The sequence below is a fragment of the Bos taurus genome, chromosome 20 (genome assembly GCF_002263795.3).
Source record: "Bos taurus isolate L1 Dominette 01449 registration number 42190680 breed Hereford chromosome 20, ARS-UCD2.0, whole genome shotgun sequence".
NCBI lineage: Eukaryota > Metazoa > Chordata > Mammalia > Artiodactyla > Bovidae > Bos > Bos taurus.
The window spans coordinates 31,260,334-31,371,412 of NC_037347.1; the positions used below are offsets into that span (position 1 = coordinate 31,260,334).

Here is a 111,079-nt window from a genome sequence, read left to right on the forward strand (position 1 = left end):
CTGCCCTTAGAGTGGTATCAACTGCATATCTGAGGTTGTTGATATTTCTCCCGGCAATCTCAATTCCAGCTTGTGCTTCATCCAGCCTGGCATTAGCATGATGTACTTTGTATATAAGTTAAATAAGAAGGGTGACAGTATACAGCCTTGACGTACTCCTTTCCCAATTTGGAGCCAGTCTGTTGTTCCATGTCCGGTTCTAACTGTTACTTCTTGACCTGCATACAGATTTCTCAGGAGGCAGGTAAGGTAGCCTGTTATTTCCATCTCTTTAAGAATTTTCCAGTTTGTTGTGCTCCACACAGTCAAAGGTTTTAACGTAGTCAGTGAAGCAGACGTTTTTCTGGAATTCTCTTGCTTTTTCTATGATCTAGTGGATTTTGGCAATTTGATCTCTGATTCCTCTGCCTTTTCCAAATGCAGCTTATACGTCTGGAAGATCTTGGTTCACTTACTGTTGAAGCCTCACTTGGAGAATTTTGAGCATTACCTTGCTAGCGTGTGAGATGAGTGCAATTGTGCGATAGTTTGAACAATTTTTGGCACTACCCTCCTTTATTGGAATGAAAACTGATCCTTTCCAGTCCTGTAGCCATTGCTGAATTTTCCAAATTTCTGGCATATTTAGTGCAGCCTTTTAACAGCATCATCTTTTAGGATTTGAAATAGTTCAGCTGGAAGTCCATCACCTCCACTAGCTTTGTTCATAGTGATGCTTCCTCAGGCCCACTTGACTTCACACTCCAGGATGTCCAACTCTAGGTGAGTGACCACACCATCATGGTTATCTGGGTCATTAATATCTTTTTTGTACCGTTCTTCTGTGTTTTCTTGCCACCTCTTAATCTCTTTTGCTTCTATTAAGTCCTTGCTGTTTCTCTCCTTTAATGTGCCCACCTTTGCATGAAAAGTTCCCTAGGTATCTCCGGTTTTCTTGAAGAGATCTCTAGTCTTTCCCATTCTATTGTTTTCCTCTATTTCTTTGCACTATATACTTAAGAAGGCTTTCTTATCTCTCTTGGCTGTTCTTTGTAAATCTGCATTCAGATAGGCATATCTTTCCTTTTGTCTTTTGCCTTTTGCTTCTCTTCTTTTCTCAGCTATTTGTAAGGCCTCCTCAGACAACCAGTTTGCCTTCTTGCATTTCTTTTTCTTTGGGATGGTTTTGGTCACTGTCTCCTGTACAATGTTATGAACCTCCTTCCATAGTTCTTCAGGCACTCTATCAGATCTAATCCCTTGAATCTATTTGTTACTTCTACTATATAATAATAAGAGATTTGATAATATTGTCATTTCAAGGTTGTGATGTAAGAAATAGATGGCCTGCAGGTTAGACATTTACAACTGGCCTCCTGTTTTTATTTCATGGGTCATGAAGAAGTGGGCTTCAGGTTGGGTACTTAATAACTGTTAGCATTTCTTGAGACAAGAGACAGGTGACCTCCAGTGAAGGCATTTACAGTCACCCTCCCGTTTGCCCTCCAAAATGGAAGTAACAACAGAAAGAGGGTAAATAGTCAGTATTTGTCCTTATAAACACCTTAGGGTAATAGTCATGGCAATAGTCAAGGTAATAGTCATGGTAAGGACAAAGAGGGGCAAAACTCTTTCTGAGTAAAGGATTAAGGGATCTCAGCTCCCCCTTCTTTTGGGAAGAGGGAGATACTACACATGGGCAGAAAGTCTCCTTGTGGGTCAAAAGTCAAGGAATAATGCCAGGCCATAATAAGTCTTGCTCCTTCTAGAAGCCTTCATTTGAAGATCCACCTTGGCTGAGGGGTGCATGGGCACTCAGGTGCATGTCCTAGGATAGGTCAGCTATGAAAAAAGAGACCAGATAATTGGCCTGAAGCAAGACAAAGACCCAGAAGAATGCCCTATATAAGTGACTTAACTGTCTTCTTACTGTGCCCCACCTTACGAGGGGGGACACCCACAGCCATTCTCTCTGGGTGTGTATCTCTCCTTGCTCCTGTCTTAACTAAACAAACCATTTCTGTCTGTGTTCTCCCATTTGTTGCTGTGCTTTGTCTCTAATAATAAGCTTCGTACCTGCATTTACATTTTCTGCCTGCGTGATAAATGCATTTTTCACTGGGGCGCAAAGATCCCAGGAAAATTAGCTTCTAGCCTTTTAGCCCTTGCTGATCTGGTGGCTAGAATTCCTGGCTTTCACACAGGTTGCCCACGTTCAGCTCCTGGGCAGAGAATTAAGGTCTCATTTCTAGTCACCATTCACTGCCACCTCACTGAGAGAAGTTGTACAAATGGAATCATACAATAACCTTTTGAGATTACGTTCTTTTTTAAACTCAACATAATCCCTCAAGAGCCATCAAAGTTCTATTTATCAGGGGTTTTTCCTTTTTCTTGTTGAGTGGTATTTTATGGTATGAATACCACAGTTCAGCAATTCAATCCATTAAAGAATTTATATTGTTCCCAGTGTGGGACTATTATGAACTACTATAAAAGCTTGGGTACCAGTTTTTGTGTGGACATAAATTTTCATTTCTCTGGGTAAAGGCTTACTTTGGGCTGCTTTAACAAAATACCATAGACTGGGTAAAAACATCACTGAACTGGTTTCACAGGTTCACAGCTGGAGAGGATCTTTGCCACTTTGTAATACGGAATGCCTTTTTGCCATTGTCTGATGACATCTTTATTTCTCTCTGAGACATCATTGGAATCATCTTTAGTATCCATATTTCTACCAACACTCTGTATGTGATTATTTGTATTCGCTAAGAAGATGGAAGCTTTCTCTACAGCGCTCCTCTTTCCTTTCTGAGCTGTCACCAGAGAATTACCTTTAACAGTCCCTTCATGGCAATATCGACTTTTTCTAGCTTATATAAAATCACTACCAGGGACTTCCCTGGCAGTCCAGTGATTCAGACTCCATGCTACCACTGCAGGGAGCAAGTTCCTTGTCCTGGGAACTAAGATCCCACACATTTCACGCAGCAAAAAAAAGAAAAAGAATAAGAAATCACAAGCAGCCTCTACCCATTAACCAGTTCACAACCCACTACCACAATTTTTTGGTATTTGTTACAGCCGCACCCCACTTCTCAGCATCAATTTCTGTCTCAGGGCTTTTCAGAGAAATACAACTAACAGAAGATAGATATAGAGATGGCTACAATTTATAATGTGGAATTGGCTTATGTGATTATGGAGGCTGAGGAGTCTCATGATTTACTATCCGCAAGCTGGAAACCAAGGAAAGTTAGCAGTGTAATTCCAGCCCAAGTCTGAAGGACTAAGAATCAGAGCAACAGCTATGTAACAAATTCATTCATGTTTGTCCCCAGGTCCACTTTTCCTATACCATAAGAGTAAATAGGCAGAAGGCAAAGGACAACGCCAAAGCCTTTGACTGTGTGGATCACAACAAACTGTGGAAAATTCTTAAAGAGATGGGAATACCAGACCACCTGACCTGTCTCCTGAGAAATCTGTATGCAGGTCAAGAAGCAACAGTTAGAACTGGACATGGAACAACAGACTGGGTCCAAATAGGAAAAGGAGTACGTCAAGGCTGTATATTGTCACCCTACTTATTTAACTTATATGCACAGTCCATCATGCTCCATGTGCTCCAGGCTGGATGGAGCACAAGCTGGAATCAAGATTGCCTGGAAAAATATCAATAATCTCAGATATGCAGATAACACCACTCTTATGGCAGAGAGCAAGAAAGAACCAAAGAGCCTCTTGATGAAAGTGAAAGAGGAGAGTGAAAAAGTTGGGTTAAAACTCAGCATTCAGAAAATGAAGATCAAGACATCCAGTCCCATCACTTCATGGCAAATAGATGGGGAAACAATGGAAACAGTAACAGACTTTATTTTTTTAGACTCCAAAATCACTGCAGATGGTGACTGCAGCCAGGAAATTAAAAGACACTTGCTGCTTGGAAGAAGAGCTATGACACACCTAGACAGCATATTAAAAAGCAGAGACATTACTTTGCCAACAAAGGTCCGTCTAGCCAAAGCTATGGTTTTTCCAGTAGTCATGCATAGATGTGAGAGTTGGACTACAAAGAAAGCTGAGCACTGAAGAATTGATGCTTTTGAGCTGTGGTGTTGGAGAAGTTTCTTGAGAGTCCCCTGGACTGCAAGGAGATCAAACCAGTCAATCTTAAAAGAAATCAGTCCTGAATATTCATTGGAAGGACTCATCCTGAAGCTGAAACTCCAATACTTTGGCCACCTGATGCCAAGAAGAGACTCATTGGAAAAGACCCTGATGCTGGGAAAGATTGAAGGCAGGAGGAGAAGGGGACAACAGAGGACAAGATGGTTGGATGGCATCACCAACTCAAGGGACATGAGTCTGAGCAAGCTCCAGGAGTTGATGATGGACAGGGAGGCGTGGTGTGCTGCAGTCCATGGAGTCGCAGAGTTGGGAAGAGCAACATCTAAATTATCTAACTTATCTAACAAAAGGGGCTATAAAGATAACCTGATTTCACCATGGATGCAGAATAGCCTCATTCTCAGATAAGAAAGACTTAGATATGGAAAAGGAACTAGCCATCAAGTTCTAAGGGGAGAAAAGAGGGGTGAATGCAAACAAAAGTCTGGGACAGGATTGGATCAGCTACCTTGGTGGAACATAAAGGATAATTCTGTTGTTGAGCATACAGTTTGTGGGGCTTTCCTACACAATAGAAAAGTCCAGGCAAGAAGTGACGACCACCTAAAAGAATGAATTTTTATGTTATCGGCATTATCTCATCTAATTTTGAAGTTGTAATCTTGTCTTTGTGATATATACTTAGTGCTACAGGATACTTTTTATTTCATAGCTGAGGAAACTGAGGCTCAGAGAAGCTAAATCCTTTACTTACCCAAGACCACCCAGGCATTAAGGGTCTAAACCAGGATCCAAACCAAACTTCTGGCCTACTTTGAACCCTACATTCTTTCTCAGCACCGAGGAACCACACTTTTTGCTGGCTTCCATCCCTGACTTATTTTTGCCAACAATCAACAGTGTTAAACATTTATTCATGATTGCCTTCATTAGGGCTTTACAGGTGGCTCAATGATAAAGAATCTGCCTGCCAATGCAGGAGATGAAGAAGATGTGGGTTTCATCCCTGGGTTGGGAAAATCTCCTGGCAGAGGAAATGGCAACCCACTCCAACGTTCTCCCCTGAAGAATCCCATGGACAGAGGAGCCTGGCGGGCTATATAGTCCATGGGGTTGCACAGAGTGGACAGGACTGAGAATGCACGCCTTCATCAGAGCTATTTTCCTCCTTCATTTAGGTGAAGATGTCAGTGTTTTCTTTATTAGCAAGAAGAAATTGTTAACAGGTTTATTTTTTCCTAACAAATGATTCTCAAGATGACAAAATTGAAAAACATTAAGCCTTGCTTAAAATACAGGGCTACAATCAATTTGTGAAGATGTTTCAATTTCATACTGAAAAAATCATTTTTTTTTCCTTTTTATTACTTACATTTTCCTCTCATTTGGCTTTAGCACCATCAGAGCTGGTTTTTAAAAAACAATAATTTACACATAAATAATGGATAGAAATTTGTTGTGCAGTGCAGTAGCAACTAGCCTCAGAGGGCTACTGAGCACTTCAAATGGCTTCATCCTAAGTGAGATATGCCACAAGCCTAGAATACACATTGGATTTTGATTAGTATGAAAAAATTTTGTATCTTTATTAATTACATGTTGGAATGATACCATTTGGAATCTACTTAAGTAAATGATATTATGTAAATTAATTTCACCTGTTTCTTTTCACTCGCGTAAGGTGCATTCTAGAAAATTTATAATTATGTAAGTGGCTTGCATTTGTGGCTCTCATATTTTGATTAGACAGCACTGGCAGAAGATGAAAAAGAGAGGCGTTTCATTGAAAGGTAGTGTATTTTCTTAAAATTTCTGGAGGGTAAGAGAAAAGAGAAGAGAGTAAAGCTTGGTCATACTGTGACCTACTGTGATAAACACCTACAGTGAATTGAGAGGAGCGGGGGTGGGAGGCGTATTTCGATTCTGTTCCTCTTCCCTTCCCCCGCGACTAACGTAGCAGGTGGCAGACGAGCTTCCACTGCCCGGCTGCCTGCCAGTCCTCGGGTCTCGCCTGCGCCCGCACATTGAACACACCTGCGCGCCTCCGGAAGGTGAGCGTCCGCGAACCCTGGCGCCGGCTCCACGCCCCCTCCCCCCGTAATTTATTTATTTCCTGGCCTCAACCGTCAGTCTCGCACTTCTCTCCCGAGAACCATCGCGCAGGCCGGGCCTAGCAGGGGTAAGCGCCCCGTTCAGCCCCTCGCCCGGCCCCCGCGGCCTAGGCGCCGCTCGCCGGACCGCCTGCTGGGCCGCGGCTGCCCGCCCGCCCGCCGCGAACGGGAGGAGCCGAGGCCGGCGCGCCCTGGGCCTCCGGGCCGCGGGGGGCCGCTGTGACCCGCCTTCGCCCCCGCCGCGCCGGAGGCGGGGGAGCCAGATTTGTGGGGAGAATCGGAAAGCCGAGGCTAGCCTCGGGGGGCGGGCGCTCCGAAGCAGCGGGTTCGGCGGGTGCTTTAGCTGCCGTCCGCTCCGCCCGCCCGAAGCGCTGAGGAGCCTAGCGGGGACCCGCCGCCCTCCTCCTCCATGAGGCCTGAGTGAGCGCCGCGGCGAGAGCCGGCCCGCGGCGCCTCCCCTCGTGTCCTCTCCCGAGCGCAGCAGCAGCGGCCCCCGGAGGAGGAGGAGGAGCATGTCGGACGGTTTCGACCGGGCCCCAGGTGCTGGTCGGGGCCGGAGCCGGGGCCTGGGCCGCGGAGGGGGCGGGCCTGAGGGCGCTGGTTTCCCGAACGGAGCGGGGCCTGCTGAGCGGCCGCGGCACCAGCCGCCGCCGCCGCCGCCTCAACCCAAAGCTCCGGGCTTCCTGCAGCCGCCGCCGCTGCGCCAGCCCAGGACGGCCCCGCCGCCAGGGGCCCAGTGCGAGGTCCCCGCCGGCCCCCAGCGGCCTGCCCGGCCCGGGGCGCTCCCAGGTACGGAGCCGCTCTAGGGGACCCCGTCCTCCTGGGCCAACGCTTCCCCCACCACGGCCCTCCGCGCGCCCCCGAGGAGGGAGGCGCGCTGTCCCCTCTTTACACCCCAATTCCCCGAGAGCGTTCCCCGAAGGGCCCGGTTGTTTCGGGGTGGGGACGGGCCCAGAACCGGGTTTGGAAGGTGGCCGCCAGAATCCTTTGTGCTCCCCGGCGGGGGGAGGGGCCCGTGGCGCCCTCTGAGTTCTGCTGTCCCGGGAGGAAGTAAAATTCGCCTCCCCTCCCCAGCCCCCGAGGGGGAGGCCTGAGGCGGGCATCCACCTCTTTTTAACCGACTCTTTAAAAAAGAAAAAATGAAAAATAAGCCCTCACGTATTTATTTAGAAAGCAGTATGTACATAAAATGATTAAAGCAAGTCTATTGTTCCTTTTTGCAGGCTCTTTGCAGCTATCCTGGCGATAACCTTAAATTTCGTGGTGGTTCTTGTTTGACTTAGAAACCAGTCTTGCTCAGATGGCTTTTCCGTATATGTAAGTTATTATCCAAAGGAATGAAAGCATCTGACACCAATTTTTTTTCCCCCCTTTCCCAGAACAAACGAGGCCCCTGAGAGCTCCATCTAGTTCGCCGGATAACATCCCACAGCAGAATTCGGAGTCAGCAATGGCTAAACCCCAGGTGGTTGTAGCTCCTGTATTAATGTCTAAGCTGTCTGTAAACGCCCCTGAATTCTACCCATCAAGTTATTCTTCTAATTATACAGTAAGTACACCTTTTTACTACAACTCTAATTTAGTATTACTGGAAGAATGTGGTTATTACATCATTTATCAGTATGCTGGTGTGCTTTCTGTACCTCACATAAAAACATGAATGTATTGAAATCATGAGGAAACAAAAGTGATTCAGGAATGTATTTATTATATTCGAGGTAGTTATTACAGTCAAGGTATCAGAACATAAGCTTGAGAGTAGAGAGTCTTGTCTATTTTGTTCATTGCTGTATTTCCACCATCTATAGTTTAATAAATTTACAGTGGTCAAGGACATCTTCAGTCTATAAAACTGAAGTCTGTGTCCTGACTTTATGGACGACCTATAGAATAGTGGCCTGGAAAAGTTAATTTTTAATTTGACTTTAGCGGGACAGCTGGATATTCACTGGTAACTTTAGGGTAAATTAAACTGGTTTTGCTGCGGGCTAATTGTGGTAGGTGTTTGAATGTTAAGAAGTACACATCTGGGCTCTGTTATGTTAAAATAGAAGTGTTTCTGGTTCTAATTAACAGTTATATAGAAATGTAGGGAGTTTTGATAAAGTGTTTAGGTATAAAGAACTTCTTTCAGATTCATCTTTGTCAATAATATAAATGTTAGAAATTGGTGTCACCTAAATATCAAGAGAAAACAATCAAGCATGGTTGGGATACAAAGAAAAGAATTGTTGTGATAGTAAATGCATAGCAATTGATTGTAGATAAATAGGGCAGGGACCATTCTGGATTGAAGAAATAATACTTTAGCATAAGTCCTGTCTCTCCTGTTCTTCATTTTTTGACATGTAAGTATACGGAATAGTGTAACTCAGGTTTAGCTCAAAGTTTCACAATGTGAAAATACTTGGGCATCCAGATAATGAAAAGGAACGTTATCACCATCCCCACAGCCCACTCTGTCTCCTTCTAATCATTACTGTTCTCCAAAGTCAAAGTCGCTCAGTCCTGTCTTGCCTCTTTGTGACCCCATGGACTATACAATCCATGGAATTTTCCAGGCCAGAATACTGGAGTGGGTAGCCTTTCCCTTCTCCAGGGGATCTTCCCAACCCAGGGATCGAACCCAGGTCTCCCGCATTGCAGGCAGATTCTTGACCAGCTGAGCCATAAGGGAAGTCCACTGCTCTCCAAAGGTAACCACTATTTTGATCTAACAGTAATCTTGCTTCTGTTCAAAATTCATATAAATGGAGTCTCACAGAATATACTATTTTTCTCTTTTCATTCAACATCAGTATTAATCAGTATTGCAGCATGTTGCTGGAGGTGATTTATTCTCGTGGCAGTCCACTGTGTGAATATTTGTTGATGAACATTTGGTTGGCTTTCACAGTCGGGCTATTATGTTTGGGGCTGCTGTTCTTGTCCATGTCCTTGTTTGTGTTTGGTATATATCTAGGAGTGGAGTTGTTGGGACATACGGTAGCTAGGTTTAGTAAAGACTTCTGAATACTTTTCCAAAAAGACTGATTCCAGTGTATTCATTGAGTACCATATGGTTTCCAGGTAGTTTAATTCCTTATCAGCACTTGGTATTTGCTATTTTAAGTTTAGCTATTCCGGTGGGTGTGTGTCATCTTTTTTAATTTGAAAAGTCCCTGATCAACTAATGGTAGCACACCTTTTTTGTTGCTTTGGGGGAGAGAGTTAGAGGGACTTTACTTCCATATTTGATAGAAGGTATAGAACTTTTTATTCCATATTTTAGAAACTTCATGCATCTTAGACTGCATTAGGAAAGAGCTTTGGGGCTGGAGAGGGGAAAGTACAGGCATAGCAGGAAGAGCAGTTGACTTGGGGTGGAATGGGCCATCAATCATGTAAAGTAGAAATGAGAGCAGCTTGGATTCTTGCCACAAAACTGTTTTTGGCTTAGAGAAGAAAGGAACCATTTGAGAGCTTTGAGTAGCTGAGTAACTTAAGGATACTTACCTTAACAGCCACAAATGGTTTCTCATTTGTTTGCTTTCCCAGTGATTTGGGCTATTTCATGGTGAGAGGAATGTAGTTTTTTCATAATTCTCTACCAGCTAGTTTCTTAAATAGTTCACGTGACTCCCTGAGAGCAGTGTATTGAGCCATGTTAGTCGACTTCTTTGAGCCATTGCCATCTTTTTGGCACTTCTTAATCTCTTGTATATCAGCTCCAGCTTGGCTCTGTTTGCCAGAGCAAACTGCAGACTGGAAGCCCTGTCTGCATGGCTCACATGTTGCCTGCAGGTGTCTTCTTTGGCCCTGAGTATTTTTTAAAGTGGGGCTTTATACTTTACCAGTACTTATATTAGATACTGCAAAGCTGATTTTTTTTTTTTTTTTTTTTTTTGAGGTTTCTTTGAAATCATAAGATCTGGCCATACTGGACTGCTATTTTGATAGAGCAAATGTTGGCTGGAGCTGAATAGAGGCAGCCCCTTTAGATGGTGTGTAAGCTCTAATTTGCTCACCGGCTTACTTCATTTGCCTGTAATCCACCTGGATTCTATAGGCATTCAAGCTTGCTGAGTGCGTGTGTGCTCAGTCATGTCTGACTCTTGGCGACCCCATGGACTGTAGCCAGCCAGGCTCCTCTGACTTTGGGATTTTCCAGGCAGGAATACTGGAGTGGGTTGCCATTTCCTTCTCCAGGGCTCAAACCAGGGTCTCTTGCATTGCAGGCAGATTCTTTACTGTCTGAGCCACCAGGGAAACCCCAAGAATGAGTCCGGCTCATATCAAAACTTTAAGGACTAGACACAGAACGGGGGACGTGCGCATCAGAGCACTCACAGGGCTACCCAGGAATCCAACCTGCGTCTTTTGCATCTTGTGCGTTGTCGGCGGATTCTTTACCATTTCGCCACCTGGGAAGCTTGCTACTCCTGCCCTGTTATGTCATTCTCTGGCCTTAGCCTTTTATCCTCTGTCAAAGCTAAGAGTTTTTCTCAGTCACAGAACAGCAATATCCTTGATTTTTTCCCTTGAGTCTTAGGATAAAGTCTGATTATGAGAGAAGCTTTTCCTGACAGTAACCATAATCCAGAGTTAGCTGTATTCATTCACTTGTTCAGAAAATAATTGAATACTTAACCATGAATCAAGGGCTGGGGATACAGCAGTGGATAAAAAGTTCTTATCTTTGTAGAGCCTGTATTCTAGTGGTCTCCTGGCTGGATTTCCAGAAATTTCTTGAATCTTCCTTTGTTATACACGTGAGAGGCTATTGCTTGATATCCTTGAGCAGGATCTGCTCTCAAGAATGCATGTGTTTTACATTTTTTACAATAGTCTTTTACTGTGCTTTCATAACCTTTCTAAAACTCTAGGTCCTTTTATCTTCAAACCTTCCTTTAATCTCACTGCTAGAATCTTCTTTATATGCCTTCTTACCAATGAGTTGCCGTGTCCATCTGTTCCTGGCCATTGCTTTTTCTCAGGTCAACTACTACCTCTTAAATATTTAATCATGGTTCACTTATGAGAACCAAAAATTCCACATAGGAGTTGATAAATTATTTACTAAGAGACAAAATCCCCCACCCTCCCCAACATGCACAAAAAATCCCAGCTTTTTCTGAGAACATCCTCCTTCAAGTTACTGCCCAGTTTTTCTTGCCTTTTAATTGTAACATTCTTCAAAGGAAAAATTGTTCACTGTTGTCACTACTTTACACCTCACTGACCATTGAAACCTCTGCAGACTGATCCTCTTAATTGTACTATTTTTGTGACAGCTGAGGTTTTTATTTTAAAATTGATTGTCGTCTTAACTCTCATCTAAATAGACTTCTTGAACACCGTGTGATCTGTAAGGTTGACCTCCTGGTGTAGGTCCTGAGCAAGGTGCCAAGGGCACATTTTAAGTCTTTCAAAATTTCCTCCTTTTTAAGAACTGAATATTTATGATACTAATCTTGTCTTAAATTTTTCTCTCTTCACATAGTTTTGATTACCAAGACTGCAACCATCATTTTTTCAGATTTGAACCAATGAAATTATTCTACAGCATTTGCTCCTATGAGCACCTCTCCTCATTTACTTTTCCTTTGGCTTCTGTGGCAGTTCTTCATCCTTCGAATTTTCAGACCATTCCTCCTCTACTCAGACTGCAGGCTCTGAGAATTGTCTTTTTTCTGTTTTATTACTTCCCTTGATGATACTACATATCTCCTAGAATCTGACCACCACATACCTGCTTGCTGATAACTCTGGAATCTAATTCTTCCTCTCAACTCCAGGCTTATGTTTCCATTTGTTTTGCCCTCTTCTGAGGATTGCACATTCAAACTCAAGAACAAAGAAAAATTCATGTTTTGCAAACCTTTGCTTACATTTTTATATTCTACCTAACTGCTCAGGCTAAAAGCTTGTATGGTGTATGACTCACTTTCCTCTTTCACAGTCTTGCCCGCTTTTGATCAAGTTAACTAAAATAGTCTTGACTGTTCACGTAAATGTCTGATCATTTTCTTTTGTTCCCACTGCTTTGGTTAGGGGCTTATCTCTTGACAGTGTATTCAAAGTACCTATGATGTTCCTACTAATCTCTTGTCACAGAATTCTAAGAAAAATAAAACTTAAATATTCCTCAACTTGGAAGCCATTTGACTTCACATTAAAGACTGAAGAAATTTATACTTTAAAAAAATCTGGTACTAGAGAACTAACATAGGCTTTGATTCCAACATTGGAGTGTTCATCTGTTCAGAATACTCTGTGCCTCCCTTTTCCCTTTGTGAAACAGCAGGCTTTGAATCCCCTGTTCAGCTCTATTCAGAACAGCTCTGTTTTCCTCTTTTACTTTCACATTTCAGATTCCCTTAAAAGAGTAATGCTTATTTGGGGGAAAAAAACAAAAACTGAAGTCAATGTTCTAACCTGCATTTTGCTTCAATGAATGACATTTGATCAGAACAGTTAGGAAATCAATACCATTTGCTGGGAGACTTCCTGCTTTTCATTGTCATTAATAGTAGGATACCACAAATGTGTAAATTTTAAATTGCATATCAAAATCTTAAAACTAGTTTTTAATTGTAAAACTCATATATGTTTGTAGTTAACATTAAGTAATTATTTAATATAATGCATTTGTAATGCTTAACCACTTTCACAATTTCATAATAAAGTCAGTGCCGTACCAGGTTGCTTCAGTCATGTCCAACTCTTTGCGACCTACAATCTTTATGGACTGTAGCCTGCCAGGCTTCTGTCCATCGGATTCTCCACAAGAATACTGGTGTGGGTTGCCATGCCCTCCTCCAGGGGATCTTCCCAACCCAGGGATCTAACCCACGTCTCCTGTGGCTCCTACATTATAGGCGGACCCTGAGCCACAAGGGAAGCCCTAAAGAGTGAGTATTTATAATTGTTTCCTCACTCCATAGATAACTTATCCTTTGTCTATCTTTACAGAAATTTTCATTGCCTATAACTAACAGTTAAATAGTATGAAAATATGGTTCTGTATTCTTTTAATTTGCTGTGTTGATAGTATTTCTGTATTGATACTTGTCTTTTCAGTGGCTATATGATGTTTTATCGTGTGGCTATAAGGTAACATACTTAACCAATTCTTTGAATTGTTAGATCAATTTTTGGCAACTTACATGTAATTAAAAACTTATTTTAAGTTTATAAATAACTAAACTTATGTATCAAAATTGGGTTATAGGCCTTTGAATTTTTTGGAGTATAGCACAGAAGTTAAAAGCATAGACTTTGTTCTGTGCTCAATTCTTAATAACTTATATGTCTGTAAGAGCTATATGAGCATGCGCAGATTACTTGAGTTGGTACAACATCCTTCCTTGCCTAAACCCACCCTAACCCCGACCCCTGCTTGGTTTTTTCACTGCCTCTTGAATTGGTCTTAGTGTGGTCCCCAAACCCTACAAGAACTCCCCATTTGCCTCATGGACCGCATTAGCAACTGCCTTATCCTCAGTTTGTGTATTCTGGCATCTCTTAAAGGTATTAGGCAAATGCATATCTCCTTAGGGCCTGTATACTTCTTGTCCTCCTTGCATAAAATCTTTCCTCAGATATTTGTGTTGCTGGTTTTAGGGTTGGTTGTTTTGCTTTTTCTTTCTCAGTTCGGATATTAACTGTTCGGAATTCTTCCCTGACAGTTTTTTCCACTATATCTCAATATCTGAAAAGCGTCTGCCATTATGAAATAATAAACCCAAGAGAGGAAGGAGGACTTTGTCTCCTTTATCCATGATGTGGCAGTATTCCCAGCACCTAGAGCAGTCAAGTAAGCAGTAACACTCAGATGGTTTTGAATGAACAACATGCTATATTTGCAACTGGTGGCTATTGGTTTATTGATAGAGGACCATCCTAGGTACCAACAAGTATAGTTGATCATTCTCCTTTCTGGATGCTTTTTACACTTTAGCTCCTTTAGGTGTGAGAACATGGCTGTTGTATTTGGAATGTGTTTCAGTATTTTCCTAGAAATTTAAAATTTGTTGAATACTTAGTGCCTTACTGTGTACTGGTCCAAGGGCTTTTACTGATTAACTCACTTAACTCATTAACTCATGTAATTCTGTCACACAGCTGTAATGTTTATGATTCATGAATTTGAATTTCATCAACACTGATGCTTACTTTATCTTACAGTACAGTTACTTAATTTGGATTCAAGTGTGTAATCAGACAGACATTTAAAGTATGCAAGTTTCCCTGCTCTTCTGCTCAGTGAACCCTGTATGAGCACTATAGGCACCATGCTCTGCTCTTCCTGCCTCTGCTCTTAATTCCTGAGTCCTCTTATAGTACCTGTAGTAGGTCATGTTAAATATCACTGTAGTGTCTAGAAGTATAAAAAAATTATGCAACATGGCCTCTAAATGGTAGTCAGCTTAAGAATAGTGGTCATTACTAGCAGTGTTAGTCTTCTCACTAAGATTATACATCCAGCTTCAACATGGGGCTTTCCTAGGGCAAATTCTGACTAGGTATGATTTTTTTTTTTTTTTTCCCCCTTCCTTACTTTACTCACTGACTTTGGAACTTAACTCCTTCATAAAATGCTTCCATACTGTAGTCATAATTGTTTCATGTGGTTTCTCATTTTGGCTTCTTTTGGAAAGGGGTAAATTTTATCAAGCATAATTATTGGATTTCCCTGGTGGCTCAGATGGTAAAGAATTTGCCTGCAGTGCAGGGGACCCACGGGTTCAATCCCTAGGTTGGGAAGATTTCCTGGAGAAGGTAATGGCTGTCCACTCCAGTGTTGTTGCCTGGAGAATCCCATGGACAGAGGAGCCTGGCAGGCTACAGTCCCTGGGATTAGAGTCAAGACATGACTGAGCGACTAACACTATCACTTTCATGGACTTAAAAGCAAAACAAAAACAAAACAGATGATGAAGCAGACGTCAGTCAACTTTTGGGCTTCCCTGGTGGCTCAGCTGGTAAAGAATCCACCTGCAATGCAGGAGACCTGGTTTTGATCCCTGGGTTGGGAAGATCCCCTAAAGAAGGAAATAACTCTCAAGTAAACTTCAGAATGCTTTAAGTGGTATTCCAGACATTGTGAACATAAGGATTGATACTCAGATCTGTTATCTTTTGCACCAGTCACCCTACTCAACATTCTGCCATTATTTAAAATGCTGGAAACTAATAAAGGTGATAGTGGTTTTAAAAAAAAAAAAAAAACTTTATTGGGAGTATAGTTGATTTACAGTGTTGTTAGTTTCAACAAAGTGGAACCTGTTGTACCTATATCTACTTTTTTAGATTGTTTTCTCATATAGCTCTTTACAGAGTGTTGAGTAGAGTTGCTTTTGCAATACAGGAGGTCCTTATTAATTATGTGTTTTGTATACAGTAGTATGTATATGTCAATCCCATTCTCCATAAGTTTTTTTTCTATGTCTGTGACTCCCATTTCTGTTTTGGAAATAAATTCGTGTCATTTTTTAAAGACTTGATTGTGCATATAAGCAATCATCATATGACCTTTGTCTTTCTCTGACTAATCTCTAGGTTCATCCATTATTTCATTTTTTACGGCTGTATATAAGTACCACATCTTTATCCATTTATCTCTCGATGGACATTTAGGTTGCTTCTCTGTCTTGGCTGTTGTAAATAGTGCTGCTGTGAACATTGAGATGATAGTGATATTAATTGGAAACTTGCTACTATCAAGATTGGCTGGACATAGCAGCCAGAAAGTCTCTTACCACTGTACACTATGTTTTGTAATCATTTAAACTATAAAGACATTTTCTGTCTTTGGAGATTGACAGATAACAAACTTTTTTTTCCAATATAGAAATTGTTGAATGTCTACAAGGAAAGAGAATGGTATATTGAATGCCCATGTCCTCAATAGTTAACTACATGTGGCCATTCTTGTTTCTATATATCTGGTCCCTCTCCCCCTTCCATTTTGAAACAAATCCTGAATCTTATTATTAACTCTAAATTTTGATATTGGGTCTTACAGTGAAATACTGGTTTAAACTTTACTTCTCAGTAATCTTGTAAATCTGCCAGAGGTGGGAAGACAGTTCTCTACCCAGCTAGATGGAGCCCTTCTGTTACCACATTTTGGCTGTTAGGCAAGGAAAAAGTGGACTGAACTTTTTGAAGAAAATAACATTTTATCAGGTTAAAGATTCTTAAAAATACCATTTGAGCTAGAGACATTCCAATTTAAAGCTGCCTCATGTTTATTTTAGCTAGTTGCATGGATTAATTTTTTCTCTTTTAACCTTTGACCTATAGGAATCCTATGAGGACGGCTGTGAGGATTATCCTACTTTATCAGAATATGTTCAGGATTTTTTGAATCATCTTACAGAACAGCCTGGCAGTTTTGAAACTGAAATTGGACAGTTTGCAGAGACCCTGAATGGCTGGGTTACAACAGATGATGCTTTGCAAGAACTTATGGAACTCATCTATCAACAGGTAGGTTGGCTGACTGCATGCGTGCTCATTGAACAGCTGCCCTGATGGTGGAAGATGGTGGCTGCTCCTTGAGGGGAGCCAGGTTCACGTTCACCAGCCTCGACATGCCTTGACTGTTTATGGTTCATGGGAGCTTTTAACAAAATTTCTGTAATTAGAGATCCAGGACTGTAGCCAAGGCTCTGTACAGGCATTTGGAAGGAGTTTTGGACACTTATGAAGACACTACATGAATATCTTGCTTTTTTCCAAACCCCTGTTTTACAAGAATCTGCCGTTATTGGAGTAGGGGAGAAAAAGTCATGGGAGAACTTTTTTGCCTCGTAAATGATTCTTTATTTAAAAAAAAAAAAAAAGACTATAAACACTGACTTGAATCTTAACGTTTCTGCTTGTCTTTAAAATTTTCAAGGATTTTTAATTCCTTAAAAAATCTAATGTCAGTCTAGGTTATTTACACAGAGTTTAGTTTTAATCTTAGCATATTGGTCATTGATACGTTAATGCTATTTTAAGGGGGAAAACATAGTACTCAATTTTGAAGATAAATCTAAGGTCAGTGAGTGAGACTGGCCAAAAACAATAGGAGATAAGTGCCGCCCAAGGTTATATTTCTCTTCAAGTCATTGCTGAAGGAGCAGCTCTAACTTGGATATATGAAAGGGTGACTTACGATAGCAGGTCAATTTTTTTTTTAACTGAGTGTTTCATTTGACTATTTTTCCAGTTTGTTCTCAATTGTTTCTAGACTCCTATATTACCTGGCCAGTTCTTAGATTTTTTTTTGAAAATGCCTGAGCTTTTAGGAAGATAGAACTGCTCTGTTTGTCCTGAATCCTACTTTTGACATGAAAACTGTTCATCTTCCTTGGTGTTAAACTAGTAAGAAATATGTAAACTCATATCATGGAGCATGGAGATACAAAGATTAAAACCTTTTTAGCAGAAAGAGTTAAAATTGGTTGTCAGTGGAAGTAAAGTTGAGGTATAGCAGGGATGCATGAAACTTTAATGACCAATTTTGTTGTCTTTAAATTTACTTTAAATTTTAAGAGCAAAGGCAGTGCCAATAATGAAAAAAGTATAAAATTTGAATTTTAAGTCTTTTGTGGTACCAGATACACCTATATGAACGTCAGTACAGTCAGTCAGTCTTCCTAGATGAGAAATGTACAGGGTCCTATGTGAGCAGGGAAGTAATTAGAAATAAAATGTTCTAATTATAAAGTACTTCATGCCTGGCATTGCTAAACACTTGACCTGTAGTTAACTCACTTAATCCTTGGTGGTTGTAACATACTACGTTTATCCCCATTTTATACATAGCTTAACAGAGGTTACGTGACTTGTCTTAAGGTCACACGTGCGTAAGTAGACCCAGCATAGGGTTGGAGCAGCATTCAGGCCGTTTGTTAGATCTAAGCCCTGGTTAACTACTGCCTTGTGAGAAGCCCCTTAATGTGTGTGCTCTGCTGTTCTTTAAAAACTGCAGTGAAAGTGAAGCTTCCTGAGTACTTCTTTGGCTATATCACCCAGTCTTTGATATTCAGTGTTTTTCCATTGTCTTATTAAAAATATTTTATTTCTTTTGATTTTCTCTTTACCTTGAGTGTTGGGAGTGTTGCTGAAATGTTAACCTTTTGCATCAGGGATCTTAATTACCTCTATAGGAATCAAAACTGAAGCTCAGGGAGGTTTAGTAATGTCCAGGGTCACAAATGTCCAGGCCTGTCTTGTTCTGGACAGCTAGATGCCAAAGTTGGTGCCATCCTATTCCTGAAAGATACTCTGATCAATAGTTCCACAAATACTCTTCATAATTGGCACTATGCAACTGGGTACCTGTACATATTTTATGCAGAAATGAACAAAGAGATTATCTGTTTGCTTTCTGCTAACCTCGGGTAAATGATGGGGAGAGCTTGCCTTAATGTTTTTCTTTGTATTTATTCTGGTTCTTGGTGTAAGTTTGGGAGAGAGAGTTAATTTCCTTATGCCTAACAATCATAAATGACTTGTAACTTTCTGTATAGTACTGAAGGTAGGAATGTTTTTTTCTCTTTAGAAAATTGTTGTGAAGTGTTTGCATTAATGACTTGATGTATCTGTGTCATACAAAACTTTTTTCTTTTTGAAAGGCCACATCTATCCCCAATTTCTCTTACATGGGAGCACGCCTCTGTAACTACCTGTCCCATCATCTGACAATTAGCCCACAGAGTGGCAACTTTCGCCAATTGCTACTTCAAAGGTCAGTGTGAATGTATGAGAGTGAAGGAGAACTCCTCCTAAACATGCTAGAATTTGACCATTCTTCTTGCTAAGATTGCACTTCACAGGAAGTTTCTGGGAAAAATAGGGCAGACCATTCTTATTTTTGAATATACTATTAAAAGTTTATACTCATATATAGCAGTCTTTTTTCGGTAATGGTCTCTGCCTTTGGTTTTGTGCCTGGAAGGGCCTTTTCTTTTTCCAAGATCTTAAAAATGGTCATTTTACATATTTCTTTGTACTTACTTTTGGCTTGAGTAAGGATCTAATTTCACTTACTGCCACACATTTAACCAGTTTTTCCCATACTACATTTTTGAATGATCCATTCCTTATTGACTAGAAGTGCTACCTTTATTGCACTACATCCTTACATTTGGGTTGATTCTGGACTTTAATTATATTCTATTCATTACTTTTTCTCTTCCTGATTTATTACCACGCTATTAAAAAGCTCTTAATTTCCTCACAACTAGTCTAGTTAGTTCCCCATTTTGTATGTGTGTGTGTGGTCTTCTTTGCTACTCTGCCATGTTTATTTTCTCCAGACTTTAGAATCAGCATGTGAAATTACAGACCTTGTTAGTATTTATTGATGTTTTGGCATGACATTGAATTTATGAGCTAATACAGGGAAATTTTCTTATAATTTGAGTTTTTTAATCAATAACATTGTTTTTGAGTTTATTATAATTTGTCTATTAGCTCTTTGAAAATACTTCTAATGGTTGCAAAGTATTCCATCATGTGGTTAAACTGCACTTTAACAGAATAGATTCCAAAAGTACACTCCAGAGACACTTAAAATTAAGTTTTTGGTGAAGGTGAAACTTCACATAGTTTAGTAGAAGACAAACTGTGCTGCTGACGTAACTGGCTAGTCATTTGGGGTGGGGGAAAACAAAGATGGATTCTTGTCTTACTCTCTACACCAAAATGTATTTCAAATATAAAAAACAGTAAATACTAAGGAAAAATTGACAAAAAAAAATTGGTTGGCAAAGCCCTTTAAAGTAAGACATAATACCCACAGGCCCTAAAAGAAGAGATTAAACTTAATATAGATTATAAAATTGGGGGGGTCATAATTTATATGAAGTAAATTAAAAATAGAGAAATTTGTAACACATGGCAATGAGCCCATTTATTTAATATGAAAAGAGGGGCCTCTTAGGAATGAGTAAGAAAAAGGCAAGTATTTTAGTAGAAATATTTGGAATGACTCCAGATAGGTGCAGTTTAGGAAAATGTAAATGACAAATTTATAAAAAGATAGCTAATCTACCTAATAATTAAAGAAAAGTACAAGTTAGAGCTTCTGGCAAGGTGTAAAAGTAGGCATTTGAAGAGGTAGAATGGCAGAAAGGCTTGCTTATCTTCCCTTGTGCTGCTCACCCTTGGAAATGGCCTGAGCCCCTTCTCTTGGGAATTCTGATACTAGACTGAAGTTGAGCCTGGGCATGGTTTATAAAGCTCTCCCAAGTGATTCTACTGTGTAGTCATGGCTGAGAACCAGTCTTCTGACTCTTCTGATTATATACCCACTGTGTATGCTTCTCTAGTATTGGCATATGGTCAAAGCTATTAACATGGAGAAATGCTACTCATGTAACAAGCAAAAAGGTAGTAATCTTATTAACTGAAAAATGTAGGCATACTTTGAAAAAAAACAGAAGTTACCTTTACAGCAGTCACCTCTAGGTTGTAATGTCTTTTGTTCTTTTTATTTCAAAAAGGTTAAAACTAAAATATAACCATGTGTTGCTTTTATAATTGAAAATCTTTAGCTTAAAGTTTTAGGGTCTTTCCTCTCACCAAGATAATCAGTCATGCACAAGGGTAGGGATTTACATTTGTACATAACTGACGTATATTAATGTATAATCTAGTAGCATTGATAGAACCAAAAGGTTACTTCATCAAAGCTCTTTCCTGAAAAGTCATGACAGGAAGGGCAGACAAAGGAAAGTAGCCAAGGTGCATGGTTAACTGAATTGGCATTAATTAACTGATCCTTTCCATTATTAACCAAAGTATTCTATTTATAGATATCCCAGCTTTTTTTCTGATGAATTAATTTAATATGTTTGAAAAGATAACCAACAGTGCTTTCTTAAAAAGCCTAGTGAGACAATAAAATGAGGTGGTGGGTTTTTGTTTTGTTCTTTTTTAGTGCCAATATACAACAAACCTCTTGAAACCTGTGCTGCTGTAACTTGTTACAGACTTGATCTAATAGGCTTATTTTCAACTATTGTTACCAATTTCTTAAAACTAGGAATCATTGTATGAAAGATAATACATATTCTGATCTCTGCAATAGACAGGAACACTTTTATTACAGAAAATCAAAATGTTGGTGCATTGTGCTCGCCTCTGTATTGCTTGTGAACAACCACACTGACAAATGGTTATCTTACTTGATTATTTTTTTTTAAAAAGCAATATGAGATTACAAAAGGTATGTCTTTATTAGATGTCGGACTGAATATGAAGTTAAAGATCAAGCTGCAAAAGGGGATGAAGTGACTCGAAAACGATTCCATGCATTTGTACTCTTTCTGGGAGAACTCTATCTTAACCTGGAGGTGAGTACTTTTCGGTAGTGACAAAGCCTAAGAATATAAATTGATCTCAAGGGATTTGTGTTTACCGTAGCCTTTTACAACATCAGGGATGAAATGGGAGAGGAAAAAAGTCTCAGTACCTACTCATGGTAGTTGTGGTGGTAGTTGTTGTTCAGTCGCTAAGTTGTGACTAACTCTTTTGTGACCCCATGGACTGTAGCCCACCAGGCTCCTCTGTCCATGAGATTTCCCAGCAAGAATACTGGAGTGGGTTGCCATTTCCTTCTTCGGGGATCTTCCTGACCCAGGGATCAAACCCACATCTCCTTCATTGGCAGGCAGATTACTTACCACTAAGCCACCAGGGTCTGTCCTCAAATGGAACACATACACCATTCTGTCTTCCTGTTCATGGGAAGGGTGTTGGGAGATGGTTACTAAGCACTTTAAAGTCATTATATACTTTTTGAAAGCCACGGTTTACATGTGATTTTAAGCTTTTGGAATACAGACAATCACACTTTTTTGAATCCTTGTTTCATAAATATTAGCACACTTAGTTTGTTGACTTTCAGATGGTGACTCAAAAGCAGCTTGTCCTACGGAGCACAAAGTTTTGAGTGAAGAGAGGAGAGATTAAAGTTTCTGAGGTTGTTTTTTTCACCTAACTCACCCTCTGTAGTTTTTTGGTCCTGTTGTATGTATTAGTTTTCCACATAAACTGTATTTGTATGAAGTCTGCTGCTAAATTGGTGGTATACTTGAGTAAGTATATGCTTGTTGGTAGGCAACAGAAGTGCTGAATTACTTTGTAATGGGTTTGCTTGTTTTTCTTTTGACTAGTTACTCCCAGGTATAGGTATAGGGTCTTAAAACCCTGATTTGGGGACTTAGTATTGTAAATGCCACTGAAAAGACACATGAATCTACCATCAAATGTACGTCTCAGTGCATCTAGATCTTTGTCCAGTCTTGTGCCTGATTTACCATCCATTTTTACCACAGATAGCCTTAATTTAAAAAAAAAACTCATGCCTTAATCTTAGTTTATTTGATATTAAGCCAAATAAGAGCACCAATATCAATTGTGCTTTAAATGAATTGTTACTTTAAGAATGCTGTTGAATTTCCTGTGTAGAAATAATAATATGGGTAGGGAGAATGATAAAGATAAGCCATGACTCCTGCGTCTATAGTTCAAGTCAGAGAGCCAAGATACATGTTCCATTCTGATATAAATTAAAGTGTTTTAAAATAGTATAAAAAGCCAAAAAAAAGCTCTGTGTTCCCCAAAAGATATTAACTTTATAGACTAGAAACTCCTTTATGAAGCGGTAAAATTAAGAGGCTTAAATTATCCTGACTGTGTGTTTGGTTTTAACCTAAAACACTTTATTTTTCCAACATTTTGTTAAACCATTTATATATGTGTATTTTGGCATGGTTGCTTTTTCTTTTCTTTTGCCCCAAAAGATTAAAGGGACAAATGGACAGGTTACAAGGGCAGACATTCTTCAGACCGGTCTTCGGGAGTTGCTGAATGCCCTCTTCTCTAATCCTATGGATGACAACTTAATCTGTGCAGTAAAATTACTGAAGGTGGGTTTTACTTACTTTTTTTCTTAAAATTTAAAATGTTTTATCCCTCTAGTGCATAACTTAGAGGAAGGGAAGTACAATACATATACAAATTCAAGATTAAGTTATTGAAGTTAAACACTTTTGTCTCTCGAATTTAAATATTGGAAGAGCAGTATATACTTACTGCTTAATATAAGCAGCAAAATTTAAAAGTAAAAAATGGAAGTTCTTCACCCTTTCTGTAAAGTCCCTTTTCTTCCTTTCCTCTGTATGTGTGCTCTCATCAGATCTTATTCTGTTGTGGTTTTTTTTTAATCACCAAATGAGAATCTTGGATTTTTGCATGGCTCTTTTTTCAGTAGCTTCCTAGTGTTGCATTGTATGCATGCGCATTGTTTATCCATTCCGTACTTGAACAGTTATTTTCAGTTTAGCCACTGCAGCACTGTCAGTAATCTTTAATTGTATCTTCATATATGCAGTTGTTTATGTAAGTTAAATTCCTACACATAGATTTGGTGGCTTAAGGAGCATGTATACCTCAATTTGATAGGTAATGCCAAATTTCCCTTCCAAATGCTTATTAACCAGAGTGTATTCCCAGCAACAGTGAACGAGCATACCTCTTTCCCCGTATCCTTAATCAGTGATGGGAGAATCAATCCTAGATTTTATTTTATCATTGTGATGAGTAAAAACCAAAACATTTTAATTTGCATTTCCTTGTGAATTTAAGCTTTTTTTGGTTTATAAGCAATTTTTTTTTCCCACAGTTTCTGTGAATTACCTGTTTCTATCCTTAACTTTTTCCTGATGAAGTTTGTGTTTTTTAAGTTCTGAGTTTCTATACATAATGGATGTTGTATATATTAAAAAGTGTTGGTTAAAATTGTATACCTATTTTAGTCATACAGCAAATCTGTATAGTCATTGGCATATAAAACCTGTGATTAAATTTCTGCTATAGTTCATTCCTTTTCCTTGTCAAGAAGAACAAAGTGTAGTGATTCTTGAATATTAGATGGTAGAAAATAATTGGGAATATTTAAGTTGCTAAATTCATCCTGTTTAAAGAATGCTTGAACTGCTAAGATCTTTTTAGAATTTCAGTACTTCATTGAATTCCTTTTTTTTTTTTTAACTGATATTTGCTTGTTTAGTTGACAGGGTCAGTTTTAGAAGATGCCTGGAAGGAAAAAGGAAAGACTGACATGGAAGAAATTATTCAGAGAATTGAAAATGTTGTCCTAGATGCAAATTGCAGCAGGTAGGAAAAGAACTAGTATAGACAGCCAGTAGATATTCCTTGCTTTTTCTTTGGGGTGTTTTTAATCTGTTGTACTTTATCGGAATAATCTTAATAGATCCACAGAAATTTCTTCCTTTATCTATGGATTCTGCTCACCTAGCCACTTCCTTCAATTATGCTTATAAATAGAAGTTAAGATATTCCTATGGGAGTGTGAGTCCATTAAAAAAAAAAGATTCATACTTTTAAATTCAATAAATACTTGGATAAAGTACAACTGTAAATCCAGTTGGAGGTATAAAAATGTTAGCAGGATCCCACTGCCTTTGAGAACCATATATAGTCACAGTTACCTAGAACAAGTATCAAGGCTGTTTATTCCCAAAAAAGACAGCAGGAGCTAGGCAATGGGGGTACAAGCACATAGCTTACACCTCAGTGCATGCGAGAGCAGTTTGTATCCTTTGGCCAGTGCTGGATGCTGCTGACCAAGTGTGGCTCTTAAAGGTGAGGACTGGCCCTTCAGTGGGCGGCACTGTGGGAGTCTGACCTCGATAAAGCGGAAATTGCTGCCACACACAGTGAGGCTCAGGTAAAGATCTAGAAGTGGTTCTTTGAAGTCCCTCTTCCTCCCGTGGCTTCAGGTCATCTTTTCCACAGCACCATCAGTGAGGGTCAAAGGCACACGGAGATCAGCTACCCTCCTGCGAGAGTCTGAAGGGTACTATTGCCATTGGAAGGAAGAAATTGTTCCCCAGGTCAAGGAGACGAAAGAAGTACTGACTGTAGCCCGTGGCACCAACCTTCTGGGGCCTTTTCAAGCATCTGGAAAGGGTCTCTGAAAAGGCTAACAGGGAGCTGAGCCTGCCAACTGGCATTCCCATTGTCTATGAATTGGACAGGAACATGAAGCCCAGCAAGCCTGTGCAGTTCCTAGGGCATAAGGAGACAGTGTGTAAAGCCATGGAAGCTGTGTGCCCAGGGCAAGGCCAAGAAGGAAAAGCAAGCAGCAGACTAGTCCCAAGGATACCCTCCCTGCCCCTCCCATTCCTCTGCACTTCCCCCTTGCACATGTCACAGCGACCGCATCTGTGTAAGTGGCAGCTCCGGATGGAGACTGGTGGCTCCCCATTTTGTATTAGCTATTTTGTCTATTGCACCCACTCCCTTCATACACTCTAGTTAGAACAGCACATCTGGGGCAGGGTCCTCAGTCTAAGCTGAGGGAAGCCTTGTTCAAGAAGGTCAACAGGTAGTAATTCAGGGGCATTTGTCAATGCTTTGTTTATTACAAGGCCTTGTTTGAATAATGGTAGGGTAGCCATGTTAAGGTGTGAGCAATGAGGGGAGGCAGGAGAGCCTATTTGTGTTTCCAAGGGCCAGTCCTGTACTATCCTGTAGTCAAGTGACTGCATGGCTCTAGTCATTACAGTGGGAAATGAATGTAACCTGTGATGATTCAAAGAAATATTTCTTCCCTGGCTCCAGGAGATTGGGATTGATCCTGAATGTTTCTGTGTTGTCTTTATTTTTACAAAAAGTTGTATAATTAAAAACATTCTGGAGTTTCTGGTGGCAGTTTCAATATTACCACATGTGGTCATCACAAAATAAGCCATTCCTTACACCACCATGGGATAAGCTCCTTAACTTCTAAAGTGTAAGGAGTTCATGTTTTGATGTAAGTTAGAATTCCTCCCCTCCTTATTTTATGGCAGTGAAATGCCTCTTGATCAAGTCCAAGTATGTCTTTCATTGTGCCCTGATTTCTGAATCTTGTTCCAGTTGCTTGGCCTGCCACTTGGACCCACAACTCATTTGAGCGTAACTGTACCAAATTTTTTTTCCAGATCAGTATAATAAAGGAGTGATATTCATTTTTTAAAGGAGATAAATTTGTTTCATTATAGGAAATGTCTAGTAAATCAATGCATGTTAAATTTTTTAAACAAAGTTTTAAGCATCTGGGATATATTAGAGAATGGTAACGCTTGCTCACCTTAACTCATTTTTAACTTTTGTCTGCAGAGATGTAAAACAGATGCTTTTGAAGCTTGTAGAACTCCGGTCAAGTAACTGGGGTAGAGTCCATGCAGCTTCAACATACAGGGAAGCAACACCTGAAAATGATCCTAATTATTTTATGGTATGCCAGTGGATGCATTTTAAGTTTGGTTATTGCTTGAATTCAGATTCTGGTAATTTGTAGATAAGTTACATAAAGCAGAATTTAATATAACAGTTCTTCACTGACTTAGGGTCACATGGCAGCCATGGAATCCTTAGTGAAAGGGTAGACTAGAGAAATAGCCATTTAAAGGCAAGGGAAATTGATAAGGCTTGGCTTGCACTTGGGTGAATGTAGGGATTCCTTGAAGCAGTTTTTCCAGAGAATTCATGATCAAAGGCCTGTATCTCAAACTTTTACTGGCATTTTGTAGTAAATTAAGAAAATGAAAATCGTTACCAGGCCAGTGATGCTCTGAAGCTCTCAATAAGATAGGCATAAAGAAACCTTGGAGGAATGCTTTTATTATAATCCAGTCTTGGAGATGGCTTTAAAGAAAAAATGGTGGTGGGAACCACAGCTAAAAATCAGTTGACTTTAAATCACAATGCACAACAGACCAAGTCACTTAGAGTGTGACGGGAAGTAGACAGGGTTAGACATAGGAGCTGGAGACAAGGAAACAGTCATCTAAAGACTGTAGACTTTTGCAGTGAAATGGAAATGGCTGCTAGGAAGTTTTTTGCTTGTTACTGCATCATCAGTTACAGTTGAGTGACCTCAGCCATGTTCTATTAATGTGCTTTTAAAAAATCAATTCTGGAATAACATATTTTAATCACTCTTGATTCCTCCTAGAATGAGCCAACATTTTATACATCTGATGGTGTTCCTTTCACTGCAGCTGATCCAGGTATGTCATCTCAGCCATTTTCTGCCCATTTATTGGTAAGATATTGAATTACAGAAACCATACCCTCACCGGCATGAAGTTGTAGCTTTTTGAAGAATTCACATCATTGTAAAATATAGGGTAAAGTTTTGTCTCACTAGAATATTCTCACAGTTACCGTTTGGAACCACTTCAGGTTGAACATCTGATTCAGTATATAGTACCTTGTCACCTTAACAGTGAAGGATTGGAAGAATCCCTCAATTAAATGCAACCATTTTTATCTTTTCTCTTAATACTTTATTTTTAATACTCTAAACTTTCAGGTAGTTAGAATGAAAGGGAAGGATGGTTCTAGTTCACTATGTAGTCTGCAGCTTTCATTGGTACAGGTTAATACTTGCAGATACTAAGAATTGTGGATTTTATTAATAGTTGGGTCAGTTAATTAAAATCTAAATCTGTGCACACTACTCCTTCCAGAAAAGGGCCATTTGTAAAATGATTGCTTTAATTGTGGTAAACAGAACTGAACTGTGAGCAACAGAAAATTTTCCCACTTAGTACAACCTTAACAGCCAGCTTATCAGAATTTTCTCATTTGTTTCCTCTGGATTGCAGACACTGACTGTCCTATGCCTCTAGCACAGAGGTCAAAAGAACTGCTTAACTTCTCAACTTTATGAATTACAGACATAAGTACAATTTAAAGTTGAAAAGTTAAGCAGTTCTTATGATCTCTTTGATGGTTTTTATATTGTTGAGTATTTCAAAACTGGCCACCAAAAACCTGGCCAGTTTGATTCACTGTCAAGATAATCCAATTTCACTATATCATTATATATCTTGGGTCTTTTCCAAGAAATAAAACTGTATAGATAATACTAAGCCATTTTCTGTTACTGTAATTGATCTTTCACCCTCAAGTCCAGTCCTTCCATAATGTCCCTCCTAGGATACTTACTATCCTGACGTTGGTGTCATTGTGTTGTCTTTTTACTTCATATTTCTGTAAGTTATAGGTATTAACCATACACAGTAGTATTAACCTAAAAGGTACCTTATTGTGCATGTCTTTCTGCAGCTTATTTTTTTACTCAGTATTTTTGGTTTTTGTTTGTGTTGAGACACATAAATGCCAAATGATAATCTACTGAGAGTAAACCATAATTTATAGATTCCATCCCCGTTGGGGGCCCCCCCCCCGGCCGTTATTTTTACAATGGGGGGGGGGTGGTTCGCACTTATTACTACCCATAATACCATGCAAACAAACCTTTAAGAATCTGTGCATATAGAGAAATTTCCTTAGGGTAAAGAAGTAGAATTGTTAGATTATAGGCAATATACATCTTCAGCTTCACTAGATGTTGCTAATCTGCTTTCCGTCATGATTATACAGCTTTATATTCCCACCAGCAGCATATGAAAGTTCCTGTTTCCCATTGTTGGTAACACTTACTATTACCAGACTTATTTTTCTTTCACCAGACCTCTTTTTCTGGTTTCTGTTTTGTTTTTATTAACCTTTTGATTTCTTTGAGAATCACCTGCTTGTGTCCTTTTCACATATCTCTATTGAATCATTTGTTTTTCTTACTGATTTGTAATTACTTACATGGTCTGGAAAGTGATCCTTAGTTTCTCCCAGTATGTGCTATCTTTGCATTTTTTTGTCTTATGTAGAAGCTTTGAGTGTTAGAGTCTTATGTGTGTCTATGACTTAGTTTCCTTACTACAGTCAAATTCTATTGTTTTCTAAACCCTGTTTGTTTAATCCATCTGGCTAACTCTTGTATGTGAGATATGGTAGGAATTAAATATTCTATAGTTTCTCATTTCAGCACAGATGATGCGTCCTCTCTTGGATAAAATATCCCTCTGTGTACCGTGTAACGCCTATAATTTTCTGTCTTATTCCTGTGTCTGTGGATCTTCGTTTGTCTTGACATCAATACTGCATTCTTTTAAAATTTTATTAATTTTCTGGCTCTGCTGGGTCTTTGTTGCTGCATAGGCTTTCTCTAGTTGTGGGGAATGGTGGCTTGTCTCTTGGCTCAGGGGTTCTAGAACACACACGTTTAGTTGCTCCGTAGCATGTGGGATCTTCCTGGACCAGGGAACAAACCTGTGTCTCCTACATTGGCAGGTGGATTCTTAACCACTGGACCACCAGGTAGTCCCAATACTGCATTCTTAGTTATTCTAACATACTGTAAATCTTGCTGTGTCTGGTAAGACAGATTTTCCTTCTTCCCCTTACTCTTTGAAGCTGCCTTGATTCATTTTGGTTCTTCGATCTTCCTTTTTGTCTAATCTGTCTTTCCTACTTATTTCTGGTGACTCTGGAAATTCATTTTAGTTTTCAAATAGTTTTGTTTCTGAATTTTGTTCAAAGTATCTTGATCTTAAAGTTTCAAGGCCTTTTTTCTCATTATTCTAAATATGCTTAGTTTTGCTTCATATTTTAATTCTAACCCTACTGTTTCTTCTGTCATATACAAAATTAATTCTTTATATTGTGATATTTTTTGCAATCTCATAATTTAGCTTTCTTAAACTTTTGAAATGTTTTCAAACTTACTTTAAAGCTACGAAAGTAAAAACAGTGGAAAGAACACCCATCTGCCTTTTACTCAGATGTATCTCTTTGGTTAACAGTGTTTTCTATTTATAATTTGTTCTTTCCACATTCACTTTTTCCTTAAATCATTTGAAGTTACATATATTATGGCCCTTTCATGACTGCTCTAGCATTCTAACTACTGCCTGTTTTTTATGAAAAAGCCTTGTGACTTGGATTATAGGAACATGTATCCAAAGGGGAGTTTGTATTTGCTGTGTCAGGAGCCGCAGGAGTAACACTGGCTTGGGAAATAAATAAATAAAATATTTTTATTTTCTTGTCATAGATATTCTTTATGTGGATAATAGTAATTTGAAATGCATACCCATTGTTAAAAATTCTCTGGGGAATTATCCTTCAATTAAAAATAATTTTAAAAAATTATCTAGGGAACCAGTTTCTTCACAGTTCTTCTGTCCTGATTCCAAACGCAGGCAAGGACAGTCAAGCTTCTTTTCCATCTCCCTTTACAACTGAGGTTTTTCATTTTTTTCTTGGTTCACCTTTTGCTTGAAATACCAGTTCTTTGTCCTGGGTTTGTGTAGGTGAGATGGACGTGGGGCATGAATTCCATCTCCCTGTTTCACGTGGACTCAAGACCTTGCCTTCTGACCGTCTGTGGGTTTTAAAATCCAGGCTCTTTGTTCCTAAGACCGCTTGGTCTACCAGCCTCCCAGCCGTAAGAGTTATGTCATCTGGTGACGTGAGCGGGTGTGTGTGTGAGTGAGTGAGTAAATGTGAACTCATTCATACATTTAAGAGAGTGTTTTATCTGTTGCTTTATTTATTGCAGGACCGTCTTATAGTTAAAATTATCTCAAATACCAAGATTGGATATCAAAAATATCACTAGCCCTTTGAACTGGAATTAGTTTTATAGAGACTGACAATCTTGGAAAAACATGGTCTCTGTCAAGTTTAATGTAATTATATCATCCTCTTGAAATTTGAGGTAGCTGTTCACAAGAAACTGACTGTAAGATAACTAGTTCTAATATACACTGACCCATTTTACTAATAAGGGGTAAGGGCTTTATACATACTTGTTCATCTTAAAAGATACTCAGTAACTCTGCCTAAGACATTGGCAGATAGAGAGCCATAATACCACCTTCTTACTGCCTTAGAAAGCCCAACCAACGGAAAGCTCCTGTTACTGCTAAGTCGCTTCAGTCGTGTCCGACTCTGTGCGACCCCACAGATGGCAGCCCACTAGGCTCCTCTGTCCCTGGGATTCTCCAGGCAAGAGTACTGGAGTGGGTTGCCATTTCCTTCTCCAATGCATGAAAGTGAAAAGTGAAAGTGAAGTCACTCAGTCCTGCCCGCCTCACAGCGACCCCATGGACTGTAGCCCATCAGGCTCCTCCGCCCATGGGATTTTCCAGGCAAGAGTACTGGAGTGGGGTGCCATTGCCTTCTCCGAGGGGAAAGTTGGTATAGCTGAAACACTTACCAGGTATCCACCTTCCATCTATCTCTAAGAGAGAGGGAAGAAAAGAAAATCTCCTCTACTCAGAACATTTGCTAGGTTAGCCTCCTCTGAGAAACTTTGAGCAATGATGGCTCTTACCTGCTAGCCAGATAGCTGAGGAATAATGGAGCCAGAAGCTAGGAGGATCAATTGAAATCCCTCCTTGTGGAAGGACAAACAGCAGTATGGAAGAAACAAGTTAGGACAATATCTTTTCTGATGGAAAGAAACAGAGAATGTAAACAGCACACACATGGTTGTGAAGTGTACTCTGATATGTTCATAGTGGCTTTGAGTCCCATCATATATTTAGAGGAATATTATACTGTTCACCTCTGAACTGCACAGGTCTGTGTCTATGTGATTTTTTTCACTAAATGTGTACTACAGTACTTATGTAGGGTTAGCTAAATCAACAAATACAAAGGAACCATGTATAAGGAGGGCCAACTAAGTTACATACGGATTTTTGAGAATGTGGAAGGTCAGTGACCAATAAGGGTCAATTGTATAATTTATGAGCACATGGTGTACAGGGGAGAGAGAAAGCAAACCAGTTAGAATGTAAGTTGTGTAAAAGATATTCTTAAATATGTAAATAGAACCTTAACTGCTATTTAAATATATCTACTTAAAAATCATAATATTAAAAACAAAATTTAGGGGTAACTTGGCTGTTTCATACAAATATTTTTAGTATTAAAATTTTTTATTTTTTATAGATTACCAAGAGAAATATCAAGAGTTACTTGAAAGAGAAGACTTTTTTCCAGATTATGAAGAAAATGGAACAGATTTATCAGGGGGTGGTGATCCGTAAGTTCTTCAGATCCTTTTTTTGTTTTGAGGGTTTGGTTTTTTTTGGATTTTTGTTTTCATTTTTCTGTTTGGCCATGTGATGCAGATTGCAGGCGAGATCTTAGTTCCCCTGCAGGGATTGAACCCATCCCCCCTGCAGTGGAAGTATGGAGTCCTCAAAACTGAACTGCCAGAAAATTCCCATCTTTAGCTGCTTTCTTTGTGAATTCCTGTGGCCATAGTTTGTGGATGGAGTTTATAGACTAGAAAAGATGATGAAAGAATATGCATTTTGATTTAATGATGTTAAAGTAGTATATATGTAGTTACTTACTAGAAATTTTCAGAAAATCATATTAGAGAAAACAATATGAAAATTAAATATAGTTAAGGTGAAAAAACTATTAATGTAGCATATTCAAACAGTTTTTATAAAATAGATTCTATTAACTTTAATACTATAAGATCTTGGGCAAGTTCTATGCCTTTTTCTCCATCTATTGAATAGGAATAGTAGTACCCCTCCTTGAATTTTTTTGAGACTTAAATGAGATACATAAACAACTTGGAGTAGCTGCCTGGCACACAGTAAAAGTCTCAAAGCTTGGCTGTTAAGGGATTAAAGTTAAAACACAGATAACTATATGAAAATGTTTGGACTGATAGACATATAAGACATATAAATTATAGTCCTGTATCCCATATCTCAGTCTTTACCTGCCATTCTTTATGACAAAAGAAACTTTTATTGTATTGCTCACTTATCATTAGATCGTACTACATTTGTATATAGAAAGACCAGGAACTTGAGGTTTAGTCCCAGTTCTGTTAACAATTCATGTGAATTTGAACAGGCTACTTAGATTCTCCTCTTCATAAGCAGAGGGCAGAAATAAATCCGTGACTTCAGTGTTTCTTATCCCATCTCATGTATTGTAGGTTTAAAAAAAAAAAAAAAAGAATCACATTTATTCTTTCTCCGGGTAGTGACATTTTAAATATAAGTCTGATTTTCTGATAGTGTCATACTTTTATATACTAGCTTAATAGAGAAAAATACAGGGATGTGCTTCCAAGCACAGTTAGGAAGGTTCAACCCTGCTGAGAGCACCAGTGGAAACTGAAAGTTGTCCTTCCATTAAATGTCAGGTTATCCTCTACAGTTTAGCTTGGTAAGCGTTATAGTCTCTTTGCCCTAATGAACTTGAGGCATGAGGAAAGGAGGAGAAAGACCCATCAGCAATTGGTAGGACTGGCAAAATAATTTGTTACGTGTTGGTGGAAAGGGTCCTGGGGGTGGGGAGATACACACTTTCATGACTTAGTATCTTAGACATTTTCTGAATTAAAAAATAAATAAACCTCATCTGTGCTGCTTTCACAGGTACTTGGATGATATTGATGATGAGATGGACCCAGAGATAGAAGAAGCTTATGAAAAGTTTTGTTTGGAATCAGAGCGTAAGCGAAAACAGTAAAGTTAAATTTCAGCATATCCGTTTTATAAAGCAGTTCAGGTTATGGTGATTTAGCAGAACACAGGAAAGCAAGAAAATGTGTCACACTTATACCAAATTAAGGATGTTGAGTTATGTTACTAATGTATGCAACTTTAATTTTGTTTAACATTCTCTGCCAAAATAAACTTTATTCCCTATAACTTAAAATGTGTATATATATATAATAGTTTATTATGTACAGTTAATTCCACTGTTTTGGCTGCAATAAAATCGATTTTGAAAAAAATGAAAAATGTTGAAAGTAAATTTTGCTAGCTGGTTAGTAGCTTATCCTTACATTCTACTTTTCTTGAGGGAAAAATTCTTTGCCTGGAAATACATATAACTGCAAAATGTAGCATCCTTTCTTAGATATGATTATTATAGCTTTCACTTAGTTTTACATTTAGTCTCAATGAATTGAGTTTCAAATATGAATCACAATCACAAATATCTTTAGGACTTGAAGTCTTAGAAATGTCATTAACAACTGATTTACATGTCCAGATGCTATTTGATACCAAGGGCTTTTAAAATGGCATTTTAAAAAAAAGAACTCCCAACTAAACAAGATCTTCACTGAAGATTTGTTGCAGTTCTAGAATTTTTTTTTAACCTAACCTCATTACTCTAAAAACCTAGAATATTATTCTGCTTCATTTATATGGCTTTCTCATTTTTGTTTTATAGCATAAGTTGCATTGACTTTTTTACTAGAGAATTTTACTAGGTCTTTGTCACTCAAGTTTTCATCTGCTTTATAATCGATAAACCTTGAACCACTTTTCTAATACTTTTACTATAATGTGGTACCACCTCAGCCCTACCTTAGTAATATTTTTACCTATGTCAAAAATCTTTTTCCAACTAACTAAAACTTATGTACAAAAAGATTGCTTGTAAATATGCATGTAAATAGTTCTGTTAATAACCCACTGTTTTACATTTGGTACATCTGTGTCTGCTAATTCAATTAGCTTTCTCACTTTTTGGCTTGTTTGTTTGGTCTGGATTAAAATTAGACTTTAAAAATAAAATTTAAATAGTTTTGTTTCCTCTAAGTTTTTGGAGTAGTATCCTGGAATTCTAAAGAATTTCTGTTGAATTTTTTTACATGACATCATAAAATTAAGATTTGAAATCAAACTACTAGAAGATATTCAATGTCTGTTGAAATGAGTTTCAATAAACATTCACATCTACTTGGAAAAACTAGCAATTATGAAATGTAAACTGTTAGTGTTCTTATTGTAAAAGGCAAGTATATATGTAATTGGGGTTTTTGAAATTTGTAATAGAATTTTTTTCAAAATGGTGGCTAACATGGTGGCTATTGCCTCAATCTGAAGTTCTCTGAAGGTTGTGCTCACTGAATGAATCTCAGGGATGAGGGGAAGGGCGTGTAGGAAAAAGGCTGGACATTAGGCTGGGGCCAAGAATATGCTCACTGAATATACTTTAAACTTTGTGCAGTTACTCTGTGAATAACCACCCAGTTTTATCTAAATGTTACCAATATGCTATGCTTACAACAGCTAGCAATAGGATCAGTATGTTCCAGTTACTGGTGCTACTTAAGTAACCGGCCAGACTATAACCATTTTATCATGCTCATGTTTCTGTGGCTTAGGAATTTGGACAAGGTACAAGAAGGGGTACTATTTTTCTAGTCTGCAACATTTGGAAAAAGTAAGGTCTAGGGATGGATGGCTAGAACAGCTGGCTGCTGTAATCTTTTAGTTGTCTTCATGCACATGGCTGATGACTGGGCTGAGGCCATCCTTGACCTGAAGCACCTACACCTGGCCTGTCCACGTGGCTTAGACTTCTCACAACATGGCAGCTGGTTAAGAGGGGGCATTACAAAGACCCAGGAAGAAGCTGCATTCAGAAGTTGCAAGCAGCATTGCTTCTGCTACAGTCTCTGGGTTCTGAATAGCTTGCTAAAAAGCCATATCAGATAGGAGGCCTTCAAGGAACGTGTGGACATGTTTTAAATACTGAAAGGAAGAGGTGGCCTTTAGGATTGCCATGTCTTCCACAGAACTTACAGATCCGTACATCCTTTGTAACAGGGATTATTAGTACAAATCTTTAATGAGCAAGGACACAAAGGTGCTAGTGAATGTTAGTCTTGTAACAAAGTACAAACATTAGTCTTGGAAGTCGTGTCATTAACTCAGACCCTCCGTCTGTATTGTCAGTGCCCTGCAGCCAGAGACTACCAGGGCCACACCTGTACCTGAATATGTTGAGTTTAGTACTTGTCAAGAGGCAGAATATCCACCATGGGGAACTGTTGCTAAGTCACTTCAGTCGTGTCCGACTATGTGCAACCCCATAGACAGCAGACCACCAGGCTCCCCGTCCCTGGGATTCTCCAGGCAAGAACACTGGAGTGGGTTGCCATTATGTCAATAAGAGTGTTCAAAAGAACCTATATAGGATTGGTGCTTTGATTGGATAATTTGGGAGAGGGCCTAAGAAACTGGAGATTTGCTCTAGCCTGGATGCTGTCAGAAAGCAGGGGAATTGCATGATTAGGTATATTATTCAGTCTTATCTGTCATGAGGATAGTAGGGTATGGATTAATTTGTCATTGTTTTTTTAAATCGTCACATTAAGAGAGGATGCTTGGTGTAAAGAGTAAAAAACTGGGGGGCTGAAGGACTGAAAATCGGCTTAAACTGAAAAAGCAGCAGCCCTGCCTGTTAATCAACCTGGGAAGTCAGACACAGATAAAGCCAGCTGCAGCTTAATAGACAATGTTTTTCCCAAGGTCATAACCCCCAGTGTGTGTGTGAGACCAGGGCTTTGTTATCACTGATGCTTTCAGACCTGCTTTGCAGTTCTCATCCATCTTTTGGGGGATACCCAGTTGCTAAACTGCCCTCACCTCAGGATAGCAGCCAGTCCCTTAGCTAAACCCTGTTGCTAATCCTGCTACAGAAGGAGCATCCAACCAGGAACTGGTCTCTCTCCCTTTAGAGCTTCCTCAGAATTTCTCAGCAGGAACTCAGACCTTACAGCGAAGATGCCCTCCTCCCCCTGTGGAGAGCCTCATTTGAAGTATACTTTCTTGCTTACACATCAAATATTTTGTCAGACTACAGGCTTGAGCCCAGTGGTCTTTAGCTGACTAGACCCTAGCAGATACAAATCATTTAAGGGCATATACACTACTGCTGTATCGTGCCAGCCTAGCAAAATGCCGGCCCGGGACGGACTGGACACTGCTGCTGCATCCAGGCTGTGGGAGGCCATTTTCTGTTAGGTTTGTACTACTGTAAATCCATAGTCACCTTCATTTAGGCTGCCAGTAATCTGTGTTTCTTCATTCTCTTGCTCAATTCAAACCCTGTCTACTCTGTTTGCCTATTTATTCCCTGATGATTTGCTTCACAGAAAAAAAGGTCACTAGAGAGATGTTCACAAATGCATCTGAATACACTTCATCCCTCCTCCTCTTCTATAGGAAGTATCCCTCCTATTATTAAAGAACAGTTTTTCAACATGTGCTTGAACTCCATGCCCTCTCTCTCTCACAAACTCTGTTGTTACTTGGTCTGTATTTTTTTAAAAATTATTTCTCCATTGGACCTTTGCATGAGTTTGAATATGCCATTCCTCTCATCAAAAGAAATCTGGCCCTCACATTTCTCCCCAATAACAGTCCTGTCTCTGCTTCCTCATTAGACTTCCCAAGTATTCTTTTTTTTTCCATTCTCTTACCTATTTGCTCTTCAAACCCACTGTATATTCTGCCACTAGTATATACAACAATCCTTATTACAGTCCATGATGACATCCGTGCCATTTAATTGAATAAATATTTAATTGTTTAGCTTGTTCTCTAGGCAATATCTGACACTGTCAATACCAAAATTGAAAATATCCCAAGTGGCGTTAGTGGTAGAGAACCTGCCTGCCAATGCAGGAGACCCAGGAGATGCGAGTTCAATCCCCGGGTCGGGAAGATCCCCTGGAGGAGGGCACGGGTAACTCACTGCAGTATTCTTCCCTGGAGAATTCCATGGACAGACAGCGTGATGGGTTCTGGTCCGTGTGGGCTGCAAAGACAACTGAGCAACTAATACACACAGGCATCTAGAATACAATGGCTTGCTTCCTCCATAGCTTTGTGCTGTTTCTCAGGGTTTGGTACCAGTGTTCCTCAAAGCTGAATCCTAAGCATTCTTTTCTCATGTCAGCCCAAAGCTTCAATTAGCAGCTATAACTTTCAAATAAATATGGAGGTCAATATCACTGCTGACCTCCATATTTATTTCTAATATCCTGATTCTAGACCTTTACTAATTTGTTTCCACTGGGAGGTCTCACAAAATTTATGTCATACTATACCCTGAACTTATTCTAAACACCCACCTCTCATTGAGGGCACTGACACCTCTCTACTTTCCCCAACCAGAAACCCCTGGAATTGTTTTAACTCTTACTGTTAAGTCATCTCCAAGATTTAAGAGTTGATCTCCTAAATACTGGAACCATGTTCTCCATTCTCACTGTCTAGTCTTGAGTCAACGTCGTCTCTGCTGTTGCTCTCAAAAGCCTTTTGAAAGAGCCACACATTGTTCTCATATCCTTCAATTCACTCTCCATTCAGCACTTGCAGGAATTTTTCTAAAGTACTGGATTGGCACACACACACAAAAAATCCAATGCAAAAAGCACCACAAAACCCCTCTGTAGTAGACAAAATTTATATATAGGAGGTTCTTACACAGTGGAAGGGGAAAAGATGGGGGTTTGATAGGACCTAAGTTAGCAGTGTGTAATAAAACTGAGATTATAGATCATGGTTATCTGAGGTTATTACACCTGACAAAAGACTGAAGTCAGTTTGCATATCAGACTTTTTAAAATGGAGATGAGTTTAAGGCATTGTATTTTTCTCAGTCCCTCAGTGCTGCCACCTTTGTTTAAAGCCCTTGTAATAGTTTACCACTACTTTTAAGATAAAGTCCATAATTCATAAACCTGTACTGCCTATCTCTATAATCCAGTTTCAAGCTTCTCTCCACCAAGAAGAGCCTTTTTATCCTCTTTAAGTATACTTAGAACAAACTGGCTTTATTTCAACACTTTTAAGGGAGGGGCCAGATTTTTCCTTTGGGCCTCAGGGCCTTAACATATGCCATAATCTCACCTTGAAACATTTTCCCTCTCTAGGGTATTTAGCTAACACCTACTTACTCTTTAGATTTCAGTGGAAATATTTCCTCAGCCTGGATTAAAGTGAAAGTTGCTCAGAGATTTCCGACCCTGCGACCTCACAGACTATACATTCCATGGAATTCTCCAGACCAGAATACCTGAGTGGGTAGCCATTCCCATTTCCAGGGTATCTTCCCAACCCAGGAAGATTCTCGCATTGCAGTCAGATTCTTTACCAGCTGAGCCACCAGGGAACCGCGGTTTAGGTCGCCACTATAAACTCTCACCAGGGCTTCCCTGGTGCCTCAGACGGTAAAGAATCCACCGGCAATACAACAGACTCTGGCTCGATCCCCGGGTGGGGAAGATCCTCTGGTGAAGGCAATGGCAACCCACTCCAGTATTCTTGCCTGGAGAATTTCACTGACAGGAGCCTGGAGCCCTACAGTCCATGGGGTCGCAAAGAGTCGGACACGACTGAGCGACTCGCACACACAAAACTCTCACAGACCTCTGTATTTTATTTTAGGAACACTTACCAAACTTGTGATTAAATTATTGTCTAGTTGTTTCTTTCCAGTTGATCTCTAGCCCCCATCCTCGACCCTGGATCTCATTCCCTGCTTTATCCACGGAACACGCTTAGTACATCGTAGACTCTCCACAAATGTTTGTTTCAGTGGCAATAAGATATAGCAGAAGCGTCCATTTGCTGTTTTAAACAAAAATTTTAAAGGTGCAAACACACACTTGAACGACATTTTCTAACATCAAACTAGGAAAGCAGAGGTCTCTATCTTCGGTCAAGTTTTTTTTTTTTAACCGCTTTATTGACGTATAATTGTTTAGATTATTTAAATAGTATCACTCCACTAAATTCCAAATCTGTAGCTATCTTGGCTAGAGCATCAAAATGCGCGTCCGCACCAGGCCGGCTCCTTGGGGGGTACCGGAAGTAAAAACCTGAGAGTAGACCACTAACTTCCGGACAGAGAGCCCCTATCTCCCCTACTTCCGGTCCCGCCCTTCTTTGCGAGAGGAGGGCTCAATTAGGTCAGGACTTCCGGTCTTCCTTTGTAAAAGGGGCGGGTTTCCTAGGGTACGGGAAGGTTTGAGTTTCGACTGTTTGCATTCGGTTCGTCTTCGCGGTTGCAGCTGCAGCTGTTCCTGGCTACTCGGACTTGAAGAGAGACCGCCAAACCTCCTCCCTGTAGCCTTAACTCCTCTCGGTTATGACTTTTCTTTCATCGGGAAACATCACTTGCTGGTAACTTGTCAAATTGAAGAAATACTCCTCGAGAAGCGTCGAAGGCAGGAACACAAGCTGCTACTCCGAGTATTTTGGCAAACTAAAGCACAAGGGCCATTGACTGGCCTCGTTTCCACGACTTTAAAGCTCAGAACTGCTTGCTGTGTGAGTCAAAGACGTTGATTGTATGAGGCTTTTCCTGTAGATATGCGTTTGATGAGGTTCCCGTTAATGTCGAGAACAAAATTTTTGATCAAAGTAGACATGACGCTGGAAATGTAGGTTGGAGGCATATTATTATTATTATTAATGATGGCAAGAACTTAAGATATTCTGTTTCTTGTGTCTGCTTGATTATTTAAATAATCTAAGTAACAATTATACCAGAATAAGCTGTTGGAAAAAGAACCTTGGCTTTAAAATAGAGGCCTTTTTCCAGTTGGTATGAGAAAATATATTTTTCGACTGTGTATCTGCACCTGTTTTTTCTGAAATAGCAAGTGGACCTCGTACGTATATAGGATACATATAGCCGCAATATAAATATATTTAATGCTATGAGTATTTATTGCCAGTTAACAAGTATGTAAAAAAGTGATGTAAAGTGGTTGGTATGGTCTGGATTGTGGAAAATTACCAATGAGGGAAATACTGGAAATGGATTGGAGAGGTGGAAAACTGGGAAAAGGTCCCACACGGTTTACAGGAGTGGAGGGGAAAGCTGACCAGAAATAGAAAAGGAAGAGACAGATTTATGGGAGAGACATACAGAGTCAACAGGACTTGTCACAAGGGTGTGAAGGGAAACACTAAGAAGTCAAATTGAGATGCCGTTGACTCAAATTGCAAATTCAGGAGAAGCAAGAATTTTAAAATTCACTTATATATTCTTATATATTACTTATATATTTGTGATTAAATAGTTATTGCACCCTTATTATTATTGGCCAAGTATTGTTTTAGATGCCAGGGATACAGTGAATAAGAAAGATGAAGTCCCTGCTCTCATTGAGTTTCTGTCCACGACCCTGGGATCGAACGCGGTTCTCCTTTATCAGATTCTTTATCATCTGAGCCACCAGGGAAGCCCCATGAAAAAAGACAAAAAGCAAGTACATAAATAGAACCCATTTTGATAGTAATAGATGTTATGAAGAAAAACGATGAAATGGATAAAAAGTCATGGTTGGGAACAACTTTTAACTGGTCAGGTTAGGCCTTTGAGGAAGTTAGATATTTGTGCTGAGATATTAATGGTGCCAAAGAGCCAGTCGTGTGATGAGTTGGGGAAAGTGCTAGGCAAAAAGAACAGTGCAAAGGTTCTGAGATGCGTTGCTGCTGCTAAGTCGCTTCAGTCGTGTCCAACTCTGTGCGACCCCATAGACTACAGCCCACCAGGCTCCCCCGTCCCTGGGATTCTCCAGGCAAGAACACTGGAGTGGGTTGCCATTTCCTTCTCCAATGCATGAAAGTGAAAAGTGAAAGAAAAGTTGCTCAGTCATGTCCGACTCTTAGTGATCCCATGGACTGCAGCCCACCAGGCTCCTCCGTCCATGGGATTTTCCAGGCAAGAGTACTGGAGTGGGGTGCCATTGCCTTCTCCGATGCATTACAGCTTCTCAAAAAAAACATTTAAAAAGCCAATGTAGCTAAAGTGTCCTGAACAAGAAGAGAGTTAGGAGAAGACATTGAAGAACTAGATAGGTGCAGATTGTATGGCTTTTATAGGCTGTGGTTAAGAATCCGGCTTTTCTAAGTGCAGATACTGGGTTTAAGTCAGAAGGGGTTAAATCTCGTTTTTATGTTACAAGGTCCTTCTAGCTACTGTTTGTAGATTGGCATTGAGGGAGTTAAGAATGAAAGTGAATTTGAGGGTATTAACAGAAGTTTTCCTTGAGTGGAAGTGATGTTGAGTTTGATTTATCTGTGGAACCAGGACATGGAGAGAACTCCTGGAGGCAGCTGGATGCTCAGGAGAGAGGTCAGGTAGATTTGGAAATTCTCTAGAGAAAGAGAATGATTCAAGTTGTGTGAATTTCCTCAGGAGAGATCATGTGGTTTAATATTTATATATTGACATACTCTGCCAAAGATTGTAAGCTATATCATATGTAACTCATTACATACAGTGAAATGGGTAAGATTTTTTTTAAAGGCATAAAAACCTTTTAAGGGTGGGCATAAAAGCAACATAAGTGTATCTAGTAAGAAGAGATAAAATGAGGACTAACTAAGGTCAGGTGTTGATGAATCCCTTGATTTAAGAAATGGTGAAGAAGAGCAATGGTTAAACTATTAAGAAGAACAGATATAGAGGCGGGGTGGGGAGGACCATGGCACCCCCACCCCTTTTACATAAAAGGCAGAAGAAGAGAGTTTGGTGCAAAGAAAGACAGAAAACACTGTCACATATTGACTAGTTTAGTAGGATGAAGACTGAAGTCATTGGATGTAAGAAGATAGGGGTGACCATTGTGAAACAATTTCAGTAGTGAGGTGACAGAGAAAGCTGGATTGCAATGCACTGAAGATTGTTGGGAGAGAAAGTGGACACTGGGACTTGCCTGGCAGTCCAGTGATTAAGACTCATGTTCCCAATGCAGGGGGCTTAGGTTGGATCCCTCGTCAGTGAACTGAGATCTTGCATGCCTCGAAGCTCGGCCAAAAAAAAGACAAAAGCAAGTTGATCCTGAGTGAATACTACACCTGAGAAGTTTACTGGTAGGAAACAGAGGTAAGCTGGGGAAAGTGGTATCTGTGAAAAGTTACTATTTTTTTTTTTGGTCAGGTGAAACTCGATCACCTGGGTAACAGATGGAGATAATGTCCTAGTAGGGGATGCAGTTAGTTTTAGAAAGAATTATAAAATTTATTGATCTCCTGCAAAGCAGCATTCCCACTACTGGCACTGTTACATATGTTGTCTCATTTAATCCTCACAGCAGTCCTGTTACTACCCCCATTTTACAAATAAGGAAACAACCAACCTGAAGTTTATAGCTAGGAACTGGTAGAGTGTGAATGGAACCCAACTCTTTCATTCCCCTTCCATCACACCTATGTGGAAAGCATAGGTGAAAATACAGAGACATTTTAGAGGTAAAGAAGAGGAAATTGAATTCAGTGAATAAGATGAAGTAATTCACTAGGTGATTAGTTAGCTTTCTGAGTTGTGACATGGAGCTACTTCCATAATGCCAGGTTAGTGGCAGGAATCCAGGTGTTATTTTCAAGTGGGCCAAATAGTTACTTTTGGCCTGCCTTTTACATGTACTACAAATGGTTTGCTACATTTTTCTTTTTCTTTTTTAAAAATATTTATTTATTTATTTGACTGCCGCAGGTCTTATTTGCAGCATGTGGGATCTGGTTTCCTGACCAGGGATCAAACCCGGGACCCCTGCATTGAGAACATGGAGTCTTAGCCACTGGAGCACCAGGGAAGCCTCTGATTTGCTGTATTATTTTTGCAAAGATGGAATTTGATTGTTATTTGAAGTGAGATCCTGAGCATCCAATTTTCAGAAGTTAAACTTCAGAAGTAAAGCTACTAAAATAAGGGCAGTTATAACTTGGTGGGCTGTCTTCCCCCTCCCAATTATCTTCCCACACTACTGAGGTAAAGCCCTCGGGATTAATCAAGGCATTCAGGTCAGGTCAGGGTAAGATCATCACTTTTCATCCAAAAAAGTAAGCTCAGTGGCAGTGTGTTGTGCTTATGTTCATCCATTTATTTTGATAGAACTTTTGTACGTGAAGAGAACTGTTGGTGCTACTGTATTTGCTATTTCCTTCAGCCTTTTGCCTTGGAAAGACATTTTATCCACAGTCACAGTAATGGCGGCTGAAGTGCAAATGGTACTTTATGAAGATGATTCAGTGCAAGTGCAATATATTGATGGTTCCAGATTGCAGCTTTCTCCCTGTGGCTCTGAATTTTTATTTGAAAAGGCACCTCCTGTTTCAGCACATCCTTTACAACAGCCAGAAAGAATTCGCCAAAGGACACACTTCGTTATTAGCGCTTACCGAGTAAGTAAAGATGACACAAAAACTACTCTTTTTCATACTAAAATATTGTTGAGGTGTCCAGAATATAGAAAGTGGCTAGTATTCTGGATTACTGTCATTCTAAATGGATTTTCAAATCATTTTTAAAAATCACTTGGTGTTTTTTTTTGTAGGAGCAGTTACAACGAGCCCTCGATTTTCGTAACTCTTTTGCTACCTGTCCTTTTTTATCTGAAAGCATCATACCTTCTGAAATGAAAACGGTAATATTTTTTAAACAAATATTCAAGGACAAGTAATTGCAAACAGGTAGTTTAATATTTAGGTTTTTCCTTCATGTCCCTGAGCATGGACATGTTGCTGTGCAATGCGTAGGCCTGTACATTTCAACAGACTGATATTTTCAACTGATATTTTGTCCCTTGAGACACAGAAGTTACATAGTGTATCTCTGTGCCTTTTTTCCTTTTTATCTTTTTTGTATCAAAGGATTATACTCAGAACTTTATAGATTGGTGATTTCCTGATTCCCAAAGGTATCAAAATTAAGAAATTATATGGCCATTTTCAGTAGCTTATGTGTAGTTAATGTGTAGGAGAAATGTGTAATTACTTATAGGTATACACGTTTTATTCTATTTTCAACTTTTAGGAGCAATAATAACCATCATTTCTTGAGGGGTTATTATGAGCCAAGTTCTAGGAATGATATAGAAAAATTTTAATAGCTTCAGTATGGCATGGGTATCTGCTAATCAAAATGGATGTTCAAACAATCAGAACAGGTATATTGACTACTACCAGCCCCTTTTTACAGATGAGAGAACTAAATCTCAGACTGTTTACCTAATTTGTCCATGCAGTTTTTCTAAATGGCAAAGTCAGGATCTGAACCCAGTGTATCTGACTCTGAAGACTGTGGCTCTTAACCACTTTCTGCTGTAGACATGATGCTTGCCTGCCTGCTGAGTAATTTTCTATTACATTGTCTCATGGCAAAGGAGTCAAAAATTATAAGCCAGTAACTTTGTTTACAGGGCCATTTTTCCACTGTATCTTTTGAGTAACAATTCACTGAAACTATATAGCTTGCTGCTGATGCTGCATTAGATAGTCTGATTCTAGAAAACAATTGTCTTAACTGATCATCCTTATAAAGCACCTTTGCCATCAATGAATACTGGCCTTACTTTTTTTGTATTTCTTTTAATTGAAGTATAGTTGATTTACAATATTGTGTTAGTCTTTGCTGTCTCTGCTGTACAGCAAAATAACTCAGTTTACATATATATACATTTTTTAAAAAATATTCTACTCCATTATGGTTTATCTCAGCAGATTGGCTGTGGTTCCCTGTGCTATGCAGTATCCATTGTTTATCCATTCTAATGTAATAGTTTGCATCTACCAACCTCAAATTCCCAGTCCATCCCTCCCCAACTCCCTCACCAAGTCTGATCTCTGTGTTTGTGAGTCTCTTTCTGTTTTGTAAATAGGTTCAGTTGCGCCACAGTTTAGATTCCACATGTAAGTGCTATCATATGGTGTTTATCTTTCTGTGTCTGACTCACTTCACTTAGTATGACTATCTCTAGTTGCATCCATGTTACTGCAAATGACGTGACTACTACCCTTAATTTTAGCACACTAACATCTGTACACACAGACAGCATTGTAAATTTACAAGGCTTTTGTAAGTTTTAAGGTTTTTTTATAAATGGAAGATGAAATATGTGATTTGGCAAGCTTAACTGGTTAAAAGACCATTATATTACACTCACTGTTCTTATCTTATATGAAAAGATGCAGCAGGCTCTGTTACCTATTACAAATCTGTTTGCTGTTGGTTCAGAACAGTTTACCTTTGAGCAATTTGATTTTTTTTTTTTTTAATGTTACCTTTTAAGGCACCTGGAATTTATTTTAGTGTGTGATGTACCTCTGTAGGGCAACTACCTTAATACATGTTATCCTATTTAGTCCATGTGATAATCCTTTGAGATAGCATTTCCCAATGCTATTGAATAATTTCAGTACCATTTGTTAAATACTTAATTCTCCCTTTACCTCCTTGTTCTGAAAACCTTAGGTTACCATATGTAACATTTTATGATATGGTTGAGTCTGTTTCTGTATTCTCTCAATTTATGGTATGGTTGCTTTTTCATACAGTTGTGCTGGTCTTCTCTCATTTATATTCTTTTTTCAGAATAGACTTTTGGGGAAGGGCTGCAAATCTGTTTATCTCTGATGCATTGTACACTTTAAATCAGAATATGTTTGCCATTAAAAATAATCAAGATGATTTTTCTTTCTCTTTTCTGTCCTGTTTGTCAGTGTGTGTGTGTGTTTTGTCTCTACTTTTCTGAGACAGATAATAATATCAAATGTTCTCTGGAAAACCATATATAGACTGATACTTTTCATTCTTTCTAAATGGTAAAGGACAAAACTTTTAAGAGCTTTCTTCCATAATATGTTAAGTATCAAATGATGGAAAACGTGTACCGTTAACAAAAAATACCATTCCTTTTTTTCCTCTCGTCTCAGCGTATCTTGATTGATGTCTCAGAAGTGAGATGGCCCAGTCTTGACACTGGTGATGGCATGACGTATATGCAGAGTGGCACTGTGAGGATATCATCTTTAGATGGTCATGCGTACCTTTGCCTGCCCAAATCTCAGCATGAATTTACAGTACATTTTTTGTGTAAAGTAAGCCAGAAGCCAGACTCATCTATAGAAGTGTCCGAAAAAAATAATAAAGGCAAAAAGGACAAACAGGTTGAAAAAGCTGGAAAAATCTGTACACGTGGAAGTTTATCAGGACAGAGACTGAAGAATAAAGAAAATGAACTTTATCATCAGATCATGAAATCCGAAGAACCTTCAGAGAAGAGTTGTGTGAATGGAGCCAAAGGGAGGGAGGTGCTGTCTTCACCTCATCCGAAAGACACATGTATATACACATGGGTAAAGCAGTGCTGGTCTGTGGCCTCCTGTCCGGAGGAATGGAAATACCCTTTGTCTTTAGCGCTTCATTTTCATGATAAAATCAGCAGTATGTCTGGAATTGATGCAGATATCACCCAGAAGAGAATGTTAACTTCTGATGTTTCTGAGGAACGAGGAAAAGAAGTTTCTGTTCTTCCCAGGGCCCTGTTACTGAGCTGTCCTGCCCCACACTTGCACAGGTAATGGAAGAATGACTTATTTGTCCTAACACTTTTGTCAAAACCAGACCTCACCTAAGGATCATTTATCTATCTGAATCATCTGATACCATGCATAAGGAAAGTTCAGTTGATCTTAAACTTTGCTTGTAACAGATAGGAAATAATGTCCCTAGCTAATGTGTTACTTATATTTCTTCCTTTATATACTACACTAGGTACTTTGTTAAGCACGGAGACTGTAGAGATGACTAAGACAGAGTCTGTGCTCTCTAGGAGCTTAGAGTCTAGTAGGGATCCCTGTCACCGAAAATTTTGATAAAATGCAGTAAGTGATGGCATAGAATTCTGTGGGAAGCAGCTCTAAGACATGTCAGCTGCTGCTCAGTGGGCCCTGTTACTTCTGTTGCCAGAGCATGGACCTGACAAGTTTGTGATCATGATCCTTGTGTCCATGATCCATGTTCATATATAGCCTCAGAGAATACCCTTGTCTTTGCTTAACTCAGTATAAATATGTCTGGGTTTCCTGGGTGGCACTAGTGGTAAAAACCCTGCCCACCAGTGAAGGTGACATAAGAGATGTGGGTTCAATCCCTGGGTCGGGGAGATCCCCTGGAGGAGAGCATGGCAGCCTACTCCAGTATACTTGCCTGGAGAATCCTATGGACAGAGGAGCCTGGCAGGCTATGGTCCATAGGGTTACACAGAGTCAGACACACTGACGTGACTTAGCACGTGTGCAGCATACATGAATATGTCCATTTCAAAAGGGATAAACATGGAGAGACTTCTGGATGGCTAGGTACAAACCTTTTACCATCACTAAGAGATGAATAACCTAATGGTTACAGATTTTTAACATGAACTCTGTATAAGTAGTATAGTAATAATAATAATAATAGCTAGCACAAACCACTACTTTGTGTGACCTGCAGTCATACTTTAGCTGTTTCATCCTCATAGTCAACCCTTGAGGTAAGTACTATTATCACCCCCAACACTGTAGAGGAACTTGAGACATGGAAATGTTAACCCGACCAAAGTCTCACAGCTGGTGCTTGTAGAATTGGGATATGATCTCAGGTCCTTTTCTGAGTACTTATTTGTTACTGCAAAACAAAATGCAGGACTTATTTTTAGGCTTGTCATGATTATCTAGTTAGAATTGGGAATTCCAGTATTGTTAGTATACATGAAAAGAGATTAATGCTTCTAAATGAATAATTTCTCAATAACTTGATTATCCTTAAACAGGACTTAACAGGCCTTCCATTATCTGGTCCATTCCTGGATCTGTAATCCTCACCCCTCTTGCCCTTGCTCTCTCTATACTAAACTGGATTTTAATGTGTGTGTATGTTTGGCTGTGCTGGGTCTTAGTTGTGGCTTGCTGAATCTTTTTAGTTGCAGCATATGGGATCTAGTTCCCTTACCAGGGATCGAACCCAGGTCCCTGAATTGGCAGCATGATGTCCTAGCCACTGAACCACCGGGGAAATCCCTAAACTGAACTTCTCGCCATCCCTCAAATGCTTGCCCAAGCTTTCTTTTACCACTTTCTTTTACCACCTGTTCTTTCCTGTGCCTGGAACACTCCCTTTCTCTCTCTAAGCTCACTAACTATGCTCATTTCCAGGTCTTAGCATAAGCCTTATTTCTTAGATAGGACTAGACTGTATACAGTACATGGTGGTGGTTTAGTTGCTAGGTTGTGTCTGATTCTTGTGACCCCATGGATTGTAGCCCGCCAGGCTCCTCTGTCCATGGGATTTCCCAGACAGGAATACTGGAGTGGGTTTCCATTTCCTTCTCCAGGGGATCTTCCTGACCCAGGGACTGAACCCACATCTCCTGTGTAGCAGGCAGATTCTTTACCACTGAGCCACCAGAGAAGCCCAAAGTGCGTGTATGTGCTCAGTTGTGTCTGACTCTTGCGACCATTTGGTGGATAGCCCACCAGGCTCCTTTGTCCATGGGATTTCCCAGGTGAGAATGCTGGAGTGGGTTGCCATTTCCTCCTTCAGAGGATCTTCCCAACCCAGGGATCAAACCCACATCTCCTGGGTCTCTTGCATTGTAGGTAGATTCTTTACCGCTGAGCCACCAGGGAAGCCCATACAATCCACAGCATCCAGTAGTTCTCCTTTCTTTATGTTCAGTATCTTCTGTTTAATATCTGAGCTAGATAAAATTCTCCACTGAGGGCAGGGCCCATGTCTGCTTTCTTGAGTGTAATATCCACAGTGTGTGTAGCACAGTATCTGGCCCACCATAAGTATTTCAGTAAATATTTACTGTTTGAATCCTAAATTTTTAAGGTCAGTAAAACTTAACATATATTTATGCTGAGATTCAACAATGAGATTATTAAAAATACTAAGAAAATATGTGGAAAAATAAGATTACAGTTGACTCTTGGACAACACAGATTTGAACTATGTGAGTCCACTTACATGCAGATTTTTTCAATAAATATAGTACCTGCATTTTTATTTTTTTACATCTTTAAGTTACTAAATGTGGGAGAGAGTTTGTGTTTGACTAGAGATCACAGTTTGTGGAATCAGAACTAGGGTTTGAGTCCTGATTTTAGCCAAAGTGTTTCAGCTTTTCCTGCCTGTGGGTGAGTCATTTATCAGCTCCTTTGTTTTTGAAACAGAGACAATAGTACTTGGTTTCCTACTGCACTGGTGTATTGCTGATCCTGTTCACAGCACAGGATCTTGCTGTTCACACTGTTTGCTGAACCCAGGGTAGGCAAGGCGTGAGCTAAGAGGCTGGAAGAAGACTTGAGGAGCTGTAGGAACGAACTGCAGACACGTTATTCTCTCCTGGCTGGCTTAACACAGCGTCTCTCCTGGCTGATGCAGCAGCCGGAGTAGCAGCCATAACATAACCGTAGTGTAGCCATAACACAGGCATAACATAACCTCATATAACATGACCATGATGCCACTCCAGTGTAACCCTGATTCAGCAGAAGCCAGGGCTTTCATGGTGGAGCTCACACAGGCATACGGCACAGAGTAACCCGTGACCAAGCAAGTACCTCCTGATACGCAGCATTATAAATGATCTCAGCTGTTACATAATCATTATTTATTTACACAACGGCACAAGAGCAAGAGGCCATGGGGCAAGAGAGCCTGACCACGCCATCTTGGCTAATTTGCTCTTTCCCTACAACTGGCATCAGTGCCCCCACCCCCATGTTATTCAAGGGTCAACTGTAGTTTTAAATTTTATTAATGTACTTCTGTATTTTTACTTTTTTTTTAATCTAATATAAGCAAGAAATAAGTCTTACTACAGCAGCACTGTTTTGTTGAATTCTAAAGGTAATTCTGTCAAGCAGCCAGAGTTAATAGTTTGGATTTTTGTCCTTCACAGGTGGAACTTTTCTGATTCACTTTCACAGAAACAGTTTGGTGAAGAGGAATATTCCTACCATGAACTAGTCAAAGTGGTCTGGTACAAGGGTGTTACCTATAGGTAAGGCTCTTCTGTTACATTTGGAACTATTTAGCGATATCACAGAGGGTAGAACTGGCTTCAGAGGTGGATTCCCCCAGGAGGATACAGTTTTGCCAGGACCACCGTTGTCCTGTGTTGGCCCTGTGTTTTTCAGGTCTCATAGTGCACCTAGGGGCTTTGTGACTGACTCACATTAACCACAATCACAAGATTTTTGTGACAACACCAAAGCCAGTGAGGGATTCGTTTTGCTTGAGAATGAAATGTTTTGCCAGTTATTTAGGATACCCCTTCTAAGAAAAGGGGACCTTGTCATCTTAGACATATCAGAGGGTTGCCTGTTGAGCATGGAATTAGGGAAGACGTTCACTAGCCCAGGAGAGATTTTGGACATCATTCATGCAGCAAATATTCACTGACCATCTCCTCCGTATCTAAACTATTCTATAGAATTATCCCTATTCTACCACAAAGTATACCTCTAGTGACTGGAGTACTTAGTGTTGGCTAGATTCAGAGTTTCACTTCTGTAAATAATGCTAGAAGAAATTTGTGAAGTTTTTTTCTTTTGGGTTCTCCTTTTCCTGCATGAAAACCCACCCCCTTCTCTCTTTTTTTTAAAAAAAAGTTTATTAAAATAATTTTATTGAAGTACAGTTGGTTTACAATGTTACGTTAGTTTCAGGTGTACTGTAAAGTGATTCAGTATACTTTAGTATGTATATATTTTTTCTTTTTCAGATTCTTTTCCCTTATAGTTTATTATAAAATATTCGGTGTAGTTCCCTGTGCTATACAATAGGTCCCTGTTGGTTATCTATTTTATTATAGTAGTTTGTATCTATTAGTCCTAAACTCCTAATTTATCCACCCCCTTGATTCTTTCCCCTTTGGTAACCATAAATTTGTTTTCTATGTCTGTGTCTATTTCTATGTCTGTGTCTATGTCTATTTCTGTTTCATAAATAAGTCCCTTTTTATCTTTTTTTCTTTTTCAGATTTCACATACAGGTGAAAAAACTATGGCATTTGCTTTCTCTGTCTGACTTATGTCACTTAGTATGGTACTCTCTAGGTCCATCCATGTTGCTGCACATGGCAGTATTTCATTCTGTTTTATGACTGAGTGACCCCATGGACTGCAGCCTACAGGCTCCTCCATCCGTGGGATTTTCCAGGCAAGAGTACCGGAGTGGGTGGCCATTGCCTTCTCCAAGAACATTCCATTGTATATACATAGACAGGTAGATCGCATCTTTATCCATTCATCTGTAGATGGACTTTTAGGTTGCTTCCATGTTTTGGCTATTGTAATAGTGTTGCATGGAACATTGGGGTGTGTTTATCTTTTTTCCTGGGACACGTGCCCAGGAGTGGGATTGTTGTATCATATGGTAACTCTACTTTTAGTTTTTGAAGGAATCACTGCACAGTTCTGCATAATGGCTGTACCAATTTACATTTCCACCAACATTGTATAAGGGTTCCTTTGCTCCACATCCTTGCCAACATTTGTTATTTGTGGTCATTTTTTAAATAATGACCATTCTGACTGCTGTGAGGTAATATCTCATTATAGTTTTGCATTTCTTTAATAATTAGCAATCTTGAGCATTTTCTCATGTGCCTCTTGGCCATCTGTATGTCTTCTTTGGAGAAATGTCTACTTAGATCTGCCCATTTTTGATTGGGTTATTTATTTTTTTGGTATTGAGCTGCATGAACTGTTAGTATATTTTGGAGATTAATCTCTTGTCAGTAGCATCATTTTCAAATATTTTCTCCCAGTCCATAGATTGTCTTTTCATTTTGGTTATGATTTCCTTTGCTCTGCAAACCTTTTATGTTTAATTAGGTTTAGAGAAATTTCATTTAGAAAAGTTAAGGAAACAATCCCATTTATCATCACATCAAAAAGAATAAACCTAGGAATAAACCTACCTAAGTCCCATCACTTCATGGGAAATAGAAGGGGAAACAGTAGAAACAGTGTCAGACTTTATTTTGGGGGCTCCAAAATCACTGCAGATGGTGATTGCAGCCATGAAATTAAAAGACACTCCTTGGAAGGAAAGTTATGACCAACCTAGATAGCATATTCAAAAGCAGAGACATTACTTTGCCAACAAAGGTCCATCTAGTCAAGGCTATGGTTTTTCCAGTGGTCATGTATGGATGTGAGAGTTGGACTGTGAAGAAAGCTGAGTGCCGAAGAATTGATGCTTTTGAACTGTGGTGTTTGAGAAGACTTTTGAGAGTCCCTTGGACTGCAAGGAGATCCAACCAGTCCATTATGAAGGAGATTAGTACTGGGTGTTCGTTGGAAGGCCTGATGCTGAGGCTGAAACTCCACTTCATGCTAAGAGTTGACTGGTTGGAAAAGACCCTAATGCTGGGAGGTGCCAGGGTCCAGCCCCGGCTGATCCAGGGTATTTGAAGTGGGGACGGCGTCGGTGAGGATCAGGATACAATAGCTTCAATTAGATATTAATTAGAGATGTAAAGAGTAATAGAATGAGGATAGCTCAGCAGGAAAATTCAGTGGAGAAAAGAGGCTGAGTAGCTTGGTTTACGCGGGAGACCAATAAAACTTCAAGACAAGAAGTTTGCACCACTTACGTAGGCCGCAGGCGTCCTTCCGTTCTCCCGAAGGAGAGGAGACACTGAGGCCTCCCCGGTCGGATCTTAGAAGCCGAGGCATAATTAGTAAGCGTGGCGGGTTCCGTGCTCCAGATGGAGACTCAGCCAGAGTGAGAGAGAGAGCGACATGGGGAGACCAGTATTTCGAGAAACTGATCCCAATTCTTTATTTTCCATGGTCTACTTTTATACACTGAGATGTTATGCAAAAGTCACATGGGGTCAGCAGTCCTGACTTTTATCAAAGTCAGGTGCGTCATACAAATGTATACAGAGGTCTTAGGGGTGTTACATCATCTTCTGGCCAGGGGACCTGCTGACAATTTATGACCCTCTCCTTGTGACAGCGGTCAGTCAACCAGGACACTTATTTCTCCAGGGGTGATTATTCTTAAAACAGACACCACCCAAATAAAGTTACATTCCTATAGGGTAAGGGTGTAGTGGGTTTTAGTTAAGGAAAGAATTTACTTAGCCTAAGGTCTAATGTGATTAATATCAAAGGTTAATACTTATTTCTTCTATATATTCATTAATGTGTGTAAGGGCAGGGGATATGGAGACTTAGCAACAAACATTGGCTCAACAAATGAAAAACCCTTCACCAATACAATTTCTAATCAGCCCACTATACTTATACTAATAGTTTTCTAACTTTTCTAAGGAACCTGTTTTTAGAAGGTTTAAAGCATCTCGTGCCTCTCACAGTTGGGAGGCTGTGAGCAATCACATGTGGCCGGACAAGCCTGTCAGGCAGGCTAGAGAACCTTCAGAGGAGTTTGTAGGTTAAAACACTCTTATCACGCCCAGGAATTATTATTAACTGGAGCTCTAAGTTAACTCCTTCTCTGAAAGAGGTGGTGGGGGACAGCCCCCCGTAAAGTCAGAGGTGTTGGTAAGAGCACAAAGTAGTAAAGTAGGCAGGCTCTGGTTATGGGGGTAGATGCTCAAGGATTTCCAGGGGGACTCCTGAGGCTCGATCCCGCCTTTGCGTATGTCGAGCCTCCTTCCTCATGACCTTTGTCATGGGCAGAGTGCCTCACGCCAGTTCCCAACAGGGAGGAATTGGGGACAGAAGGAGAAGGGGACGACAGAGGATGAGATGGCTGGATGGCATCACCGACTTGATGGACATCAGTTTGGGTGAACTCTGGGAGTTGGTGATGGACAGGGAGGCCTGGCGTGCTGTGATTCATGGGGTCTCAAAGAGTCGGACACAACTGAGTGACTGAACTGAACTGAAAGAGACAGAAGACCTGTGCTCTGAAAACTATAAGACACTGAATGAAAGAATTTGAAGATGACACAAACATGTTCTTGAATTTAAAAAATCAACATTGTTAAAATGTCTGTACTACCCAAGACAATCTACAGATTCAGTGTAATCCCTATCAAATTAACAATGGCATTTTTCACAACTAGAACAAATAATTTTAAAATTTGTATGGAAATACAAAAGACACCAAATAGCCAAAACAATCTTGAGAAAGAAAAACAGAACTGGAGGAATCAGGCTTCCTGACTTCAGACTATACCACAAAGCTACAATAATCAAAGCAGTATGGTACCGACAAAAACAGATACATAGATCACTAGAATACATAGAAAGCCCAGAAATGAACTTAAGCATCTATGGTGAATTAATCTATGACAAAGAAGGCAAGACTGTGCAATGGAAGAGACACTTCTTCAAGAAGTGGTGCTAGAAAACATGTAAAAGAATGAACTTAGAACATTCTCTAACACCGTATACAAAATAACTCAAAATGGATTGAGAGACCTAAATGTAAGACCATATACTATAAAACTCCTAGAGGAAAATATAGGCAGAACACTCTTGATGTAAATCACAGCAATATCTTTTTGGATCCACCTTCTAGCGTAATGGAAATAAAAATAAACAAATGGGACCTAAATCCACCCACTTCTGATAATATATTCTTTATACATGTTTCAATAAATTGACTTGGCTTGAGTTTTTATACATTATATACCCAATACCTTTATTGTACCTGGCTGCTCCAGGTACAGTCAGTCACCTTCTTTTAGGGTGGCTCCATTTACATATAGCTAATCTGATTCATCAGGTATTGATTCTACTAGTTTCATTATTACAGAATAATATTATTTTTAGGTTCTAGAGTTGTCATATTTAACTCCTATGCAGTAGGCATTGCTTTGGTGACTGTACTGTGCCAGCCACCATGACTGTCCGTGGAATACCAGGATGATAAGATGCCTGACTTCTATAAATTGCCTTCATGTATGTTTTAATCTCAATAAGAAAAAAATTTTTTAATGATTATTTCTTTTCCCTAGACTTACCCATAAACATATGAACTCAATAGAGATTTATCCTGGAGATGGATCTGTTTTCAAATCAGAAGGAGCTTATTTGGGGAACTATTTTACATATTATTCCATTCGAGAAGAATCAGAAGAGGTATGTTGTCAATAAGATCAAGAAGATTTTTTTTCTCTTTTTGGCCACAGTGTGTGCATGGGAAACTTCCCCAAACAGGGATTGAACCTATGCCCCCTGCAGTGGAAACAAGGGGTCTTAATCACTGGACCACCAGGGAGGTCCAAGAAGATTTTTGATAGATAGCTGTTTCCAAATAATGCTGAATATGTATATGGGAACTGTGATCTTTTATAGCATTTCTTGCTACTACTTCTTAGTCTAGAGAATTAATATAATTTTACTACCAGTAATTCTTTTGCCATAGACCTCATCAAATGGAAACACTGAAACGAGTGATATTTGAATCAGTACATTTCTTTGAGGGCTCCCCAGATGCCGCTAGTGGTAAAGAACCCATCTGCCAGTGCAGGAGACGTAAGAGACACAGGTTCGATCCCTGGGTCAGGAAGATCTCCTGGAGAAGGAAATGGTAACCCACTCCATTATTGTTGCCTGGAGAATCCCATGGATAGAAGAGCCTGGTGGGCTGCAGTCCATGGGGTTGCAAAGAGTTGAACACAACTTAGGACAGATGGACAGATACTTCTTTGAATTAATATTTGCACATTAAGAAGCACATTCTTTTTTCCCCCCACCACAGGTATTTAAAACACTTCTTAACTCTTAAATCTTTATGAACAGTTAGAAAGTTGAACAGAATTGTTCTGTCATTGAAAACACTAAAACACAACATGATACATTTAATATATCAGGCCAAAATATCATCATGTGGAAATTTTGTTAATTAAATTTACTTGTTCCCAGTCTGACACTTGAAATCCACCCTTTTATAAGGATCACCATAGTATCACACAGCTTTGCTTTGCAGGATGGAATATAATATGTTTTCTGTCTCTTACAGAGTGGAGTATTTGAGTGGTTAGATTGCTATGGAGAAGAATTAAAACTTAAGCAGATTTTTTTTTCTTTTTTTTTAACTAGGGAAAATTTCAAATATATACAAAAGTAGAAAGACAAGTGTAACTGACCTTCATGACCCATTACCCAGCATGCTCCATCTGTACTTCCCGCTGCCCCTTCTACTCCCTGTTTATTTTTAAGTAAATACCTCAAATCATTTCACTCATAAATATTTTACTGTATATTAGAGCAGATTCCCTCCTGAAGTCTATTTATAGGAAAGTATTTATTCAGTAAATACTAATTGAATTTTTGAAGGATACTTCTAAGCACTGGGTGGAGACAAAGAGCTCCTGTCTTCAAGAGTCCACAGTCTAGTAGTCAGTCAGTAGGCACATGGGCAGATGAGATGAAAGCATGACCAGCAGTACGTGTGTTTGTGTATGCGCACATATAGTGCATGAGATAATCAACGGGCACATAGAGTGTACGCATAAATATCTACCTTCTGACTTCATCTATCAGAGTTCAAAAAACTACAAGATAAATACAGAATATCTTCCTGGAGCTTCAGTTTTACTCAGAGGTATCATAGGGAGGAATCATTGGAAGGAATGATGCTAAAGCTGAAACTCCAGTACTTTGGCCACCTCATGCAAAGAGTTGACTCATTGGAAAAGACTCTGATGCTGGGAGGGATTGGGGGCAGGAGGAGAAGGGGACGACAGAGGATGAGATGGCTGGATGGCATCACTGACTCGATGGACGTGAGTCTGAGTGAACTCCGGGAGTTAGTGATGGACAGGGAGGCCTGGCGTGCTGCGATTCATGGGGTCACAAAGGGTCGGACACGACTGAGCGAATGATCTGATCTGATCATAGGGAGGGGCTGATAATTTTTATAATGAAGCAAATATATCATGGAATAGCAGCATGTGTCCTGGGGGTAAAACAGAACTTCCAGACAAGTTGTGCCTTTGTGGTGGACTGCTTTGGGTTCACATCTCAGACCCCTGTGTACAACACATTCACTCTTCTCCGTCTACTTGAGTGAAAAGATCTAGAAACAGCTGGCTTTCCTTTTGGAGTAAAATTGTTTGTTCCTTACTTGAACACACACTCCAAAATAAATTCCAGATGGATTAAAAGGCTAAGTGTAAGACCAAAAAAAAACCTAATAGAGGATGAGTAAAGGATAAGAATGGTTGTGCTGTGTAACCCATAGTATTTGAAAACATGTTCAACTTTACTACTTGCATCAAAGTAATGCAAATTAAGATAACAATGATATAACATTTTTCACTCATCAAATTGTCAAAAGGTTGATAATATCTACTGCCAGCAAGGGTGTGTGGAAAGGGGTGCTCTCATCAATCAATTTACAGCCTTCATGAGGGCCAACTTGACAGTATTAAGTGAAATTGGCTAATAGATGCTGAGGTTGGGAAGATCCCTTGGAGGAGGGCGTGGAAACCCACTCCAGTATTCTTGCCTGGAGAATCCCCACGGACAAAGGAGCCTGGCGGGCTGCAATCCAGGGGGTCACAAAGAGTCAGACATGGCTGAGCAACTAAGCACAGCACACATTGAAGTCAGCAAACAGATAAAGCCCCTGCCTTCACGGAACTCCATTCTAGCCGGGCAGACCAACATTAAGTATAAAACTATTGAGATTATAATGAAAATCAAGAAGCAGGGGAAAAAATGCAGATTATGAAGTGAAGGTAATTTCATTTTTGATATGTTGAAGCTGAAATGTCTTTGTGATATCCAGTAGAGACTTAGATACTCAAGTCTATAGACCAGGATAAATGAGGAGACTGTTTTTTGACTACCTACTGTAGACTAAATTCTGTCCCGGTGCTTTGTAAATGCATTATTTCATTAATTCTTGGAACAGTCTGGATTGTAGGTAGTATTCCTGTTTCGTAGGTTGTGGACACTGAGGCTTAACAAAAGTTTGTCTAACCTGCCCATCACTGTAGTTTAGTGAGTGGCACACCTGTGAAATGAATCCAGCTCTGACTTCAAAGCCCATCTTCTCTCACTGATAGTAAAGTATGAGCTACATTCTCTTGTGGTTTAGTTCAGGTCTCTACTGCTACTTCGCCCTCCAGCATTAGGTTCATATCTCTCATGCTTTTTTTGAGGAGTAAATGAGATGATCCTTTGCAAACTACATAGCATAGCACCCAGCACATAGTATCTGTTTAATAAATGTTACTTGTTGCTGTTGTGATATTTATTTATTCAGAGGAATAACAAAAAACATTTTTTTCTAATTCAAGAAATTGAGCCTGTAAAGAATATTATCTTACACAAGCTAGCAGTTGTTCTTCCATTAATAAAATACAACAAAATGGGAACGTCTCTGGTGGTCCAGTAGCTAAGACTCCTGTGCTCCCAGTGCAGAGTTTGATCCCTGGTCAGGAAACTAGATCACTCATGCTGCAACTAAAGATCCTGCCTGCAGTGACAAAGACCCGGTTCAATCGAATAAATAAAAAAAAAATTTTAATGACAAAATGGTATAGTCATTCAATTAAAATAGTTCTGTAAGCTTATACAATAGTCTTTTGGGTGTATCTAAAGAGAAAAGGGCACTTATATAGTAGGTTTCCTATTAATGTACAGGGAAATTAATTTGTTAATTTGAGTATAGCCAAGATTTAAATTGAGCAGTAAGTTATAGGCTATTAGACTATATTTTTTATATAAGATGACTTTTGATAGGAGGAATTTTAGACTTTAAAAAAATTGGGAAAGTAGAAAAGCATCATAAAATACCTTTAAAATTTACCTTTTATGGGTTTTTGATTAAGTTAAAATAATTGCTTGCCTTGTCACTATGTAGATAAATATTTCAAGAAAAAAATAGTTAAGTAATAATGGCCAAATTTCATTATTGAGGTGTTTGTTTGTTTGTTTTTTAATTTTAAACTAATTTTCAGAGAGAAGAGAAAACTTACGCAGTAAATAACCTTCCTCCAGATAGGCCAGGAAGTCCGTTTTCTGTGTGTTCTCTAATTAAACAGGCAACCAGGTAAGTGCTTCCTGTTCAGCTAAATTTGGTGTTGTATGTCTGAGAAACATGATGCATTTTCTAGTGCTTAGGATAAGGTTAAGAATTGATAGGTATAGCGGAAATGTCTTTAGTAAAATCTGTCAGCTTTTCTGGTCTCATCATTTATAAAATAAAGTGTTCACGATGTCATTGTAAGAGCACTTCTGGCTTTGAAGTTAAATATGGAGAAATATCCATATGTGGTGAGCAACCGCTAGTAGAAAACATGTGCCTTTTCTCTGGGTGCTGGAGGCATCGTTGTTGTCCCTTGGGATCAAGCTGAAGGTGTGATGATACTTCTAAATCGTCATATTTCTTCATTGTCCTAGAAGCGATCTTGATTTCTGAGAGTGAACAGAAGACGAACTGTAGTTTGGTTCTCTGGCTCATGTGTTTTTTAATTAATTAATCAGTCTGTGGTGCCTAGAGGGATGAAAGCGGATTGTTCAACTAAATTGTTTTTATAGACTTATGTCTAAGCAACTTCCAAAGTAGATTTGAAGGAGCGGAATTGGTCATTTGATTTTCCAGGGAAGTTGATTCACATCCCCGCCACCCTTGGTCTATACCATACCTTTCACGTGCTGTGCGTCTGTCACTTCTTAAAAAGAGCAAATTCTGAAAATTCTCTCCATTTGGATTCTTTTCATTGCCAAAAATTAGAGGAATAACCTTAACTGTGTAAGATTAGCACAAAGAGAAGCAACAATAAGTAGATTCCTTTTAGGGGCTTAAGGAAGAAAAGAGGTCCAAACATATTTTTGTGGAAATGAGTTACTTGCCTCAAGTTCTATAGCAGTGAGAATGGGTTGCTAGAATTGGAAAACGACAATATTTGCAAATGTCTAAGTATTTTTCTTGTTCACAGAATTCTTCAGCATTGTGCCAAGATGAGGCTCTCTTTAAGCCATAACTACCGTGTATGCTGCTGGAAAATGGTATCTTATTTTAAAAGCAAGATATTTTTAATCATTTTGTTATTTGTGTACATACTTATAAGTTCAAATTACTTTCATCCAAGTCATGTGAGAAATTCTTTGTCACATGAGTACTGGTTTATTAAAAAATCCACTTAATAAACACTACAAAATGCCTGTTGCATTATGCTTTTACTGTATATAGTTTGTTTTTGTTTCTTCTTTCTTAGTAGAGGGGGAAGGGCAGGGGAGTTGATTGGATTTGAAGTAGGTAAAAACAGTTCTTTTAAAACATATTACACTACTCTATGTTCATAACTGTAAAAGTAAGTTTTTTTTTTAAATGTTGACTTGGAGGAAGTGATTCTCAGACCTTGATTTCTGTATTTATACTACTTTTATTATAAATCTCTGTGTTGCTGTAGTTCCTATTCTTTGTCTGTTTTCTATATAAAGTTTAGCAGAATGGTGACTTTCCAAAGATACTAGAACTTAATCTGCTCATAATGGACTCTTGGATAGCCACTTCCGGAAAAGTCAGAACATGTCTAAGGATTCTGCAATATTCAACTTCTGAATGAGAATCTGAAGTTGCCTCAGAGTTCATTTATCATTTCAGTCTTGTTAGTGCATAACTCTGTTTCCTGCTGTTTTTATTTTCTGGTTTTAGGTGCCTGGAATAAATGACAGCAGTGTACTGCCTTTGCTTTTGAGAGAATCGTTCGTGCCTGGTGTGGGAAGATTTCTTGCGTACTCAGATGACAAAGTACATGCTATCTTTTTAGATGGCATTACTTTAACCCTGAATTGGAATTTTGGCTCTTTTATTGAAAAGAGACAGGTAATTATACTTCAGGCTGAAATCTCTCTTTTATCAGTTTTTTTTTTTAATCTGTGGAAATAGTACAAAGAAAACATGATGTTCTCTACACTATCTCAGTTTATTTTTTGAAGTATAAAATCTGTCAAGAGGCTTTACTAAGCTCATTGGATTTCCCATCAAAAATCAGAAAGGTATGACAAATCCTCATTTTTATAAAGATAACTTCATTATAGAGAAAAGGATTAGTATTTTTGTTCTTTTGATAATTACCTATATAAGAGTGGTGATTAAATAATATCCATATCCCTTGTAAAATATAACTTTTAAGTTAGTCAAAATAAAGTTTTAATGATTCATCTACTTATTTTAATTGAAAATTAAGTAAGGAGGTTTTGTTTTGTTTTTCAGTTCTAGAATAATAAAACTTACCTTTCCTGCTTGTTTCCTCAGGTAAATCGAGGTCTCACCTTAGGTTGGTGTAAGTTAACTTTTCCTGATGGACAAAATCAGTTAATTCAAATTCAACATCCCAGACCATATGAAAGGTACTGAAAAACAATTAAAAAAAATAACTTCATGTTAGTAAATAACTTCCTTTTAGATGGAGGAAGCATTTATATTATTTAACTTAGTTTTAGACCAAGAGGAAGCATATAAACATTTAAATATTATATATATACTTTTAGTTTTTCCATGTGGCTTGAAGTCATTTCAGCAGGTTTCAGAATTTACAATTATATTGTCCTCTAGCATAACTAAATAGATCAGATCAGCTTTAATCATTTCCATCTGTATTCTAGTGATTTTTCAAAATAAATATGTTACAACTGGCTTGCTATGGAGGTTGGACTGTGGTCAGCCGTGTTAACGAATTAACTAATTAATCCCATAGTGTGTGCATGCTCAGTTGTGTCCGACCCTTTGCCACCCCATGGACTGTAACCCTCCAGACTCCTCTGTCCATGGAATTTTCCAGACAAGAATACTGATGTGGGTTGCTATATCCTACTCTGGATGGGATCTATCCCATATCTCCTGCATCTCCTGCATTGGCAGGTGGATTCTTAACCGCTGTGCCACCTGGGAAGCCCATTAATCTGCTAACTGATTTGAAATAAAGTTTACAGCCACAAATAGCTAAACTTACGTATATTTCTATAAAGAGAAATAAACTAGCTGATGATTATTCTTAAATGGAGAAGATTAGGGGTTCCATGGTGGGCCAGTGGCTAAGGCTCTGTGCTTCCAACGCAGGGGACCTGGGTTTGATACCTGGTCAGGGAACTAGAACCCACATGCTGCAAACTAAGAGCAGATAAATAAATAAATTAATTTTTTTTAATGGAGAAGATTATTGAAGTCAGCTTTTTCATGAGTGTGCTTTTTCTTTTTTGGCTTATGGAATTTGTTATAATAATCATTCTTCTTGTGATGTTCTTGACATGTCAGCAGTTTTACTTGAGGATCCTCACAAAACAACTGCTGTTTTACCTCTTAATTTATTTTCCTGTTGGGATTTATTGCATTTTAATTTAAATGCTCCAACATTTATTGGTAGTTTGAATAATTTGCCTCAAAAGATAAGCAAATTTGTATTTAGCAAGCATACTGTTTATTTCAGCCAGTCATTCCAGATCATTCATTTTATTGAACTTGATACTTACTTTGTATATCCAGTGAGTTATATATAATTATGAATGTGTGTGTGTGTTAATAGGTGTGTTCTGGTTTAAATTTTAGAAAGTAAATACTCACTTAGTCATGTATATAGAGATATTTTTGTGATAAAATTTAATGAAACTCATTTTACTTTAGAAACTAAAAAGAGAATTTAGGCATTTGAACTTGGAATTAAATCTAAGTGTTACCTTTGTTCTGATTCTTAAATCTCATTTTTATTAATCATGAATGTAAATCATTTCTGATGAATGAGAAAAACTGGCCTTTTTCTTTTACCAATGAAAACAAATTTTCAAATAGCCCTACTTTAGAATTTTTTCCCCAAATTAATAATTTTTTGAAGATTTTTATAAATATTCTACATTTTCATTTTTCAAACATCTCTCTTAATGTGTTCAATCTAGATATGTGACAACAGTAATATCATGGTGCAGAAGGCTGACCCAGATTAGTCAGCAAGAAATACCCATACATCCTTCATCTTCTGTTCCTGAAGAAAGCTGGTATTTATATTTATTTTAAACTTAATCTGTGTAGAAGAGCCAACTAATCCTCTCCCCAAGAAAACTTTCTCTTAAATATATTTAACCAGTATGATTTTTTTTGATAGCTTAAATCTTGACAATAATTTATCTTTAATAGGATATCTCATTTATTACATTTCATCATAGTATGTTTCATCTAAAGATCAGAAAACTGCATTGAAAACTTCATATCAAAATGGGTGACTCTTAGTGTAAAAAATTCATCCTGGATACTTTATAGAAAACTTTAGAGTTTTTTTTTTTTTTTAGTAATATTAAAGGAAATAAAATGTTGACTAACAAGCTTTCAGAAAAACTTGATTTTTAAATAATTTCTATTATATTAATTGTCTCCCTCAAATTAATTGACAAATCAACAAATAAAGCAAGATTTCAGTCCCTCCTGCTTACCTTTCTGTGTGCAGAGGACTGGAACTGGGCTTTGAAGGAGTTAAGACATTTAGAGCGGAAGCAAGTGTAGAAATGAAAAAGGATATTTTGGCTTGTGGAGACAGTAAGACGTTTTTGTGGAGCAGACACTTGTTTCTTGGGTATAGTGTGACCTTGATGGATAGGAATAGATCTTATAAGGGGAATTCAGACTTCAGAGAATTGTAAGTTCCTATATGGGGAAAAAATGACAAAAACAAAGAATCTTGGGAAAGTCATTGTCACTGTGGGTACATTACAAAAGGAGGATACCAGGAAAAATTTAGGAAGCTTTAAATTTAAGTCAGTTGTGGACTTGCCTGGCCATCCAGTAGTGGAAGACACCATGCTTCCCACTGCAGGGTGTGTGGGCTCAGTCCCTGGTTGAAGAGGATCCCACATGCCATGTGGTGTGGCCAAAAAATAAACTTAAGTTGTAAGGTACTTAGCATAGTGTGGTGAAAAATATAAACATTAAGGTGATAACGTTTTCCTGAGTTACTTAGAGAAAGAGGTACAATCAAATCAGTGGATGTTATTTGAATACCCAGATATCTTAAGGATTCAGCTTTGGTCCATCTCTTCAGCTATGTAGGAACAGAAAAGTTGCCTCAATAGGTAGCAAAAAATATGGTTGGGAAGAAAGGGAAATTGTGCATGGCTATAAAATTGGTTACTTCATTATTGCTTAGCTGTCAAAATTTATAAAACGTTAGCCTTTTTGTATGAAAGCTTAGAAGAGGGTAGCTGTCAAGACAAACTGAGAATTGAGCAGTTGAGAGAAGTACAGATTGGTGAAAGCAGCTATGGGTGGAAGCAATGCAGAGCAGAGGGGAGACAAGAAATTGAGGAGTGGGGAAGGGAAGCACAGTGCGTGCAACAGCTCCATTCCCCTCGCAAAGCCTAAGACGTCTGCACTGTGATTCTTGTTTTCTTATAAAAGTGAAAGGGTTGAAGGAAGAGAAGAGGTCACATAATAAACAACTACCTAAATTGTATTTCAGTATTTTTTTTCCAACTCAACTTCTATTATTAGCTTACTGGTTCGACTTTTTAATAAGGATACTTGTCAAAAAATAGGAGATATCTCATAAGAGATTGGCTTATCGTATGAGCAACAGCCTTAAAGGTAGTTTGTGTTGTTGCTTACACCCAGAAAATGCTTCTCATGTGTGAAAGGGTGGAGGGAGTGTGTGTTTTGCAATGATGAAGAGTCAGCAGATTTTAGAGTAAGTCACATCCAAGTCTTTACTACAGATACTTAAAATGATGATATATTTCTCTTATTCTCCATCCATAGGCTGGAGTACAAGGGAAGAGTGCAGGCTGACAAGGTCCATTGTATATAATAAAGTCAGTAAAGCAGACAAGTCTTTTACCCTTTTGTGAACTGTGAAAAGACTTTTCTAGTGACTGAATAGAGAGACGTTTTAGACGTGAATGTCCTCGTTAATTTTGCAGAGAGCTAGTACAGTTACACTATTTTCTAGTTGTGTGCCAGTGCTCACGTTTCATCTAGTGATGAGGGAATAGGCAACATACACATAAAAGGTTCTCCTGGATTTGTACACATTCAGCCTTCTACCCAATACTGGTTGCCAGTGCCTGTTTCTATGGAACATGGTGAGAGTCAGTGTTCATGTTAACCCTTCAAGCCAAAGAGAAAAGAATGTTTAGTATGCTTCGTTTAAGAAAACAATGAAATGATTAGTCTATTCCAGAAGAAATTTAATAGAAAATAGTTATGTTTGGACACCTAATTCAGTTGTATAAAAAGTTAGCTCTAGAGACCACCCATTCCCTAAAAGTTCCATATAAATGAGGTCTTACTGTATGTGTAAGATCCCTTCTCCTCCAAAGAAACTATCTAGGTGTGAAGATTTAAAAGTTAAATTGATCAAGAAAAGGCATTACAAAGAAATTTATGATTAATTAACATAATGGTATAGGAATTCAAAGGAGAGAGCATTTCTTTCATAGCAGTGATGAGATTTTAGTAGTTTTTTAAAGTTTGAGTAAACCTTGTGGAGGAAAGTAGAAGGTATGCCAGATCAGTACTGAGTTATACCAGAAAGGCTCATTACCTTCCAACCTCGATACTGAATTCAGAAGTCCTTGGGATGGAGGATTTCTATTCACTTGCCTCACTCATGCTTGAGTGCATCCTCAGTTGTGTCTGACTCATTGCAACCCCATGGACTATAGCCCGCCAGGCTCCTCTGTCCATGGAATTTTCCAGGCAAGAATACTGGAGTGGGTTGCCATTTCCTCCTCCAGGGGATCTTCATGACTCAGGGATTGAATCCGCAGCTTCTGCATTGGCAACCAGATTCTTTACCACTGCACTATCTGGGAAGCCCACTAACTCGTGAAAGACTATCAGTTGAGTCAAGGTGATCTGTGGCTGAATAAAGTCAATATAAAGAGAATTCTTAATTTCTAGGTTCTTCTCTGTTAAAAATTCTGATCTTTATGAAAAAAATAACTATGCTTATTTGAAATATTGTGGATATAAGAGAATCAGACAACTGGCATTAACCTTTTTTTTTTTTTTGGCACAGGTCTGTGGCTTCTGAACTTGAAAAGATACAGAAGTTTAATTGTATCCTTTAAGCATAATGTAATGTCCTGCACGATTTCTCTCTTTCCCTTGTAGGCTTAAGCTAGCATATGGAGACTTTCACACTTATATTATTATGTCCTAACATTATAACTGAGAACTGTCTCTGACTTCTTTCTTTTGTAAAATCTGTATGATTTTTATTTACTATTATTTTTTTAAAAATTTCAGCTTCATTGAGGTATAATTGAAAAAACTGTAAGGTATTTAAATAGTACCTCACAGTGACCTGACCCACATATGCATTGTGAAAAGATTACCCTATCTTGTTAATAAACCCAAGCATCACTTCACATATCTTCCACCTCTCTTTTTCTTGGGGACAAGAGGGATGAGAACATCTGATTTCCACCCTCTCAGCAAACTTCAGTCATACAGCACAATATTATCAACTACAGTCATCATGTTATACATTAGATCCTTAGACTTTATTCATCTTATAGCTGAAAGTTTATATGCTTTTACTAACTTCTCCCTCTTTCCCCACCACCCAGCCCCTGGCAACTACTACTCTGCATTCTGTTTCTATGAGTTTGACTTTTTTTAAAAATTCTACATATGAGTGACACCATATAGTATTGATATTTGTCTTCCTCTACTTATTTCACTTAGCAAAATGCCTTCTAGGTCCATCCATGTTGTTGCAAATGGCAGGATTTCCTTCTTTCTCATGGCTGAATAGTATTCTATTGTGTGTATATATGTGGAAATCATCTTTATCCATTCATCCAACAGTGGACAATAGGTTATTTCCATATTTAACTACTATGAACATAGGAGTGCAGATCTCTCTTCAGTAGACTGTTTTCATTTCTTTTGGATATATATACCCAGAAGTGGGATTGCTGGATCATATGGTAGTTCTGTCTATAATTTTTTGAGGAAACTTCCATACTGTTTTCCATAGTAGCTGTACCAATTTATATTTCTCCCAAAGTACACAATGGTTCTCTTTTCTCCACATCCTTACCAACACTAGTTATATCTTTCATATATATACACATATATATATATATAAACTTTATTTTTATTTTCTTTTTAAAAATGTCTGTATTTGCCTGCATCTGGTCTTGGTTGCAGCATGTGGGATCTTCATTGCATCATGAGGATCTTTTGTTGTAGTATACTTTTCACTGTTGACTGTATTAGCTGTGGGCTAATCATATATGATCTTTATTATGTTGAAGTATATTGCCTCTATATCCAGTTTGTTGAGTGTTTTTCTGCATCTATTGAGATTATATGACTTCAGTCCTTCATTTTTCATGTGGTGTATCATATTTTCATATGTTGAACCATCCCTGTATCCCTGGGATAAATCCTGCTTGATCATGTATATGACCATTTTAATATATTATTGTATTCAATTTGCTAATATTTTGTTGAGGACTTTTGCATGTGTGTTCATCAGGGATATTGGCCTATAATTTTCTTTTCTTGTAGTGTCTTTATCTGGTTCTGGTTATCAGGGTAATCCTGGCCTCATAAAATCAGTTTTGAAGTATTTTCTCCTCTTCTATTTTTTGGAAATGATTGGTTTAAATATTTAGTAGAATTCACCAGTGAAACCATCTGTGTCGGGAGGTGTTTGGTTACTGATTCAATTTCCTTACTAGCAGTTGGTCTGGATTCATCCTTGGTGGGTTGTATGTTTCTAGGAATCCATCCATTTAACTTGTCCAATATGTTGGTCTATAATTGTTCATAGTATATTATGATCCTTTGTATTATATGGTATTGGTTGTAATTTCCCCTCTTTCACTAATTTGAGCTCTCTTTTTTTCTTGATAAGTCTAGCTAAAGTTTTGTTCATTTTATTTTTGCGAAAAAAAAAAAAAAAAGCCAGCCTTTTTTCATTGATCTTTTCTATTGTGTATAAGCTCCTTCCAGGGAGACAGAAACAACCTAGAGCAGGCCAGAGAAGGAATATGGAGATATCACCTGCCAGCCTTCCTCTGCAGGGGATTATACTCTGCCCCTAGGTGTGTGCTAAATTAGAAACTTTTTAAAAATTTGTCTGCGCTGGGTCTTAGTTGCAGCATGCAGGATCTTTGATCTTTTTTGCAGCATGTAGGATATTTAGTTGCAGCATGTGGGATCTAGTTCCCTGAGTAGAACTAGGGATGGAGCCCGGGCCCTCTGCGTTGGGAGAGTGGCCAGTGGACCACCAGGGAAGTCCTAGAAGCTTTTAAAGTAGCAGACAGGCCGCTTTTAGGCAAAGATTGGGAGATGAGTGTTTGTCTGCTCAGAGCTAGGAGTTTTAGGGGCTTGTCCCACACTTGGAAGTCTTAAAAAATTAAAGCATTAGATCTTGGGTCTAAACCCTTTACTCCTCAGAGTAAAGCTGGGAATTGTGAATTCCCCCCTATTGTGCTGAGGGTGGGGTTTATAGTGAAAGCCTGTCTCATTCTTACCCATTTCTTTCATTGCTGATGTTTTCTTATTCATTCAGTGTATAGCAGTCACTTGGGTAGTTCCTACATTTCTGACAGTGAGAATTGCTCTGTATGTAACGTAGATTCAATGTGTTTGTGGGAGGAGGTGAGTTCAGGAACTTCCTCTGTTACCAGCTTAGACTGGACTCCTACTTCTTTTTCTTGTTAAACCTTTTGTTCTGTGCATTCCTATCCCACTCATCTAAATTTCTTTTATCCTCTTATTTTTCGATAATCCTATTCAAATAAAGTAGCTCTGAAATAGCTGCTGCTGCTGCTGCTAAGTCACTTCAGTCATGTCCGGCTCTGTGTGACCCCACAGACAGCAGCCCACCAGGCTCGCCCGTCCCTGGGATTCTCCAGGCAAGAACACTGGAGTGGGTTGCCATTTCCTTCTCCAATGCATGAAAGTGAAAAGTGAAAGGGAATTCGCTCAGTCATGTCCGACTCTTCGTGACCCCATGGACTGCAGCCTACTAGGCTCCTCTGTCCATGGGATTTTCCAGGCAAGAGTACTGGAGTAGGATGCCATTGTCTGAAATAGCGGACACATTTATTTTCATTCTAGATGTTTTAAGTTATTTAAAAATACCCTGCACAGATTGTTCATATTCCTCTCACCCCTACTTTGTTCCCTTTCATTGCCAAATCACTTCATCACTTAAAGAAATGTTGTTGTTTAGTCACTAAGTCATGTTCAACTCTTGCAGCCCCATGGACTGTAGCCCCCTAGGCTCCACTGTCCATGGGATTTCCCAGGCAAGAATACTGGAGTGGGTTGCCATTTCTTTCAGGGGATCTGCCCTACCCAGGGATCGAACCTCGGTCTCCTGCATTGCAGGCAGATTCTTAGCTACCTGGAAGCCCTTAAAGAAATGTTACTAAGATTTTAATTCATTTCCTCCCTGTCACCAAACTTCCATCCAAATACAGACTTTTCCTTTCCTTTCCCCTTCTTATATTCTAACTAGTTTCTTCATTTATATAAGGGATAGACTTGATAAATTCTGACATCCCAACTCTATTATGAATCCAAGAGATCTTCCTCCCAATAGAAAAATAATATTTTAATATGAAGGCTAGGTTTTCTGTATAGGGGGAAAGCTCCTTAACTAAGCAACTTAGTGTTATTGGAGAGTAGTGGTGTCCTAAACCAGACTTCTAACAAGAAAAACAAACAGTCTTTGGATCGTTGTAAACCAAAATCTTCAGAAACCTTGCTAAAAGAAGTTAATGAAAAGAGTGTATCAGTGGCATTGAAAAAAACCTCTGAAATCCTTCAGGATATTGACAATCTTCTATCAAACTCTAAATGGTGAAAAATGGAATTAGTAAAATATATTATTAAACCCTGAGGATATTATTTCAAGTGATTGGTAGAATATTACTAGAAAGCCAAGAAATTATATATATACATGACTTGTGTACAATGATTATATGAGAAATGATATCTAACTTTGGAGGTGTTTTATCTAACTTGTAAATTTTAAAGTATATATTTGTATATAATTAATAAAGAACCATTTAAGAAACTTGAACAATGTATCTCAGATTTGAGAAGAAAATTTTATAAAACTTTAGAGTTGTTGCTGTTTTGTCTTGTGGAGCATTCACTATTAATCAAGTTTTTTTTTATTTTTAATATGCAGAATTGTGTGCATTGGTCATTTGCTATTTAGTCTCTCCAAGTATTTTTCAGCAGATCTATGAAAAGAGAATCAGCTCTTTCAAAAAAAAAAAAACCTTAATGTGGGCAATATCGCTGCAAGCTAAGAATGGAGCACTTCAGCTAAGACTAAATTTTATCTGAATTTGTCTCATGTTACCAAATATTTTCATTTGTTTTGAATATCTCAAAAGATTTATGCTACAAAATACATGAAACCAAAAGAGAAATAAGCTCACCAAAAGTACTATTTATTGCACCTATTGCGAAAGAACAAAACCATACTTCCAAAAAGACTTAAGGATTATACCAAATATAACAAGAAATAAAATTAACTTATGATTTCTTGAGAAGACCAGCCAGCCTCTTCACATAAAAGGGAAGAAGCAACAGAGGAAACAAGAAAAACACAACGAAAAAAGCAAGAGTGTAACAGGTTAGGAGATACAATGTAAGCAATTTGAGCACAATGCTTTCTTCAGTTTCTCTCCCACGGGGCTCCCTGCCACCCTCAAGTATCAGCACAAATATCCCTCAGAGGGTCTTCCCCCAGTTACTATTACATCACCATATTTATTCTTTGTGGTCTATATCTTCCACTAGAATCTGAGCCCCATAAAGTTATTTTATAGTCTTATTAACAAGCATAGTGTCTGGCATGTTGTGAACACTGTGTGTGTAAATGAATAGCCCCTTTGGGCAGCAGACTGACCACAGAAATAACTTAAGTTCTGTTTTGGTCACAGGAAACCATCTATGTCGTCCCTAAATAACTCCAGAAAGCCTCGACTATAGTAAGACATGTACCCATGCTGCCATTAAGGGTAATGCCAAATTGTTATTGCATTCAGACAGAAAAAAAACTGTCCATAACACGACTAAAAGCACTGTGGTTAATGTATTCAGCGATAACTGTGTTTAATAAGCTTTTACGCTGTGCAGGTAAAATATGTATAATTTCCTCCTTGAGTCATTCCCATTAGCTCAGAGCCTAGAGTATTACTTTGCCAACAAAGGTCTGTCTAGTCAAGGCTATGGTTTTTCCAGTAGTCATGTATGGATGTGAGAGTTGGACTGTGAAGAAGGCTGAGCGCCGAAGAATTGACGCTTTTGAAGTGTGGTGTTGGAGAAGACTCTTGAGAGTCCCTTGGACTGCAGGGAGATCCAACCAGTCCATTGTGAAGGAGATCCGCCCTGGGTGTTCTTTGGAAGGACTGATGCTAAAGCTGTAACTCCAATACTTTGGCCACCCCATGCGAAGAGTTGACTCATTGGAAAAGACTCTGATGCTGGGAGGGATTGGGGGCAGGAGGAAAAGGGGACGACAGAGGATGAGATGGCTGGATGGCATCACCGGCTCAATGGACGTGAGTTTGAGTGAACTCCGGGAGTTGGTGATGGACAGGGAGGCCTGGCGTGCTGCGATTCATGGGGTCGCAAAGAGTCGGACACGACTGAGCGACTGAACTGAAGAGTGTGTCAAGCAATGTAAAGTTCTATAGCAAAAGCTGAGCCACACCTTAAGGTTCTGTGAGAGACCTAGAAGTTTGCTTGAGATGGAAGATTCCAATTGTCTACCGTCTCCTTCAACTATATATTAGTATTGATACAATCCCACTGCTGCCCCTGCACTACATCCAACAGTTGTTTTGAGAAAGTAGGTAAGAAGGAGAAAGAAATTTCCCTCTTTGAGTCCCCTCTTTTGGGCCAGTACTTCCTAGGGTCAAATGTCAAGCTAGATGTATCCTTGGTGCTTGGAGAGCACCCACCACTCTCAAAGCAGGGAGTCGGGATGGAACTGGTCAGACCTACTAAACACCTGCACCTTGTCAGCCCAGTTAATCAAGGTCAAGCTACCCTTTATGTTGTCTCTTTTTCGACTCGAGGGAATTAATAGTCACGATTAAGCCTTCTAGCCTTGTCACTGCCGACCACAAGGAGCGGCCCCCTAAGTCCACTGCACAAACGCAGAGTAACTATCAAGAACTCCCCAAGGGGGCAGTGGAGCACCACAAGAGAGCTTCAGGCCTGCAAAGTCGCGCGGTCTCGCGGAGTGAAAAACTCCTACGCCCGCCGTAAAGGACCCCTTGGAGGAAGTCGGAAACATCTCAATACATCCGGGACAGCCGGTGTCTCCGAGCTCAAGCGTCTAAGACCACGCTTCCCACATTTGGTGAGGTTAACTATGTGTCGCCGCTTCCCGCCGCAGCTTGGGTGGGCTGTGGACAGCTCCGGCTAAGCCGAAAACGAATCCTCATGTTGAATATGGAAACCAATAAGGCACTTTTCACTTCCCACCCCACTGTCCCAAATGTCTCCTTTTAGGGAGCACGACTTTCGAGGTAACACTAGATACCCACCCTCGCGCCTAACGAACACTCAAGTAGCGTTCCGCTCGGCGGGGAATGGAACTAGAATCCCGGCGTCCTCTCGGCTTCCGTAACGACGTAGCGGGGAGTGGGGCGGTGATGTAGCCGCTCTGGCCTGCGGCGGGCATCTCTATGGTACCGACAGGAGGGTGGAGAAGGTATAGGGGGGCGGGGCCGCCGTTCGCGTCACAGGCTTGCCTCAGCAGGCGGAGCAGATAGTGGTTGCCTTTGGTCCTCAGTGAGGAGCAGACTGTATGGACGCCGCGAAACTGCGTCCTGAGGTGGGAGGCCGGAAGCGGGGACCACTTGAATCTGAAAGTCTAGAGGATCCAGGTTCTCGGTGGGGAAGGCGGCAGGCGCATGGGACCCGGGAGCAGGTGGAGTGTGCTCGACCGGCAGTAGCCCGGAGCCCTTCGGCTTTGTCGCGCCTTCTAGGTCCCATAGGCATTCAGCCCTCACCTAAGCTCCTCGCCCCTTGCGTTTCCTTGGGTCTGGGCGGGGTGCCGGCGCTCTCGCCTGAGTTGCCCCTTGCCATCCTTACCGGGCTCGAGGGCCCGTAATGCGCCCCCGGCTCAAGTGCTTAGTCGTTCAATCGTGTCCGGGTCTGTGCGACCCCATGGACTGTAGCCTGCCAGGCTCCTCTGCCCACGGGATTCTCCAGGCAGGAATGCTGGAGTGGGTTGCCGTGTCCTTAAGAGGATCTTTCTGACCCAGAGACTGAACCTGTGTCTCGTGTGTCTCCTGGTTTAGCAGGCGAGTTCTTTACCGCTAGCGCCACCTGGGAAGCCCTGAATCAGGCCCGTAGTTGGTGGCATTATACTGTAATGGAGATGGTGTGTGGTAGAGTTTGGCTGTTGCAGAAGGTGTCTCCTGCAAGTCATGGAAATTGATGATCTGGGTAACTGGCTGTTATGGCAGATATCATTAAAAATAATATCGTTAGTTCACAGGCTGAGGATTGCTAACTTGCTTTCCCCTTGTATTAGTATCATGACATATTAAACACCTTGAGCATATTAGCTTCATGCATGACAAGTTTAAAAGAAAATTACAATTCTCGTAATGAACTTGCCCAACAAAAGTGAATATGTAAAATAAACATTAAGCTATTTTACAGTTTAAGAGGTTCTAGAGCCCATTCTATTTATGGAGAAGGAGCAGGAAGTGGGGAAACTGGAAGGGAAATGAAAAATGGGACACTTGGGTGTTCTCAGTTCAGTCGCTTAGTCGTTATCAGACTCTGCGACCCTGTGGACTGAGTGTTCTAATCAGAGATAGTAAGAGGAAGTACACCTATTAAATTTCTCATACCCAGAATCTATTCTATACATCTGCACCAACAGTTGCAGTGGAATAGATGATCAAGTTGTGTGTTTCTGGGGCCATAATTATACCTTTCTTGAAAAGAGAAACTACTGTTTTAACTATCCATGCTGCAAAACAAATTACCCCAAAGCTTAGAGGCTTAAAACAGTAAACAGTTGCTACCTCGCTGTATCTTTGGGCCAGGACTTTTGGAAGAGACTTAGCTGGGTGGTTCTGCTCAGGGTCTCAAAATTGTAGTTCTAGATGTTGGCAGGGCTGCAGACATCTGAAGGCTTGACTGGGGCTGAAGGATCTGCTTCGGAGTTTACCCAAGTGTGCTTTTTATTCCTCTCTCATCGAGCAAGTTGTTTACACCTTCCATTTAAAATGCGATTTGTGCTACCCTATTATGTGTATCCGTTCCTATTCATAAACTACTATATAGTTATTTTGTAAACAATTTTTTCTTTTTCAGATCACTTTAAATTTGGATCATCATTTAAATACTTTAAGTGATCTTTTCTTGTTTCATTTTGCTCATGACACTTCATTAGCTACCTGATCATTTTTGTATCTGAGCTCATCAAGTAAAATATACGGTGAGTAACATTTAAATATTTATTGATGGTTGAAAATTGTTTAGTGAGTAAAAAAAGATGGACGTAATGAAATGGCTTTACAGAGACATCATGCAACTTGCAGTTAGGTGGATGATGACCTTTTATTTCTGTGTGCTTTCTGGGATGAGATTTGACAATGAATCTGTAATTAAATGCATATGGAAGCAAAGTTTGAGTGGCAGAAGAGCTGTTCTATTAGGCCTTTATGTATACTGTGCCCAACCTACGTTCTCCTCGCACTCATCCACCTGATTGGCCGCCTTTCTCCTTAGGGCTAATTTACAGGCCACAGCTTACTGAAGGAGGGGGATATTGTTTGATGCTGTGGCACCTCTCTGGCTTGGTCATTAATTCAATTTGTGTGTCCCAGTTTCCATCCAGCTAAGTGGATAATGATGTTATCTTTGGTTTAAGGAATATTTTATAAACTTTATATATACTGAGCCTTTAAACACATTGACTTCTTTATCCATTCAGGTGTCAAATGCTTACTTTGCAAAGTAGAAACAAATGATTCATGACTTATGGAGCTATAAATCTTAAGGTATATATAGAAAGGATTCATGACCTTGGAGGTGTCTTTTGCATTTTGGTTGTATCTCTTGGTTGAGAATACCTTGAAATCATTATTTCCTAATCCTGGAAGAATCTGTAGACTATAACTCAGTATTTGTGCTTTAGAGAACAATTTTCATTTTTTCAGTTTTGCAAATGACTAAGAATGTGAGGGGGTTTCCCTGGTGACTCAGTGGTAAAGAATCTGCTTGCCAATGCAGGAGACAAGAGTTCAATCCCTGGATTGGGAAGATCCCTTGAAGAAGGAAATGGCAACCTACTCCAGTATTCTTGCCCAGGAAATCCCACAGATAGAGGAGCCTGGTGGGCAATAGTCCATGAGGGGGTCACAAAAGAGTCAGACACAACTAAGGGACTAAACAACAAAAGAATTCGAGGATTGTTTTAGGGTCCCATATCATTAACAAAATAGCTGTTCTCTACAAAGCAAGTATTCTTCACACTATTAATTAAATTAATTAATTATTAATTTAATTAATTAATAATTTAATTAATTAAATTAATTAATAATTTAATTAATTAAAATATTAATGGAAACTTCATAAATTTATTTCATCTAGAGATATAGAAATCTTTAATATAGACTTCATATGCCAACCAATACATAAATGTGAATACATTATTTTTATATTATACTATCAATTGGACTTATGAGATTTACATACAACTTTACAGCTTCCCAGGTTGCACTAGTGGTAAAGAACCTGCCTGCCATTGCAGGAGATGTAAAAGACACAGGTTCAGTCCGTGGGTTGGGAAGATACCCTGGAGGGGATGGCAGTCCACTCCAGTATTCTTACCTGGAGAATCCTGTGGACAGAGGAGCCTGGCAGGCTACAGTCCATAGGGCTGCACAGAGTCGGACACAACTGAAGTGACAGCATGCATGCACACATACAACTTTATTAATGTTTATTAATGTTGTATAGTCTAATATTTTTATTAACATTTATAATGCTATGTATATATTTCTACATTTTAAAAAATTACACTTTTATGAAGCTGAGTTTAGCATCGTGGTCTGAGTTTAATTAATTCTAACTAACTTTTCAAAGGAGTTTTATTGGTTTTGTGTTCATGCTGCTGCTGCTGCTGCTGCTAAGTCACTTCAGTCGCGTCCGACTCTGTGTGACCCCATAGACGGCAGCCCACCAGGCTCCCCCACCCCTGGGATTCTCCAGGCGAGAACACTGGAGTGGGTTGCCATTTCCTTCTCCAAAGCATGAAAGTGACAAGTGAAAGTGAAGTCACTTAGTCGTGCCCAACTCTTAGCGACCCCGTGGACTGCAGCCTACCAGGCTCCTCCGTCCATGAGATTTTCCAGGCAAGAGTACTGGAGTGGGTTGCCATTGCCTTCTCCATGTGTTCATGATAGATATTGAAAATTTGGGGGAAATCAAAGAAAGGAAAAAAATAATGATCACATGTAAGCTGAATGAACAGTCTCCCAGATTTTTTACATGTATGTACATATTTTTAACAAAAAGGTAATACTTTATGTATTATTTTATAGGATACCTTTAAAATTTTAATATTTAATATGTCAATAAATTGGAAATAAGTATTTTTTAATGACTGCATAATAATATGGAATTCATTTCAGTAGTCCTGTATTTTGGACACATAGTTTCTAACTTTTCCTTATAAACAATGCCATGCTGAACATTCACGTGTAACTCTTTGTATATATCAATTAGTTTCTTAGGGTAATTTTGTAGAAATGGAAATGCTGAGTCAAAAGTGTTTGCTCATTTATTAATCATTTTTGGTACATATTGTCAAATTGTTTGAGAAAAGTTATGCCAATTTATACAACTGCTAATACTCTATTATAATAAAGTGATCATTTCCCCACCACTAACAGATCATTAGCGATCTTTTGTCAATCTTAGATTGAAATCTCATTGTTTTAAATTAAATTCAATTGATTACCAATAAAGTTGAAATATTTTAATACTCTTCTTGATCTTTGTATTTCTTCCTTTTCCAAATTGCCTTTTCTTAGACATAGCCAAGTTATTATTGAGATACTTATTTTTTCTTTGTGTTAATCTTTTTTTCTTTTTTATTTGGCTACATCAGGTCTTAGTTGCAGCACTCAGGGTCTTCATGTGTTACATGGGGTCTTGCGTTGTGGCTCACAAACGCTAGCTGTGTGTGGTGTGCGGGCTCCAAAGCACGTGGGCTCAGTAGCTGTGGCATGTGAGCTGGGTTTCTCTGTGGCATATGGGGTCTTAGTTCCCCCTGACCAGGGACTGCACCTGCATCCCGTGCATTGAAAGGCGGATTCTTAACCACTGGACCGGCCCATCTTCTCATTAATCTTAAAAACTCTTTGTAAAGTAAGGCTTCTTGTCTTTCTCCATCATACATTTTCAAAATTGCCTTCATGTATTAGTCTTTAACTTTGCCATGCAGTTTACATTTTTATACAATCGTGTCTATCAGTATTTTTAAAATATTTTTGAGCTCCTCTAAAAGTCTAGCCAGCTGGACTATGTAGAAGTCTGTTTACAAATTCATGTAAATATCCCAAATTTGGTACCAAACTGATTACAAAAGCTCTCTTGACCATGGTTTCCATGGTTCCCAGGCAGCTAGTCAGTCAAACTGATTCCCTCTCTTAATTTAACCAGAGAAATGGTCTGTATTATTAATATAACACTCTAATCCATGTGAATGTGACATTTTGAAATCTAAAGTTGTTTAAACAACTCCTCCATATAAAATCGAGCATTGTACAGATGATCCAATCTCAGGTTTCACCTGATGATTGACTTTTCAGTACTACTTAGCAATTAAAACCTTTTGTAACGGAACCCATTACCATTGCAGACTGGTCATTATCCTGCTCAGTATAGTATATATTTGAGATTCCTCTTCTAACGCATGTAGAAGGAGAAAAGAACCACTTTCTACTAGTTATGCTGAAAAGGCCAAATACTATCTTTTCAACCTCCCTTGCAGCTCAGGAATGGGCATGTGATCTAGGCCCAGCCAGTGCCCAACTCTGAATTTTGTATTGAGAGCAAAGAAACAGAACTCCAAGAATTTTTTTATAACAGCAGCAGATGAGGCAGAACTAGCAGCAATGCCCGTGATAATATCTGGTGATGGGTTAAGCAGTGTAAGCTGGATTCAGGGGCAGGGGGGTCTTCACTGCAGGTGTCTGGTGTCATGTGCTCTGAGGTGCTTGAGGCATAGTTTGAAACTTGTCTCTTGAAACCTGGCAAGTCTGTGATTTCCCAATATCCTTTTAATAAATGCTTTTTGCTTGTATTGCCAGAGTGCTTTCTGTTCCATGTACTTAAGAAACCTAACTGACACAGGATCTGAGTACAATAATAATTGTTCCTTACCAATTTGGAATGGTACATACATTTCCCTCTTCTGCAAACACACACTTGATCTGTCTCAGATTTTGTGTTCACCTTTCAGTGTTCACATCACTCTTCTTTTGCAAGTTTGCTTGCTAAGTCTATTCAGTTGTATCCTTGCAACCCAATGGACTGTAGCCTGCCAGGCTCCTCAATGCATGGAATTCTCCAGGCAAGAATACTGGAGTGGGTTGCCATTTCCTTCTCCAGGGGTACTTCCCAACCTAGGGATCAAACCTGCTTCTCCTATGTCTCCTGCATTGGCAGGTAGGTTCTTACCACTAGTGCCACCTGAGATTGAATGCCAGTCTGAAAACAGTCTGTGAAGCTGCTAAAAGAAAATCCCTGTTATGATTTTGACTAGAGGTGGATTAAATTTATAGATTAATTTGAGGACAGTAATATCATCCATGTTGTCTTCTATAAACCATTCAGTAAAATGGTCTGGCTCTTGGTATCAGTGAAGTTCCATCAAAGAAGCAAAACTACTTTGCATGCTAACGAATAAGAAAGACCTTCTGTAACTGTAGGGGCTGGGAGAGCAGGCAGTGCTTTTGAGTCTGTTTTTGGGCCTGAAGCATGTCAGCTAGACAGTTGGGAAGGGAAGGTGGATGTGGATGAGAACAAGGACATTGCAGTCTGCACTGGCCTCTCACCAGCTTTAGTTTCGATGCTGTGGGTGAGCTGCAGGAGAGGCCCAGGACTTGGAGAGGGTGAAGGAAGATATGGTGGGAGTTGAAGGAACTGCAGGCCTAGCCTGCCCACACCAGCAAGGTGAGCTGACAGATCAGCAACAACACATGCAACCTCCACAGTGTCTAGCACCAACCTTCAGAGTTTAAAAATATGGCTGCTATTTCACTTCTGCTTTCCAAGTTCCATGTACAGAGTCTCCTATAGCTGGCACTACAGGAAGGGGATTCTGGGAAGTGTATTTCCAGCTTAGCTGGAACATAGCACAAAGCCACAGAGCTCTACATAGTTGATCGACGTAATACAGTTCTGTCATTTTCTTCACGTGCGGTGCAGTATCTGTTCAGTTTATCCTTGATATTTGAGTTTTTATTGCTGTTATGAATGTTCATTTTCCTGTACTTTCCCCTTACAATTATTGCTGGTATATTCATAATTTATCTTGAATTAGCCACCTTTTGCAACTTAAATTCTAGGATAGGCTACATTGCTTCAGTTGTGTCCAACTCTGTGCAACCCTATAGACTGTAGCTTGCCAGGCTCCTCTGTCCATGGGATTCTCCAGGCAAGAATACTGGAATGGATTGCCATGCCCTCCTCCAAGGGATCTTCCCAACCCAAGGATCAAACCCACACACATCTCTCAACCTGCATTGACTGGCAGGTTCTTTATCACTAGTGAGACCTGAGAAGCTCTAATTTCTAAAAATTTTCAATTTATTATCTTGAATAAGCAGTCATTTCACTTACAAATTAATGTAATTGTCTTTTCCTTCCTGAGGAGGGTAATGATACATTTTCACTCTCCCTCCCTCTATCTCTTCTGAGAAATGGAGTAAAAGTGTTAGTCTCTCAGTTGTGTCAACTCTTTGGGACCCCATAGACTGTAGCCCACGAGGCTCCTCTGTCCATGGAATTCTCCAGGTAAGCATACTGGAGTGGGTTGCCATTTCCTACTCCAGGGGATCTTCCTGAGCCAAGGATCAAACCCTGGTTGGTCTCCTGCACTGCAGGCAGATGGAAGCCCCAAGAAATGGAGTATGTTCTGCCAGTAAACAAGGATATCACAGTCATCATCCATTCCGTTCTCCACTGTGAATTCCTGAGCCCCAAGGGAACTCAGGAAGGCAAATACCTGCGACCTCATAGCCATCAGATTGCAGCCACTCCCTAGAGTCAGCTCGAGAGACCTCAGGATGTGAAAAACACAGGGTACTGGCCCCAGGATTGCTGCGATGCAAATGAATGATTTCAGTGAGCCCAGACTCTTGCATCTTCTCATACATAGAAAAGCACTAAATTCCTTAAATTGGAATATCTGGTTTCTCTTATTAACAGTAATCTTTTAATGTTCAGACTACCTGCTGTTTGTTGTAAAACTTCTATATAACCTGACTCCTCCCCTCTCCTCCTCAAGCCTAGCTGTTCTTTCAGGATTATTTGAGATGTTCATCTCCTGGGCTTGAAGTCCTAAAAATTCCCACCAAATAAAGCGTAACTCTCAACTTTTAGGCTGTGACTTTTTTTTAAGTCAACACTTGCTTGCTTCATTGCATTGATTAGAAATGCCAGAACAGTATTATAACAGCTGCACTGTTTCTGACTTTAAAGGTAATGTTTCTTGGTTTTCATTCATTTTGGTTCTTATAACCTAGCAATTCTTAATGTCTAGTGAGCATAAGAATTACCTGGTAGTCACACTTGCTAAACATGGAGATTTCCAAGAAAAATGCTGCATTTTACTAAATGCCATTTAAGCATTTACTAGGCAATACCTGGTGGATAATAGATACACTGTATGATGAATTTTCATTAATTCATTCAACAAATACTTAGTGAGCATCCACAACCAGAGCATACTTCTCAGATGTAATGGTTTTGCTGGGATTCAGAAAGCTATAGTGGATAAGACTGGCAGCAGACCACCAAACAGTGACCATGACCCTTTTTTTTTGGTGCAACTTTGGTTTTTGGAAGTGCTTTGGAGCTTCTTTTCTGTCCAACTGCTTAGCTGGTCGTCACCGGTTTTCATAAAAAATCCACTTTTCCTTGCAGGTCACAATCTGATTGAGAAATGGTTTGTTGTTGCGTAGAATAAGAGAAGACAACACTTCAAAATGATGGTGTTTTTTTGTTGTTGTTGTTGTTGTTTTTCCCGGTCAGCTCTTGAGGCCACCCACTTATCGGGCTTTTTTACCTTTTCAATTTGCTACAAATGCCAAACAACTGTAGAATGGTTGACGTTGAGTTCTCAGCAGCTTCTCACGTAGTTGTAAGAGAATCAGGTTTGATGGTGGTTCTCAGTTGGTCATTGTCAACTTCTGATGACCGGTCACTATGCTCTGTGGCTTCAGGGCCCTAGTCTTATTTGCAAAACTTCTTGAACTACTCTGTAATTCATTAGCAGTTCCTGGGCCAAATGTGTTGTTGATGTTACTTGTTGTCTTTGCTGCTTTACGACCCATTTGGAACTCGATTTTAAAAATAACTCAAATTTGCTTTTTGTCTAACATCATTTCCATAGTCTAAAATAAATGTAAAATAAACAGCAAGTAATTGGTGAAAAACAAAGCGAGAAATGTACATTAAAATGGTATATAACATAACCACATTTAAGAGTGTATTCCAACATCAAATGGCAAAGTTCAACAATGCAAAACTACAATTACTTTTGCACCAGCCTAATACCACTGCTGCTTAATTTTGTTTGTGTTTTCTAGATAGGTATTTTCTCAGCTCTTTATTTTCTATATTGCTGAGACTTTTTGTTTGAGATGTTTTCTTATGAACAGTAACTTCATGGATGTTTCTTTCTTTTCCAAGCTGTCTCTTTATAGAGAAATTTAATACATTCACATCTATTATAGTATTTGTGTTTGACGTGTTTGTTTCCTTTTTTTTTTTTTTGGTATGTGAGGGTGGGAGTAAAATTGTCTTCTTCATAGTTTACTTTTCTACTTTGCTATATTGAGCAAGTTTTCTGTATTTTTCTCTTATTCCCATAAAAATTTAAAAGACCTGCTCCTTGATTATTTTTTCCCAAAAAATTATATATAAGTGTTATAATTTCTAAGGAAAAATCTTAAAATTTATAGTTGTCACATAGATGCTATAATTTAGTTATGTTTAGAGTCCCTGTTGTCATAGTCCTGTTCTCTCAGAGCTCTGTAATTGTCCCACAATGTTCGGTGTTGGTGTTAATTACATTCTGTTTCTTTTGCAGATAACTGTTGTTGCTGGTTTGGGTCTTAAGGATTTTATCTTTATTTATTTTTAAATATTTATTATTTTTATTTATTTAGCTGCTCAGGATCTTAGTTGCAGCATGTGGGATCTAGTTCCCTGCTGCTGCTGCTGCTGCTGCTAAGTCGCTTCAGTTGCGTCCGACTCTGTGCGACCCCATAGATGGCAGCCCACCAGGCTCCTCCATCCCAGGGATTCTCAAGGCAAGAACACTGGAGTGGGTTGCCATTTCCTTCTCCAACGCATGAAAGTGAAAAGTGAAAGTGAAATCGCTCAGTCGTGTCCAACTCTTAGCGACCCCATGGACTGCAGCCCACCAGGCTCCTCCGTCCATGGGATTTTCCAGGCAAGAGTACTGGAGTGGGGTGCATTTCCTTCTCCACTAGTTCCCTGACCAGGGATCAAACCTGGGCCCCCTACATTGGGAGCATGGGGTATTAGCCACTGGACCACCAGGGAAGTCCTCTCTTTATTTTTTGAATTTGTTTTTTCTCTCAATGTCCAACTCTTTGTCCTTTTTTTTTTTTTTTCTCCCTCAAGCTTTTAGAAAATTCTTTGAATGTATTTTTATTAATTGTGTTTTTTGAAGCATTCATCTTACTATGCGTTGCTTGTTTTGAGTTTTTATTTGGGCAGTCAGGTTTTTTATTTCCATAAGCTCTTTCTTGTTTTCAGGTTGCTCCTTACATGAAAGGCTGCTATTGTTATTGACAATAAAGTATATTTTCCTAACTTTTTAACATCTGTATTGGAGTATAATTGACATATGATAAACTGCATATGTTTAAAATATGCAGTTTGATACATTTTGGTGTGGGTTTGAAACTATGAACCATGAAACTGTTACCACAATCAAGATAATGAAGTAATGAATCTGTCTCTCCAGTTTTCTTATGCTCCTTTTTAATCCTTCCTGCACCTCCTTTCTTGCATTTTCTAGAATTTTGTATAAGTGGGATCATACTAGGTACTTTTTAAAAAAACATTTCTAGATAAGAAATTCAAACATAAAAGTATTACCTAAATTTAACAATTATAACATTTTCCCATACTTTATTTGCTTCTTAAAAATACTTTGTTTTATAACAGTTTTAGGTTAATAGAAAAGTTGAGCAGAGTAGAAAGTATTCCCATATGTCCATTCTTGCTCTACACATTTCTCCCCATTATTAACTTTTTCCAAGAGTGTGGCATGTTTGCTTGGCTTCCCCAGTGGCTCAGCGGTAAAGCATCTGCCTGCAATGCAGGAGACGCAGACCTTCCTGGGTCCGTCCAGGAAGGTTACAGTCCACGGGGTTGCAAAGAATTGGACAAAACTGATCATGCACATACATTACATTACACACACACATTTGATACAATTAATGAATAAGTATTGATATGTTGTTATTGACTAACGTCCACAGTTCACATTAGGGTTCATTCTTTGTACAGTTCTATAAGTTTTTGTGCTAAGTCGCTTCAGTCATGTCCAACTCTTTGTGACCCCATGGACTATAGTATGCCAGGCTCCTCAGTCCAGGCGATTCTCTAGGCAAGAACACTGGAGTAGGTTGCCATGCCCTCCTCCAAGGGATCTTCCTGACCCAGGAATGGAACCTGCATCTCTTTAGGGCTCCTGCATTGGCAGGTGAGTTCTTTACCACTAGTGCCACCTAGGAAGCACCCTATGGGCTTTTACTGTAGCCTTCCCGCGCCTCCCCCCACCCCCCATATTTTGTTTCTCCAGTTGGGTTTTTCCAGTTTGAAACTAATAAAAAAAAAAAAAGCTGCTATGAGCATTGATGTGCAAGTCTTTGTGTGGATGTTTGCTCTCGTTTCTCTTAGGTAAATGCCTAGGAATGGAATGACTGAGTCATATGGTAGGAGTATGTTTAACTTTCTCAGAGACTGGAAAGTGGTTGTATCATGTTACATTTCCACCAATAATGTATGAGAGTTCTGATCGCTCCACATTTTGCCAACATTTGGAAACGGTCAGCCTTAAATTTTAGCCATTCTGATAGTTACGTTTGGACTCTCATTGTGGTTTTACTTTCCATTTCCCAATTAATTAATGATGTTGAGCACATTTCATGTGCTTATTGACTGTTTGTATATCATCCTTGTAAAGTACCTTTTCACATCTTTCATACATCTTGTTATCAGCCTGTTTTTCTGTGATCATGTTTTGAGAATTCTTTATTCTGTATACATATCCTTTATCAAATATGAGATATGCAAATATTTTCTCCCAATCTATGTCTTGTGTTTTAATTCTCTTAACATTGTCGTTCAAAGAGCAGAAGTTCTTAAGTTTAATGAAGCTCAATTTATTAACTTTTTTAAACAATGGAGCTTTAATACTGCTACCAAGAACTCTTTGTATAACCCGAGGACAAAGATATCCTCCTGTATTTTCTTCCAAAAGTTTTATAGATTTGTTTTACTTTTACTGTGATCCATTTTGAGTTAATTTTTATATAGGGAGGAAGGTATGGATTGAGGTTCATTATTTTTGCATATGGATACCCAGTTGTTATAGCACCGTTTGTTGAAAGGAGTGTCTTTTCTCCATTGACTTTCCTTTGCATATTTGTCAAAAATCAGTTGACCATATGTGTGGATCTGTTTGAACCCACTCTCTATTCTGTTGCATTGATATATTTGTCTGTCTTCATAATGGCACCACATTCTTGGTTATGTAGCTTTATAGCAAGACTTGAAGTCAGGTGGTGCAAGTCCTTCAACTTAGACCTTTTTAAAGGTGTTTTCCTATTCTAGGTGTTTTGCATTTCTCTATAAACTGTTAGAATATATACAGTGATCTATGTATAGTTTTTATTACAGAATGGAAGTTGAATCATTCTCAATAAATCATTTAGTTAGTCTTTAATGCTCAGAACAAAGACACAACAATACAAAGTAAAAACTTCAGGTATCACACAATATTAATAACTGGATAAGTGATCTCAATATTTTATGCCAGGTGAGCACTCAGAATTATGATTGCCTTTTTATGCCAGTTAAGGTCCTTTGGTTAGAGGTAACAGTCAGGAAAAGGGGACTTATTGAGAAAATCCTGAAGTAGCTCATAGAAGTGAAAGGTGAGTTGCAGGAACCAGGGCAGCTCTGAGAACCTTAGAGATTGGTCCTGAGGACTTGATGTCCTTATGATTCTTTTTTCCTAGGCTCTTCCATGTAGTAGAGCCCATGCTCTATAAGAAGTAAAGGAACTTTCTCCATCAGGTCCACTTGGAAAAATTCTGATAAGGAGTCCAGTTGGCCTAGCCAGGGTCACCTTCATCAGCAGAGTAATCACTGCCATTCACTACTATAAAATTATTACTAATTAGTCATTGCTATTTAATCACTACTACTAGTAAGGGAGGCAGGGAGTTCTAATTGGTCAGCTCCAGAGTCTGGGTATTGTGATGAGCACTTTTCCCAAAGGAAGGTGATGCTGTTATCAGAAAAAGTATGGAAAGCAGTTGCTGGAGTGGATGCCCACTGCTCTGTAGTACACATTGCCAAAAGAAAGATTTGATGACTTCAAAGTAATAGATTAGTCAACAGGTTTTCTTAAATTTCCCTTGATGCATGCTACCATCTAAACAGTTGTTCCTACAAGGCTAATCTGTTCTCTTTGGGCCACGTGGCTTATTATATATAAACTTAAGAAATACTATGTCTTTCAATACTTGAAAGTTTCTAAGACAGTATATCATAAAATGTTCTCCCTGTACACACTCAAAGGTACCCATGTGAAGTAATGGATATGCTAACTGTATTATGATCATTTCACAATACATATGTATATTAAATCATCACATTCTGCAGCTTAAACTTACACAGTGCTGTGTATCAGTTATATCTCAATAAAGCTGGGGGGGGGGGAATGAAATTACAGATAACAGTTAAAGAAAAAAGGACTTTCCTGGTGGTACAGTGGATAAGAATCCACCTGCCAATGCTGGGGACTTATTTGATCCCCGGTCTGGGAAGATTCTACGTGCTGCAGAGCAACTAAGCCCAGGTGCCTGGAGCCTGAGTTTCGCAACAAGAGTAGCCACCGCAGTGAGAAACCCCCGTACCACAACAGAGAGCAGCCCCCGCTCGCCGCAACTAGAGAAAAGTCGGAGCAGCAGTGAAGACCCAGCACAGCCAAAAATAAGCAAACAGTGGAAGAAACACCAATTTTTACAATTTGATTTTATACTTCTAGAATTATTGCTGGTATTTTTTATTTATATATCATACGGCATCCCACAGTCCATTAATATTTTTCTGTCCTTTCTATTTTAGGATGACTGGGAATGTAAACAAGAACAAGCTGTTTGTTTTGTGATGGCTTTTAGCATGTACTGACATACTGTTTGCAATGGCATCAGAGACTGAGAAGACTCATGCTTTGCTCCAGTCATGCAGCACTGAATCTCTTCTTTCCAGCCTTGGTCTGGGCTTATTCTGCACAGTAGCTGACAGACTTCTTCAGTTTCCCATAATTCAACAAAATGCCTGGCTTCGTGCACTTTCAGATAATTCAGTACACTGTGTGATTGGCATGTGGTCATGGGCAATAGTCATTGGAATCAGGAAGAAGACTGACTTTGGAGAAATCATTTTAGCTGGATTTTTAGCCTCTGTTATCGATATAGACCACTTTTTGCTATCTGGATCCCTGTCTTTAAAGGTAAGAAGCCTATATGTTTAATTTTTCTGGTCTTTGATTTCTTTGACGCCATGATATTGATATTTATAGCATCAGTTTAGTTAGAGAAGATTAGCCTTATTTTAAAACAAGAAAGCCCATTCATCCAGTTTTTTTGAGCACCACTTTCCTGAGGGTTCACATATGTTACTGACCACATTATATCACATCACAAAGTGCTGTGGATGTGCCCAGAGCAAAGGTTCAATAATTATAACTGAGGGGTTCCATTCTGGCTTTATAGGAGATGTTTTAGCCAAGTCTTTTATTTTTTTAATTGAGGTATAATTGATTTAGAATGTTGTGTTAATTTCTGCTGTACAACAAAGTGGTTCAGTTAAACATATATATATACATTCTTTTTTAAAGCTATATTCTTTTCCATTATGGTTTATTGCAGAATACTGAATAGAGTTCCTTGTGCTATACAGTAGGACATTGTTGGTTATCCATTAGCCAAGTCTTGAAGGAGAGATTAAGTTCTATACTCTGCTGTGCTTAGTTGCTTCAGTCGTGTCCGACTCTTTGCAACCTATGGACTGTAGCCCGCCAGGCTCCTCTGTCCATGGGATTCTACAGGCGAGAATACTGGAGTGGGTTGCCATGCCCTCCTCCAGGTGAAATATCCCAATCCAGGAAGCAAACCCATATCTCTGGCATCTTCTGCATTGCAAGCAATTTCTTTACCTGCTGAACCACCTGGTAAGCCCATTAGCACACTGCTGCTGCTGTTGCTGCTGCTGCAACAACCCACTGGAGTGGGTTGCCATTGCCTTCTCCAATGCAGGAAAGTGAAAAGTGAAAGTGAAGTCGCTCAGTCGTGTCCTAAGACCCCCTAAACCTTGTTCCCATTAGCTCATGGTATCAGAATGTGGAGAAGCAAACCTATAGGTTTGTCTCCTGACTACCTTCATAAGGCATGTATCTGGTGTTATCAACTGCACACAGGCCTCCTGAATGGATGGTTTCTCCAGCCCTGCAGAGCCTCTCAAACTGCTTCTGTAAGTGACATATGCAGTAAGCAAGGGCACCAGTATAAAGACAAATGCTAATTGAATAATATTGGAGCAGCATTTCACATACTTCTGACAAGCACAAGCACAGGATATGAAGTAAGTGCAGAACAGAACCAGGAAAAATCATGTCCTAGACCAGGACTGGTAGGAGTTTACCTGTTTTTGCGGGCAAGCTGTCACTTCAGTCATATCCGACTTTGTGTGACCCTATGGACTGTAGCCCACCAGGTTCCTCTGTCCATGGGGTTCTCCAGATAAGAATACTGGAGTGGGTTGCCATGCCCTTCTCCAGGGAATCTCCCCCACCCAGGGATGGAAACTGGATCTCTTAAGTCTCCTGTATTATAGGTGGGTTCTTTACCACTAGTGCAACCTGGGAAGCCCTATCTATTTTTTACTTCTATGATTTTATGATATATCCTTCTTTTATTATTTATGAATAAAGGTTCTGCATGAATATTTTAGAAATCAGGCAAGCAACAGAAATATCTTGTTTCCTCCTTGTGTGTGTGTGTTAGTCACTAAGTTGTGTCCAACTATTTGCTACCCCATGGACTGTAGCCCACCAGGCTCCTCTGTCCATGGGATTTTCCAGGCAAGAATACTGGAGTGGGTTGCCATTTCCTTCTCCAGGGGATCTTCCCGACCCAGGGATTGAACCTGGGTCTCCCGCCTTGCAGGCAGACTCTTTACCGTCTGAACCACCAGGGAAGTTTCTTCCTTAGAAACTATTAATGTAAATAGTCAATATCTGTCCATACATCCAGAGCGTAACTACTAATCATCTCAACAGGAGGCTGTTGCTCTCCTCCGAGCAGTGACTACCATAGGCGCCCCATCCCACCCTGTTATTAGGGAGCATGTTATGCTGTGGGTATAGAACTTAAAACCCTGGTTTCATTCCTGGGTCAGGAAGATCCCCTGGAGAAGGGATAGGCTACTCACTCCAGTAGCTCCCTGATAGCTCAGATGGTAAAGAATCCATCTGCAATGCAGGAGACCTGGGTTCAATCCCTGGGTTGGGAAGATTCCCCTGGAGGAGGGCATGGCAACCCACTCCAATATTCTTGCCTGGAGAGTCCCCATGGACAGAGGAGCCTGGCAGGCTGCAGTCCATGGTGTCACAGAGTCGGACATGACTGAGCTGCTAAACACAGCGCAGCATAGAACTTAAAAACAAAGGTGGAGACTAAAACGGCATAATGCAGAAATGTTTTATGTTTTGACAGAATAGAAATAGACAACTGAAAGTATGGAGAAGGGAGAAGGATAAGAATGTAGAATAAATCAACTCTTTGATTGATGTTTAGCAAGTTGTTGTTGTTCAGTCGCTAAGTCACGCCTGACTCTGTGACACCACGGACTGCAGCACGGCGGGCCTCTCTGTCCTTCGTCATCTCCAAGAGTTTCCCGTGGATCATTCACGAATTAAGCCTGGAAAACTTGCATTTGTTTAGATATTGATTACATTTTTACAATGGTTTAGAAATTCTATTGGTTTATTTAACTCAACTTTCAAATCATGTTTAAAATAATACACTCTTTCTAATGCTTTTGTAAATAAATTTGAAAGTATTCAAGGCTAATATAAAATAGTTACAACAAAAATACTCCCCTTTTATGCATTTATTAATTGAAGAATGGAGTAGGGGAGAGGCAGGATAGGAGAAAGGAATTATGAGATACAAACTACTAAGTATAGAATAATTAAAATACAAAGATGTAATGTACAGAGCAGGAAATATAACCAATATTCTATAACAATGTTAAATGGAATATAACCAATTAAAAAATTGTATAGCTAAGTTGTATACCTGAAATTAATATAACATTGTAAATCAACTATACCTCACAGTTTTTTATGTTTAATTGAAGTGTATTTTAATCAATTGTGAGACTTTTTCATTGCTCTTAGAGGCCCCAAACAATTCTTTAAAACTCCAAATTTACTCTAACCATACATTTAGGATATAAATTGTATTGTGACTTTTCTGAGCACATAGTAGGAAACTTTAAGAAGTTAGTCACATGTTCTTGAGATCTTGATTTCATTTTTAGTGCAAAGTGTATTTGGAGGTGACATAGAAAATGTTCCCTTTGCATTTCCAGTAGACTGTAGGAAAACATACTTACGATGTTAGGCAGCATCTATAAAGTGCTGGTTGCCGAGAAGGAGATGATACTAGCTACCGCTTTCTCCCTGCAGGCTGCTCTGAGTCTTCCACGACGCCCTTTCCTTCACTGTTCTACTGTGATACCCACTGTGGTTCTGACCCTAAAGTTTACAATGCACTTCTTCAAGCTCAAAGACTCATGGTGCTTTCTTCCCTGGATGTTATTTATATCCTGGACCTCACACCACATCCGAGATGGAATTCGCCATGGCTTGTGGATGTGCCCATTTGGAAAAACTTCTCCTTTGCCATTTTGGCTTTATGTAATAATCACATCATCTCTACCTCACATCTGTTCATTCGTCATGTATTTCACAGGGACCAGACAAATGATGTCTTCAAAACATGGAATTCATATTGATGTGTGAGATAACCACATGGCAGTCTTTGAGGACCACTGGTTGAGACAATGACAACCAACATTAAAGTGAATTTAAAACACATATAAGGCACTTATAGTAATTATTATAATTCCTAAATCCTCCTGCTCAGGAGGCATGTACATTTCTTAAAAAATTATCTGTATTTGTTGTATTCCTTTCTTCTATAACACTGTAGTGCAATATCAGAGTTTCACTCCATGGTATATTTTATTATTTCTTTTCTTTATCTGGCTTTACTAATATTATTAGATTAACATCCAGTTAAGTTTTCTGGAAATATACCTTTAAGGTAATTCATTTCCTGATGAAAAACAGCTCAAATTTTAGGATGATTAATTTGTGGAACGTTAGCATTTTATTTGGATCCAAGTTTTCCTGAGATACTGAGATAAGAAAATGGGCAAAGTAAATGAGATTATGAATAAGATGTATAATGAATGCTAACGTTTCTTCGTTTCATATATTTTGATCCTGACTCATTTGCCAAGTGCTTTAGTGAGTTGTGACTACTGGCAGAAACTGCTTTAGTGCATTTATAATATTCTTAAAAGACAATAGCATTAGACCTAGATTATTGTTTCAGAAATAACTTTGGGAAATTATTATAATGTGTTGGCTGTAGTAACATTCTACCGAAGTACTACTTTCCAGTATCTTTGCCCTCAAATCTCATGTGTTGGAGTTTTAACTGTTTTGAAAAACATAACTAAATTTAACAAAATATTTGTTTAAAGTTAACATTAACAAAATATTGATACTTGACCCATCACCATAGAATCCACAAAAAAGGACCTAACCAATAATGTCATTTCAAATGTAAGCTCCTGAATGTGCCATTAAAATTGCTTTAGTTGCTATCAATTTGTTTATATGCTATTCTAAAATACTATACCAGCTAAATCGTTTCTTAAAAATTTGCCTGATACTGACAATTTTTTTTTTTCCCCAAAAAAGGTAGTATTAAGAGATTGGCTTTTTCCTCTGTTCTTTAAGTTGATCTTCTGTTAAAAAATGATTAACCTTCATTGGAGAAGGAAAATTGAGTTGCTGTAAGCTTTACATTTGCAGTTTAATGTTACTTTGATATAAGTCGGTGCCCCCAAAGCACCTGTTTTTGTTTTTGTGGCATTTGTACCAGCTGCTGTCTTCAGATTTTCTTACACGTTTGAGTTTGTAATGATGGTGATTTTGTGCCTTAATCTCTGAGAAGTGATGAAGCAATGCCTTATCCAAAGCAGGTTTTTCTTATTAAGTTAACAGAGTTCTGTAAATTGTTATAAACAGTCAGGCTCTTTAGTTTTTCTTCTTCTTGTTAACTAATTGGTTGCAATCTGTTATATTTTATAAAATAATTCACCCTTACAATCTGTTCTTGTCTTTCCAGAGCAATTACTGTGTCAATTTGGTTGGTTTAATAGTATACATTATATAGTGGGGGTAAATTGATTAAGGTAGAGATTTTTTAAAAGCATTTGATTTTAGAAATCCATGGAAATAAAGTTATCTTGTGTCATTTTTCTGACTGAATTACACAACTCTTCCTTTTTTCTCTTCTCTGTATTAAACAAATTAATATCGTAAAAATATAGGGCCTTAAATAAGAATGTCACATGGGCATTTTGGAGGTTGTCCTAACTTTATTAGAATGGGAACTCACTTTGACCATGTCTCCTTGCTTAAACAGTCACTTCAGATTTTAAGTGTGGCTTTATCTTTGTTCCTACCTCCACCATCAGAAACGTTTATTGTCCTCTAAGTGGTCTCTGAAAGCAGTGGTTGTAACCTGTAGAGATATAGTGACCAAGTTCCCATGCCACCATTGTGTTCCTTCTCTTAGTGGAAGAGCTTGTGGCAATACAACTTACGTTGTATCGTCCTTGTACATGTGTGTTTTCTCTATTCTCTAGACATTCTCCTTTCTTGTAATCTTTCTGTCTTGGCTGTATCACTGATCTGACCTCCCAGCCTACTGGTCTCTTGAGCCACTTCTGTTATACTGGCTACTCAGGAGAACTTCTACCAATAAACTGTTTTCTACTCATCCCAAGCCTACTTTCTTTTAGCAGTAGACTAAGAACCCCTGCCACCTCTTCTTAATATCGTCTGCTTCTGTTAGGTCCATACCATTTCTGTCCTTTATCGAGCCCATCTTTGCATGAAATGTTCCCTTGGTATCTAATTTTCTTGAAGAGATCTCTAGTCCTTCCCATTCTGTTGTTTTCCTCTATTTCTTTGCATTGATCGCTGAGGAAGGCTTTCTTATCTCTTCTTGCTATTCTTTGGAACTCTGCATTCAGATGCTTATATCTTTCCTTTTCTCCTTTGCTTTTCACTTCTCTTCTTTTCACAGCTATTTGTAAGGCCTCCTCAGACAGCCATTTTGCTTTTTTGCATTTGTTTTCCATGGGGATGGTCTTGATCCCTGTCTCCTGTACAATGTCACGAACCTCCGTCCGTAGTTCATCAGGAACTCTATCTATCAGATCTAGTCCGAGAAATATCAATAACCTCAGATATGCAGATGACACCACCCTTATGGCAGAAAGTGAAGAGGAACTGAAAAGCCTCTTGATTAAAGTGAAAGAGGAGAGTGAAAATGTTGGCTTAAAGGTCAACATTCAGAAAACTAAGATCATGGCATCCGGTCCCATCACTTCATGGGAAATAGATGGGGAAACAGTGTCAGACTTTATTTTTCTGGGCTCCAAAATCACTGCAGATGGTGATTGCAGCCATGAAATTAAAAGATGCTTACTCCTTGAAAGGAAAGTTATGACCAACCTAGATAGCATATTGAAAAGCAGAGACATTACTTTGCCAACAAAAGTCCGTCTAGTCAAGGCTATGGTTTTTCCAATAGTCGTGTATGGATGTGAGAGTTGGACTGTGAAGAAAGCTGAGCACCAAAGAATTGATGCTTTTGAACTGTGGTGTTGGAGAAGGCTCTTGAGAGTCCCTTGGACTGCAAAGAGATCCAACCAGTCCATTCTGGAGGAGATTAGCCCTGGGTGTTCTTTGGAAGGACTGATGCTAAACCTGAAACTCCAATACTTTGGCCGCCTCATGCGAAGGCTTGACTCATTGGAAAAGACTCTGATGCTGGGAGGGATTGAGGGCAGGAGGAGAAGGGGATGACAGAGGATGAGATGGCTGGATGGCATGACCGACTCGATGAACATGAGTTTGAGTGAACTCCGGGAGTTGGTGATGGACAGGCAGGCCTGGCGTGCTGCAATTCATGGAGTCGCAAAGAATCGGACACAACTGAGCGACTGAACTGAACTGAAGAACCCCTGTAGTGTATGGGTTAAAACTCCCGTTTATCCTCACTTCCCTTCTTTAACTTAGACCTCTCTTCTCCCAGGCAGCCTTTTCCTCCCAATCAGGCACATACTTCTTGGCTCCTTTCCCAACTGAAAGGGAGAGGAATAGGGGCTGTTCTGATATATGCTCACTACTGTCACAGCTAAACTTTTTATCCATCACAATTCTCAGTCTGCTTCATTTGATATCTCATTATATTATTTGCTCCAAATCCTCACCCACTCAACTACCTTAAGACTCAGCTTCACCTTCTTTGATGATATGAGTCACTGGATCACTTTTTATCTCTTCTGTGCCACTGACTCTCATCACCACATCACATCAGCCATCCACCAGGACAGCAGGCCTCCATACCTCTTTTTCAGGTGACACTGAGCATCTCTGAGATCTCCAACTTTGTTTCCTTTTTCTAGGCCAGTTGTTCTCTAATATACAACAGGATCACCTATGATGCTTATTAAAACAGGGACTGCTTGAGACCCACCCCAGAATTTGCCTTTCCAGAAAGTTCCCAGCAGCTCTTGCTGCTGTTCAGGAACCATCCTTTAAGAGCCACTACTCCAGACCCAGCCTGTTTCTTTAACTTCATTTTCCTCCCCTCCCTTCTCTTCAGTGATACCTTTAATTTTTTCTTAACTTTCCTTTATCAGCAGGTCCACTAGCCTGCTGCTGAAAGTGAAGTGAAAGTCACTCAGTCGTGTCCAACTTTTTGTGACCCCATGAACTCTACAGTCCATGAATTCTCCAGGCCAGAACATTCTGGAGTGGGTAGCTACTGGGTACATTTAATTCTGTCCTGGCCCCTACCTGTGCAATGCTGTAAGTTACTATTTCAACACCCTAATACTCCAGACTTCCTTGTGTATTATCCAGTTAGTCAACCCAGAATAATCCTTAGTCTGCTTTCCCCAGTTTTTTCTCCTTAAGATCACATGTCTTTCAAGTAGTTATGGAACCATGCTGACTTGGTCACTACAGCTCATGTCAGCTAACTTCACCTGGGTACTTAGAGCTTTGCTCACTGCCAATTTTTTTCCTAAAATATTGTACGGGACAAGCCAAGGCTCAGAATCTCTGTCCATGTTAGATGCAGCCACAAGCCAGTAGGCTCAAAGCATTCCACTGATCTGAGAAACTCTTGTTAATAATCAATCTCCACAGTTAACTTTGCACTTTGCATAAATCTAAGGTATTGCCACATGTCTCCCTTGGCATTTTTTTACTTCCCAGGAATCATGATAATAACCAAGGGATTTCTGAAGCATTTAACCCTTTTGAGTGACCTTGAAAGGAGTTACTTAGCTTACATACCCAGCAGCACCAATAATTGCTGCTTCAAGATCTGGGCAGCATTCAAATCCCATCAGCTGCAAGGCTGAACAGGAGGGGAATGTCAGATAAGGGCTCTAACACTCCAGTCTTCTTCAGACATCTGTGTGAGATGCTCATCAAGAAAGTACCCATCTGAATTCACACATCCTTACTCATTCAGTATTCATTTGACTTAATTTAAGCACTGTCCAGGTTCTCAGATCAGCAGTATTGATACCATGTTCATGAAGTGGAAGTCAGAGGAAATTTCCATAAATATCTAGGTGATGATAAAGTATAAAGTGTGGTATTTATTAAAGGTTATATAACAGACCATACATAGGGGTGATATAAAGCATTCATAAGAAATCCTATCAGGACCACAATGCATGCTGCAGAGGCCCTGCTCTTGGACGTTCAGTTCAGTTCAGTCGCTCAGTTGTGTCCGACTCTTTGCAACCCCATGAATCGCAGCACGCCAGGCCTAAGCCATGTGCAAATACCATAGTTCCCTCTTCCTGGACCTTCATGGCTGTTTGCCCAGTCCATAACAATAGTCTCTCAGTGTTAGGCCTGTCCCATGGCCAGCAAAGACTATGTTGTTTCTCTAGATTCTAAATTGATTGGCACAGGGCTGCTCTTGGTCAATCTGGCCTCACAAAGTGTTGCACAAGCCCCAGGCCAATCCTTCTGGGAAGGGCTCTGCCACATTTCTTTTTTTTAATGTATTTTAATTAATTAATTCAGCTATGCCGTGTCTTTTTTTTTTAATTGTGGCATGCAAACTCTCAGTTGTAGCATGCGGAATCTAGTTCTCTCACCAGGGATTGAACCCAGGCCCCTTCCCTTGGGAGCTCGGAGTCTTAACCATTTACTGGATCCCCAGGTAAGTGGCTCTGCCATTTCTAGCATGTGAAACAGAGCAAACCACTCTGCAAACCGTATGTTCCTATCTTGACAGATCAACCCAAGTGAGATGGGATTAAATAACCCCCAAAGATCTCTGAAAGGGTAATAATATTACAGAAGAATGAGAAGAAAGTAGAGATGGGAAGCCTGCCTATCTGGCCTGCTTATGATATGTGTAGCCTATATTACTTTTCTCTTGCTGCTATAACTCAGTGGCTTAAAACAGACAAATGTATTACTTTACAATTGTGTGTGTCAGAAACCCCATATGGTCTCACTGGGCTGCAACCCACACATTGGCTTGGATGCCTTCACCTGGAGGCTCCAGGGGAGGAGCAGCTCTCTTGCCTCCTTCAGCTTCTAGACACCACCTGCACTCCTTGGCTCATGGCGCCACCCATCTTCAAAGCCAGCAATGCCAGGTCAGGTTCCTTTTCACTTTGCTCCTCTCTGCTCCTCTGCCCATAGTCATGTCTCCCTCTGACCACAGCTGAGGAAGATTCTCTGATCTAAGGGCCCAAGGGATTAGATTGCATCCATCTAAATAATCCAGGCTAAACTCTTCATCAATGTTCTTCATCACATTATGAAGTCTCTTTTGCTGTGTAAGGTAACACTCCCAGGTTCCAGGGATTAGGACGTAGAGATCTTCGAGGCCGTTATTCTGCTTGCCCTTTGAACCGAGCCCTGGTGTCTTTGAACAAGTCATTTGTCCTTTTTAAAAATCAGCGACAGGCCAGGTGTTTTCCAAGACCCCCTTTCTGCTCTTTTTTTTTTTTTTTAATTCCTGATCTCATTATTTATTATGTTTTGGCTGTGCTGAGTCTTCCTTGCTGTGTAGGCTTTTCTCTGGTTGCAGCAATCAGGGGGCTACTCTAGTTGCAGTACCCAGACTTCTCGTTGCAGTGGCTTTTCTTGTTGTGGAGCACAGGTTCTAGGCACTAAGGCTTTAGTAGTTGTGGCTCCTGGGCTCTAGAGCACAGGCTTGAGAGTTGTGGCACATAAGCTTAGTTGCTCCATGGCATTTGGGATCTTCCTGGACCAGGGATCACACCTGTGTTTCCTGCACTGGCAGGTGGATTCTTAACCCTGAGCCACCAAGGAAACCCTGCTCTTACTTTCCAGACTCCTCAGCTCCTGTCCTAGTCATGGGTATCCTCACTTTCTGGGGGAAATGACCTCCAACTTGCCTTGTCTGAGTTAAGTTTAACCTTGGGATAATAATGTCCTTTTTTCCCCCAAGTAGTAACACCTCTGATTGTTATCTCTCTTTATTTTTTCCATGTAGAACTACCGAATCTTCATACAAATGCTTTCTCTATTCCCTGTGAAAAAAAACTGTTTAATTCATAAATGTCTTGGCCAGTTAAACATTCATCATTCCTCTGAGTGGAAATGAACACTGTACCAGCCCTTACATAACACTGGTTCAGTCAGCCGTGGAACAAATGTTTAATGTATCCCTGCTGTATTGCAGGCCTTGCATTAAAAACTAATCTTCTAATGGTGAAAATGACACTATTTCTATATTAAAAGAACAGCAAGGCTAATAGTGCGGCATGCAGGAGACAGGACATTTCAGTGCAGCATGGTAAGTGCTGCTGTGAGAAAGCTCAGGGCCTCTGATGTCCCACTAGGGAAAAAAGGGGAGTTCCCTGAAACTAAAAAAAAAAGGAGGGCCCCAGTGAAGGTAAGAGTGAGGTGATCAGAGACGGGTGGAAGATCCCCAACGCCCGAGGAAACAGTGTTCACAAAAGCCTAGAGAGACTGCGGATTGTAGATAATTTCAGCATTGCTGGAGCAGGGTGTTTGAGGTGGGAGGGTAGTGAGGGTTGATGGTAGTCAGCTGAAAACCTTGTTTACCTGTTAAAGAGCTGGAATTTATCCTGAGGGCAACGTGGAAGCATTGAAATGTTTCAGCCTGAAGTTGGCATAATCAGCTTTGCCTTTTTTTCTTGGAGACTCTTAACTGGGAGCTCGATCCAAGAGCACCTGTATTTTAGCGGCGGTCACATAATCACGTGGCCTTTCCATGAAGAACTTCGGAGGTAGAGGCACAGCAGCAGGAAGAAGCTTATGTACTCAGTGCCACTTGCCTCTGAATCTGGCTGCTGCTACTGCTGCTGCTACTACTACTACTACTACTCAGTCACTTCAGTCGTGTCCGAATCTGGGCGACCCCACAGACGGCAACCCACCAGGCTCCGCTGTCCCCGGGATTCTCCAGGCAAGAACACTGGAGTGGGTTGCCATTTCCTTCTCCAGTGCATGAAAGTGAAAAGTGAAAGTGAAGTGGCTTAGTCATGTCTGACTCTTCGCGACCCCATGGACTGCAGCCTACCAGGCTCCTCCATCCATGGGATTTTCCAGGCAAGAGTACTGGAATGGGTTGACATTGCCTTCTCCTGAATCTGGCTACTCATAATCTAAGAATAAAACACTAGAAATACTATGTAAGCAAAATGACCCCTACCTTAAGCAGACCAGGGATATGGTCCCTCTCCAGTGGACTGCAGCCCTTTGGTTCAGGTCTGAGCTCTCTGCATGGACCACTGGATTCTCTGCAGTGCCTAGAATGAACTGTGCTCCAGTCACCTTTGGGCACTGGATTAGAAGCCTTTTCCTTCCCCACTTAAGTGTCAGGGTAGCTCTTACTCTCCTTTCAAGACTCACCTCCATTGTGTCCTATAGGTGGAGTAGGTGCCTGCGTGTGTATGCTCAGTCATGTCCAACTCTATGCCACCCCTTGGACTGTAGCCCGCCAGGCTCCTCTGTCCATGGGATTCTCCAAGCAAGAATACTGGAGTGGGTTGCCATGCCCTCCTCCAGGGGACCTTCCTGACCCAGGGATCAGAACCCACGTTATCTTCCATCATCCTGGATGGGCAAGCGAATTCTTTACCACTGTGTCACCTGGGAAGCCCTGTGTCCTGTCGGTAAATCATTTTAAATCCTCTCAATCCAGCCTCCAAGGTCGAGCAAGGGCTCCACTTCAGTGAAGTGTTCTGCATTCTTCTGTTTCGTGGTTATCACACTATGCTCTCCTATCCGTATTCAGGTGCTTCAGCCCTCCCCCACCCACCAACACTACAAAGGCTAGAGGAGAAGCCTTGCAATTACACAGATCTGGGGACTTCCTGGTGGTGCAGTGGTTAAGACTCTGCCTTGCACACTATGGTTTGCACACTTAGCCAATGCAGAGAGTGCGGGTTCAATCCCTGGCTGGGGAACTAAGATCCCACATGCCACAGGGTGTGGCCAAAGAGAACAAAAAACAAACTAGATCTGGATATGCACCATTTATAACCAATGCAGGATACTGGGCAAGGCGAAAACTACCCTAAAGTGAAAGTGAAAAGAAAGTGAATTCGCTCAGTCGTGTCCGACTCTGTGTGTCCCCATGGACTGTAGCCTACCAGGCTTCTCTGCCCATGGGATTCTCCAGGCAAGTATACTGGAGTGGATTGCCATTTCCTTTTCCAGAGGATCTTCCTGACCCAAGGATCCAACCCGGCTCTCTCACAATGCAGGTGGCCACTTTACCGTCTGAGCCACCAGGGAAGCCTGGTATAGTAGTCCCCAGATATTAATTAACAAGAAACCAGTTCAAAGATATGTCGGTGAAAGGGACAGGACTTCCTCATCTCACCAGAGGTTCGCATAGGAATTAATGGTTCTGAACCCTACCATAACCCTGCCCAGCTTCTCCCTCACACTTACCCTTTGCTGGGCAGCAGTAACTGGGCAGAGGAGGAAACGACAGGCATCCAAACTTTGCAAGTCGCAAGGCACTGGTGAGAGAGTTGATTATTTCCATTCAGAGGTGCCATCCCCTGGGTGGAGGACACTGAAATGGCAGAGCACTGAGGCGAGAAGGCTGCCGGGCTGGGTGCTTCCGAGATGGAAAACGATGCCCACCTGAGGACGCCCTCCCAAGGTCCGGGGAAAAGTCCTTGCTTGCCCCTGAAAAAGAACGGCTCAAAGGATATGTGTTCACTGTGCAGAAAAATATCAGGAAGTATCAGAAAAATTGACAGATGAGGTACTCAAGGTCCCCAAACTTTCTTGGCTTACAGTTGATGTTCTTAATGTTGCCGTAATTTTTTAAACATACCACTACGCCAAAAGAAACACCAAACAGTTCCTGTTATTTGGTTAGCTCCAAATGACTTAATAGTAGTAGTTGTGTGATGTCCGAGAGTTGTCCTTGTGTGTCTCTTGATGATTCAGAATATCCCACACCATCCCATAGAGTTAGTTTCAGCATCTGGGTGGGCCTTGGCACGCACTTTGGGGACTACATTACCAAGGCAACAGCAGCCTTCTTTTTGAGGACCTGGGTTCTCTGAAGCATCCATTCCAGACCGGACAAAGATTCATCGAGCCCTGAAAGGCTGGGGATTTTGATTTTCCCCACTTCAGAGTAACCAAGGGCTTGCCCCAGGAACGGAATAGGATGGAGCCTATCCTGGGAATTAACATTGAAATTGTTGGTTTTCTTTCTCTCTCCCTCTACCAGCAAGGACACCTTGAGGGCAAAGAACGGTCTGCTCTTACTCTTTCCCTAGAGCCGTGACCAACGTAACGTGGGGACTCAGTACAGACACACCTGCCTTCCTTGTACTTTGCAGACACGTATTGTGTATTTTTACAAATGGAAGGTTCATGGTAGCCCTACATTGAGCAAGTCACTTGGTGACATTTTCCCACCAGCATTTGCTCACTCTTGTGTCTTCATGTCACATTTTGGTAATTCTTGCAATATTTCAAACTTTCTCATCATTATATGTTATGGTGGCCTGTGATCGGTGATCTTTGTTATTACTACAACTCCCTGAATGCTCAGATGATGGTTAGCATTTTTTAACAACAAAGTATTTTAAAATTAAGGTATGTACATTGTTTTTCTAGATATAATGCTATTGCACACTTAGCAGACTATAGTATAGTTTAAACATAACTTTTATACGCACCAGGAAACCAAAGAATTCGCTTGACTCACTTTATTGTTGTATTTGCTCTATTGTAGAGTCTGGAACCAAACCCTCAGTATCTCCAAGGTATGCCTGTACATTTTTGTTGATTGAATGGTTTTATCTGTTTCACCTTCCACTATTTTCTTAGAAAATAAGCATTGACATGTCTTAGCTGTAACTCAAGGTTCTTTCCTGAAATGTCAACCAAAAAAAAAGGAAAATATAATTAAAAGTTTCAAAGCCAGCACCAAGGACCTGATGGGAGCTTAAAATTTCATCTCTCCACCCTAAGGAAGACGTAAGGGGAAAGGTGATCGAGGAGTCCAAACACAGGAAAAAGAAAGATGGACATTACTTTGATGATTTTATTATTTAAAATTGTGGGGTCTTTTTTGATGCTTTTAAAGAATTGCTAAATTATTGGGGTGGTTTGGGTACAAGCTAGCTATGAGACAGAGGAATACATTAATCTCCCTTTTAGAGGCAGCTGACAGCAATATCTCAGGTTTTCATGCTCTTCCGGAACCTTCCCACTTTTCATTGAGAGGGACAGTCTGTTTCTCCTTCTTTCATCCTGTGTAGAACTTCGTGGCTGCCCCAACTAATGGAATGCAGTGTAAACGAACCTGCATACATTTCCGAGACAAGTCGTAAAAGGCTATACAGCTTCCATCTGGTTCAGTCTCTCACTCTTGGGATACTTGCCTTGGAAGCCAGCCCCCAGGCTGTGGGAAAGACAAGACAGTCACGTGGAGAGGCCCATGCAGACAGCAACGGGGTCCCCAGCTGACAGCCAGCCTCAACTGCCACATGACGGGAGTGAGCCCTCCAGAGCATTCAGGCTCCCAGCCTCCAAATTTCTCCAGATTATGCTGAGTGGAGATGTCAGTCATCCTCTTCCTCAAATGTAGATTCAGGAGCAAACTAAATGCTGGGGTGCGCTTTTGTTTGTTTTGCCTCTCCATACCGCCTATTGGAATCTTAGTTCCCCAACCAGGAATCCGACCCGTGCCCCTTGAAGCTGGAAGCATGAATTCCACTAGGGAATTCCCCAATACTGTGGTTGTTTAAGCCACCAGTGTTGGCGTATTTATTATGCAGCCTCAACCCAAAAATATTTTTTACCACTGTATTTGAAAAATGTGGGACTTCCTGGGTGGCTCAGTGGTAAAGAATCTGTCCGCCAATGCAGGAGATTCAGGTTTGATCCCTGAGTTGAAAATGGCAGCTCACTCCAGTATTCTTGCCTGGAAAATCCCATGGACAGAAGAGCCTGGTGGGCTATAGTTGATGGGGTTGCAAAGAGACACAATTGAGTGACTAAATAACAACATTTGAAAAGTATATACATGATATAGTAAGGAACACAGAACTCTGAACATAGAATGCCTGGGTTCCAATGCTAGCTCCGATATTTACTACTCTCAACCTTGGGTAAATTACTTAACCTCATGCCTGTTTCCTTATCTGTAAAATGGAGGTAATAAGAGTCCCTGCTTCATAGGGATGACGCTAATTATTTAGGGGACTTAAGATGTGCAAAGTGTTTGGAATTGTGCCCACTGGGAAATAAGCTCTAAATAAGGATTAGATTAGCAGTGGCCACAGGACTAGAAAAGGTCAGTTTTCATTCCAATCCCAAAGAAAGGCAATGCCAAAGAATGCTCAAACTACTTCACAATTTCACCCGTTTCACATGCTAGCAAAATAAGGCTCCAAATTTTTTAAGCTAAGCTTCAGCAGTACATGAACTGAGAACTTCCAGATGTACAAGCTGGATTTAGAAAAGGCAGAGGAACCAGAGAGCAAATTGCCAACACCTGTTCCATCATAGAAAAGGCAAAGGAATTCCAGAAAAACATCTATTTCTGCTTCACTGACTATGCTAAAGCCTTTGACTGTGTGGATCACAACAAACTATAGAAAATTCTTAAACAGATGGGAATACTTCACTACCTTACCTGCTTCCTGAGAAACCTGTATTCAGGTCAAGAAACAATAATTAGAACTGGACATGGAAGAACAGACTGGTTCAAAATTGGGAAAGGAATATGTCAATTCTGTATATTGTCATCCTGCTTATTTAACGTATATGCAGAGTACATCATGCAAAATGCCAGACTGCATGAATCCCAAGCTGGTATTGTGATTGTCAGGAGAAATATCAACAGCCTCAGAAATACACATGATACCACTCTAATGATAGAAAGTGAAGAGAAAATAAAGAACTTCTTGATGAAAGTGAAAGAGGAGAGTGCAAAAGCTGGCTTAAAACTCAACATTCATAAAACTAAGATCATGGCATCCAGTCCCATCACTTCATGGCAAATAGATGGGCAAAATGTGGAAACAGTGGCAGATTTCATTTTCTTGGGCTCCAAAATCACTGCAAACAGTGACCTAAGCCATGAAATTAAAAGACACTTGCTCCTTGGAAGGAAAGCTATGACAAACTTAGACAGCATAATTAAAAGCAGAGATACCACTTTGCCAACAAAGATTCGTATAGTCAAAGCTATGGTTTTTTTCCAGTAGTTATGTACGAATGTGAGAGTTGGACCACGAAGAAGGCCGAGCACAGAAAAATTGATGCTTCGATTTGTGGTGCTGGAGAAGACTCTTCAGAGTCCCTTGGACAGCAAAGAGATCCAACCAGTCGATCTTAAAGGAAGTCAACCCTGAATGTTCACTGAAAGGACTGATGCTGAAGCTGAAGCTCCAGTCCTTTGGCCACCTGATGTGAAGAGCCAACTCATTGGAAAAGACCCTGATTCTGGGAAAGACTGAAGGCAAAAGGAGAAGAATGACAGAGGATAAGATGGTTGGATGGCAGCACTGACTTGATGGACATGAGTCTGAGCAAGCTCTGGGAGATGGTGAAGGACTGGGAAGCCTGGAGTGCTGCAGTCCATGGGGTCACAAAGAGACAGACACGACTTAGCAACTGAACAAGGATTAGATATTGCTGTGGTGGTGATAATGGTTTTATAGTTGGTAATCTTGGTGTGTTCGACAGAATTCTAAGACCCCAGTGACTCTGGCTTCCTGGAATCCTGTCATTTGCTTCTAGTCAACTATGGCAAAGACAAAGAAATTTTGCAGATGTTGCAAATTTTGCAGTACTTAAAACTAACTTTAAGTGAATCAAAAGGGAGATTCTTCTAGATGGACCTCACCTAATGAGGTGATCTCTTTAAAAGAGAATCTAGAGATCAGACCCTCTTGCTGGCCTTGAAGAAGCCAGCCACAAGGAGTGCAACAACCGTGAGGAAATGAGTCAACTACCACGTGAGTGTGGAAAGAAAGTGCAGCCTCAGGAGAAAGTGCAGCCCCTGCTGACATATTGATGGGAGTCAGAAGCTGAGGAGAAGATCCAGGTAGGAAGTCATACCTGACTCCTGACCCATGGAAACTGTGAGCCAATAAACAGATGTTGTCTTAAGCAAACTAAATTTGTGCTAATGTTGCTCAGAAATTAAAAAAAAAAAAATATATATATATATATATAATTAAGGACCTCCCTGCCGGTCCAGTGGTTAAGACTCTATGCTTCAACTGCAAAGGGTATGGGTTCGACCCCTGGTTGGAAAGCTAAGATCCCACATGCTGTGCAGCACAGCCAAAAATAAGTATTTAAAATAAGATTTAAAATTAAAAAAATATATATAATTAGTAAAAATTCAAACCATAAAAAAGTATACAGAATGAAAAGTAGATTTTTCTACCATCGTAGACATTCACCTTCCTCAGAGGCAACCACTAGGAAGAACTTGGCCCTCCTCATTCCAGAAATTTTCTATGCATGTGAAAATGTCTGCATGCATCTGTATTTCATTCATACACATACAAGATATTATAGATGTAGATATATAATATTCTTAAAGCCTAGGCCAAGGGCATTGGGTGAATATATGTCATCTCAGAAATCTGCATTCTTTAGAATCAGTATAAAACATCTTGCAGCTGAAATGGCTTTTAGGAGAGCCAGGCTAAGTCCTCTTACGTGCTTAGGTGGCTTCTTGATTTACACTCTGTAATTAAATGAGCGATGGGGTTGAGCATCAGTTTGCCAAAGCAAACAGAGAAGAAAGACTATTTTCCACTGCTTTGCAGTCTTTTTCCCTTTCGCTTACAGACCCGAAGTCTTTTCTTACAACACATTATCTTTACTGTTGCAGCAGTCCATTGTGTGGTGTGCCATATTATTTTTCTAATACCCTATTGATATGACTGATAGGTGTGCGAGTTCTCTTAATATTTTGCTATTAAAAAATGCTACAATGAGAGTTGTATGCATCCATCTTTGCGTACTTGTAGTCTGTATTGTAGAATAAACTCTGATAGTGAAAATCTTATGTCAAAGAATATCTTCATATTAAATTGATAAGTATTACTAAATTAATGTCCTAAGACTTTGCACCAAATTACACTCCTAACCACTGGTGATAAATACTAGCTAACACACTTTGATCTTTGCCACTTTCGTAGGTGAAAAAATATATCTCACTTTACTTTCTTTTTGCTCAAGTAGTTTTGAATGTTGAATAATGCTGAGTAATGTTTATAAGCTTTATTTCTATGAACTACCTGTTCATATCCATAGCCAAATTTTCCATTAAGTCACTGGCCTCTTCCTTATTGATACTCAAGATCTTTTTACATAATAGCCCTTTGTCTGTTGTCTTACAAATGTCGCACCCCCCACCACCACCACATGTACTTTTATGCCATTTGTCTTTTACAGAGTTTTATTTTTCGGTGAAAGAATTTCACTTTTTATACAGTAAAATTTTTCATTCTTCTTATTTTTGAGTCTAATTTTATGAGTCTTATTTTATGCTTAGAAAGTCACTTGCTGCTCCATTTTTTAAAGTTCATATTTCCATTGGATACCTTTATGTTTTAACTATTTACATTATATACATAGTACATCTGGAATCTAAAGCTTCGGCTTTATCTTTTCCACGTGGTTAACCAGTTGCTGCAAACATTTCATTGAATAATTCAGTTTTTCCTGAAGTAAAATGCTAACTTTACTATGTATTAAATTCATACATTATATTTTCTGGATTTATACACTGGTGTCTTGTGTCTACTATGACTCTTTACAATCTCTTTTGTTTTCTTTATTTACTTTTGGCTGTGCTGGGTCTTCGTTGCTGCATGGACTTTTCTCTATGGAGAAAAGAGAGCGGGGGCCACTCTCTATTGTGGTGCAGGGGCTTCTCATCGTGGTGCCTTCTCCTGTGGAGCACAGGCCCTAGGCAGGTGTGTTTCAGTAGCTGCGGCACATGCGCTCAGGGGTTTTGGCTCCCGGGCTCTAGAGCACAGGCTCAGTAGTTGTGGTACACGGGCTTAGTTGACCCACAGCATGTGGAATTGTCCTGGATCAGGGATGGAACCTGTGTCTTCTGCGTTGGCAGGCGGATTCTTTACTGCTGAGCCATAAGGGAAGCCCCTACTATAACTCTTAATAATAGTCGATTTGTGGTATATTTCAACACCCAGAAAGACTAGTCATCATTCACAGTTCTTCTTTTTCAGGTTTTCTGGAGGACATTCTGTTTTTATTGGAGTTACTATTCTGCTCTGATTCCCAATTTATTGACTGGTCTTAGGCAAGTGACTATATTTCTATATGTCAACATCATAAAGAACTGATGATATTGGACTGAATCTGGATTATTTATATATATGGAAAACATGAAGGCTAAAAAAAGAAAAGTTGTAAGTTTAAGTCTGGAACAGAAACTACAGTGTTAACCAGGAATAGGAATTCAACGAGAGGGAAATTCCCTACTGAGGTTCTCCCCGGTCATACTGTTTCCACTTAGTCCCTCATTCACATTGTCTGCTCTGTTTACTTTGGCATACCTGATGCCCAACCCCGGCACACTTTTAGTTAGAGCACAAGTCAGAAACTGCAGCGCTGAAAGAGACCCAGCATGGCACTCCTAGAAGCCGTCTCAGCTGAAAGATGTTCTATCTGATTTCTAAAGAATACAGATTTCTGAAATATCACATACTCACCCTCTCCCTCAGTCACCCATCCTTGACCCTTGTTTCAAGTCTACAAATTCCTTGCTGGGTGAAATATATATTTATTTATTTATATATATTTATTATATATATATTTATATATTTATTTATTTATACAGGCTTTCCTTGTGGCTCAGTCAGTAAAGAATCTGTCTGCAGTGTGGGAGACACATTCAATCCCTAGGTCGGGAAGATCCCCTGGAAAAGGGAAAGGCTACCCACTCCAGTGTTCTTGCCTGGAGAATCCCATGGACAGAGGAGCTACAGTCCATGGGGTTGCAAAGAGACAGATACAACTGAGTGACTAACATACAAACACACACACACACACATATAGATAGATTTATTTATTTGTTTTTGACTAAGCGTTTGTTCCTGTGTGGGGGCTTTCTCCAGTTGCAGTGCACGGCCTCTCATTGCAGTGGCGTCTCATGTTGGGGACATGGCTCTGGGGCATGTGGGCTTCTGTAGTTGTGGCACACGGGCTCGGTAGTTGTGGTGCATTAGGCTGAGTTGCCCTGAGGCACGTGGAAACTTCTTGGACCAGGGATTGATCCCATGTCCCCTTCATTGGCAGCTGGATTCCTAAACCACTGGACCACCAGAGAAGTCCTCAAATATATTTTAATAACTAACCATCCTCCATGCTTTAAGGAAAACTCAATGCATAATTTTTCTTTTCTGTATGGTATAGAAAAACAATTCCTTCTGAGAAATGACCATTTGAAACATTATTACTAGTTGGACTATAGATATTCAGAAGAGGCCACCAGTACTAACAGTGGACTTCTGTGACTGCCATTGGCAAGATTTTGCCCACGTAATGAAGGCTTATTCAAATAATCCAATTTCTTATTCATTCAACACAAAGCCTCTAGTATTTGCTGCACACTGCGTGAGGCACTAGGGGTATAACGATGAATAGGATACAGGCCCGGTCTTCACTGAGTCCCAGTCTACTGGAGGACAGAGGCACACACATATTTACAATAGTGTGAGATTCAGTTCAGTTCAGTCGCTCAGTCATGTCTGACTCTTTGCGACCCCATGAATCACAGCACGCCAGGCCTCCCTGTCCATCACCAACTCCCGGAGTTCACTCAGACTCATGTCCATCAAGTCAGTGATGCCATCCAGCCATCTCATCCTCTGTCATCCCCTTCTACTCCTGCCCCCAACCCCTCCCAGCATCAGAGTCTTTTCCAGTGAGTCAACTCTTCGCATGAGGTGGCCAAAGTATTGGAGTTTCAGCTTCTGCATCATTACTTCCAAAGAACACCCAGGACTGATCTCCTTTAGAATGGACTGGTTGGACCTCCTTGCAGTCCAAGGGACTCTCAAGAGTCTTCTCCAACACCACAGTTCAAAAGCATCAATTCTTTGGTGCTCAGCTTTCTTTAGAGTCCTTCTCTCACATCCATACATGACTACTGGAAAAACCATAGCCTTGACTAGATGGACCTTTGTTGGCAAAGTAATGTCTCTGCTTTTCAATATGCTATCTCGGTTGGTCGTAACTTTCCTTCCAAGGAATAAGCGTCTTTTAATTTCATGGCTGCAATCACCATCTGCAGTGATTTTGGAGCCCCAAAAATAAAGTCTGACACTGTCTCCACTGTTTCCCCATATATTTCAAGCTGGCAGTACATATTAAAAATGTGCATACTCTTTGAGAAGTTCCGTTTCTAAGAATGTAAGAAAATTTTGAGATGAACAATCTCAAAGAACAAAGAACATAAAACTGATTACCGCAGTATTTCCATAACAGGAATAAACACCAGAAAATGACCACAACCATAAGTTTGTTTCTTACATGTGTGTCTGAACCCGCTCTTGAAGCTCCTTCCCAGTGAGTTCTGGCCCATGTCTGCCTGGTAAATACCCTTTGACACAGAGACACAGGCACTCAATAATCACACCATGTTCTCTCAAGACAGAAATGCCATGAGTTTTGCCCTCACTCCAGTCAAACTGATCTGCTGGTAGATGTCAGGTTTACTTTATAACACCAGGCTCAATATATCCAAATACCATTTTGGCATATAATTAACACAGAGTTTTTGACAACATATTTTATATTTCTTTGTTCCAAATCTTTGAAATCTAGTGTGTGTTTTATAGGAGTTCCCTGGTGGCTCAGATTGTAAAGAATCTGCCTGGAATGCAAAAGACCAGGTTCGATCCCTGGGTCTGGAAGATCCCCTGGAGAAAGGAATGACAACCCACTCCAGCAGTCTTACTTGGAGAATCCCATGGACAGAGGAGCCTGGAGGGGTGTAGTCCATAGGGTCATGAACAGTCGGACACAACTGAGCCACTAACACTTTGTGTATATATTTTACACTTGTAGCTTGTGTGAATTTGGACTGCTGCTACTGCTACTGCTAAGTCACTTCAGTCATGTCCGACTCTGTGCGACCCCATAGACGGCAGCCCACCAGGCTCCCCCGTCTCTGGGATTCTCCAGGCAAGAACACTGGAGTGGGTTAGCGTATTTCAAATTCAGGGGGCCCAGGTTCGATCCCTAATCAGGGACCTAGATCTCATTTGCCACAACTAAGAGTTCATATGCAGCAACTAAAAGATCCTGCCACAACTAAGACCCAGCACAGCCAAATAAATAAATATGTTTAATTAAAAAGGGGGGCCTACTGCATGACACAGTGCAGTCAGAGGAAGCATGGCAGGACTTTGGAGATCATCCAGTGGATTTCTTATTTACACAAAGATTAAAAACATTTGCTGAAGTTATACAACCAGTTAGTAGAAGAGGTGGGAGTAGAACCCAACACTCTCAGTTTACCCTATAGTTTATTCACAAAGCTGATCAGTGACACCGCTGGACTGGAACCCGCCCCATACTCCTCCTGGCTGCTCACACCTGTGCTGGGGCTCTTTTTTTTTCAACCAATCATAGCCCCTCTGCGTGTCCTATTACCTTTCTCCAAATAAGCTAACAGCCTCACTGGAAACACATTGGCTGCCAACCAAGACCAAAGTGGAGTTGAATTTTCCCATCTTTCCACCAGATAATGCTTTTTATGACTTGCCACCTTTGTCCCTAGAAGCTCAGTTTCAACAAGCTACTAAAAAACCCTGATTCCTTTATGCAGCGGTTCTCAATAGAGGTGTCCTTCAGAATCACCTGTGGAGCTTTTCTTAAGACTCAAATTCCTGGGCCTCTGCTCCAAAATTCTGAT

General features: G+C 39.8%; 3 protein-coding genes, 1 long non-coding RNA gene and 1 pseudogene across 10 annotated transcripts; 4 read left to right on the forward strand and 1 right to left on the reverse strand.

The window, feature by feature from the left end:
- Positions 1 to 6,054: 6,054 nt before the first annotated feature.
- PAIP1 (poly(A) binding protein interacting protein 1) lies at positions 6,055 to 34,726 on the forward strand. Of its 4 annotated transcripts, none has more exons than XM_005221532.5 (11): positions 6,055 to 6,164; positions 7,604 to 7,773; positions 16,515 to 16,700; positions 18,839 to 18,951; positions 21,451 to 21,562; positions 23,015 to 23,140; positions 24,283 to 24,389; positions 26,400 to 26,517; positions 27,238 to 27,292; positions 32,091 to 32,184; positions 33,551 to 34,726. In XM_005221532.5, exons 2-11 carry the CDS (start codon positions 7,675 to 7,677, stop codon positions 33,642 to 33,644), a joined length of 1,104 nt encoding a protein of 367 aa, XP_005221589.1. In that variant the 5' UTR covers positions 6,055 to 6,164; positions 7,604 to 7,674; the 3' UTR covers positions 33,645 to 34,726. The 4 variants fall into 4 exon arrangements, with proteins under 4 accessions (XP_005221589.1, XP_005221590.1, XP_005221588.1 ...); XM_005221533.5 differs by lacking the exon at positions 6,055 to 6,164 and adding an exon at positions 6,189 to 6,292; XM_005221531.4 differs by lacking the exon at positions 6,055 to 6,164 and adding an exon at positions 6,486 to 7,013.
- Positions 24,577 to 26,393, forward strand: LOC112442967 (phosphoglycerate mutase 1-like; annotated as a pseudogene).
- LOC132343229 (uncharacterized) lies at positions 32,065 to 39,876 on the reverse strand. The gene is made up of 2 exons (XR_009491958.1): positions 38,881 to 39,876; positions 32,065 to 32,429 (listed from the first exon to the last, which is right to left on the reverse strand). It is a non-coding gene; the product is annotated as an uncharacterized lncRNA (long non-coding RNA).
- Positions 39,877 to 39,971: 95 nt separating this feature from the next.
- C20H5orf34 (chromosome 20 C5orf34 homolog) lies at positions 39,972 to 70,746 on the forward strand. 3 transcript variants are annotated; one of them, XM_024981270.2, is made up of 14 exons: positions 39,972 to 40,368; positions 42,694 to 42,824; positions 43,434 to 44,122; positions 44,275 to 44,364; positions 46,652 to 47,295; positions 50,668 to 50,769; positions 55,711 to 55,834; positions 59,668 to 59,759; positions 60,649 to 60,718; positions 61,368 to 61,538; positions 61,971 to 62,065; positions 63,605 to 63,703; positions 66,715 to 66,755; positions 70,334 to 70,746. In XM_024981270.2, exons 3-14 carry the CDS (start codon positions 43,928 to 43,930, stop codon positions 70,525 to 70,527), a joined length of 1,917 nt encoding a protein of 638 aa, XP_024837038.1. In that variant the 5' UTR covers positions 39,972 to 40,368; positions 42,694 to 42,824; positions 43,434 to 43,927; the 3' UTR covers positions 70,528 to 70,746. The 3 variants fall into 3 exon arrangements, with proteins under 3 accessions (XP_024837038.1, XP_015314560.1, NP_001076895.1); XM_015459074.3 differs by having other exon boundaries at positions 39,972 to 40,255; NM_001083426.1 differs by lacking the exons at positions 39,972 to 40,368; positions 42,694 to 42,824 and having other exon boundaries at positions 43,909 to 44,122.
- A 2,285-nt stretch (positions 70,747 to 73,031) lies between these two features.
- Positions 73,032 to 92,847, forward strand: TMEM267 (transmembrane protein 267). Of its 2 annotated transcripts, none has more exon segments than NM_001079795.1 (4): positions 73,032 to 73,047; positions 75,024 to 75,147; positions 87,342 to 87,729; positions 90,970 to 92,845. In NM_001079795.1, coding segments are annotated over 2 exon segments (648 nt in total). In that variant the 5' UTR covers positions 73,032 to 73,047; positions 75,024 to 75,147; positions 87,342 to 87,417; the 3' UTR covers positions 91,306 to 92,845.
- The last annotated feature ends 18,232 nt before the right edge of the window (positions 92,848 to 111,079 follow it).

What these genes read in the sequence shown, in the direction of transcription:
- PAIP1 (XM_005221531.4), top strand. Translation starts at nt 6,737, where the DNA reads ATGTCGGACGGTTTCGACCGGGCCCCAGGTGCTGGTCGGGGCCGGAGC. An exon ending in AACTCTATCTTAACCTGGAG is followed by an intron (nt 21,563 to 23,014) that starts GTGAGTACTTTT and finishes TTGCCCCAAAAG; the next exon opens with ATTAAAGGGACAAATGGACA. An exon ending in ATGATCCTAATTATTTTATG is followed by an intron (nt 26,518 to 27,237) that starts GTATGCCAGTGG and finishes GATTCCTCCTAG; the next exon opens with AATGAGCCAACATTTTATAC.
- TMEM267 (XM_005221558.5), top strand. Translation starts at nt 87,418, where the DNA reads ATGGCATCAGAGACTGAGAAGACTCATGCTTTGCTCCAGTCATGCAGC. An exon ending in CTGGATCCCTGTCTTTAAAG is followed by an intron (nt 87,730 to 90,969) that starts GTAAGAAGCCTA and finishes TTCTCCCTGCAG; the next exon opens with GCTGCTCTGAGTCTTCCACG.
- C20H5orf34 (XM_024981270.2), top strand. Translation starts at nt 43,928, where the DNA reads ATGGCGGCTGAAGTGCAAATGGTACTTTATGAAGATGATTCAGTGCAA. An exon ending in TTCGAGAAGAATCAGAAGAG is followed by an intron (nt 55,835 to 59,667) that starts GTATGTTGTCAA and finishes ACTAATTTTCAG; the next exon opens with AGAGAAGAGAAAACTTACGC. An exon ending in CTAATTAAACAGGCAACCAG is followed by an intron (nt 59,760 to 60,648) that starts GTAAGTGCTTCC and finishes TCTTGTTCACAG; the next exon opens with AATTCTTCAGCATTGTGCCA.